At 28.6% G+C, this 122,213-nt stretch overlaps 1 protein-coding gene and 1 long non-coding RNA gene across 2 annotated transcripts in view; both read right to left on the reverse strand.

Moving 5' to 3' along the window:
- Positions 1 to 413, reverse strand: part of LOC142327888 (uncharacterized) — a 5,707-nt gene extending 5,294 nt beyond the window's left edge. The window contains exon 1 of the long non-coding RNA XR_012757116.1: positions 1 to 413. This exon is cut by the window's left edge and continues 756 nt beyond it. This is a non-coding gene — a long non-coding RNA (uncharacterized LOC142327888).
- A 20,799-nt stretch (positions 414 to 21,212) lies between these two features.
- Positions 21,213 to 117,947, reverse strand: LOC142328481 (exportin-4-like). The gene is made up of 23 exons (XM_075372298.1): positions 117,797 to 117,947; positions 115,258 to 115,363; positions 103,430 to 103,605; positions 100,767 to 100,874; positions 100,347 to 100,463; positions 97,064 to 97,220; positions 94,512 to 94,636; positions 90,947 to 91,104; positions 89,318 to 89,492; positions 87,085 to 87,261; positions 84,931 to 85,029; positions 82,902 to 83,064; positions 70,001 to 70,181; positions 68,028 to 68,217; positions 63,997 to 64,145; positions 59,550 to 59,733; positions 54,468 to 54,588; positions 50,964 to 51,139; positions 48,468 to 48,645; positions 38,880 to 39,013; positions 34,649 to 34,867; positions 31,708 to 31,800; positions 21,213 to 29,553 (listed from the first exon to the last, which is right to left on the reverse strand). Exons 1-23 carry the CDS (start codon positions 117,845 to 117,847, stop codon positions 29,359 to 29,361), a joined length of 3,432 nt encoding a protein of 1,143 aa, XP_075228413.1. The 5' UTR covers positions 117,848 to 117,947; the 3' UTR covers positions 21,213 to 29,358.
- Positions 117,948 to 122,213: the final 4,266 nt, after the last annotated feature.

Consider the following 122,213-nt stretch of genomic DNA (forward strand, 5'->3'; position numbering starts at 1 on the left):
TACAAACTTACACATGTTCAAACACAACCTCACGTTTTAGTAGCCCATCTTCTATACTGCGCTGATTAATTGAATATCGATCATTATATCGTTCACTAGAATCAGTTTTGTAAACTAGTAGTCTTAACAAGTAATTTTCAGATTTCGGTTAAGTAATTATAACGGTCAGATAGCTCCTTTTTACACCACTTACATTTTTATTACATAATTATATAAAAAAAGTATGTTGATTAGCTTTTTTAAGCCTTAAGTATTTTTTGCATTGCCCATTGCTCGTTTCAGAAAATAAAGTTAATTGATCTCTCAACAGCTATTCATTGTCGAAGAATAGTATATTCAATATTGCCGAGCATCTGAAGCTCGCTGTAACTCTAAACTCATTAGTATATATGTTACTAAAATATATGTAATCGGAGAATACAATCTATACTATTATATAAAGAAGAAAAGGATATTTACTGGTTCAGAATAAACAAAAAAATTTGATGTGGACACTACATAACTTCCTTGTACGCATGATAAATTACACATACACATTTTTTTTTAAATGAAAAGTACATAAAATTTTATTTCATTAATAACTTCTGATATTTTTTCATATTAATAAATCAATATAATTTTTAAAAAAGGTTGCAAAAAGAAAATGAAGTCTGATTTGAATCGATGTGCCTTTCTCTTGTAAGATCCAATACTTCATTAATTAAAATTTCATTTTTCTATATCCCTGGAACCAATGAAAATAAGTACCACATATGACATATCACTGAGAATCTCTCAATGATATGGGCTTATTGCTGCAGTTAAGAAAAATTCCAAAATCTAAATGATTTTGGATTTGGACACTTTTTGTCTAGTCGATTGCAATCAAAATGGGAGGTGCACAACTAGATGTTACAACAGTCCTAAATACAAAATTTCAACATCCTACGGCAAATCGTTTTTGAGTTATGTGAGATACAGACGTCACGCCGAAACTAGTCAAAATGGATATTTCCGTTGAAATTTGAAAACCGAAATTTTTTGCAATCACATAATACTTCCGTTACTTCGAACAAGATAATAAAAACTACTCGTTCAATCGCAAACAAATTTTTACCCATGTTTCTTGGCATAACTAAGAAGGTTTTAGGATGTATTTCATCTCGAAGAACCAACCGATCGACTGCTTTCAAAGTTTTAGGATACACTGGTATTACACTGAGTACCATGATATAACCATTGTACTCATGATATAATAAGTACTATGGTACCATGAGTAAACATGGTATAATAAGACTGAGGGCCTAATGTCATTAAAATATACATTATTTCTTCACCACCAAGGAGGGTAAAGATGTAAATTAAAGATATTATTTAAGGAAAAAAAAATTAATCCTTTTACTTCATTGCTATATTTCTGCCTCCATGGCACAGAAATAAGTTATGAAATTTTCGTCGTCAAAGTTATGTGTACTTTAATTACAATAACTACTTTTATTCTGTCTTTTGTAATTTAGTCTCTTTTTCAGGTTTTTATAAAGCCTAAATACTTTAATTGTTATGTATCAGCAGTATTCTCACAATCATGAGGATAACGAACAGTGCAGGGTCCATTGGACAGAGTCCTCTGAGTAGACGGGAATGATGACCGAAGCGAGTTCTGCAGGTGTCCAAGGCGCCGTCCTACTTCAACATGTGAATGGTGAGCGAAGCTAGCTCTGCGGCCTTGGGATAATCCCGGGAGGCACAGAGTTGACGTGAGTGGGCTCCGGAGTTCGCCTAGGCCGACCTAGGTTCTGGCTAGGTGTAATTTTCTAATTAATATAACATTGTGGCTTTTCATCCATCCAGAAATGACAAAAAATAAAAAAATAATTTTCTACCCCCACTCTTTATGGGGATTTGAATAAGACAAGAAACACCATTAAAAAGTTCCTTAGCTATCTGAGAAGCATTTAATTATTTGAAAAAACAGCTGTCCAAAAAGTGCCACAACCTTATTGGAAAATGAGTAAGTTACAATAGTTGTTGGACGTGGCTTCCATTGAGCGATTCACATAATTGAACATGAAGTTGCATGCTCTTAAACACATGTTGCAACATTTGTTGAGGAATTGCAGCGACATATCGTTCGATTTCACTCTGCAATTCGGGAATGGTGTAAGCAGCATCCTTAAGGCATCCCTAAAAGAAAAAGTCAGGAGGGAATAAATCAGGAGACCAAGGGGGTCACAACCCCTTTGAAATCACTTGTCCCTGAAAACACAGATCCAAGAAAGTCATAATGTTGTTGGCTGTATGAGCCGTAGCATTGTCCATTTGAAACCACATTTACTCTAGCTGATCAGCAGGTATGGTGTTTACAAATTGTTGCACTATCTGTATGTAGCGCTACACTGTTCAGTGTGCCATGAATGAATGAATGTCATGAATTTTCACTTATGTGACATTGCTCACCAAACACCCACTTTTTGTCTGTGCACAGGAGACTTGTGCAGCTGATGTGTATGTTTTCAAATGCGTGACAATCCTCACAAATATCCTCACAATCATGAGGATAACGAACAGTGCAGGGTCCATTGGACAGAGTCCTCTGAGTAGACGGGAATGATGACCGAAGCGAGTTCTGCAGGTGTCCAAGGCGCCGTCCTACTTCAACATGTGAATGGTGAGGGAAGCTAGCTCTGCGGCCTTGGGATAATCCCGGGAGGCACAGAGTTGACGTGAGTGGGCTCCGGAGTTCGCCTAGGCCGACCTAGGTTCTGGCTAGGTGTAATTTTCTAATTAATATAACATTGTGGCTTTTCATCCATCCAGAAATGACAAAAAATAAAAAAATAATTTTCTACCCCCACTCTTTATGGGGATTTGAATAAGACAAGAAACACCATTAAAAAGTTCCTTAGCTATCTGAGAAGCATTTAATTATTTGAAAAAACAGCTGTCCAAAAAGTGCCACAACCTTATTGGAAAATGAGTAAGTTACAATAGTTGTTGGACGTGGCTTCCATTGAGCGATTCACATAATTGAACATGAAGTTGCATGCTCTTAAACACATGTTGCAACATTTGTTGAGGAATTGCAGCGACATATCGTTCGATTTCACTCTGCAATTCGGGAATGGTGTAAGCAGCATCCTTAAGGCATCCCTAAAAGAAAAAGTCAGGAGGGAATAAATCAGGAGACCAAGGGGGTCACAACCCCTTTGAAATCACTTGTCCCTGAAAACACAGATCCAAGAAAGTCATAATGTTGTTGGCTGTATGAGCCGTAGCATTGTCCATTTGAAACCACATTTACTCTAGCTGATCAGCAGGTATGGTGTTTACAAATTGTTGCACTATCTGTATGTAGCGCTACACTGTTCAGTGTGCCATGAATGAATGAATGTCATGAATTTTCACTTATGTGACATTGCTCACCAAACACCCACTTTTTGTCTGTGCACAGGAGACTTGTGCAGCTGATGTGTATGTTTTCAAATGCGTGATTTCCGTGCATTCATGTATCCATCGAGGTGCCTCATCAGATTGAAAATATTCATCGAGTTCTTTCCCATCTATCGTTACAGATGACATGAACCGCTAACAGAAAATTACATGTTTTCCAGTGTCTGCAGGTAACAAGTCATGAATGAAATAAATTCTGTATTGATGCATCTTTAAATATTTGCCCAGTGCCATGTGGGCACTACCGATGGAGAGACCAGACTGGATAGATGGGCGTTGCATAGACTTCTTATGCAAGATCTCAAAATCACCATACTTACCACTTCGCCAGGAAATTAAAAATGGCTCTTTTATGTGCTAAGAATTTAGATGAAAATATTAAGCAGCCAATCAACAAATTTTAATAGTTTCATTATAAAATTTATCTTTTAAATTTTATAAATTAAACTGAGACTTCAGTTGTGTAACAACTGAAGTCTCAGTTTAATTTTCAGATAATTTAAAAATTCATTTTTCTAATGAAATTTAAGTTGAAACAACTTCTTTTTTAGTAGTTGTGTGTGGGTTTTTAGTAAATTGGCGGAAAAGGCTTTAAATCAATCAGTAATCTGTTTAATTAAAATGGCAATGCAAGCATAAATATGCACTTTTTCTCAGTAAAATACTGTTAAAAGTCTGTTTTGATTAGGATCGATTTTTTTTTATACGAATATATGCAATTTTTTTTTTTTAACAGATAGGTTTTTGTCGTATGAATAAATCAGACTTTTTAATTTGATTTCATTGGAGATGAAATCACTTAAGAAAATTATCATTAATTAGAAATTATTTAAAAATAAACAATTTTAAATTTATATTACTATAAAAATAGAATTTTTAGATTGCTGAAAGAGCATGGAATATCACAATAATCGATTGTATTTCCTGTCGATGTACTATCGTCCCACACTTGGCGTCATCGTATGGATTGTGTGCTGATAGAAGCATCGGATGATCAGAAAAAAAGTCGTATTTACAGACGGCAAAAAGTGACGATGCAACCTTACGGGAAAATGAGTAAGTTACAATAGTAGTAGAAAACGGTCTCCATTATTCGATTCACATAATTGAATATGATGTTTCGTGCTCTTAAACACATGCTGTAATGTTTGTTGAGGAATTGCAGTGACACATTGTTCAGTTTAGCTCTCCAATTCGGGAATGGCATTAGGATGAGTTTTGTAAACAGCATATGTAAGGTATCCCACAAGAAACAGTCAAGAGGGGATAAATCCGGAGACCAAGGGAGTCTCAACCCCTTCGAAATCATTTGTCCATGAAAACACTGATTCAAGAAAGTCATGGTGTTTTTGGCTGTATGAACCGTAGCTTTGTCCTGTTGAAACCAGTGTACTCTAGTCGGTCTACGGTGTTTACAAATTGTTGCACCATCTGTAAGTAGCACTCACTGTTCACTGTGCCGTTAAAGAATATCATGAAGATTCGCCCATGTTAAATTACACACCAAACACCCGCCCTTTTTGTCCGTGCAGCTGATGTGGATTTCCTGTACATCAAATGCGTGAATTCTGTACATTCACGTATTCATCAAGGTGGAACCATGTCTCGTCGGACCAAAACCGATTATCAAGTTCTTCCCCGTCTGGCGTTACAGATGATATGAACCTTTGACAGAAAGCTACACATTTTCCAGTGTCTGCAATTAACAACACAAATTCTGTACAGATATGTCTGTAAACCGTTGTGCGAGGCTGTGACCGGCAGTCGCACAGACTTCTTGGGACTAACAATATACAGCTTTCACATCGATCAACTTTTCTGCTGTTAGCACTTTCAATCAACCATTTTTGGCTGCATCAGCCACACTCACTGTCTCTTGGAACTTATTGTACAGCTGCTTGATGGAGGATTTGTTTGGTGCATCCACACCATATTTTTCTGTAAAGAAATTCTAGGTCCAGGAATAACTGGAACATCTAATATACTGGGAGACAATGAATATTTTCTGCTGAATTGTATAATAACCCATTTTCTCTCAATTAAACCTTCAGCAAAAGAAGGAAATATTCTTCCATCAGATTTTTTCACTTTTTGAACACATTATATTTACATACATACCCTTTGAATAAAATTTTAAGATATGGGACCCCATAAGATCTTTTTCCCCCCTCCCCTTCATGAATTGTGATCAAAGTTCAATGTTATCAGTGCCCTGCATATACTAAAAACATTGTACCAAACTTAATTTGAACTGGTCCACCTATCCAGAAATATCAATAAAAAATAAAAGGGCAATATGTTTACATCTTCTGGAATTTTTCAACGCCAAAATTGTATTTTTTTGTTAGAAGAGTTTGTGAAACGTTAAGATTTACAAAATTTTATCCAATTAGGATTGTATTATATGGTATAATGTATACCTATACAATATAATTGAGAAAGTAAAAATAAATAATTCAGAAGAGGTTAATGAAAACTATTTGTACATATATACAATTTAAATAGATATTTTGAAGATTCCTTTTTTTTGTGTAACTTTACAATATCTGCCATTTATAACTTCATATGTTTTTATTATTCTAACTATACTCTCCAGCATAACTAATAGACTACCATTAATAATTCATTTCTCATTTGTGACTCAAATCTTGGGTTAAAAGCTACAAATGACTTGTCATTATGTAACTGGTTAGAAGAAGATAGAAAGGCAAATCACCGCAATCTCAAAAAATGGAGATTTTTTATTACAGTAAGGAAATTCCTCATGTATAAACCCTGATCCTTCAAGTCTTAAAAAGAGGATTGATGTAGACCAGTATTTCCTACATTGTTATGAAATGTTAATAAAAACTTTTGTCAGGAAACTTTGAATAATTTTTTTTTTTTAATTTATTGACAAAGTATTATCGTTTTTTTAAAAGAAAAATTTTTAATTGTATTCTAAGTGGTTTGATAATTTATTAAGTCCTTTTCCTGTAAGCCAGAGTATTATGTTGGTTAGTTACATTAAAACACTTCTGTTGTCTGGTTTGACTGAGGGGAATACTGTTATTTTTTTAAAAAAATAATAAAAATTTTCTTTTAAGAAAGATTAATACTTGGTTGATGAATTTTTAAATAATATTAAATAAAATTCCTAAACTTTCTGAATCTCCAACATATACAAGGCGTTTGTGGAGGGGGGCAGATGTATGGCTGTAAGTACAGAGGAAAGCGCCTTTCTAGAACAGCTCCACTGTACATAAATAATTTAAATTAATGTCTTCTGAATTTTTAATTATTTTGCGGTTAATTATTTAATACTTTCACATAGAGTTTATATTTTAAGAAATAAATTGTTTAATTTTTTGTGTTTGCTACTCTTATGGAGGTTTTACCATGGTTTCCCTTGATCCATCCAAGTAAATTCTTCAGTAGTTCCTTTTTTTATCCATGAAGTAGCCTACCTACTCATTCCTTGTATGTTCTATATTATATAATATTAAGTAACAATCAGAATAAAAGATTTATTTTTGAACAGTAATAAATATAATTCCTGAATTAATTATATCTGAGCAGTTACTTTAATTAAATTCTTCCAATTAATATAATTACTTTTTTTTTAGATCCAGAAAACAAAGAATATATTTTATTGAGCGGTGGAGTTGCTGCTGCTGTCTAGATTTCTTAGTTCAAATGATGAAGAAACATTTTTATCAGCCATTACAACAGTAATGTTTCTTATTACACCACAGTCAAAAACCGGTATGAAAATTCTTCATTTTATATTATCTTTTTATATGCAATCCATTATATTTATTTTCTTGGCTATATTGTGTTATATCATATAGCCGTGCAGTATAATATTATAAGGAAAAGTATATCACTTAGGTCAAATTTTATATGTTCGGGTTTTCACAGATCTTGATATCTCATGACCCTGGATGAAATTTGGTATGATGATTTCTGTATATGGGGCTTTGATGTCTTCTAATTTTGAATAAAATCAGTCAAGGGGGAAAAGAGAGATACAGACCTTATTGGTCCCATATCTCAAAATTTTAATCAAAGGGTCTTTTAAGTTTTTTCACACAAAATTTAGTTTAGGTAGTTGAAGATAGCTATTGACGAGGTTTTGCCTAATTCAAACTCCTGTTAACAAGTGTGGTAAAAAACATTTTATTTCTTTTAATGTCTTACGTCACATACTTTATCTTGGATTTACATTTAGTTAAATTGTTTTAGGGATCCCTTACATTAATATATCATTTCAGTTGTTTATTTATGTTATTTCTTTCATGGGTGTTGGGAGATAAGCCTAATTTTATTGGCTTTTTTCATCAGTTATTGTGTTTTACTTGATATCTCCAGACTAAATTAACTAATTAACCTAAGTATCCATTGTACAATGAGTTACAAAAAGTAGAAAGAAAGCTTTGTAACTCAATTTACCAAAATATTTGCCCTTCGCAGATTACCAACCCATCGGTGAGAAATTAAAAATGTGTAAGAAAACTGTTATAGAAATAAACAATTATTCATCTAATAAGTTACATTATAGTTGCCCCAGCAAATCTACGAGCTTGTGATGTTACGTGCTGACATCTCATTATATTATTTTCCAAAGCATTATTTTTGCACATAATTATTATTTTTATTTCATTTTTTAACTTACAAACAATATGGGCACCCAAACAATACATTTATGTTGTTGTGTGTTCAATTCTTTCTGCTTGAGTTGATTACATGTATAAAAATGCGTAAAGACTCAATCTTGTAAACAATAACAATTTCTTAACCAATTACTATTGCTCTGATTGGTATTATGTATAGGCCCGTAAAAGTTTATACTTGCAGTTAGAAATAATGTCTTTCATCACGATTATATTTGGATCCATCACTCATAGTACACAATGTGTGTATAAAGAAATAGACTTTAGTTCAGTTTATGTCGTGTTCAGTGAAGGTATTTGAATAGCGTTTTTGTGCAATCATAATATTTTATAATTACTCATTGTTTTTCGCAAATTTTTTGTAATATATTATTTTATTTTTGTTCATGTGTTAGTGTGGTTTGCTGTGGCAGAATTTAAATCTGTATTTAAGGAAAAAAAGTTAGTAGTTAAGCACATGAAATTATCAATAATGTTTGATTTTATGAGAAAAAAAGCTCTAAATGTAGGTAAATTATCTGACGACAAACATATAAGTGACATTCAAAAATGCGAAGAAAGAAGTGCTACTGCTTTTCAGATATCAAGAACACAGGTTCAAAAACTCAGAAGAGAAAAAGAAATGATTTTTCAATTAACATGTGTTCTTTCAGCATGCTGAGAAAGTAATAAACTACATTCGAAACCTGTCAATGGACTTGAAAGTTTTAATTTAGGTGTTCAATGAATTTCTTTCAAAGAAGACCAAATTACCTACTTTAAAAAAAATAAGTTAAGAACTTCAATCATCTATTGATTTTGAAGGCAGTGAATCAACTTTAGTTGTTATTCTGAAAACATTAGGTTTCAAATGGTGTAAAATTGAAAATAAAAGAAAACTTTTAATTGAGAAATCCGATATCAGGTGGAAGAGAATTGAATATTTGCAGGCAATGGCTATGTACAGACAAAACGCTACAATTGTTTATTTTAATAAAAAACGTACATTTTAATTTCACATTATTCAACAACGTTGTGGTCAGATGGTATTGTTGAGGGTCTTCATGTGCCGATTAATAAAGTGACCATTTAATAGTAATTCATTCTGAAGGAAAAATCAGTTTTATTCCAAATGCATTAATTGGAAAGCCAGTTCAAAAAGTGGCGACTACCATGACATGAATATAGGCAATTTTATGAATTGGGCGTGGGAAAAATTAATTCCAAATCTTCCACCAATGTTAGTAGTAGTTGTTGTTAACACCCCTTAAGTAATTACAGGTATTGTAACTCCAAATTCTAACTCCAGAAGAAACCATATGATAATTGGCTGGAGAAAATTCATATTCCATATAGTTCAAAAATGCTGAAACCACAGTTACATGAATTAATAAAGTTACATAAAGTAAAGAAATATTACTTGGATGAACTTTTGAAAAAACTTATTAGAGTCAAAATGGTATCACTTTTAACAGGTTTTTCATGATTTTCGAGAGATTATAACTTTTTTATTAGTAAAATACACAAGAAACGTTTTTATTTGCCATTAAATCTACAAAAACACTGCAAGGTTTGCAAATTTGAGATTTTTATTACCAGCCCCGTCAGAGTTATTTGAAACCAAAATTTGAATTTTTAAAAAAAATTAGTTTTCAAAAGTAATAGTTGTAAAGATGTTTGGGTAAGTATATCACCGTTAATATTATATACGGTAAACTGCTAACATATACCTACATTTAAAAAAATAATCCAAACTGTGTATGTCATCCCTACTTTTTGAAAAAAATTACCAAAGTGAAATTTCACCGTTTTTCTTGTTCAATTTTATTGGTAATTTTCTCATAGAAAGAAGAGAGATAGGTAAATAAACCACTGGACCTATCTTTACCTCGAGAAAATATAATTAAATTGCTTTTTGTGTCATCCTTCCAGGACCAATAATTTTTTCAGCAAACCCTTAAAATCACAAAAATAGGTGTCTGCAGCGTAAAAAAAATGGCCGCCACAGGTAAACTGCTTAAATAAGTGGGTAAGTTTCAATTTTTTTTGAATTGGTCAAGCAAACCACTCCTTGGGTCACTTCAAATGGATTGATCCCTGTACTATGTTGATGACCTGACCAAGGCTTAGAGCAAAGTGTGGCTATACAAAGATGAGGAAACCTCATGCTATTTTAAAATCCAGATCAGTGAAGAAGAGAATGGTGGTGGTCATATTTTTAGAGGGAGTCGTGTTGGAAAATCAGAAGACAGTTACCAGTAAATTGTATACTGAGGAACACCTGCCCAGTGTTGTCTGAACTCTCAAGAAGCTGCGCCTAAAATCAAGGATGGATACTTGGTCTCTTCAGTATGATAATGCTCCAAAGTTTGTTGAGTATTTGGCCAGCACCGGAACAAATTGTTAGAGTATCCTCTCTACATTACTAATCTCACTCCATGTCACTTCACACCGTTTCCTAAGGTAAAAAACAAACTGAAAGGAGGCATTTTTCAGGCAGTGATGAACTGCCTAACTGCCGATTTGGGACGATGAGTATCCTCAGATCTCTAACGAAACATGGCAGGGGATTTCTTTGAAAACTGGTTTTGAAGATTATAGAAAAGTGTGTGTATGTGTGGTGGAAATTATTTTGAAAAATTATGAAAATAATGTTGTATTGCAAAAACTTATATATATATATATAATTAATTAATATAATTTTATAATTAATTTATATAATTTTTTTTTTTCAGAAATAACCAGTTCAGAAATAGTTCAGTGTATGCTTACATTTTCATTGAGCCAGAATCAAAGATTAACTAATTTAGCAAAATTATTTCTTGAAGATTATTGTACAGTAAATCAGACTGAAGATGTTAAAAATTCTGTTAATTATATTCCATTACCAAATACTTAATAAAAAAATATAATATGTGCAATTATTTGTGTTTTTACTTTTGTGTATGTGTTGTTTTTAATCAGACATATATTAATTAATAAATTAGGCTAAAAGAATAAAAAATGACAGTTCAAAAAGGAAAGTGTTTGGGTGTCAGGGTTTTGTAAAAGCATCATCACTTGTGTATAATATTTATACACATATTTATAATATTTATATACGTGTTATTAGATTAGAAGAATACAGAACAATTAGTTTAACTAGTCATGCATCAAAAATCTTAACTAGAATTCTATACAGAAGGATTGAGAGGAGAGTGGAAGAAGTGTTAGGAGAAGACCGATTTGGTTTCAGGAAAAGTATAGGGACAAGGGAAGCAATTTTAGGCCTCAGATTAATAGTAGAAGGAAGATTAAAGAAAAACAAACCGACATACTTGGCATTTATAGACCTAGAAAAGGCATTCGATAACAGACTGGAATATAACGTTCAGCATTTTTTAAAAATTAGGGTTCAAATTCAGAGATAGAAGAATGACTGCTAACAATTACAGGAACCAAACAGCAACAGTAATAATTGAAGAACATAAGAAAGAAGCCGTAATAAGAAGGGGAGTCCGACAAGGATGTTCCCTATCTCCGTTACTTTTTAATCTTTACATGGAACTAGCAGTTAATGATGTTAAAGAACAATTTAGATTCGGAGTAACAGTACAAGGTGAAAAGATAAAGATGCTACGATTTGCTGATGATGTAGTAATTCTAGCCGAGAGTAAAAAGGATTTAGAAGAAACAACGAACAGCATGGATGAAGTCCTACGCAAGAACTACCGCATGAAAATAAACAAGAACAAAACAAAAGTAATGAAATGTAGTAGAAATAACAAAGATGGACTACTGAATTTGAGAATAGGAGGAGAAAAGATTACGGATGAAGAAGAATTTTGTTATTTGGGAAGTAGAATTACTAAAGATGGACGAAGCAGGAGCGATATAAAATGCCGAATAGCAAAGGCGAAACGAGCCTTCAGTCAGAAATATAATTTGTTTACATCAAAAGTTAATTTAAACGTCAGGAAAAGATTTTTGAAAGTATATGTTTGGAGCGTCGCTTTATATGGAAGTGAAACTTGGACGATCGGACTACCTGAAAAGAAAAGATTAGAAGCTTTTGAAATGCGGTGCTATAGGAGAATGTTAAAAATCAGATGGGTGGATAAAGCGACAAAAGAAGAGGTGTTGCGGAAAATAGATGAAGAAAGAAGCATTTGGAAAAATATAGCAAAAGAAGTAGACTTATATAGGCCACATATTAAGGCATCCTGGAATAGTCGCTTTAATATTGGAGGGACAGTTGGAAGGAAAAAAAAAGGCAGGCAAGGTTTGGAATATGTAAAACAAATTGTTAGGGATGTAGGATGTAGGGGTATAAATGAAACGAAATGAAACGACTAGCACTAGAAAGGGAATCTTGGAGAGCTGCATCAAACCAGTCAAATGACTGAAGACAAAAAAACATGTTATTAAATGTTTTTATTTTATTCTATTTAATGACTTCAATATACTCTTTATATGTAACTGCAATTTTAATCCTTTAATTTTATGTTTAATATGTCATTTTATAAATACTATACATGACTGATGATGTGGGATTCCGAGAAAGTACTTTTGTGAAAAATTATACAATACAAATAAGGTAAGAGTTATCTTATATCTGTACTTGGTGGATTAAGTTGAGTTATTTATATATTTAAATTTATATTATAGGTCTTGAAAGGATTGAATTTAGAAAAAAATAAATATATATATATATATATATATATATATGTATTAAAAAATATATATTGTATAAAAAAGGATCTCTAACAATCCAATTCTAAAGAATGGTTGTTATAAAATTGGGTCTTAAGATATCTTCAAATTATATTTATAATTAAATCTTTCATAGAAAAAATTTTCCACTTAAATTTTAACGAAAAAAGTTTACAGGACCTTCAGAAAAACAATAAAAAATCCTTGAAAAAAACAAAAATATAAGAAATCCTATGAATAAAAACAAATTATTAAACTTTAATAAAAAAAAAACTCAGGGCTAACTGAGCACCTACTTCTGCTTTTTTTATCATTTTATCCATGAAATCAAAAAAAGTAACAAATTCTCTCCTACTTCAAATATTTTTCATTTTGAACCTACAATTTCCCCAATCCTTCCATTAAAAACAACTCAAAAATTAAAAAAATTAAATGGTAGGGTTGATATAATTTTAAAGGGTATTAAAAAACAACTTGAGTAGTTTGATAATAATAATACCGAAAATGATGACATTTAATATTTTTCAAATTGATCTACAATCCACCGCAAGTAGTGTTCATACAGAAAAACAGATAATGTTTATGTAGAAGTACTTGCTAAATTTCACTTTTTTTTAGTGTTCAACAGTTATTTAAGAGTTATTGCAGACCACAATAGAATGAAAATAATTTAAACACAATTTTTAATAACAAATATTTTTTAAAACTTAAAAAATCTTCTTCTGACACAATGTGTCATCTGCCTTTGGCATTAATAAGTTCATTCACATGCTTTAGGATGGATTTAATCAGTTTTTCACATGCTGACATCATTTCTTCACCTTTAAACCAAATGTTGATTAGATTACTATCATTTGTTCTTTTGCATAGTCTAGCTTTCTTTGAAGATTGTTCACACAATTGGGTTAAGATCTTGGCCATTAGAGAAGTTAAATCATTACTTTTTATAAATTCGATAATTAATTTTTATTTATGGCAGGTTGCAAGATCCTGTTAATAAGCACTGCATCCGGTCAGCTAGTTTTATCAGATTTTTACGAAGTCAGACAAACTTATTCTACCATATTTGTATATTATCAGAATTCACCTAACAATTAATTGACATTATTCATCCTACCCCTGTATCAAAAAGCAGTCACATATTTTCTTTATGTGATGAATTATGCACTGATCTAAATAGTTTCGGTAAAAGGATTTCTCTCATAACCAGATTATTTCCTTGAAGAAAAATAAAATGTTTTAACTGAAAAAAAAATACAAAAAATTACAATATATTTGATTGCATATAAAAAATTATTTTTTAAAAAAGTTTTTATTTAACTAATATTAACATTAATAAAAAAAGGAAACAAATTAGAAAAATCCTCTAAAAAGTAAAAAATAAGAATTAAATCAAATTGAGAATTTTAAACAAAAAAATATAATATATTAACAAATATAAAAATGCACTGAAAAGTAAAAAATAAATTATATAAATAACCAATAAATAAATGTAATAATTATTAAATTTTAAAATTAAAAGTAACGAAAATATTTAGTTAAATAAAAGCGAGGCGCAGTTTTTATAATTTATTTAAAACACAACATTTATTTTTACAATTAATCTTCATTTTCAATAACGATGTGAGGAGGTGGAAAGGTCTGCTGGAGAACCTCTCCAGTTGAGACCGACTAGCTATGAGTAACAATCTGGGAAAATGCACCTACTCGCTTTCTTTGTACGTGTTCTCACACAGTTGAAATTCATCTTCGAATTCTGCTTCTAATCTAAGCCAAATTGAACGCACTCTTTCCGCGAAGAGTTTCATTTTAATTAAGTATGAATTTTTATTTAACAAATTCATAATTATGATTACAATTACAATAACGATAATAATTAATCATTTTTTCTGATTACCGTCAAAATGTAATAACTTTGTGCAAGATTTCTAAATTTAATTTTTATTTAACCCTTAAAGGTCATCTCGGTGCAAATTTGAACCGTCAAAGAATTAAAACTTGAGTTATTTTATTACAGATAAATAAAGTAAATACATATACTAAACAACCTCATTAAACAAAAAATATATTTTAAAATACAGCAAATGTCTATAAATTCTTATTTGAAAAGATTGTTATAAAAACTGCGCCACGCTTTTATTTAACTAAATATTTTCATTACTTTTAATTTTAAAATTTAATAATTATTAGATTTATTTTTTACTTTTCAGTGCATTTTTATATTTGTTAATATATTATATTTTTTGTTTAAAATTCTCAATTTGATTTAGTTCTTATTTTTTACTTTTTAGAGGATTTTTCTAATTTGTTTTCTTTTTTTTATTAATGTTAATATTAATATTGGTTAAATAAAGCTTTTTTTAAAAAATAATTTATTATATGTAATCAAATATATTTTTGTAATTTTTTTGTATTTTTTACTTTTTATTCTTATTGAACTATAAACTTTTTACATCCAAAAAAAATATATCTTAATAATATTTTGTTCAAGTCTGTTTGTTTATTAAGACTAAAAAGTAAAAATATTTATTTTTACACATCGAAGTTACATACGTGTACCAAATTTCATTGATTTTCACACGATAGTTCATGAGAAATAAACATTTTCAGCAACATGCATGAGTTTAGCGTAGGGGTAGTGCATGGGAGGGTCAAATCCAAATTCTAACATTGTAGTATTGTATTGTCATCGAAGTTAGATACGTGTACCAAATTTCATTGATTTTCATACGATAGATCAAAAGATATCGCAGTTGCAAGATTTGATTATAAATAAAGCAAGTTAAATAAAAGCTTATAAAAAACATTTTTATTCAATCATCTTCAGTCCAGTTTTTATATATTTTTAGTCTGATTGGGACTTTTTTTTCATGATTTCTGTTTGTAACTGGATTTTTTGATGAGGTGTTGCTTTATGGCTGGCTTCCAACAGTATTCACCAAACAGTTGAACGATAAATACTGAACCATTGTATATAGCTCGGTCCAATTCATTTTCCAGATAAAAAACATCTGAACCTAGAACTTTCTTTAATTTTTTTTTTATTAAATTGAATCGCTCTGGCAGCGGTTTATCTTTTTCTTCCACAATTCCTCCTCAGTTGATGAGAAAAATTACCAGTTTCTTTAAAACGCTTAATATTTTTTAAACAATGCGTCTAAACTAATTATTTATTTTGGTGATATTGTTTTCTGTTCAGAAAAAATTTATATTTTGTCTTTTCCTTAACAATTAAAAAAAAAAATTTATAAAAACACCTAAACTAGTTGCTGCAGCTGATTTCAAATATGTAATTAATGATTAATAAAGGTGACAGACTGATAATACATTACTATAATCTCTGTCTATCTAAACAGTTATAGTAACACTTTAAAGCTGAAAATATTAGTGGAGAAATATCAGATGATTATGGCTACCAACTGAAGGAAATTAAATTATTGTAAAAATAATGCTTGTTTACGTAAGATTTGAATGATACTGTAGCTTCAAAAAAACATTAAATGACAGCCATCAGCCATACAGTTGTCATAGTCTGCTGTTTTTGACAAAAATATTTGTTTTTTAATGTTTTTTTTTTAAAATGGTGTATCATAATCCTACCTTTTTCAATTAAAAATTTTGTGTTGGCCCCTGGGTGGTTGGAATGTAATGGTTGTGTACGAAATAAACAGATTTTTGTGTACAAATGGATAAATTGTATGATGATATTCTTTAATAAAAGTTAACCAACTATTTATAGAAATTTGTAATGAACAAGCATCTTGTACTGTTTTTTTTTTGTCTTCAGTCATTTGACTGGTTTGATGCAGCTCTCAAAGATTCCCTATCTAGTGCTAGTCATTTCATTTCAGTATACCCTCTACATCCTACATCCCTAATGATTTGTTTTACATATTCCAAACGTGGCCTGCCACACAATTTTTCCCTTCTACCTGTCCTTCCAATATTAAAGCGACTATTCCAGGATGCCTTAGTATGTGGCCTATAAGTCTGTCTCTTCTTTTAACTATATTTTTCCAAATGCTTCTTTCTTCATCTATTTGCCGCAATACCTCTTCATTTGTCACTTTATCCACCCGTCTGATTTTTAACATTCTCCTATAGTACCGCATTTCAAAAGCTTCTAATCTTTTCTTCTCAGATACTCCGATCGTCCAAGTTTCACTTCCAAATAAAGCGACACTCCAAACATACGATTTCAAAAATCTTTTCCTGACATTTAAATTAATTTTTGATGTAAACAAATTATATTTCTCACTGAAGCTCGTTTAGCTTGTGCTATTCGGCATTTGTACTGTAGCCCCAAAAATTATATTAAAGTCTCACGTTTGAACTCGTGTAAAAAATAAACTTCCCATCAAATTTCAAAACAAGTTAAATCAAAATTTGCATAATTCTATTCTGCATTTGGCGATATTAAACTTTTATTTACTGATTTTTTAAGGAATGGTTTTGGAGTATGATCTTGAGAAATTGTGGATTTCTTAATTTTTCTGTTGCATTACTTGATGTTAATCACTTCTTACCTTTAACAAACTACTACATCAATTCTACTCAAATTTTTAAACAAAGGAGCCCATTTACTGCATTTACTGGAGATATTTGGGCAGCTGCAAAGAAACACAATGTTTCAAATACTACTTTGCAAAGGCATTTGAATAAACATAAAATTTCAATGTCTGTTGATACACCGCTTGTTTATACATCTAATATATATTGATACTAAAAAATTGTTTTCAAAAGAACAAGAAATAGAGTTGAAGTATTTGAAGCATGCTGCGAAGCTTCACTATGGACTTACTAAAGAGCCTCTACTTAAGTTAGCTTATGATTATGCAGTCCAATAACCTAAAAGCGCCAGAAAATTGGTAGTTAAAATAATCTGCCTGGAATTTCAGGTATTGGCTATTTCATAAACGTTTTCCTGATTTGACATTATGGAAGCCTAAAGGTACAACCCTTCCTGGGCCACAAGATTCAACATGGAAAATTTTGTAGCTTTTTTACTAATTTAAAAATGTAATGGAGAAATAAAAAAATTTTTCCACCTAATATGATTATTTATAAATTATATGAAACTGTAAATTCTACAGTTCACAAGCCTCCAAAGGTTATATGTGACAAGAAAACAAAGCAATTTGGTTCAGCTACATTAGCTGAACAGGGTATCAATATCACAATGATAGCTGCCATAAATGCTGTTGGAAACCATGTTTCTCCAATGTTGATATTCCTGAGGGTAAATTTCAGGCAAAACATGATTCCAGAAGCACTGATGGGCATCATTGGTTGGGCAAACCCTTCAGAGTCGTCCAATGAAATTTTGTTTGTACAGTACCTCAAACACTTCATTTGGTATCTCAGACCACCTCTGATAACCCAGCTCTCCTTATATCCATGAGACACATATCTCGATTAAAGCAATTACTGTGACCAAGGAAAATGGAGTCGCCATGTCAACGTTGTCCCCATCCCACACATCACATAAACTCAACAAAAAAAAACGTCAAAAAAGCAAAAAAAGAAGATTAAAAGGTAGCTATAAAGAAATCCTCAAAGAAAAAACTGATCATAGACGATGAAGATTCTGATGATCTTAATGGAATTGACAGCCTATCAGAGCACATGAGTGATGAGGACAATTTAGATAATTTAATTGAAATAAATGAAAGAGACCAATTAGAAGGTTTAATATTTGAAAGAAGCCTTGATTTGGAAATTGAAAATGAGGACTTTGTTTTGGTAAAAATCATAGGGAATAAAGGAAGAATATTGTTTAATGTGCAAGAATTGTGAAAAAATTACCTAATGAGATATATGAAGTTATTACAAAAGAGTGAATTTCAGCAATAAATTTTTTTCTAGACAAGGAAGATATTTATGACATTACAAAGGAAGACAGTGAATTAACAAATAAATCTGATTTCTATACTGAAATGTCATGTTTTATTTCTTGGAAAGAAAAATACTTTTTAACTAATTTTTATCAATATGGACCCAAGGTACATCACAATTTTGAACCTTGGACCACATTACGAAAAAAAAATATTTTTGCATTAAAATATTAATTCAAACAGAATTTAAAAAAAAACAAAAAAACAGATCAACAAAATTATTTACTGTACTGTAAAATTATTAACAATTAAAGATTACCACACTGTTTGAAGTAAAAAAAATTAAAATTAAAAATTGACCCAAGATACAACACTTTCCCCTATGTAAACTATTTCTCTTATTGTCTGCAATTTTAGGTAACATTATACATATTATGCCTTTGGATGAATATCTTAAGTATGAAGTAATAGATACATCATTCATGTGTCCTCGATAAGTAAAATCAACATTTGATAATTATAAACATGCAGTAACAGGATTCATATTAAATAGAAAGACAGATGAAATCTTATTTCTGTTGAATAATACAAATAATGTATTATTTATATGCATTTTTACACCAGCACCTCATTATAAACTGCATTTTTGGTTCTTCAGATATCGCAGTAAACAAACAGCTCGCTGCTCTTCCTTACTTGAGAACATGCCACATATAATTGTCCATGAGAAAAGCAAGCAGCTTGCTTTAAATCTACACCAGCTGCACATAAAGTTTGACTTTGTGACTTATCAATGGTCATTACAAAACACATTAACTGTAAACTGAAGTCTTTTAAATTGAAACGAAAAGTAAATAAATACTTAATTCCAAAATATTAATTATAACGTCGGTATGATTAAAATTTTTAGAACTATGTACAGTTTTTCCTTTTCTGCAACCTGTTAAAATAGTATCTTCAATAATATATTTTTTTTTAGCTACTTAACTTTCAATCGAGTTCCATTACATAACTGTGATGGAATCGTATTTCTCATAAGTACAACTGGAACACCTACTTTTTATTTTAGTGTGCAAACTGGTAATACTGATAGTGATAAATAATTCAAAAACTCAGTTGAATAATGAACTGCATCCTATCTGCTCAAAACTTTATTAATGGGATAGTATGGTTTTTCATCTACTAAAAATTCTTGCAGCATGCAGCTATTTAATGGTATTTACTTGTTCACTTCTTGATACCAGTACCACACACTTACATACATGATCATCAAATTTATACGACTCTATAAACCTTGCAATCAATTTCATTGCTGAAGAAACTGTACACGTAATGATGGTGGTAAACATATCGCTCCACTTGTCTCTGGTATTTTACCATCTCAAATCTCAAAGTATGAAGATCATCATCATACTATGTATGATCAGATCGTTGGACATACTCATTACATCTGAGGATCCTGCAGGGGATTTTATTGTGTTTTTTTTTCTTAAATGTGTCATGAGCAATGACCTAGGAAGTCAATGTCCACATGCAAAAAAAAACATAAGTTTGTTATTAAGTGCGTACTGAAATCTTGGCTTAAATCATTGGTGATGTGATTAATTCTTTTATGAAAATCACACTAAAATATTTCTGATTCATATAACCAAGAAATTATACAGATATACAGACCAGTTAAGATGCAGTATAAAATAAACAGAGAGTGGATGGTGTATTTTACAACATGGTATTCTCTTATTAATGATAAATAAATCAATCTCATTTAGAGATATATAAATATACTTTTAACACTGAATTTTTAAATGACTGAATTAAAAAAAAAAATGTTAATTTAAATCCTTTAATTGTGTTCAACAAAACAATTGTTAGAGTGATTTTACAGGTTTGTGGCCATCTTAAATTATCTGGCGTTAGACCTACTAGAATTTTATTTCTGGTGCTATGGAAAATATAATATTTATTGAGGAAATCAACACAGCTTCCAGACTGTGAAGCAGACTTATACAAGTATTTCTGGATGTTCATGAGGACCATTTCCAACAACTACTGTAAGGTAAGGTGATGTTACATATTGATGGTAACTTTTTGAATAACTGTATAAAGACTAGCTTATACATATTATGCCTTAAAGAGGTTCATTCTTTAAGAAGGAGATTGTTAAGATGGATTTAGAGTAGTTAGAACAAACATTATCATGTAGAATGATTAAGTATAAGAAAAACTTATATAGCTGACAACAATGCAAGATTGATGGACAAAAACAAGACAGGTAAATGCATAGTGGTGTACCTGAATTGGATCTACATTACAATTGGAACTGTTATAGAAATCTAAATTTATTATACATATATAGGTCACATAGAATTTAAGGTTAGTTATAATTATAAGTTAATAATTAAAATTACATTAATACTAATGTTGGCAATAAAATTTTGTTGTGGGGGGAATTCAAAGCAAAGACATTCTCATACTGATTTCTCATAACTGAACAACACAATCTCTCAGAAATTTTCAATTGTTACAATTTAAAAATTGTAATTAATCTAATATTTAAATATGAATTACATGATAATTCATAGAAACCACATAACAGGGAACTGAACAATAAACAACTACATAGATCTAAAAGAGATTTAAAAGAATGCAATTTATTTAACATTAAATAATTATATATATATATAACAATACATTTATGCATACATAAAAGATTATTTTACAACACGCATTCCACTTAAGCTTGTTTTGTTTCCTTAGAACATTTTTTTACATTTTCTGTGTAGAGTTACATTCTCTTTACACAAAAAAAAATCTTTCAAAATAACTTAGTATCTTTTATTCTTTTTGAATCACCTCAAGTATCTTATTTATGAATAAGTAATTTAATATTTATAATTGTTTCTAAACTAAAGTTTTTAATTTTTAAGAACAGGTGGCAGACAGATTTTCAAAAAATGATAAAATTCAAATTTGTTAAGGTAACCATAATAAAAATTAATCGGTTTGGCTTTATATCCCATCCAACAATTTCTAAGGATTAAATACATATTGATCTTGCTACAAGCAAACTAAAATGTTTTTTCTGCTAGAATGTATCAATTAAAAAATCACATTTGAAATTTTATATCATACATGGATAATGACTACAGTAATACGTTTAGTAAAATTTTTCTGTAGGACTAACTGTTATAAAACAAGTGATTTATTTACACAACAAACATTTTAAACATCCCTTTTCTGTAATCCCATCTACCAGCTTTCATAAGAATCACGGACTTATATATCAGTATATGTATCTAGTATAGTTGTAAAATCACTTTTACAAAAACATTATTAACTTGATTTATTAAGTATTATTTTATACATTAATACCATATGAATTCTATCACATGACACCAACAAATTAAATAAATAAAAAAAATCTTCACCCAAAAAAACCCACTACTACTGAAACATGAAAAATTTGACAAATGCAAATTGTAAATATATAAAATTAAAAATAACTAGCAACTGCAGCTATAGAAGTGCTACTGACAGAAATCTTAGGGCCAATTATCTTATGTGTTAAGTAAAGAAACACGAGATCACAGCACTGATCTCAAATATATGAGAATATTTCTAATAGAAGTATATAGACTGTACAAAGAGTTTAAGTTGTTTTTTTTGGGATGTTCATTTTTCTTTTGCATATGGTGTATGGTAGAAAAAATAACAAATTGAATATATATATAACTAAAAAATGAACCCATAGATATGAAACTTTTCAATATCAGTTGTTATACAATGTCAATGTTCATTTTAAATGAACATTTAAAAAATATATTATCATAATGGTCCAGCTATGTATCTTTCTACAGAAGTATGTTGCGTGTATGGGTTATAACATATATAACATACATTATATTTTTCTCGTAATAGCTGATAATTGTATGCTCATTGGTAGACAATTTTTATACAGAATTTTTTATTGAATGTAAAATAATGTTTGCATATGTTATAAAATACTTTATTAAAATTTCTGTTATTTCATATAGCATAGTTTTTCAACGGGTATGTTTAATGCTATTGGGGTATGTTCTTTTATCAAAAGAGACTATTTTGGTATTGTTAAGTTTTAAATAATACAGTTTAACACTCAGCTCATACCAGTTATTTTTAATATAAATACACAGTAAATTTAATTGCAATTTAATTTTTTGATTTATTCTTCAGATATTTTTAAACAGCTTTCAAACGTTACTAATCAAACATGTACATATAATAAAATATATAAGGAAATATCTACATAAACAAACTTGAACATTTAGAAAAATACTCCACTTAAAAATACAAACACAAATACATACTTATACATTTACAGGTATTAAACTAACATATCAGGTATTTAAATTGACACGTGCAAATTGCTAGTTTAACTGTAACCAAATTTAAATCATGTTACCATGATTACTATCAGATTATACACATTATATTATAAGATATTATACATAATAATAGAATGCATTATGCTATGTGATAAAACTTTTAAACAATGATTCATCTATGGATTCAAAAAGTTTATTTTATAAGATATAATAAGCACCATCATATATATATATATATATATATATATATATGTATATATTGATATATTTATTGGTTTTTATTAATTTTTCACAAAAAAAAAATAAATAAAGAGCGTCTCACAGTTAATGCAAGATTTAAATTGCAAGCCATTTTTTTCTGTTGGGTAGGCAACATTCTCTGAAGCACATGTTGGAGTTATCAAACTCTGGTTAGTTAGTCAGGATGGTTCATTTTATAAATTTAAATCCTGCGTTATTTTTGGGATACATAGATAAAACGTACACATTTTCATACAGAGTGATCATAGTTCTTCATTAAGCAGAAATGTAAAAAATTAACTAACGTAAGTCTACTTAATTTAATACTAACTAAACTGTTATCCTACAATTTAAAACAAGTGAAAAACTATTTAGAACATTATCTAAAAAACATATTTAAAAACTAGTATGAAGACACACATGCAGTATAACGTCTTAAGACTCAAGGCGACATGGTATTACTAACTTTCACTAATATTAAGTTCTTTGTTAAGGTAAACAAAGAACTTTCTTTGTTATTGCTTTGTAAATTATGGCAAATATATACATACATAATTTTCTTAATTTTAATAAAATTCTAATTATTTTTTTTACAAATTGTTTTAAATATTGCCATAATTTTCAGCTTTATAAAAATCTTTTCTTTTTGCACTTCAATTTTCAGTTAACTTGAACTGGAATTATCAACAATAAGTAGTCAACAAAATCAATGACTAAAGAAAAAGAAAATTTTTCCTTTTATCAAAAATTTTACAAAAAGTTCATACTACTCACTGTTACCATTCTCCAATCTTTAAATTATTAAAATGGTCTTAATTTTTTGACCAGTAAATTTACAACTTTACATAAAAAAAATCTACACTACATTCATATATTTATGATTTTAACTTACTATAGTACTCAGTTACTGTATTAATTAACGCTGTGGCTAAAAGGTCCCATTAAGAATTATATATACATACCACCTAGAAATAATAACTTGAGATAAAGAAGGCTATCATTTGCACCAGTACAGGATTTGTTTATATACCTGTGGTATCTAGATTTGTCATATTTAGTTTTTCCTTATTAATTTATTACAGCATTATTTCATATTCAATTAATGATGAAATGCAGAAATATGTTACATGTAATAAGTCTGATTTTGATGAAACTGAAGATAAATTGTATGAACGTTGACAATGAAAGCATGAGTGATTAAAATGATAAAGAAATAAAATCATACTGGCTGTAAGGAGAAATTTGAGTGGAGGGTAGAAAATAATTTGTTTTGGAATAAATAAAAAAAATAATTATATCTAGTTGGTTCTGTTTACTATTCAAAGTATAGTTTCATTTCTTTGAAAAGGTTTTAAATGGTTCAAAAGGTGATAATATTATTAAACAGCAATAATACAAAACAAATTCCATTTTCAAAATCAAAGCTAAACATAATTAATTCTTTTAAATAAAAAATACATATAGATTAAGGTTACAAAAAACAACTGTTGTATAATGATTAAAGATCAAGTTCTAAATAATATTCAACTTCAACTGCAAAATTACTAAGTATAACTTTTATGGTAGATTTAAACTATAGGATATCATGCATTTAGTTTGATCAACTCAATTTAAAATTAGACTATATAAGTTGTTGCAAATTTTATCTCCATCATTTATTGTAAACAAAATTAATAAAAACAAATTCTCTAATGAAAAATCTACATAAAATTAAACTACTGTAACAACAAATACCAGTAAAACTAAAACCATGATAAATAAAACTATGAACAGCAAGGTATAAACAAGTTATTCTACACAAAAGTTATGTATTGAATTTTTTTCAAAATTGAAATAGTTTTATTTCAGCGCTTTATATTAAGTAATATGTTAATAAAACACAATCTTGAATTAGTAAAGAGCTGATATCTAATCCTACTTTCAACATGTAATTCTTATGTTTTGTTATTATCGTTACAATGACAATTTTTGGAAAGCAATTTGCAACATTAAGCAAAAGATAATACTGCATCTTAAATTTGACCAAGAAACAATAAATAAAATTATATAGTTATAATTATTAGTTTACAAACAAACAATAAAATTTACCTAATAATTAACACACAAAAAAAATTTAAAAACATCAAAAAACCTCAAAGAACTGGACACATCTATTCACATTACAGCCTTAAAACTAATAATGATAATTAAAACTGCCAATGATCTAACGACAACAAAATAAATATGTATTTTTATTTGTTAAGTTGAATCAAAAGTGTAACAAAATATTTTTATTACACACAAATGTATACACTTTAGGGAGAATGTTATTAACAACCAAATTACTTCCATAACCATTTTAACTTATTTGTCAGTACAGCTGGTAAGGCTTTTTATAGATAATATCAATAATCCCATATCTACACGCAATTCGCTACACACTAATCCACATTGATCAAAATATTTTCTTATTTAATTACTTAACGCCTTATAATAATTAAAATATTAAATAAACAAATTTTCATAAACACCAGAATTTAAATTTATGCTATCATTTTTTTTCTTTTTATGTCTAATGACATGTTTTTCAAGAAACAAGTTCAAATCATCAGTGTGTTATATTAACACATTATTTTTGAGTACGGTGATGAATATAAGAATATAAAAAAGAAATATATTAGAGAAAATATAATTAACCCGTTGAGTTTCAAGATAATGATATATTGTTATTTCAATTCTGTTAAGCTGTAAATGATACCGAATATTGGTATTTTATGTTTTTAACAACAGATAGATTGGGCTTATGTAATATCAAAATACAAAATATGAAAATGCAGAATGAATATGATATTTTACTACTGCATCTATTTCAGACCGATTATAATAGATTGGCTGTGTTGTACAGAATTTTTTTATTGTTACTGGTTCATTTGTATTAACTTGTACGTTTGTTATGTTCTTCATTTGATTTTAAATTATATTTTTATTATTTAAAAAAAAATTATATTATATTAATAAAACTTTTGTTTAACAACCTAACTATTAGTCCAGGCAGTAACTGTTTTAAATGGGCAAATTTGGACTTTTTCTATATTATTACTAATTTTTGCTTTAATGCCTCAGGAATATAATCAAAAATGATTATTTTGTTATGCACCAGTTGAAAAAGATGTGTTAACTTATTAAACAAATGTAAAAAAAAAAAATCACAAAAATATCCATTTTTCTCCTATTTCCCTAGATAACTGTTCATTTTAGAGAAAAGAGTGAGAGAAAAAAGTTTTGTTATTAAATTTTACACACACTATCATGGGTTGCAAATTGAAAAATATGTTATTATTGATGCAAAAATAACAATAACTGTCAAAAAAAAAAACAAGTTTGTCTGGGAATTTTTTAAAGTAATTATACATAGGAACTTCAGATTTTGTTTCAAAGTACTTTCTGACATGATAAAGCAACATACCAAATTTCAACAAAAATTGATCTGACAGTTTTTGCACAATAATTTTGCAAAAAAAAATGCAATTTTTTCAAATTGTATAGAGCCTGAAAAAGTTTCTAGATACTTGAAATTTAATCACATATAAAATAGCACTCAAACTTTCAAATATCAACTCAAAATTGAACAATTTTTTAATTGATTAATTAGGAGAGCCTAAGGAATTTTTCAGGCATACTTGCAATTTTTTTTCTTTTAAACAAATTGAATATCTTCATGAATTTTTATCTAAATTAATTTTAAAAACACAGCTTAAAAGTACTCTGGAAGACACTTCTTTCAAAAAAAAAAGCTTTAATTCATTAATTATCTCTGGAGATATAACCGATCAAAGTTGACTGCCTTTGTGCAACTTTGTGAATAAATTATTATTGATAAATCAATAGACTGATATTTAGCAATAATTCATGTTTACCAGTAAGATATTTGAACTTTAGCTTACAAGAAAGACATCAATTAAAAAAAAAATAATAATTTTGTTAAAATTGCAAGTATGTTTGAAAAATTCCCTAGGCTCTCCTAATTAACAGATTTAAATTTTTTTAAAAACATATGAAAATGTGAGTGCTCTTTTATATGCGATTAAATTTTCAAATATATATAGACTTTATTTTAGGCTTTACACAATTTTGAAAAATTGAATTTTTTTTTTAAATCTGGATTGCAAAATTATTGTGCAAAAACTGTCACACCAATATAGTTGAAATTTTGCATGTTGCTTTATCATATCAAAAGGTTTTTTGTGGCGGCATATGAAGGTCCTATGTATAAGTACTAGAAAAAAATTCCCAAACATTCTTTTTTTTTTTTACATTTATTTGACAGTTATTGCTGTTTTTGTAACAATAATAATGCATTTTTCAAATTGTAGCCCATGATAGTGTGTGTAAAATTTAATAACAAAACTTTTTTTCTCTCTCAATCTTTTCTCTAAAATAAACAGTTATCAAGTTATCTAGGGAAATAGGAGAAAAATGGATATTTTGTGATTTTTTACATTTTGTTTAATAAAAACTTAAGCACACCTTTTTCAACTGGTGCATAACAAAATAATCATTTCTGATGATATTCCAGAGGCATTAAAGCAAAAATTAGCGATCATATAGAAAACATCCAACCCAAAACAGATCATCCCTGGATTATATAGGTTACTGTGATTTTAAACAAAAATAAGTTATTTTCTAATGATTTTTTTGTCCATAAAAAATTAATATCACTCAATACTTCTACAGAATTCTTGAAAAAATAAAGTTCAACTTTTTTATTCATCTAACATAAACTATAGTACAAACTTTAATAGGTTTTACTTTTTAAAAAAAATGTTTCTAGCACTGCAGTTTAAAAAATGTAAATGTTTTTTTGTAAAAATCTGCCTGAGGCTTTCAGCATAAATCAGATTCATAGGCATGAGACTCAAAATGTTAAAACATATGACAATGACAAGGCTTATTTGTATACTGTTTGGAGATTTCACGTAAATTGAAATTCAAATATTTATAATGGTTTTCTTTGCCTATATTATAATTAATATTTAGATTTAAATGCTAGTACTATATTTAGATTTGAATCCTAGTTGGTTATTAACTAACTGTTTCAAAATTTTGGATGCTTTATATATTTAAAATTCCTTGACTGCAATTCATGTATTTTTACTGTAAAGGTAAATAGGTACAACATTTTTTTTAGAAAAACGAGGATAATTGTTTTATTTGTCAAATGCAGTACATATACATACTATGTATGGATACTAACCTACACACATACAAAAAAAAAAACATATTTGATCATCAGAATGTATGCAATCATTGAACAATGTATCCACTGCAAGTCTTGTCAGGGTCAACATTTACATAACGCACATTAATATTTTATACCATATGTATACTTTTTAATAATTTATGTTCATTACCAAATCCTAAAATAACAGATTAGTATAATAACACCTGATAACAGAACTTGTATAGGTCATTATATACAGAAACTGAAGTTACAATTTAAATTAGAATATTTATAAACACTTTATGAATGAGTTTTATGAATGATTTTATTAAAATTCTGAGAGATATAGGAAATTTACAATTTCCTTTTTAATCAAATTTACATTCACAATTACGAAAACTGGTTCAAAAGAAGGGGGTTTTAAACAGAAAAGTAAATCTGTGACATCAGATTTACTTTTCATCAGATTAAACTTCAATTTAACTTCATCAAAAATAATGTTCCAAAATAGTCTTGAAAGTAATTGGCTTTACAATTGGTCAGTATTATGATCAGATATTTTAAAATTTATTTACATCATGTCATTAAAAGAAGTACAATGTTTAAAATTAAATGTACATATCAACATCAATATAAATATCTTTTGTAAATAAAATTTGATATCTTTCATTTAGAAAATGACTAAAAGTAAAAAATTAAGAAATATGATTAAAAAAAAGACTCATAAGCATTTATATCACTCATTCTCAGCTAAGGAACTTTGAAAAATAAAAACGACCAACAGAAACCTAAAAATAGAATCTATGAACACACAAATATGAATTTATTATAACACAGCATTCAATAATTAACTAATTATTAATAAAATTAAAATAAAATTGATACAAAAACAACAAAAAAACTGACACAATTAGAGGAAAAATATCAATAACAATTACTATGTCAACTGAAATAAAACAGAAAAAAAATCATTTAACTAAAAGAAAACCTTGAACATCAAGTAAAAACTTTTCAAAATTGTCACTAAATTTTTTCCACTGAGAACGTTCTTTATTGAGTGCAATGTTAGAAGTTAGCTCAGTGAATGCTCTTGCAAGACGTTCTCCTATTACTGGATCCTGTTGTGAATCTATCATACCTTGAACCAAAGCTCTATACTCTTCCTAAAAAAAAGAAGAAATTCAATATCATAATTGGAAATTCACTTATTGTAACTGATTAACACATAAAACCTAATTTAGACAGCCAGTTTTGGTTCTTTGTAAAAAGTGGCTGTTCAGCACAGTAGATATTCACAATGGTCACACAGAGAATGTAGAGAATTAAATGTAGAGAAAGTAACGATTAAACAGGTTGTCATTAATTGCAACAAATAATATTAAAAATATTTATTTTAAACTTGCAAAAAACTTCTTTTTTGCCTGGTTGCTGCAACAAATTTAAACACTTATAGAACCAACTGCTAATTTTATTAGCCACTCAATGAGAAGCAGTTTCTGATTTCATTACAAATTCCAAAATGGCTTGTACCTAAAAGTTGTTTAATTTAAGAAACAAATCACAATAAATAAATTTTTTTAAGGAGCACTTGAGTTATCTAAAGTGCAGTTAAACACAATCATGAAACAAAACAATGTAATTGGCAACAATTACGTACTTCCTAGCTAACTTCTAATATACTACTGTTTCACCTAGATTGAAATTAGTTAATAATATTTTTTTCTGGCTCCACAAAGCACATTTTGAGATATTTTCAGGCAACCAACTTTTATATCTTCAAAAATCTTCTTAATTGTACATCTGTAAGGAATCTGGCAAGTTTGTCCTCTCTTAACTACTTGATAACAATTTAAGGTAGAGTTATAAGAATGGTTTTACAAAAAACCATTAACAAGTTGTTTTTGTAATAATTAAAGCAAAATACAGTAGACCCCCTGATTTACAACTAAATCAGGGATCTGATTAAATTACTAAATATAATGGGGATCATATTATTGCTTAATAATATGATGCCCATTAATTTAATAAAAAGTGATTGACAGTTAGAAAAAACAGAAATGAGATTTTTATTAGCTGCCTTGACTCAAAAATGCCCTTTTCTACAGACTAAATCTCTTGTGTTATAATATTCTTGTGTTATGTTCTTCAATTAATACTGTTGCTGTTTGGTTCCTGTAAATGTAACAATTATTGTTCTATCTCTGTATTTGAACCCTATTTTTTTAAAATGCTGAAAATTTTATTCCAGTTTACGTTATTTTATTTTTTGAAGTCTGATGGAACTTTTGTAAATATTACACACCAGTTTGTATAATCTATCAATCGCTTCCTCACCTGCACTGCACAGTATTTCTGAAGGTATTCTGTCAATTCCAGGAGCCTTTCTGCCATTCAAATCTTTTAATGCTCTCTTAAATTCAGATTTCAGTATTGTGTCTCCCCTTTCATCCTGTTCAACTTCCTCTTCTTCCTCTATAACACCATTTTCTAATTCATTCCCTCCGTATAACTTTTCAATGTATTCTACCCACCTATTGACTTTGCCTTTCATATTATAAATTGGTGTAGCATCTTTGTTCAACACATTATTAGATTTTAATTTATGTACCACAAAATTTTCCTTAACTTTCCTATATGCTCCATCTATTTTACCAATGCTCATTTCTCTTTCCACTTCTGAACACTTTTCTTTAATCCACTCTTCTTTTGCTAATTTGCAACATTCTTGCTAATTTTTAACATTCTCACATTCTTCTTCTATATTTTCTACCTTATCTTTTTTACTCAGACCTCTTGCGATGTCCTCCTCAAAAATCTTCTTTACTTCCTCTTCCTCAAGCTTCTCTAAATTTCACAGATTCATCTGTCACCTTTTCATGATTTTAAACCCCAATCTACATTTCATTATCACTAAATTATGGTCACTATCAATGTCTTCTCCAGGGTAAGCTTCGCACGACGAGTTGATTTCTAAATCTTTCCTTATTTATATATAACTTATTTCAATTATTGACAACCAACTGTTATGAAAATAACAATTTTAATTTTATTTTAATTTTAATTATAATAATACATATAACACTACATGCACGGATACAAATTCGTAGTTTTAAATAATCCCTGATGATGGAGAAATGACTCTGAAAGCCACTAGGATAATACATTAAAAAATTGTTGGTAAGTGGAAATACAGAGTTTATATAAATTAAATTAAAACCAACAGAACCATATGTTAAGAAAATTAAATCTAAACATTATACATAGATTAGTAACCATATTTCAAAGAAGAAACCAATATTAACATCACATCAACTTACCGGATAACAACATATTAACACATACAGTGTAATACCTGTATTTGGCATCAGATCTGAATTTATCTGATGAGAAAGTATTAAATCCATCAATAACTGAAACATAAAGTAAGCTTATTTTAATTTTCCATAAATATTGGGATACAGAAACAAATCACCTAATGCCAACTTAGAGAAATTATTATAAAAAAACTTTTTCTAACTTAAAAAAAACATTATTGCATTAAAATATATAAATTAAATCTCAAAAATGAAACATAATATCCACTATCAATAATGAATCATTAAAAAGCCAAACTCATCAACTGAGAAGCATTATCAATTGTATTCAGCCTTGATTTATAACTTAAAAGATAATTAAAATTGAAGACTGAAATCACTTAATAAAAACTACACAAAAGCCAACATTATGTAACAATAGCCAATATTATGAACATAACATACTTCCACTTTTAATTATTACTGTAGTAACAATAGAAATACACTTGATCATATCTGTATTTCACACAGCATGCATATGCAGACACAAATGAACATATGCACATGCATGTCTGTATGCTTAAATAATTGTTAAAATACAAACACAATACTTCACTACTGTTCAGCTGTTCACACATTTCACTACTTCACATACTGTTCATACTTCACTACTGTTCACACATTTCCAACGTGTGAAATAAAAGATTCTAACTATAATTTTTAAGTTCAAGCTTGTATGTAAAAATATAAATTCTTTGTTATATAATTTTACTTTATAAAATCCTATTAAACTAAATCTTTATTCAATTTTTCATTTTTGAGAATTGTTTCCACAATACTAAAACGATTTTCAGTTCATTTTAAAACTATAATTTGTTATGACACTAGTCTGTTTTGATTTACGTAAGTTTAATAAAGTATATGTTTATTTCTTTCCAGTTGACTTTACTAACATAATTTTTCAGAAACTTTTTGAAACGTTTTGTTTTAAGGTTTTATTTCTTATTTGCAATTCAAGAAAGAAAATTTACATTAAACCTAAAAAATTATTTATGTAAATTTTTTTGGTTAACAATTACCTCAGGAATTACTAATGATCAATTTTTTTTTTGCAAATCAAAAACATAAAATCTTTAACTTTGCTTCATAATTTGCGTCTCAAGAATTTCAGTAATCTCATTTTACTATTAGAACAGAAATCATACTGAAATTTCTTGGTAAATATGTTACTTAAGCAAACCTTATGTGAAACAGAAATACATTAAAACCATATTCCATGCATCATAACCTATTTAAATTCCTAATGGCTATTATTGAAGTAATATAAGAGTTAGGAAAAAAGTTATACAGTTTGGGCTAGAGCAAAAAAACCTTTCAGGACTTTAATTTTCTTTAAAAAATCAATAAAGTATTTGTTGGCTAAGAAAAAAGGAAACAAACAAACTTATAAACGAACGTTTTATTTCACATATGAGATCTGTAATTATTTTTCAGGAGAAAAGAGGGCACTGACAGATAATGAGAGGTGCACATTCATCTCCAAAGATTATATGAATGTTTGATATGAAATAAAACATAGAATATTTAACCTTGAAAGTGACTTTACTTTCATTAATTTTTTATGTATCTATTAACACAACTCATTTTATCATTCTAAAATTAAAACTTGTTCTAAATGAAATCTAGATTTTTATGTTATTCTGGTTGACGCTTTAGCTAATGCAAATTTATCATCTTATTTATTATAAAACTGGGATTAACTTGATAGTATTAACAAGGTAAAATTGATAATGATTTTCAAAACATTCAACATATTGATCAGCCATCATGTTCGAAGGCATAGAAAGGTTCAGGAAAAGGGTTGTGCCCACTTCTCTAATTCCACATATTAGAGATCTAACTTCACTGACTTGTCTGTTGTACTCACATGAGAGTTCAGTATTTGACCTAACCTGTAATCTAAGTTTAAAAAGAAAACTCGCAATCCTAACAAAATGAAAAATAGTGAGTTATTGAAAAATTATCTTTTTCTTATTAATTCTAAATAAAATCAACACTTCATTTACACAAAGAAAACAATCTTTCAAGGTGTTAAACTGTGCATGGATCAAGTCACATATTCAGTAATTAAGTCTAAAAATAATATCTCAATTTCTCAAAATTAAAATTAACTGCAAAAATATGTGATAAATATTTATAGAATAAGGAAAATTATTTAATAATAAGCATTACAGTATTTATCACGACAAAAATTTAGCCTTTAAAATCTGGAAGAGTATATCTTACAAATCATATAATAGAAAAAATTGAGTTCTATATATTATAATTTTATCTTTTCTGCATTATTATTGCAAGTTTTAAATTATTTAAAAAGATTAAAAGCAATTATGGAAAATTAAACAAAAAGCGCCTGTGTTTTTTACCTACTTTTCCTGGTAGTTAATTTAAACATACCATAACCTCATTAAGAAAGTATATTAAACAACAATTATCATTTAACCGCATAGAACAGAGTTTCAAACTAAAAACAAAAACTTTCTAATGGTCAGTTTCAATTTGGTGGCTATTTTGAAAAATTTCTATTTCAGCACTACGTAGATAGGATTTTTTTTGAACCAAATGATGTACTTCAATTACACCATTTTGGTATACATACCTAGTTTCACAACTTCATTTTGATGGAAAAAGGGTTATGAAGAAAGAATTTTTATTAAAACTGCAGGTAACCTCAGTTACCTCTAAGAAGAACACAACTGCTTAAATTAAACACAGAATAATATGAAAATACCTTGTTCTTAGTCAATTACTTCACTGAATATCAATAAAAATACAATTCTAATTATTTTTTCATAAGGCTTGAATTCACAGCAGTATCAAAATAAAAAATTCAGCTATAAATGATAAAATAAATTTATTATTTACTTCCAGGTAAAAATAAGTAGGAATACAAATACAAAAAATATACCTTCAAAAATGGAGAGAATATCTGACGAGCTGGCATGGCAGATTGTCTAGCATTGAACAGATAAGAACCAAATGCTCTTAAAAAATCTGAGCAAAGTATGCAAACATCAACAGTAAATGCTTTTAATCCTAACTCAACAGTCATTAATATACTCTCAATCAAATCTGGAGACTGTTCACAAATCTTTTCTGGATAGATTTCGCAGAGAAATGTGATCATCTGAAAATAATAGAAACAAAATTAACTAAATATAAAACAAAAATTATTTTAATGCAGAAGGCTACCTGAAAAGTGATATCTTTTAATTGTAACCATTAGAAAAATTCACAATTCAAAATTTTTTTTATAAAAATTACATATCTAAGATCAGTCTCAGGAAACAGTGCAGTAAATATAAATATGAATTCAGCATGTATGAGTAATATCCAAGTAGTTTAGACTAATAATTCTGTCACTCTGATGTGCAAGTGCAATTATTGCTTTATGCATATAATTATGTATTGTAAGCGATCACTTGTCTGGCACCATGATGTGCTGATGATAAGGAATTAAAAATTTTGTTGAGTCTTTGTTTCATGTTTAATAAAGATAACAACATTCGTAATGCTTCACAAAATTATTCAGTTCAATGAAAGTATTTCAATTTATGTAATCGTGTTACTCTGTACGGTGCAATATAGTTTTATACTACATTTTTATAACAGTTTTATTTCCTAATTTATCCTGTGTTTTTATGTTAATCAGGTTTTAACAATGTGTAATTTTGTCATGAAACATAAACTCGGAAAACCCTTAAATAGCTCCAAAAAAAAAAATCAACAACATACATAAATATATATATATATATATATATATATATATATATATATATATATAACCTTAAAACAAGATAAGCCGCCTGAAACTGTAATCAGAGACTTTACTTGAAAGCAAGTAGTGCAACAGTCATAAGTCAAAATAAAAAAAGAAACAAAAAATTGATAGTAAACATGTTAGCCATAAAAAGACTTGAAAGCATGTGAAAACAATTGAAAAGTTGCATTATTTTATTAAAACCGCTATCAGAAAAATTTTTTTCGTTTTAGCTTCCTAACTTGAACAAAATATTAAATGCTGTGAATACAAATTCTGAACTGCTGAATTTTCCTAGAAGTACTTTACATTATGTTTTGAAATCCATTTTTGTTTCATGTCCACAAAAAATAAATCTTTGTTGATTGAACGTGAAAATATTATTTCATGACATAGGAAATATTTTTAAAAAATAAGGGATTTTATGAAGAGGGTAAGACAATTTATGATCTAAATGAAACTTGGGTTAATGCGAGATACATACAGTAAAGATAAAGATGGATAAATTAAAAAAAGAGCAACAGATGTTTTTATGAAAGGTTTGTCAATTGGGGTGAAAACCTTGGCTGGAAAAGGTAAATGATTAATAGAAAATGGATTTTTGAATGGTGGTTTATGGGTATTCTAGATCTTCCCAAAAGTGTCACAATGAAATGAATGGTGACTATTTTATGCAGTGGTTTAAATAAATTTTTTGCTGAAGGATTATTCATAGTAATGAATAATATGCCATAACATTGCCTGAAACTGAAAAAATTCCAAACACTTCGACCTGAAAATCAGAAATACGTGAATGATTAAAATTGCATTCACCAAAGACATGGAAAAAGGTAGAACTTTTAAAAATAGTAAAATCAATTAAACAAAAATATATTCATTATCAAGTAGATGAAATCACAAAGTTAAAAAATAATGTTGTGTTGTGTCTTCCTTCATTTCTTGCAATTTTATCCTGATATATAATTGATATAGGCACAAGTCAAAGGCTACACTGGGATTAATGTCACAATATTAAGTTAGGTGATGTAAAAAACCTATTGATAGAATGTGTTTGTAGAGTAGATGCAAATGCTTGGAAAAACTGCATTCAATATGTAATTAAAGAAGAAAAGAAAAATGAGAAGCGAGCAGAAAGTTTGTGTGAAAATATTATTGAAGATATAGTGAAACTTTAGGAAACAATGACAATAGTTTGACAGGCAGTAGCTAATCAGGTACTGAAGAAATGCATTGAGGTAACAAATATTTTTTCTGTTTTACTTGATGAAATTTTAAAATAGCAGTAACATACTTGTTTAGAATTTCTATTTTTAAGGTAAATATATCATTTTACCAAAATCTTCTAATCTTTAGGTAGATGTCATAAGAAAACTACCTATTGTAATGGGTACCATGATTTGACTTCTGGAAAATTTTGATACATCTTTGACCACCATTACTTCAAAAGTTTATATATACATTATTTAAATGTAATATAATATTAATAAATGTATTTCACTTTCTTGTGGACATGATAACTGCCATAATTTTGCACCAATCACTTTCAAATTGATACATAAAATATAATGACCCAAAATTTCAGTCGAGTTCATTAATGGGCAAAATCTAACCATGGGGATGGAAATAGGAGGGGACTTTACAAAAAAAAATTGCTATAACTTTCTTATTAAGTAAAATATCTTCTTTTTTTTCCTGTTTAGCCTCTGGTAATTACAGTTCAAATAATACTTCAGAGGATAAATGAGGATGATATGTATGAGTGTAAATGAAGTGTAGTCTTGTACAATCTAGTTTGACCATTCCTGAGATGTATGGTTAACTGAAACCCAACCACCAAAGAACACCGATATCCACCATTTAGTATTCAAATCCATGTAAAAATAGCTGACTTTACTAGGACTTGAACGTTGGAACTCTTGACTTCCAATTAAGTAAAATATCAAATTCCGACATAAATATTAAAGTTAATATTAAAGTTCCGACTATACTTTGGATAAGGGCCTAAAACTTATCTAAGTAAATTCTTTTTATAACACCAACCATCCGCCCAGGGGGTTGAAAAATGGGATTTCAAAGACAAAAAATAATCATACCTCCCTTATTAGGCATAGTATCGAGTCGGTCTAAAGTGGTCGTTAGTTCTCTAAATATTACCTAAAACTTTTGTCTGAAATAATTTTTAATATGACCAACCCTTATGGCAAGGGATAACCAAAATGTTGCTGGAAGTGTAAGAAGATGGGGCTTGTCTTATGTTAAACATGTGAAGCTTTTTTCACATGCAGTCATTGTGATATTGAGTAAATTTAAAGTTTTTCTTAACTTTAAGGTGGAAATATTTTTTATCCTCTACTTAGCACCGGTGAATTCTACCTCTGCCTTCCGGCATGCTAAAAGAGATATTTTTATTACAAGTTATTTTTACTTCATTTTTATGTTAAAAGTAATGAGAAGTGCTTTTTTTCTCAGATGGATTGTGTGTGCTAAATTAAATTAAATTAAAATCATCAAATTATTATGTTTTGGTTTGCTGAATGCTTTTGTAAAAAAATATAGTCTCGTACTTCTATAGATAATTGCAGCCAATACTGAGTGCAACTGTCATTATGAACCACAAGATAGGTAAAATTTCATCAGATAGCTAACTGCCAATCTGTTTTAACTGCTTAATAGCTTTTTTTTTATATTAATTACAACTCACAAACTGCTTGCTAACAAAAAAATTCCTAACTTTAAATAGTAACTCATACATAAGTCCAAAGGATAGTGTGGGTGATTGAAAACATCCCACTCAAACTTTTTTTTTCAGTAAGCAGATACAAAATAATGATACAAGTAATTCTATAAGAGTGTAACACCCTTAATCAGCCATTCTGGTTCCTGAAATTGTATTGCACAGCTCAACTTTTAAAGTATTTCACAGCAGTATTGGAGTGGTCATTTATTCACAATTACCAACAACTGCATTTCAATTTTAGCTAGTACCTTCAATATGAAAGTCCAAAAAAACATTTCTTGCCAAATTTCACATTTGGTGAAAACACAGATTGTCTTAATAATTTTAAATCTTTATAACTCACATGTCAAGTTATAAAATAATGACCATGGGGAGATATACTATTTAGTAGACTAATAAAAACCTGATCAACCTTAAACTCTTACATCAAGAGACATTAATGAAGAGTTTTTACTATTAAGAATAACACTTGTTTCAAAATTAAAAAGAAAAAAAATAAGCAAATGATAACAGTATGAGTTACTTAAAAAAAACTTTTTATCATAATGATTAAACATAATTAACACTAATTCTAAAACAATAATAAATATTAATGGTTAATACTGATCTGTGAGTTAATGAAATGATTAATGATAATATCACCTTAAAATACTGCAGGCACAATGAAGGGAATTTTAGAAGATCAACAGTCATTAACGGCATAATTACATTTAAACCATATATGCAGACATCTGATGCCATTATTGTAAAATCATTACTTAACTGATCTTCTTCAGCTGTTAAAACAAAAAAATAAAAGTAGAAAAATCTTTATTATAATAAATAAAACCAGAAATATTTTTCAACTTACAATTATAACAAAGGTAATAATATGTTATAGATAAATCTGAACTTTAGTTTTATTTATACTTGAGTCACAGACTTCAAGATTAACAAATTTAACTCTCTTATAAAAGTTAGCTAACTCATATGAGGTCTGTAAATAAAATGAGACTAGTTTTTTTGGGAGTCAAAGTGGCAACACTGTAAAGTTAGTAGTAAATATATGGTTATATGAACAGCTGTTTTATATTAGGTATTAATAAGGAAATGGCAAAGGTGCTAGTAGATTTTTGCCATTTACTTTAGAGATATGAGGGATAGTCAATTTTGTTTTTTTGTAACTGGACAAAAACACCAACTTCAAGAAAAATGATCAAACCATCACAAATAAAATAAAAAATAAAAAAAGTTACAGCTGAAGAAATAAGCCAATTAAAAGAGAAGTGAAAACAAAAGATGTGGAAAGAATAATAAAAACAATACCAGAAAGAATGAGGTTTTACTTATAAAGTTACTAATACTAAAAGGAACAAATAAATAAGAAAATAAGGGGAGGTATAAATTATTTATGAGTAACACAAAAATGAATTTAACAAACATTAAACAGTAATAACTGGTAATTTTATTTTATAAATTTAATTAATTATAACATACACAATTCATACCTTCATCATTTCTCTATATAGTCTCCTGTACAACCTACACACTTTTGTCAATGATTTGGAATCTTGAATATTCCTCGTTCATAAAAAGTTTGAGGATGAGTTGTCAACCAATTGCTCATGTGCTTTTCGACATCTTCAGTGTTTTTGAATTTTTCACCTCCTTCTTTCAAGGGTACAAACAAAACATAGTCACAGGGGGACAAATCTGGTCTGTGGGGAGGATTGTAGAGGGTTTCCTATTACATTTTTTCCAATTTATCCTTGTCGAAATCACAGTATGCAGCCTGGCATTGTCATGGAGAAGGGTGATATCTCTGATAGGCATACCCTGTCTTTTGTTTTAGTAGGCAGCTGGCAATAGTAAGCTACATTCACCATTCATTGATTGTGAAGAAAATCAATGAGTAAAACTCCCCTTGCGTCAAAAAAAATCTTTGCTAGAACTTTTCCGGCTGACAGATGAGTTTTGGCCTTCACTGGGCAGCCCTCATCCTTCCTTTGTCACTCCTTACTCACCATTTTTACTCCAGTGTGTAATGATGGACCCATGTCTCATGGTACGTGACATTTGCCTCAAAAAATCATCCCCTTCTTGCTGAAACTGATTCAGAAGTCTCTCAGATCTCCAAGCTGACTTGTTTCTGATTTTCAGTCAACAACCTCAGAACCCATCAAGCACTAATTTTTCTAAAGCCAAGATGATCAGTGATAATGGATTGAGCACTCCCATAGCTGATATCCAGTTCTGAGATGATTTCTTTAACAGAGAACCAGCGATCACCTTCGATAAGCTCTCGAACAGCACGGATGTTATGCGCTGTGAGACTTGACCTTGGGCATCGATCATGACTTTCGTTTTCTACACTTTCTTGCCTGCCCTTAAATTGTCTGGCCCATGTATTTACTTGGTTCTGGGACAGTGTAGCATCCCCAAACTGTACCTTTAAATGAGTTAAAATTTCCACAGGTTTAATGCCTTCATTAGTTAAAAACTTCATGATTATACGTTGTGCAGCAGATGATGGAATCTCTTGCTCACTCATGCTTTTACAGATGACAGAACAGAGCGAAGGAGCTAACCAAGCTGGTTCTCCCTCTCTAACATACCAAAAATTAACCCCACACTCCGTCATCCAGCTCAGAACTGCTTGCTGCATAGAATAGCAAAATTATAGTTTAAATGTTTAATAGTTAAATATTACATTTCTGGAAAACACAATGGATATAATCAACAGTTTTTAACTACGAAAAAACTTACACAATTAGAAAAATGGTGACCAGTGTGTTGGTGTTGATGGAGAAGCTAACAGAAGGAATGTGTTTTTTCAGAAGTGTGATTGTGGGAATAATGTAAATAATGTTATAAATAGTGCTTTATGTTTAGACTATATAATGAATAACAGTTTTTTTTTAGTATAAATGAAAAATGGGGTGTATTTAGCTGTATTCTAAGTGACTGTAGAAAGCAAATAAGCAAGTTGAGCTTGAACTGCAGGTTAAAAAGAATATTATCAAAAACTACAAATAACTATAAATGATCTTTCTCAAGATAATGAAGTTTAAAAACAATCAAGCAAATACATAGGCAAACATAACCTCATTGGGAATGGTTTCAGATGCCATAACTAGCAAGGACCCTAATAATTTGATTTCTTTTAGTGAATATGAAGAGATTCATCTGAAGAAGTAAAAGATAAGAAGACATCATATAATATGTTTAAAAGTTTTGCTAGTCAAAATTTGTAAAATTTAATTACTAGAGAAATCAGATTTAACAATCTTGATGGACCTAGATACCAACATCAGGAAATCTAACAAAACAACAACTCTTATTTCGGTTCCATTCAGAAAGTAAGAAATGAGCAAGAAAATGGGAAAATTTAAGAAATTAGAAATATCAATGGATAAAACGGTGAATACAATGAAATTACATGAGAAAATAATTAGGGACAGCCAAGCCAGAGTTATATCAGGGATATTGCATAGCAATGGACACATGCAGAGGCTCTTGTTTATCCTCTTCCTCCTAGCGACTACCTTAAAAATATCAAAATTAAATGTTCGGATGCAGGGAAAAATGATGTTATGGTAATGTGTTGGGACAAATGACACTGCATGTAAAGATGGGGAAAACTGGAAAAACTTAAGAAAACTTTATGTTTACTAATATACTCAAATAAACTTGTAAAAAAGAGCTTCTGTGTTAATGCAAAAGTTAAAGGGTTAATACAATAGCTTCTTTGTGTAAGCATTTTAAAAATGTGTCTATGATAAACTGTGAAATATCAAAACAAAATTGCTTCACATAACATGGTTTTCATTTATACAAAATATGAAAAGAGAAATCTGTTAACACAGTAAATGTTAAAGTTAAGCAAAAATTCATCATTTGACTCACAGAACAGTGAGGATTGGATAGGCTTTTTTACTGAAATTATGTTTCCTACAGAGAGTGTAAAGGTAGATAATAAGAGGCATTTTCCACCAAAACATACAATACTTAAAATTTGACGTACATACTTATCATTAGATCCATACATAATTATTTTGACTAAAAATGGTTTGAAAAAATAAAATATTGATATTTTTTAAATTATGAATTAGCATCCTATTTTTGCTGTGTGATGCATAAAGGTGGGGCTGTAGGTCCACCTATACATATGAAGCAAGGTTTGAAGTGAACCACACTAAAAAAAAAAAAAATTTTTCACTAGTTAAATTCAATGAACTAACTAATGAAATGGCGTTTCAATTAGCTATTGCTAATTTATATATTGATAAAATCAAGTACTTAATAGTAAGAATTTACAGATCTCCTATACCTCACCCAACACCCTTCTGGTGCACTTTGATAGATTATTGTCGATTAATATTGTACAAAATATTATAACCACAGGAAATCTAAATGTTAACTCTCTGTCCAATGATGGAAACTATAAATATTTTCAGGATCTAATGAATGAGTATAAGCTAACTTGTCTGCCTCTGCGGCACAAGCAATAGCATCTCAGCCTTTCACCCACAGGTCCTGAGTTCAAATCCCGGTCAGGCATGGCATTTTTCATACACTACATTTCCATATCCCACGCACAAGCTTCAATCTTATGTGGCGATATTATAAAGAAAAAAAAATGTAATCAAACTACCAATTAGAATTATTGCCAATAGTGATAGTGGACTACATAATAACATCCTTTCGCTATTACCCTGATGTGACACTCAAAATCAACAATCATCTATCGAATCACCTGTCCCAGATTTCATACATCAATTCAGTAAGATAAAAGTCTAATATTAATGAAACAAAATATATTAGTTTTAGAGATGTTACTGTACAGAAATTAGAGATGTTGAAGGTTGTCTTCCATTAATTGGGACACATCTTATTTATGCTCAATTCAACTAATCAAATGTGCAAATTGTTTAATAAAATATTTAATATGGTTTTCAAATCAAGTTGCTTACAAACTACTAAAACTGTATGTTCCAACCGTAAAGCTCTTGTAATTCCAGCACACATATAAAGATCAAAAAAAGAAATGGAAGGTTGGTAAAGTTTTTATAGAAAATATGGTGAAGAGATTCTTAATACTAATATAAATCATGCAAAGCACAATATAGAAAAGGGGTTCAAGAATTAAATAAATATTGAAGATAATAATTAATAAAAATTTTTTAAATTAAAAACAAATTAAATAAAATGATTAAAAGTAATTAACATAAATCAGAGTATACCAATTATGAGAACACAGGTTAAAATCCACAAAGAGAATTTACCAAGAAGAACTATAATAAATTACACAAATGTGCCAGCATATAGATTAGCAAAATATTTTGCAAATATATTAAAAGACATGGGAATATTAAAAAACCAGTATAAAGTAAAAAATCAATCAAAGCAGAAAAAAAGAATAAAAATAATATATCAGATATTATGAAAAAATTCAGTACATGAATGACACTCTATTAGTAATTGAAAACAAAATGAAAAGATTCTGGAAGAAATGAACAAATTCCATCATAAAATTAAATATATGGTGGAAAAAGAGAAAAAGATTAAACTATTAATTTTTTAGACCTAACAATAAAAAGAAATAATAATAATCTAGATTTTGAAATTTTGAAAAAATAAACCTATACAAATAACATTATAGCTTACAATTCAACTCACCCAGTAGAGTATAAATTAGTGGTTTTTAGATATATGACAGATAGACTACATACATAAATTACCAGTAAATAAACCAACATATAAAAAAGAGCTAAACACTATTTTTCAAATAGCAGAAAATAAAGGTATAAAAAATAAATAATAAGAAAAATGAATAAAAATAGAAATAAATTAAATGAAATTAAAACAACAAACAATAAAGAAACCTTTAAATGGAGTAAATTAACATTTACTGGGAAAGAAATTTACCCAATTAAACAATTCTCTAGAAAACATAATATAAAAATGGCTATAAATACAAATAATACACTAAAAAGATTTTTAATAGTAACATAGAAGAAAAAGATATACATACAACAGTAATGGCATATACAAAGTAAAATGTAAATGCAAATCATATATTGGGCAACCAGGAAGTAAATTAAAATTAAGATATAACAAAAATATAAGATCTTTTAAAAATAAAAAACGATCCTAATTACGCAATGCATTTAATAAAATAACAATATATCAGAATCAAAATGGAAGAATCAATGAAATTAATTCAAAAATGTTAAAAGAAAAATGAACATTTTAGAAAATCTTAAAATCTTTAAATTAAAAAGTAACAATAAAATGATCATAAATGAACAGATCAACAATCAAGTAAAAAAAAAATAATAATAATAAAATTAGCAAGAATAGAAAAAGTAGATCTTTCCAGGAAAATATGGTTTATTATGGTGATGAAGCTATAGAAGATCTAATTAGAATATCAAATATATTTAAAAAGCAATACCTAAACTCAACAGAATGTAGATCGTTAATACCTATTCAATGGATGAAAATAAAATATCAAAATTCTATACTTCTATAACCAGCAACTGTTAATGAAAAAAATAAAATTATTATAGGGCTTAATAATCAAAAATGAACTGGGTGGAACGTTGTATCTGTAAGTCATTAAATTCTGTAAACATCAACTAATAAAACTCCTTGATTACTTAGTAAATAAATCATTGTCAATGGGTGAATATCCATCCTGATGGTCTAAAAAAATTGTCATTAGGTCAATCTATAAAAAGTCTTCTTTATAATAATAAAGAAGTAGACAATTACCAACTCATAACACTGTTTTCAATACTTAGTGAATTATTAGAAATGGTATTGCAAACTGAATTTCTTACTTTGCGAAAGTTAATAATATTCTCAGTGGGTCTCTTAGCATGGTTTCAGGAAAGGTCTTTTGACTAAAACTGCCATTGCTAATTACAGACATGAAGTAACGACCCAATTAGATAAGAATAATAGTTTAGGGGGTTACGATAGATTTATCAAAAGCCTTTGACTGCACAAGTCATTATATACTGCTTGAGAGATTATATAATCTTATTAGAGGAATTGCCTTTGATTTAATATCATAATTGTTTGTATTTACAAAACCAATAACAACATACAGAAGGAATAACTCGCAAAGTAAATATCAGTTGGAATAAGGTAATGTGGGCCAAGGTGTTCCACAGGGATCTATTTTGGGTTCCTTGCTGTACATTCTGTATACAAATGAGTTGCCAGCGGCTGGCTATAAACATTAAAATTGTAACATATGCACATGACACATCCTTAATATAATAAAACAAATTTACTGACTTACAGTTTCTTGTAACTTATATACTGATCCAATTGTAAAATTTTTTAAAATTTAAATTTAAACTCTAACCTGACCAAGATGTGTTATATTAATTTTAAATTCATAAACAACCAAGAGTAGCCTGAAATTGAAATTAAAATAAATAATTGTAGTGTCAGCATAAACGTCTTGTATTGTGTTAATAAAAAGTTAGCTTGGGATAAACATATTTTTTTTATTTAAACAAAGGTAGAGCTATTTATTTTCTCTAATCATTAAATAATTTTTGCAAACTGAGATTATTTTGAAACAGTACATTCACATTTAGCATATGAAACTGATATTTAGGAGGGTTCTGCTGATATACATATTAAAATATTATTGTCACAAAAATATACTAGCCGTTCGGCCCGGCTTCGCCGGACCTCCCAGCCAGGCCTCGCTTCACTCGGTGCTTTGGTTTTCCAGGTTTCCAAAGTTCTTTTTTCAACTGGAAAATTTTTGACATTATCAACCTTACTCCAAGTTAAGAGCTCAATGTTTTTAAAAAAAATTTCATGCAATTTAGATACGTTATCTGATAACAGAAAATCCATTTTTTTTTAATTTACCGACATGGGGGGTGCGCCTCCAAACCTAATCACATTTCCCGTTGCTCAGTTGTTTCAGTCGAGCGGGATTGATCTGTGCGTATTCGGCCGCTTTCTAAACGTATTTCCCGTTGCTCAGTTGTTTCAGTCGAACAGGATCGGGCTGTGTGTATTCAGTTGCTTTCCAATCTTGACTGTCTTTCGTCTTCAGTCTCTGCCGCACGAACAGTTTTCATCATACATGCTTTTTTTGTATTTCTCCCAATTGAAGAATGTAATTTAGGCATGGTATGATGTTTTGAAAAAGATCACAGAATTTAAAAGATTGGAGTTAAATACTTTACACACTTTAAATTAGTAACACACACATGATAAACAAGAGCAGCTATTTTTTTATGTTGTTAAACAGCTGTAAAAAATTGTAAATGAATGAATCGTAAAGATTACATATGCATGTGCACTAAATCAATTGAAACTTAGGAATAACTGTACATTAAAACTTCAGCCCTTTTCAAAATTAATCAATTCAATGTTGAAAAAAAATGTTAGCTAAAAATTAAATTTTTCTTGAAAATCAAAGTCATTTTGAAAATTAAATACGCTTTAAAGAAGAAATAAAGTGTTTTAAATTTTGTTGTAAAATTTCATTATGTCGGAGGTCCAAAAATATTAGCCTATGTTCATCGCAGGGCTTCAAAGTGTAGGTGTGCAAAATTTTAGACAAATCTGTCCGGTAGATCTCGAGTTAAGTTGGAACAACAGACACACAAACATTGATTTTTATATATATAGATAAGAATAATTTTTAATTTAATTTATAATCATATACAGAAATCTAACGTGAACAAAAACTATTCACCTTGTATTGTTTATAAATTTACAAAGTAATTCTTCATATAAAAGATAAAGGGAAGTTACAACAATAATATACAAAATTATAAACAAGATGAAGGAATGACATTCACACAGACCAGCTTGCTCAGAAATTTATGATGAAAGATCTATATGTTAGTGGGCGTGTTTTCTTTAATTTATTACCTGAAGAAATTAAAGAGCTACAGGACAGTAAATTAAAAAAAATCCCTAAATAATATTTGATACAAAAGCATTATATGAAATTAATGAATATTTTGGAGAAGGGTGGTATGCACTGTTTTTTCTGATCCTGATTATATAAGTAAAAGTCATGTAATAGCTTAATTTTGACAATGATGTAATCTACATGTTATAGTAAAAAAAAAAATGATTACTGTTATTATTTAGACTGTGTGCTACAGTATTTACTTTATTGTGTATTTATGTTGTGGTATTTCTATATTGTATAAATTGTGAACATTGGTAAGGTATGCTGTTAACATAATACGGTAATTTTTTTATTTGTTTTAAGCCGAACAATGTCTGACAAACTGTAAAATTTGAATATGGGTAATAAATGAAACAAAAATATTATCATTAATTAACCTGTAGAATTCTTCTTGCAGATTTGCATTTAATTAATATAATGTACTTCCTTTACCTAGCATTTAATATATTGCCTTTTATTTCTCAAAAAAAAATCATCAAAATTAAGCGATTCACTCAAAAATCTCAGTTCATAGGCTACAAAATTTTCATTTTTACTGGTTATTTAAAAAAGTAAAGATTCAACACAAGAAAACTAACACAGATAATAAGAAACAGATACTGAGACTGGAAGATATTCAATTGGCCTGGGTCTTTGATCTATGTTGTAGCAATGAGCAAACGAACACTCTACTCATTGATGATTTTGAAGGTTAACCTTTCTATACAATTTCCAAATCATTTAAAATTAACAATCCCTAAATGCTTAAAAGGCAATTACAAAATATTAATTGAATATAGACTTATTCTTACAGAAATTTTTGAACTGCTGATGATACATTTTTTTAAATTAACTGACTGATTATAATTATGTGTGCATTTATTTGTGCGTTTCTTATAATTATATGTGATTGTCTATTCCTGATGCTAATAGATTTGAAAAACTAATTTAAAATATCAATTACTTTCTAAATCAATTAGATTATCTAATAACCCCTATTATTCAAAACAGCATTATTTTAATTCTGCTTTATCCAAATCAGAACTAAAAAAAAAATAATTAATATCTGTGCTACAGAAAAAAATTAGACAGAAGTAAATTATACACAGTAAATTATACATAAACAAAAACATCTTTTCCAAAAACTAGCACTAACTGCTGTTTTATTGTTTTTTATTCTATTTCATCTGAATACGGCATATGATATTAGTATAATAGATCCTGTCTTTAATTAACTAAAAGAGCATCAGTAAAAGGACTATATCACTGCTCAAAACCATTAACAAAATTATCTATATATGAACACTTACAAGGTCTCAAATCGATGAAATCCTTAGGAAGAAGAGTTGTCATAAGTTTCATCAATAACAAAATATCCTGATAAGTATCTTCTTCAGCTGCAGCTTCTAGACTATGACGATTAGTATTAAAGCAAGCATAAGTTTGTACAATTCTCAGGCAGCATTGAAATAATTTACACTTTTCACTCTAGAATTAAAGTAAAGATCCAACTTATTATATAAATAATGCATAATAAAAATAAATAATATTTACTTAAAAAAGAAAAAAAACGTCATTAATTAAGAGTGAAATTGATGGGACAGAAATAATCATATTGTCAGGAAAAAACGATAATAGCCTTCGGACTTGCCCTTACCCTTACTTTCACAGACACTGTTATTGACTTGGCTGTAGTTACTAATTTATAAGTTTTTTAATACTTTATCTATGCCCAGTTTATGTACATTTTAATCACTATTTTCTCCATGTAAATAATTCAATATCCTCAATTCAATTAAAGAGCTTACATAAAAATTGCACACAAATTATAATTCCTGTTATTATAACTATGATAAAAATAATCTATAATCAGACAAAACTTTATTTTACGAATTTAACATTGTTATGATTTGTTATAAAACATAGTTTATATCAGACAGTATTACTATTTTAAAATTTAAATTAAATGCTAGAGTTATCACCAAAACCTTTAGTGCATAATTTTTTTAATTAAAACCTTTTAAACACATGAGTCATTCTACATATTAAAAGCTGCCCACTTTGGTTAAGACCCTAATATCATAAATAATTATGAATTATTGATATAACAGTAACAAAGATTAGTTTTTATAAAATAGATATTTTGTTATCACAAAATAATATTTATTTAATTAAATATATTTTGTGTATTTACCTTGTTTTGTATTATGTTTACAAAACAAGGTAAATACAAAAATTTCTACATAATAATTTAACAATACAGTAATAACAAAAATAATAATGCATGACGTGATAATTTTGTTTATTTCTTTGGTAAAGCATTTGTACACACATGAAATGTTCAGCAGAAAGATAGGAAACTGGATAAATGCAGTTGAGCAAGGCCAGCCACAATAAATCTAATTTTTTAAAAGCTTTGAATCAGTCTTTTTCAAGTGGTTGATAACTTATACCAAAGGGACTTCAAATATGAACAGATTTTTCATTCTTATAATTTATTTATTTATTTAGTACAATTAGGCGAGACATACAATTTCTTTACAGCCTTCTATCATTGAAATTAACATGGTCCAGTGCTCAGGAAGTTTTTCAATACCAGATTTGAAAGTCATCTGATTACATTTATCCTCTGCACTGAATCAGTGAGCTCCTCATTTGAATAAAATGTCTTCCCTCCTAAAACTCCTTAAATTGTCTAAACAGATGATAATTTGACCATACTAGATCTAAGCTATATGGAAGTTGGAGCACCACTTGAGCTCTCATTTCCATAATTAACGCAGCATTAAGAAGGCACCTATTGTCTTAAAGGAAAAAAACAAGAGACTGAGTGACTTTCTTGGAGACAAATTGCAGGCTTCACTTTTTATTTTATAATCATATCGTAATATTAACCAGAAATACTTTTTTAGTTATGAGAAACTGCACATTAAAGTATTTACTGTAAATCACAAAACAAGGTTTTCATTATTTTACCCAAAGAAAAATAGTTCATTATTTTTCAACAGTGAATCAGATGAAAAAGATTTTTTGCTTTCTCTGGTGAAGATGAGCTATATCACCATCATGTTGCATTTAATCTCAAGTTACTAGAGTCTAAAACTTTTCAATCCATTATATTCAAGAAAATATACATAATAAAGACAACAAAAATATAATTATTGAATAAATACTATTTGAATATGATGAAAGGCTTATGTAAATAAAACATTTAATTTATTATTCAAACTTATGTTTAAAAATAAGTATTATAATTACACATTTAATTAAATTTGATAAAACAATGTTCTGATGAAGAATGCTCAGTAAAATTGTACATGTGGATATACACAAACGTAGTTTGAAGTTAACAGAATAATTTTAATAAATAATTACATTTTGCTGTTAGGATGCAATTTCATCTATAACTATTTGTATAACATTTTGGTGAACCATTGAGGAATACATTATAAGGATGGTAAGAATAAAATTACCGCATAGTTGTCAATAAATTAAAATACCAAACATACTGGAAGAAAATTTTACAGTAGAGCTGTATGACAAACATAAGTTATGTCGATAGAAAGATTTCAGTTTGCATTAATAGTAACATAGTAGATTAGATGGTATAATGGATAATTCAATTAATGATATAGTAAAACTCCATAGAATATTTGGACGTGCATACCAATTCTACACTGTACATAACTACACAAAAAAGTCATTGCAAAGTGATATAAATAAAGAGATTTCAATTTATAAGAGAATATCTGTTTCAGATATTAGATTTAACTTAAATTATCAATTAAAATAAAATATTACTATACCTCAGTGAGATAACAGAGAGTAGTGTGCGCAATTTCATAAAATAATTCCAATATTAATTCAATAATTTGCTGATAATTATGGTAAACATTGACAAGTGAACAGCATTCATTTAATATTGGCAATATAAAGTTAAAATATGAATTTGCAGTCTGAATATTAGTTCCTTGTGTTGAACCTAAAAAACAACAACAAAAAAACAGCAATCATATATTTAGATTTTATAAATTAAATTTCCACTTACCAACAATTTAAAAAGTGTAAATCCTAATAATTTTGAAGCTGTTACTTGTTTTTAAATTGAACTATTATGTTCATGGTTTAATTTTAAAACTATTATTGATTTGAATTTAAATTAACATCTTTTAGAAAATCCCTGAAGATGGAGTAACAGCTCCAAAAGAACTAGGATTTACACTTTTTAAATTGTTGGTAAGTGGAAATTTAATTTATACAATTGTATTAATACCAATGGTGCCAAATACTTAGAAAATTAAATATATTTAGATACTATGAAAATTGAAGTAATTACCATATAAAAGCATCATAAGAATAAATATTCTATGATTAAAGTAAAATAATTATAAATTTATGCTTGGATTATTATTATTATTATTATTATTATGCAAATACATTATTTCTCAAAAAAATTATTTTTTGAGATCTAAGAAAATAAATCAGGCAAACATAATTAGAACACCAATGACAGGATGATCTTCGCAGCATTTAAATAAATTTATATTTCTGAAATGACAAAATTTATCAATTCAGTTCTAATTTTTTGGATTACCAACATTTTCTCTATAAACTATTAAACTTGTCTAAAAAATATTTTTTTCAAACTGGATCTGAAACGTACATTGTTGTTTGCCAATAACAATTAATTAGTGAGAACATGCAATGAAACTAAAGTTTCATTGCATGTTCTCACTTGCATGTTCTTTCAGGTTGCATGTTTCATTGCATGTTCTTTGGAGATAAACAGAAACCAGATTATTAAAATATATGACTGTTATTATCCTTATTTCAAATCTTTCAATTTCTAGGATGTTACTCCCCAAGATTTTTTTCAGTTATACTACAAAGAGATCCAGTTTTTTTTATTAACTGCAGGTTAAAGATTTGTAAAACAAAACCCATAGCTAAGAAATTTATCAAATTAATGAAATTAATCAACAAACTAAATTTGAGAAAATGTCCCGTGATCCATCCTACTAATTGTTAAAATTAATTGAATTTGTTCAATTAAATTTAACATTGAATTTATCAATTAAACCCAAAACAATATTGGCTTCGCAAAGTGTATTTGTTAAAATTCGATCGTAGAAAAATCTATATCCAGCAAGAGCGCCTAGAATCTAAAAATTTGGGTACCACTGCTGTATATACAAAAACGTTTTTCTTTACATAACAACTTTTTTTTTTAATATTTATCACAATACTATAAGAAGTGATTTACAAGAATATAATATGTTGCAGAGAGAATATAAAAAAAACCACCAATTCATATCATTATTATGTTACAGGTTTTTAATGGAAAATTTTGACTGCACACTCATTCTGCATGTAATTCAAGTTCTTGATAGTTGCAGTATGAAAGAGAAAGTGGGGTAAATAGTGAAGTTATTATAAAACTTTGTTCTTTATTTCTATACTCCTAGTTTCAATTCATTTAAAAACAATCTGTAAGAATTTTGGAAAATTATACATTAAAAATACTCTATTCTTCACAGTAAAACAATGCAATTTCAGTGTTTCATAGTTTTTATAAATAATTATTTTTTGCATTTTTCCAATGACTGTTTACAATATGGTAACCATTTAAAAAGTTTTGTACTACAGTTCTCAGTAAAGACAGAAATGTGTTAGTACAGAGCTAAGCATTATAAGATGCAGGACAACTTTACAGAGGTGGGGGTTGCGCCATGTACTCTGTTGCACGTGACTGTGGCGATACGCAGACTATAGCCCGCCCATTTGCTTCAAAGTCATCTTTGTTCAGCCAAATGTACACGGTGCATTCTTAACTTCTTGAGGCAACAAAGAACGTACTTGCATCCTTAATTTTTAGTGCAATATTATTTAAGCAATCTGTGAACTGTGATGTGTATATACACATTATGAGTATAATAACAACAAAAACAAGTATAATACAGATATATTGAATTATACTTGTTCTTATATTGTTACAGTTTTAATCCATAGAGTAAATTTATTTTTTAAATTTAATTTAGTTTGATATAAATCTTCCAATGGAATTTTCAGATATAATTTTTTGATTTAATTTAGATTTAGTTTAGAATAATGCTTCTGATGAGAAAATAAAATAAATAAATGAATTTTCTCACAATTAATAAGTTGACATAGTACACAACTTGAGAGATGGAAAAATGGTTATATCAAATAACTAAAAATCATTAAAATATTACAGATAATAAATGAATTCATTAATTGTTAAGTTGTATGTTTCACTCACTCAACAAAAGCTATTACCATTCAGAAGAAATATACCACAGAGTAATTTCTTTTACAACCTTATATTTCATTTGTTATGAAGAACCAACTAAATGTTTTGAATTTAACATCAATAAATTCCTAATAATTGATTTTGTTTATCACAATGATAATTAATCCATTTAACCTCACCTTTCCATTTTTAAAATAATTTTCTTTTTATGATAGTTACCACTGTACCAATTTAAGAGAGAAATTTCTGTATGCAATACATTATGTTAGTTGAAGCACTGAATATATATGGATAATACTGTTCTCTGCAATAATCCAATCTGTATTAATATCTTCAGAAACTAGGCAGTTTTATGAAGCTATTTCATTTGACAAAAAAATAATATTAAAGTGACAGATTATATGAAAATATCATTCACATAACAAATATATAAATACACCCACAACATAAATTAAACAATGAGGTACAAAAACATGCTGTTCCATTACATTCAAAAATGTCTATCACATTCCATTTAATGAAAAGTTACACAAAAAGAATAACTAGATAAATAGTAATAAGATTAATAAAAGGAAATAGGAATAAAACACAGAAATAAATTTCTAATAAAGTTTATAGGCCAAATTAAATGAGTTTTGAATTTAAAGAATTATTCTAGATGTAAGAGGGCGTACTAAGAATTATTTTTAAGTACCACTATAAGCTGTAATTAGACAAATAAAATATATAATATCCAGTTCTAAATATTCTGTTTTCATAATTTCCACCCTAAAAAATATTTAATAATCTTTTGAGCGTACTGTTCCAATTTTAGTTACAAGTACAGGTTAATATCACAAATTATAATATAATACTATAAACATTATTATAATACTTCAAACATATTTTGTTTGGATAGTCACAGAACAAATTATTCTGTGATTATCTTAAAATAATATTACAATAACAGATTCATACTTGGGCTTAAATAGGTTAAAAAATCCTTTATTACTTACAATTTATTTTTACTAAAATGAAAAAGTATTTTACAGATACTCACCAATTAAACATTCAAGAACATCTGATACTTCATACCTTGTAGTTTCTTCTTGGAAAGTTCGAGAAAATTTTTCAGGAGGACAAACTATATTTTGTAACCTATCTTGTAGTGGTTTAAGTACCTAAAAAATTGTTATCTTAATTATAAAGCAATTTTTGACATAATTATATATCAACATTAATGATTATAATATAATTTTTTTTTTATTTTATATATAAATATTAATTTGAAAACCAAACTGATTAAATTAAAAAAAAAAACAAAAGATTAAACAAAAGTTAGTCACTGGTTTAAAAATAAAAAATCCCTATCAGCACGACGGATGGTGGAGGTAGATTTTACTGTTGCTAAGTAGGGGATAAAGAAGATTTCCACCTTAAAGTTAAGAATACTTTCAAATTTACTCAATATGACAATGGTTGCATGTGAAAAAAAGTTTCACATTAGCATACAAGCCTCTTCTTACAATTCCAGCAACATTTTGGTCATCCCTTGACATAAGGGTTGGTCATATCAAAAATTGTTTCAGACAAAAGTTTTAGGTAATGTTTAGAAGACTAATGACCACTTTGAACCGATTCAATACTGTGCCTATTAAGGGAGGTATATTTTTTTTGTCTTTGAAACCCCATTTTTTCCACCACTGAACCAATGGTTGGTGATATCAAACAACTTTACTTGGACATAAGTTTTAGGCCCTTATACAAAGAATAATAGAAGCTTTAAATGAATTTGATATTTTACTTAATAAGAAATTTATAGCGATATTTTGTTTTTTCGAAAAAGCCCCCCATTTCCACCCCAATGGTCCAATTTTGTCCATTAACAAACTTGACCAAGTTCATTAATGGGCATGATCGAGTTCGTTTATTATTTTATGTAACATTTTGCAAGGGATTGGTGCAAAATTACGGCAGTTATCATGTCCACAAGAAAGTGAAGTATATATATATATATATAAATGTGTATATAAACTTCTGAACTGATGATAGTTTTGGGGTCTGGGGAATCTGAAATGCCAAGATATGTAAAAATTTTCCAGAAGTCGAATCATGGTACCTATTACAATAGGTAGCTCTCATGAAATTTGCCTAAAAGCACAGTATTGTGATTAAGTATAAAACAAAATAAAGATCATAAAATAAATGGCACAGAAAAACTGTAACTTTGTCAAAATAACCAATCAACTTTATTGAATCAAATAAGCAGGATAAATGAAACTAAAAAAAGCACATCAAGAAATATACCTCATTAATTTACTAATTGCCACACCAATAGGAAATATGAACTGAAGTTGCTGCATAGAATAAAAGAAATGATGTTCCAACAAAAGTATTTTGTAAAGGATCTAAAAAATTAATAAGGTAACAATTTCAAACCAAGATAAAAAGTTTTCTTAAAAAGAAACGTTTTTCTCAAGCTTATAGTTTCAGGTAGATAAATTACAGATAGTCCTAATTAACTAAGTCAAACTTAAAAGTATTTTCCACTCATAATATAGCTACTAAAACAATACTATAAACTGGGTCTTTAATCATAAAAACAATCTCATAACAGATGACTGGTGTTAACAATAACTACTAATACAACAAAACCCAGTTTAGTTTGCTTCACAAAAAAGAAAGTTTGTCTTTAAGGAACTGCATCTTAAAAACAACTGATTGTAAAAATTGAGTTTTACAGAATTTTAAAAGTTCTTCTTCTTAGTTGTATTAGTGATATCAATTTCAATTTATTTAAAGAAAATCAATAGGAATTGTAGGAAATTATACATAAAAGTACTTTGTTCTTCATTTTAATAACCTGTAGCACAGATCATTTCAATTGAACATCATTTTTATAAGAGGTAACATTAAAAACTACCTTTAAAACATACTTAAAAACATGAGTTACCTCTCATTTAAGTACACAAAAAAATGTTTCCATAGTAGTTTCAATATGACAGCGTTTTTTACCACCTTGGGAATGTTTTTCTGTACTGAACTGTTTATGCTTTAACAATGCAATACCCAATACTTTTCACTGATAATATTAATGCTGAATTTTTGATAGTCCAGTTAATTTAGAGACAATCAATTCAAAAGAATAGATAATCTAGAATGGAATTTTAAATTATTATTATAATTAAAAATTGATCTTTTTTTTTTTATTTCATAGAACTTTTAGAAATTTGTTAGTCAGGACATTAATTTCTCAAATATATTATCAACAACATATTGTTTTGTAAGTCACTATATTTTTCATCTGTCATGAAAGCAGGTGTATTTGTTTTATCTTTTTTTTATTACTGATTTTATTATTGAAAGCTTGTTTGTATTTCATTTTTCTTTTAATTGATAAACTATTTATTTGTTGAGAAATGGTTTATTAGTAAATTTGGTATTTTTAACTTTTCGGATATTTTAGCTGATAATATTAAGTAATTGTTCATTTTCTGTAAGATTCATTCTGTTGGAATTATTTCAGAATCTATAACAATGTTCTTAATAATATCTGTTGGTTCTGGAACCTGATCTCTGGTAATGATGGCTTGGCTGCAGTCGGGGAGTTGCGGCTCATCCTGGAATCAAACTGAGCTTCCCATCAGTGGGAGCTGGGTCCCCACTACAGCATGGCAATGGTGGCCACCAGAGCCCCACAGTGTCAGATCGATGTCTGTCATCTTTTGCCAGCACAGCCAAGGTGGTTCTTCAATCCATGCTGGGCCGGCTCTTGCTGCTGGGTCCACCGGCCAGGGCAATTGAAGCCCGGTGATCTGGGGTGGGAAGGTGGCTATTCCCAGTGATCCCGGTGATCTGCACCCAGTGGCTATTTAGAGCAGAAGGCTGGCCAGGCCTTCTGCTCCAGCAAAATTATTGGCATCCATCGGGAGGTCCCACATTGATCCAGTCCGGGAACTTCTGCTTTTTCTCCAGGTTGTAGTCAACAATGAATTGAAAATTCACTGTGGTATTTGCTCTTTTATTGGAGCCTACGAGTGGTGGTGCTGCAGCACCACTGTGGTAGGAGAGCTGCACGGTCAGCTACTACTAGATGGAACTGACACTTCTGCAGGCGCGTACTTATATAGTACTCCCACTACATCTGAGCTGCTAGCATTGCGTTCACCGATATGAAGCTCAGATGAATGTGGCAACAATATATATAGAATATTGAGATATGACATATCTTATCTTTATTTTTCAAGAAAGTACTCTCACATATCCTGCATCCAAAGTCATGATTGAAATAATCGTTATTACATAATAAAAATACTAAAATAAAGAAAATTGCATATTAATTTTAATGAGTGCTGTTATCTATTCCAGTTTTTATAAGACCATCTCCCTCAAACTGTCTGATGGTTTATCAAATTGAAATTCTATTTGTATTTAAATATACAATATTTTTCTAATGTATTTCATTTTATATCATCTTTATTAGTTTCTAATATTTCTAAATTTGTGTTAAAATCAAAATAGAATGTTTATTAGGCGATGTGTAATATTAGATAAACCTAATCTATTAATTTTATAATTTCTATAATGTTCGGGAAATCTAGTTTTAAAGGATCTATTTGCTTTTCTTATATAAATATCATCACAATCATTACATTTAATTTTATAAATTCCAGACAGATTATTTATTTTATTATTTTTGTTTTTTTAAATATTCTATTATGTGGTTATTAGTTTTATATGCTGGTTTAAATATTTATTTATTGTAAGTTTTGGTAATATTTTCAATAATATTATTATATTTATTCATAATTCCTGATAGTAGAAATCCCATAGGCAAGGTATGTTTTTGTATATAATAATTGTTATCAAACTCAAAATACTGAATTTTAAACAGAATACTTAATTAAATACTGAATTTTTGGTAGTCCAGTTAATTTAGGGGCAATCGATTCAAAAATATATAATCTAGAATGTTATTTTAAATTATTATTATAATTAAGTTAGAAAGATATTTAAAAAAAAAAAATAAATGTGTTATTAACATATATTTTATATACGTTATGGGTAGAACATTTTTGTTATTATTTGAAAGAGCAGATTATGTTTTATTGTTAGATTTAAATATTAATAGTTTTTATATTACATCCATTATTGATAGCTATACATTTTTTAATATTGAATTATCAATATATATTTCAATGCTCTGTTAATCATGGTGTTATTATAACAATTTTTTGATGGAGTAAATATATAGAAATATTGTCAATAATGATTTCTGATTATGGGGTTTTCTAAAAAACTGCCAATCTCTTGAAAAAATCCACATAATAAAATAATAGTGCTATTATAACTGAACAATTACATTTTGAAGATAATGAATGGTTTAAACAAATTATAAAATTTATTTAATATATGATTATCTGATAGCAGAATAAAATTGTTATCGATCATTTTTTATTAATCATTTAATTGCCATTTAATTAACTGACCTAAAAGATGAAACAAACTTCGTTTCTAATTTAATGTTTTAAAAAAAAGTTTTTTATAATATCTGATGAAGTAGTGATCAGTACAAAAGTGCTTCTATATTACAAGAAACAAAGAAGCAGAAAGTATGATTTTTATTTTTGATCACTGCTTTTATTAACTAATTTTATTTATTAACACTGTATAAATATATACAAGTACATAACACTTGTCATAAAATATTATGCACATTCTGTTTGGTCTGATCTTAAAAACTGAAACGGTTAGGATTTAATAGGAGATATTATGTCATTTAGTTTAATTAACATAAATTTTTTCTCACACTTTAACTATGCAAATGACATCATCATAAACACATTATATTATTATTATGACATTATAAACAGATGGTAATTTTTTTTAAATCATAAATTAAAAAAAATTCTTATGAAACCTTTCTTTAAGAAGTAACCTTTAGAAGAAACAAACAGAAAGGTTATTTCCTTAAGAAATAACCTTTCTTTTAGAAATATGTTTTTTGAAGGATAAGGATATTCCGAAATATACATTAATATTAGATAATTCTGTATTAAATACAATCCCAAGATTTAAAAAGGAAAAAAAATATTTCAAATATATCAAATAAATCTAAACAAATGCTCAATCTAATACAAACCTTAACCCAGTGTTGTAATAATGCATCACAACTTCTAGTTCTGTAATCAATTAATCCAGCACCAACTCTAACAAATGCCCTATAAAGTCCTTTTTTCACTTCACTAGGTACAGACCTTGCTTCCATCCTTCGATATATTTCTAATATCTGCCAAAATCCTTTATTTTCTAGAATGCGTTTACTTCTATAAAAAAAAGTATATATATAATTAAATAATAATTTTTAATTAACAAATTTTAACAAGTTATGTTTAATTTTCCAGAAAAGTTTTAAAAATTACACAATTTCAAAACCTTATTTTTACAATCAAATCATTCTTCTATGAACAGTAGTCAAAATTCATTAAAAAACTGTAAAAACTGTAATGACTTTTTTATATTTATGATTTACTCATGATGAAACTGAAATATTTGAAAAATAAAGTGTGTTAAATAATGATATTTGATTTTCTATAGAAGGATATTTAGATATTTATTTGAAATAAACTCAAAACTAAGAAATTACTTAGAAATCATTTTAAAAAAAAAATTAATATTAAAACTACATGACCACTTCAATTGTTAAGCAACTGTCAACGTCAGATTAGATGATGAAAAATCCCTCAGTCTCTTAATTTTTAAGCATCAGAATATCAAGTAGGTACTACTTTATATATACATATTAATTATTCAGCATCTAGTGATAATGTTTTAAATCAGTTTTCAATTTTATGCAATCTTTTTTGTAATTTTTGAACACTTTCTTGATTTTCATTTTCCAATTTACTCCTACAGCTATCCAACATAACTCTTCCTTTATATTTAATTCTAATAATAAAAGGAGGATATTTAAAATACCTCTCTCGAAAGTAAGTTTCTTTTTCTTATACTTTTAAAGGTATTTAAATTATATTAACTAATAAAATCTCAAGGTTTGTTGGGAAAAAGCACTCAGTAAAAAGAATGTTAGATTTTTTTGAAGGACTCTAAAAAGAAACATTTATAAAGTGGTTACATTTTTAAAACATTTTCTATGAATTTAGATGAATATGAAAGCAATTAAATAAATACTTTCAAAGTTAACATGAAGTTTTCAGTCAAAATGAACATGGTTCAATTTCATAATGACCTTAATAGAAAATAAAAATTTCCCCGAAAAGATTCTATTCAATTCAAAATACACTAAATAAAAAAACTGATCCATAGAAATAAAAATTCCAAACATAATATAAAAAATACACTACTAACTTGATTTTAGGGTTTTAAATTTCAAATTTGATTTATTTGTATCAAAAAGCAAGATATCACACACCTTATTTTTTGGATATAAAGGTACAAAAAAAAAATAATTGTCTTTTATAAAATCTATACAATTTAAAAATAAATAAAAAATGGAGTAACTATTTTTTAATTAAATTCACATCATTACATAACAGACTATGAAAAGATAGTAAATTGAATCCCATACAAGCTTGTGGGATAAATATATGTGGAACACTTCAGGAAGCAACATAGAAGATGATTATATATATATATATATATATATATATATATATCATCTTCTATCTTTTGTGTGTGAGTATATATATACCCCCATACAGATTAATATTAATATAAATTGTATTAAATATTATGAATATGTATATAGTTTATATAAATGGTAAAATGCCTAAATATGTAATAGTACATCACTGGTCTAAGACTGCGATTACTAAACCTGCTTTAGTTATATGAATACGGGCTTCTATCAATAACATCAGAAAGCAAGAATAAGATATTAATAAAGAGAAAATAATAATATTTTAAAAACTTTTTATGGAAGCTAAAAACCTCTATAATATTCAGGTTTTAATTTACCATAAAAAGGCAATACCAGGACCCCCTTCAGCTACCTTTCAGAAGCATTTAATGTATAATTATCCTCACTAACAATATGGAATGACTATATTCAGACTTTATGATGACTAATTTAGTGCATACAACTGAATCAGCAATCACTGCGCTTTTAACAAAGTCCTTAATCTTCTCAACAGCACTGGTTCACTTTGAACCAAGTAACACACAAGAAATGGGTCCTTCCTTGGTGTTACCAAACCTTCATTTAATGCGCTGTAACCAACTATGCATTTTTTATTTATTTTAAGCTGATTGGCCGGCTCAGTCCCTTTTAATCTATTGCTGGATTTTCCATTCTGCCAATCACAGCTTGAATAACTGTTTTTGATACAGTCTCAACATCCAAAACCTTGACTGCAGGGGAGACAATATTTTTCCCAACATTTCAGCAAGGCTACCTACAGTGGTAAAGTTCAACCCATACTTGATCTTAATATTGTGTTTTTAGCATTTTTATTAACTAACTGAAACACTGTATATGGCATATCTTCAATAATTACCTTTTCAGTCACTAACTCATTCTCAATTTCAGATATCTTATTAGACGTTAGCTTTTCTGTAAGTGCAATGAATTTATTTCCCAAATCACATTATTTTTCACTAATATCTCAATTTTGTTTGATGAAAGAACTTATATTTTTGTTTGATGAAAGAACTGATATTTCAGCCATCAACTCTAAATTTTGCTTCAACTAAATGATCAGGCCAAATAATTTTAGAACTAGGTCACTACACCATCTAGTTAAAACATTTTTTTCATTATTCCTGGAGTCCACAGGAGATGAAATGGACAAAACCTTACTTATCAAAAACATGGGAACCAAACAAGGACTGACAGCAGGAGTTCCAACATCCCTAGGTAGTTAGGAACAATTAAAATAGATAAAGCTACTCTGCTTGCTCTCCATAAAAATATTGAATTCTTCATCCTTTACGCCAGCATAACCTGTATGAAACAATATCTTACAAGGCAACCTCTCCTGCCAGCCATAAAAAGTATCACACATTTCATACACATGACTGGAAGAAACCATCCTCACAGATGTAAAACTAACTAACCTAAATTAAAAACTTAATGCGGCATACAGTTTCACTAGTAACGGTTCAAAAATAGAAAAGAAATGAAAAGCAGTTCAACCTGTGGCAACAGGTGGAGAAAAAGAGGGATCATTTTCCTGACCTGTCCCAGATATAAAAAGCTTGACCTCGTGAAAGAAAGGAGAATACCTACCTAGAGTGAAAGGAGCAAATGGTATTGACAGCCAACAAGGGACAAATTCAAAAATCCTGTGAGGTTGGTTAACTAGGTCAAAACACTGAACCATTGGTTCTTTCAACCGTCCTGTGGAAAATTCCAGTAAGCCAGTCCCATTGGTAAACCACAGTCTGCTGCCAAGCCCCAGAATAGCCAGATAGCAGTAGAAACTACCAGCCAGCACAACATCGAGGTAGGTCACACCCTCCGCTAGATGAAGAATGAACTAGAATTATTGAATTTAAGTGGAATGAAGAAATTGAAAAAGAACCTACCTCAATGATATACTAAAAACTAAGATATTAATATTATTAACAGTTACTAATATTCTTATTAACTCCTTGAAATCAATTAAATAAAAACAAGAACGGAAGGTGCCTGAGGCTTGAGGTTAAGAAGGAATAAAGAATAAACATATGAAAATAAATAAAAATAATTTTCACAAAATTTTTATTTTCCTGTCATGGAAATTTATGGGTCACTTTATATATTTTTTTTCTTTAAACATTACCAAAACATTATCAACTCTATCAAAAAAGAAATAACTGATATGGAATGTATTACAAATTATAATTATAATTAGATTAGTAGTAATTACATCATTAATTTAGATACCAGATGGCAAAATTAATTCAGTGAATGAAACAGATATTTCCTAATTAAATTAATGGATACAGCATACACCAGTTACTATCAACATCTATTCCTAAACAATTGAACTTATTGAATATACCGTAAGAAAAAGGCTATTAAGATTTTGTAGCATTAGAAAATTAATGAAAGGTGGTTTAAAAATAATATGCCAATCCCCAATCCAAAGTTCTGTAGATATAGACAAAACAGATCAACTTAGAAAGAAGAGCTGAGAATCTGTCCAGTCACTTATAGTTATGCTGAGATATTTGATAAAAAACATGTCATTCTGTCATTCATTCTTGTTTCGAATGTACGTAAGAAAAGATTTAATAGCAAGATTTCCATTAACTATTATTTACCTTAATCTATCAAAATAAAATTACTATTCTCAGTTCCCTCGGTCTTCAAGTAAATATGAACGTTGAAAATAGGTATTAATTCTATGAATTGTCCAAACATTTAACACCTGACACTGCATCGAATGTCTAGCATCAGATATAAATCTTTACGAGGGTATAAATTAAAAAAAATTAAGAATTTGCTCACTGGATAAGATGCTAAATAATACTGGAAGATTCCTTCTAAGCTATCTGTGGCATGCTTATTATATTTGGGATTAATAACCAATCAGTTAATATCAATTACAAATTTCCAATGATGTATTTTAAAAATATTAACTTACTGGCTTCCGTATTCTGTTAGAGAAACAAGAAAATCTACAGTCTCTTTTACAATACCAGGTTCCCAACTGTAGCTAGACAAATTTGATTCTACTTTGCTCAGTATAAAATTCATCATACCAGTTTCATTCCAATATGCCATGAAACCACACTATTAAGTAAACAAAAAACATAAAATCAGTAAATTAGTCGCATTAAACAATTACAAAAAGAAAGATAAAAAATCAATCAAAAAATATTTTATTTAAAATAAAAAAAGTTAATCTACCATATGTGTACAAGTTATTGCTTAAACTACATAAAACTTTTGAATTCTGTAGTTAATAAATGTATAATTCCTAATCTCTAACAAAAAAAAATGGTTTTCTTAAAACTACTTTACTTCAGGGAGGCCCTAAACAAGAGTAAGGTCTATTCTAAGTAATTTGTATGAAAAACAATCTAACTGATCCACAGACCTGATCATCATGATATAATATTCTGCCAAGTGGAAGCAGGCCTCTTACACACTCCTGTCTCCAAATGTTTCTGTTTAACACTGTACTTTGGTCTTCTTTACCATCCATTCTTGACTTCACCTATAAGTTTATTTTTTTCCTTTTTTCTCTTCTCTTCTTCAACCACTTCTCAAGAGTTGTTTTAATAATCATTTGTCTTCATTTCACTTGCAATCACAGAACGTTTTCTTTATTTTATTTAATAAAGACCACAGCCATTAACAAAAACTCATTTTCCAGATTATACATCCAGTATTCATCAATGATTACAAATTTCATTTGTTTCCAAACTAACTTGTGATACAATATTAAAAGAATTCAAATTCGGTTTAGAACTACCTAGTAAAGTCTGTAGTCGGTCTAAATCCAAACCAAGATCAAGTGGATTAAAGGATTTGCATTGTGGGTAATATTTCTGCAGCAGGCAATTATATACAATGAAATAAGGGAACTTAAAGAATCCAAATAATTAGAAAATTATGAAGAATACTATCAGGTCCAGGGAAAGACAAAAAAAACTACATTTTTTAACCTAATGGTTTTTACAAAACCTGTTACATCTCAGGAAACCTGTTGCACTAATTAAAAGGTACAATGACAGGACATGATTTCTAAGGCCAAAGCAGTATTTAAGAAATTACTCACCGTAGATTAAAATGATAAATAATGTTTGGAAAGGTTTCACTGGATGCGGTCTGCTTTTACAGCATAAAAAATTAAATGGTAAATATTCCAGTATTTAATTTTTCTAAGATCCCTGTCTTACATTAGTTGTAAAAAAAAAACACAGAATGGATTGAATTAATTATGTGCCATATACAAATCTTTCTGACAAATGTAACTTACAAATAATATAATGCATAGATTTATCATGCTGGTCATTAATCTACCACAGATAATAAAATAAGAATCAAATAAAACTACATATCAGTTATATCATGTCACATAAGACAACCTGTTCTAGCAAATATCATAAAAAAAGTTACTTTAAATTATGATTCCTTCTTGTATAAAAATGCAAAACTATTTAAAATAAATATGTCTTAATTCTACTTTATTTGTACCAAATGACTACATTCCTGATAGTTCATATTTCCCTTTAACCACTGTCAATATACCTGATCACTGAGAATAAAATAATGAAAAAACTAAATTACTGTATATATTTACAAATAAAGTCATCTAATCAAAAAACCTGTGCAATGATATTTTAATCAAACAACCAAGTCTGATCACACAAAATTTAGACTTTTATTCCCACTTTTTATAGTAGAATGCTTTTCATAAATTTATTACTGTTAACTGTAGAAATATTCTTTGTAATACACACTACATTCTTTGTAGCTGTAACTGTTTCTTTATAACAAAGAAATTTGTTATAAAGTGATCCGTTGTAGATTTTATTATCAGTTTTGACATTTGAAATTCCTTAAACAAAGATATCAAATAAATTTGGTAGCAACACAAGGTTGCTACCATTTAACAATGTTTCTTTCAGTAGAGTCAAACTTTTATTCAGACCAGCATTATCTTAATACCATATTTTGTTAGTAAGTCATATAAGTTCCTGTAAAAGATTTATAGTTAACAAATTTTTTCTTTTCATTTTTTTGTTTATTGCTTTTGGGTGAAACTTCAAATAATTTGTTAAATGAACCGAGTTTAATTGTTAAACAGATTAAAAAGCAATACCTTCTTCCTCATTCAATTTTAAACAGTTCTAAAATTGACGCCATATTATTGAAAGTAATAATTTTAATAAATTCAAATTTACAATGACAATAAAGGAAAAATCTAATGGTGTAATATTTCTAAGGCAAAAAAATTCTATTCCCTTGATAAGTTTTTCAAACATATTTTTTATTTATTGCACTATTATTTATTATGAAAAATAATTTATTTATATAAAAGGAAAACCTATAAAATTCAATATTACTGTAAAAACAAAAAATAGACAATACAATTTTATCTGGTAACAATATGCTACTATCTCTGAAGAACATGATGTAAGCCTATGTCAACAAATTATAATCACCAGTTCAGACAATAAAAGATGAACCAATGAAATTTCTCAACAAAATGTATTGCAGTAGAATTTCTTTTCAGTAGCAGTAAAATTTTTTTATGTTAAGATGTTCAAAGCATCATGGTCATAAATGGTAGCTCATTTTCACATTTTCTGGTGAATCACAGCTGAATTACTTTAACTACAGGATTACAGTTTGACCCAATTAAACTTAACAATGAAACTGTATGTTAAAACCAATACATTATCAATTCTAAAAAAAGTATAATTTAAGAAATCAAATAATTATTTCTTTTTTACTTTGTAAAGAGTCCTGTGAACCTATAATTTCTAATTATTTTTATCTGATTATTAACAAACGTATTGTTCTTTATTTATTTAGTTTTGAATGAATCATTACACAAGTAACTTTTATTGTCTTTATTTATTATCTCAAAGTTAACCTATCTAAAATTTTAAAAAAGGAATTATATGTTAGTAATAAGAATTTATCTGGTGTGCGGACTCTAAAATACTAAAATAACATGTTTTTCAATTTAAATAAATTACAGTCTAACCAATAAACATTTTGTTCACTTCATTATTTACGTAACTGGCAATTTTGTATGATTCATTAGCTAAGCAGTTAAAATGTATAGCAATAATTGTACAAGATTATTAATCAATAATAAGCAGACTTTAAGAACAGAAATAAAATAAATAAAACAATCAAACCTCAGTAACAAAGTTAAGTTTAAAAAAAATTAATTTTTTTTAATTACTAAAATTTCAATTGCATGAGTTCTGTAGTACTGTATAATGTGTAACAGTCCAAGAAAACTATTCTGCAGACCTATTTATAGCAAGACAAGATTATACAGTACTACAATGTATACATAATTTAGTACAATATATATTTACAGTATTGTTATTTAACACATAGATGTTGTGCAGTTAGCAATAACTGAAGTCTTAAAAAACAAGAAAAAAGTGTTCACAAAATGCAATACAAAAAAAAAAAATATAAGCACAGTAAAGTAATAAATATCAAATAACAAACGAAATATACCAGAAATAGAATTGAGTTGAAATTTAATTTTCTTTATGTATGTTGAAAAATATGATGAGAAAAGAAGCATGTAGTTAAACACGTGTATTTTTTTGCAGCTTCTTTAAAGAAGCAGCCCTTAACATTCTGAGTACAATGTACAATAATTATTTAAACAACAAACACAGGCAGAATAAACTGATTATTTCTGTTATGAACATTTCCTGGAATTATTTTTTTTTATAGTTGTTAAGTTCAAAAAAATCAAGTCAGCTACTTTTCTATTTTTAAACAGGTTTTATCTCGTGAAGAGGGAGAGAAATAAAGAAATTTGAATAATCAATTATTTCGAGTGAATGAGATTTCAGTTACCAACATTTTAGAAAGTCAATAACAAATAATAACAATTTATTTATAGTAATAGATTTTACATCAGCTCAAATGACAACTCAAATTATAGTATAACAGATTTATCATTATTACCTCAGATGCATTCCTGGGTTGTATTTGTATCTTTGAATCCAAAAGTTCATCCATCTGAATATAAGATACTGTCCACTGATGTAAAAACCAAATTATACTGCACCCAATTTCAGGACTTAATAAATATGTCAATTTTGCTTCAACAACTTTGCGTTCAACTTCACTCAAACGATAAACAGCAGCAACCAATCTACACAAAATAATTCCATTAATGATAAAGAAGCATCGATCAACTGAATATAAATATAAAATAGTTTGACTACATTCAAAACCTAAATTATGTATCTTTCAGTATATACAACATAAAATACCTATTTTTCTATTTACCTTATAGTTACATAAAATGTATACTTCTCATCACTTCTTAAAATATTTTATTTGCACTACTGTCGAGTAATGTTGATAAACCCAGAAATTAATTTTAAAAAACCGTTATTTTAAATAAACAGGAAAAGAAAATTCTGAAATTTGGTCAAAACATTTGACAATGAATTTACATTAATTGATCACAGAATAGATAATCCCTGTGATAAACATAAAGAAACTGCCACTATCATATATAAATATCACCTGCATTTCAGTGTGATTGACAGCAGTAGCTCACTGAAGAGGGCTACAAAGAAAACTTTCATTTCTTATTTCTTCACTAAACCTACCTAGATATAATTATTTTAGTATATTTTAAATAGCCTTAACAATTATGTTAACAACCTTATTTTAAATAGCCTTAACAGCTATGCTAAAAATGACACAAAAATTAACATCCAGTTCTCTTTAATATAACATCAATGAGAATCTGTTTATTAAACATAGCCTTTGCAACTGACATCTAATTCTTAATTCATACCCTTCAATTTTTTTTTTAACTTGTTTCAATACTGAAAAAACATAAATGCTGAAGAAATATGTTTAGTATTACCCAGAACCAGGGTAGTTATCCTTGAAAATGAGTAGATCACTTTTGGGAATTAAATGTGTTTTATGTCACCTGAAACTGCTTAATTATAGTGCCAAATATGTGTATTTGTATATATATATATATATATTACATTTGGTTAAATCAGTAAATTATTTGTGCCCTCCACTCGTTTTACACACTTTGTTATCTTAATATGCACTCAACTTTAATTGGTAGATTCAAAAAACAATGAATTCAAGTAGTATTTTTATGTTAACACATTTTATCAAAATCTGAGACTTGTAGCAAAAACTGTTGCCTGTAAAATCACTCAAATTCATACTTTATAGCTGGAATATTTCCAATTTTTGCCTTTCCTCTTCTTTATTGTATAAAAACAATTCTTTTTTAAGGACTTTCAGTTGAGAGAGTAAATACTTATCATTCAAGAAACATCACTCCACTTCATAACAATAAGTTATAACTTCTGCTTAAGAGCAACAGTTTTCTGCAACTAAAATGGGTACACTGCACCTTATGTAAAACTGCAATTGATGCTGGGTAGCACTGATAGATAATGTACAGTTATGATGTGTAGATAAAAATCTAATAATAAAGAATATTTTCTTTATATTTTATTGTGTTTATTAATAATAACAATATCCATCCTTAAAACTACTGCTGCAAGCTGTCTTGTTGAAAATATTTGGGTAGGAACATCTCACACTTAGTAAAATATTAAGAATAGTAGTGGAAGTCCCACAAGAAACAAACCCAAGTTGAAGAAAAAAAGAAAAACATTTAAAATAAAATTCTGACTAGAAATCTGACAATAAGTTGAAGCATATTACCAATCTACCACTTGAGTGAACTTCCAATAGCTGACTACAAGTTTCTTGGGAGATATGACAAATATCCAAATGAAGATGATTAAGTAGAAGAAAAAAATCAAGCGCAATGCATGAAAATAAGGCATTTTTTTTAATTTTTACAGACAGATGAGTTTCTTTTACAAAAGAATGTAGAAGAATCAAATATATGAATTATTATAAAAAATAAATTAAAAAATAAATACCTGACAACATGATCTGTACGTTGCTCAGCTCCAGGTATCTCAGATAATGAAAGTTCCGATGAATTAAGAACTTTTAAAGTTATTTCCTGATCAACCTGACTACTCTGTTCGACGCTATAATTCAAAATTTCTTTGGGAATTATCATTGGTTCACCATCACCTTCCATTGATATAACATGACCTGATAGAAACATTGAATTTTAAGTAATATACTACACAGTAAATTAATCATAAATTTTACTTAATTTTACAATAATTTAAGATATTTTTATAACAAACTTAACTATAATATAAAGATTTTTAATTCTGGAATATTCTTCAATGTACTAATGTATTAATACATCACTAATGTATTAATGTACTAATGTATTGGAATATTCTTCAATGTATTAATACATCAATCTCTCAATAATGATTTTAATTTATAATTATTTTACTATACTTATGAGGTAGTATACAAAATATGCAGATTAGACTTAAGATAGCTGCAAAACTTCAATAATGCAATGTGCTGCTAGATGGCAGTATTAATGTGTAATCCAGATCAGTGTCATGTAGTACAGAGCTAAATTGACACTGATAAATCTGGAGCTAAATTGACGCTGATAAATCTGATGTTTTTTATGATGTTATAAAAATATCATCTGCTGTTTCAAAATAAATTTAAAAAAAAATTTAATTTATCAGATTTTTTTGTATAATTCCAAACTATTTCAACAAAACAGTGCAACTCAAAACTGACTTCAATTCAAAAATTACAGAAGTTCTTGACCAAAGCAAATTCAAAATTTTACAAAAGTTCAATATTCAGTCAATGTGATTCACCTACAGGCTAACTCTTTAAAATAAGATTCACTTATGAGCCTTCGTCAAATATTTCTTAAGCAACTCACGTTGGCTAATCAAATGCAACAACAAATCATCAGCAATAATTTTTATTTGCTAATCTTGGAATTGATATCTTGTCCAGAGTCATACCTAATGATAGGAACCACAAATAGGTTTACAATTACGATCCTGAAATGAAGAAAAAATGTACTAGAAGAAGATAATAGCTTCATCAAGATCAAAAAAGATCAGACAGACAGAGTGAAACTGGCTGCTTCACATAGCAAAGACCTAGTAATAAAGTTATTCAAAAATTAGATGATTTCTTTATAAAAATCAACATGTCATCATTTTCTAATATCTTAAAGTTGCTGTGTTTGACTCTTACATTTCTGTCTCCAAAAAAATTCAAGTAAAGCTGAATGGGTGTCATTTTGTTGTTACTAAGAATATTCTCAAAGCATCGCAAATGACTGCTATTTTTATCAAAATAGACTTTCCCGTAGAAATACTTTAGAACCATATTTCATTTCATACGAATGGACATAATATACTGTGATAACTACTAATGCAATGTGATGTGAATTTTCAATTTTTTATAGTATCAATTTATAAATTTTGGATACCACCTCACACAAAAAATTTATTTACAAAAACTAATCAATTTAAAAAAATATATGCATACAAAATAATCTTGTGTTGTTTTTGTATTATTTTCTGTAACAAATTTTATTCATGATTTCTTGTTTTTCATGAAACAAATTACTTTTATATCACAACATAAAACTAACATTTTCCTGTGATTTTTTTACACAATGATTCATTCATCATTTTTTAAAGCTAAAATAAATGTTTACTAACTATATACCTCTAACATGATGTTTTCAGTAAATATTTACTACTAAAAACAATTAAATTTGTTTTAACAATAAATACAATTGGAAAAACACACTAAAATAAATTTTACTGATAAAAAAATTGCTTAATCCTTTCACTGTAAAATTTTAATTTTCAACTCAGAAACACAATATTACTACAAATATCATCAAAATAATTTGTACTTAACGTTCTTTAATGCAAAGAAAATTCACAACAAAAAATTATAACTAATATTATCTAAGGAGTGTTTACAAGTTGATAATAACAATAAAAATTAAGTGCAAAGCGCAAGGTTTATAATGCAGATATGTACATTTCTCAAAAATTCAGATTTAGTTTTAATAAGCAATCTACAGATAAACTAAGTTTCATGAGAAATAAGAAACTAAGAACAATGCATAACAGCAAATTAGGAACACTAAGTTAATTAATGATCAGTACTGCAACAAAAAATAACACCCTGCTTAGGAGATGCCTTATTCATTAAGCCACAGGGGTATATAAACTATTTTTTTTGTTCACTACCTTCATAATGCAGATGGGACTTGTTTTGTAAAAGTCAAATATGTATAACCAGAAAAATAAAAAATACATATCAAAATAATATTAATCTTTAAACGGTTTCTAAAATATTTTCAAGCTTGCCAATCCAAAAATTCCTTTAGATTACAAATTTGAAAAAGCATTTCTCTTAAATTGTTTTTAACATATTAAATGTAGAAATTTGCAAAATTTCACCAGAAAGCATTCCATTATTATTAAGATAAGAATGCTTTCTCTCAAAAAGATTTAATTGCTATGCAATTAAATTGTTACATACTGAATATAAAATTACTTCATATAAAAATATCGAAGGGACAGCTAAAATATTATTTTTAATAGACAAAACTAAATGATTTGAATTTTTTTATAACCAATTATAGTCTTTTGGTAAATAAATACATGTTTCACATTTTCAGCAGATAAATGCTATAAAACAATATGCAATAAAAAGCACGAGAATAAAAAAAATTCATTATAGCAAATGTTGGACAATTTTCTTACTACCAAACTCAAACATTTTCAAGATCAAAGAAAGGCTACTTGACAATGCTGAGGACAGGGCATAAATATGACCTAACCAATTCATATGGCTGTCCATCTATTAATCTAATTAATGAATCAACAAAATATAAGAATAAAAGGAAAAGGTTGTTTTTAAGTAGAATAAGACTTAGAAGGCTAAAGAGATATATATACACAACATGATAGTGTGACAAATTTTAAGTTGGATCTGTACTATTACAAAATACTAATTAACCACTACATCTATTTATAGATAAGGCAAGGAATGAGAAGGCCTGATATGAACAGGGTGGCTGGGAAGTCATCAAACCCCCTAAAGTTAGAACTAAAAATTTGTAATGAATTATAAATGAAAAATGCGATATAATGAATTATTTTATTTACTCACTTGATATATAGTATTAATCTTAATGGTCCAGTGGGTTTGTCTGTTCACCTTCATGTTGTATGCACAGTTCTATACGTCGCCATGTCCTCTGTGACATGCTATGGAGCATTTCTGGTGTTACATTATGGAAGGCGTTCCTCAAAGCGTCATGCAATTCTTCATTTGTGGTGTAGCGACATGCAGATACGAGTGCTTTGATAATTCCCCATAATGAATTGTCTAATGTGGTGAGGTCAGGACTTCATGGTGGCTGTGATAACAGAGCTAGTGACACTGGAGTACTATAGCCAATCCAATGTCCTGGAAATTTTTCATTCAGAAATGCACGGACTGATAAGAGCAAAATGTGCAGGTGCTCCATCCTGCTGCAACTATACTCATTCTGAGATCCTTCTCTTGAAACTGTGGAATTAACATGCCTCAAACATCTCTAAATAAGTTTGTGCATTCATTAGCCCATCAAAAAAATAAGGACCAAACAAAAAACAAGCTGTCATTCCAGCCCATGTCATGATGTGTGGTGGATTTCTTACCAACTGTCGCATAACAAGGATTCTCTTTCACCCAAAATAACACATTTCAGGCACGCAAATTACGATAAATTGTACATTCGTCAATAAAAGATTCTTTTCCATGATGCACTGCAGCGGGGAATTTTTCTAATAAAGCCCGGCAGGATGTAGTGTGATATTCCATGTCATTGATGAACATCAATGACAGCTCACTGATGAACATCGAACAAAACAGCCTAACTTTCAAGTCCTTTTCCTTAGAGTCTTGCATTGTCACAAAAAGTTCAGCTGACCATTTAGGAATTGATCACTAGGGACTATTCAATGGATTGCAACAGCAGTACATGTTTCTAATCGCATAAACTTTCATCCACTGCACAACCTATCTTTAACAATGCCTAATTCAAACGCATGTTTTTTCCAAGCCAACATTGTTGCTTTTTGTCATTAAAATCATTTAATGACTTAAATCACTGACAAAACATATCACTAAATTATCTTCATTGTTTGATTCATATGTTGTTTTTCTTTAACACATACACTTGTCACTAACCGCTCCTCGACGCTGTAACTACTCACATCAGCCATTTTAGCACAGCTGTCTTTTACTCAATGTGTGACATTGTAAAAAACTGCTGTCAACCTAGCTCTAATGAAAATACTGTACGTCTAAACACATATCTTAACTCATATTTTTCGTTAACTTTAGGGGTACAGTGAATTCCCAGTCACACTGTATAAATAGCTATTTAACTGTTTTACTAAAAGACATCATTCTAATTCATACTTAAAGAGTTAGTACATCTTTGTGTAGGAAGTACTACTTTACTTCATAACTGATGTTACAAATTCAATTACTAAGAACTAATAGCAACTGTATACTACATCTTTAGAAAATATCAGTCTTCCCATACAATAAACAAAAATGTACTCTTGCCACAAAATGCCATCCTTACTTAAACAAAGCAACTGATATGCACCCAATTTCAGAGATTTTTTAACCAATGCTTCCAGAACTTTCTCTTTATACATTTATAATATGCTTAAAAATAAACTAAAACTTTCTTTTCACCTAACGATCTATTTAATGCACACATTCAAAGTCAAATAAAAATTCATTTAACTTTTTAATGTCCAGTTTACATATGCATTAAGTGATTAATGGGAGCACTGACATAATGCCCCCAGTTATGATAACTCGAATCACATTTTCCAAAAATCACTCTTAATCTCACTGATCAGACGATCCCAAAAATTCTTCATAAACAGCATAAATGGTTTTAACAGTACTGATCTCATCCTTCACTCTCAAATACACTTCCTCACACCTATCTAATTCTGATCTAATTTTTTACCTGTTTATGCATTGTAAGCTAAAAGCATCACCCTTAGATAGATGATCATTTTCTAAAAATATTATTTTTTCCACTATAAACATAGTCAGTAAGTATAACAAATCTGTTTTCTTAACCCAACTGTAAGAATCTGAACAGACTTAGTTACAAAGGAATCGTAATGGACATTGCAAATGGCATTTAAAATTTAAAAAAAATTAAAATTTAAAATTAAGTGTAATATTCTTAACTTTATTATAGCATATGCAACCAATTTTTAAGAATGTCAGTTTGGGAAAAATGTATTCAGGTAATTTGAATAAATGTGGTAATCCAAGACTTTTAAACAAATAAGATCTGTTTAAAATTTACCATTATAAGTGCAATCAAACAGATGGCACTTACAAAGCTTTTTTATTTCTATCAATAGTCAGCTGTTTTAGGTTGCTGTCATTTTGTTGTTAGTTGTTTATATTCATCTATTTATAATGAGATTAATTAAGTATTATTTAAGAAATCATTATTATTTAAATCAGTATTATTTAAGTAATCTGATTTTTATGGCAAAAGGCAATTCTGTGACTGATATTCAAAGGCAAATTGAATTTTTTATGGACAACATTATGGGTGACACTATAATAAGGCAGCAGTGCCATTAACTTTAAGAAGGGTAAATGAATATTCAAGTAGAAGATGATGTGGCTGGCTGTCAAGAGATAACTGAAGATTTAATTGAAATAATTAACCAGTGCGTCGCTTCAGTAAGTCATAACTGTCTTTGATGTTTCACAATTTTTTATTTAAGTTTTGAATAAAAATTATTATGTGCCAGATGGCTCCTGAAAATGTTAACTGACTTGTACACAAAAAAAAAATATCTGGCATCAGTGCATGAATTTTTGGGAATTATAAAAATGTAAGTGATGAATTGTTTGATTACATTGTTACCAGAAATGAAACTTGAATTTCTTATTTGAACATAGAGACAAAGCAACAGTCATAGCGGCATTCATAATCTTCTAGACTGAAGAAGTTCAGACAAGAATACTTGGTAAAGAAGCTTATGGCTACTACTTTTGAGGACAAAAAGGGTAACATGCTTGTCAAATACAGTGATTAAGGAACTACTGTGAATGTTAATACATATTGCAGAACATTAAAACATCTTAGAAGAGCTATAAAAAAAATAATGACATGGAATACTATGTTGCTGGATTTTATTTTTGTATGACAATGCCTGACTACACACAGCAAATCAAACAGTAAGGTAATTGGAAAAGTTTCGTTGGAAAATCTTCTTTAATCATCCACTTTATAGCCCTTACTTAGCTCTCAGCAATTATTTTCTTTTTCTTCACCTTAAACAGTTGCTTGCATCAAAAATGTTTGAAAATTAACTGAAAATCTGCATAAATGAGTGGTTTAAACAGTGGTGGCAGAATTTCTTGAAAAGGGAATGAAGAAGCTAGTAAAATGCTGCAAAAAATGTGATAAGTTGAAGACTATATAGAAAAGTAGTTTTATACAAAAATAATAAAACTTGTTCATATTTTTCAGTTTTGTTTTTACGAACCTTACTTTAAAAACAAGCCTTGCCCTGTATACTACATAATTTTACTCAATATAATACTGAAATTCTTAAACATCTACTAATCCTAACAAGTTTAACAATTTTTGTTTTGGATTGCTGGGATTATACTGTATTTCAATATTAATTAATGAATATTCTTTCTGTACATAAAATAAATTAAAAAATTGATGTGTAAAACATTCAATCCTAAATGATATGTAAATGGATGTATTAAAATGGATTGAGAAGCACTGGAAGAAAAGAGCATAAAAAGATGGCATAAAAATTGAATTCTAACACCTTTAATATGTCTACAAATTTATTATTATAAGCATCTAATTTTAGATTATTCAAAGGTAAAAATAATAATTACAAGAAGAGTAAGAAAAACATTTTCTTCATCAGTACATAACACAAACTTATACTTTCACTACACCTAAATTAAAGCAGTGAAAGGTTTAAGTTAAAAAATATATAATCAACAAAATATTAACTACAATTTCTATTACCCATTTTAAAAAAATATATAAATATATATATAATTTAAAAAAAATTGAAAAATCTAAAAGAAATCATCATGTCCCTTGAAAAGAACTTACATTACTAACAAGAGAAAAAAGGCTGGAAGGAGCTCATATATCCTTAGTAGATGAAATGAACTCAATATGAAAGGCTGAAGAAAAAGAAGAAAATTTAATTAAGCAATTATACATTAAACACAAATTTTGATGCATACAAATACAACACAAGTTATAAAATACATATTTATTAAAATGTAATATCATCTTTATTTAATTACTAACTTATACAAATTTCATTTAAATTCAACATCAAAGATAAAAAAATAATCGGGGCTCTTCTAATAAATTAACTGAAAATTATAGAAAAAACAATTATAATTTTTTTATGTAACAACCAATCCTAACTAGAATATTAATAATGGTCAATTATTAAAAGCTGGGATCAATCAAATTACTGGGATATTTATCATTAATTAATCATCAATCAAGGATTTGAATTAACAAATAATTTCTACCACTTGTATTAATGTCAAACCTTTTATTAGTTTGACCCTTCGCATCCAGGTCATGAAAAAGTTACTTCAACCATATAAAACTACAATATAAAGTTAATCAGCAATTCTGGCAGTTAACTGTTCTTACCCTACCTTATACTACAACTTACCACAAAATCTATTAAACACTCCACTATGATTACAGTACTAAATTTCAAAATATCTTAATTCTTGTGATAAGTATATGTTTTTAAAAAATGAAACAAGTATTTTTAAAATACTTTTCACAAACCTTTGTTTGTGAAAAGTATTTTCAAATGTTAATATGTTGTATAAATGTTGTACTGGCCTATCTTTATACCATAAAACTAGTTCCTTGAAATTAATAAATATTTTTGTTAAAAAATTTTTATAATGTGAAATTTCAAGAAAATCCTCACCTTTTTTAAAAATTAAAACACACTCAAAATGGTATCTCAATACATGACAATTGTGTACTATAACTGCAGATAAAGTGTGTTTCATTTTCTATGTAGGAATAATTAATCAGAGATTGAGCAACAATAATCATTCATCAAAAAAAGGGGTACTCCACCCCCTTTTTCTCATAATGAATAATTAATACATACTAGGTCATTATTTTTCAAGAATATGTAGCTTAATGTAATAAATAACTTATAAACATAAGAAACAAGCCTTTCATAACACATCCTAATGTAATGTTATAGTAATTAATAATAAAATCAAAGCGTTTCTGATTCAATTGTAAAAAAATTAGCATAAAAATGTGATCACTGCAACTTGTCAATATTTTTCTTTGTACTTTCCTGGCATCATAGCTCTAGAAATACATTGAAAGAAGGAAGGATAAACAGTCAAAAAAATGGGATTTGGTTTTATACTTCTCAACGTTTCATGATCTAGAAACCCAAAAAGACAGAAAAAAGATGGATTGCGTTATAGTAATCAATAATAACCACATAATTAATAATAAAATCAAAGCGTTTCTGATTCAATTGTAAAAAAATTAGCATAAAAATTTGATCACTGCAACTTGTCAATATTTTTCTTTGTACTTTCCTGGCATCATAGCTCTAGAACTACATTGAAAGAAGGAAGGATGATAAACAGTCAAAAAAATGGGATTTGGTTTTATACTTCTCAATGTTTCATGACCTAGAAACCGACAGAAAAAAGATGAATTGCGAATGTTCTTATGTATGTATGAACATATGTACGTGTGTTAACGTGTTTGAAACTTAACTTTTGACTGGATAAACCGATTTTGATGAAATTTTGTACATAGGCTTGCATATATAGGACAATTTTTTGGTAAAACTTTGAGGTCAACATCTCTAAAGGATGACATAGATAATTTTTTGGGATCAATTTTCTTAAAATTTTGCAAATATAACCTCACTTTATATTAAGCTCAGTACATGCATGCATGTTTATCTTACAATTTTTTTTTTCGTCTGTTCCAAAATCCCCCCTCCTTGCCTAAAATTATTAAAAAAATATATCTTTTTATTTATTGCATATTTTTAACTGGATTTTTTGCCTTCCTAAGCATAATAGTAGCGCAAGCAACCCCAAAAAAAAAATACTTTGGGGGCAATACTGTTGGTAGGGGAGCCAATCACAGCTTAAAAATATAAATTTTTTGAATTTTTAAAAACCTTTTGGTTTATTTAAACATATAATGATAATTTTACAATACAACTTCATCATAAATTACTCATCTCAAAAAATAAATTTTAGGTAACTTTTTTCATGTATCATTATTTTTTCACTATATAAGAGTAAATAACCAATGCCAAGAAAGAATTGCAACTTTGTTGTCTTTTTTTTTTTAATATTAATCTTCATATATTTTGAAAGAGAAATTCTATTGCAATCCATAATTCTCCTACAATCCATAAAAGTAATAATTCTACAGTAATCCATAAAAATTCTGCAATGATACATTAGTATAAAAAGTAAACAAAGTTATTAACTCATAAATGGGGCTTTGTGGCAATTATTCTACTACCTGTAAAATATAGAGGATAAAGAAAAAGACAAAGAGGTTATGTAATTAGTAGAAATGAGGTTAAAATAAGAAAAAATATCAAAGAATTGAAGAAAATTTATTATAATTAAGAGATAAGGTAAAATAATTCCAAAATGGAAACCAGTAGGATATCAAACAAAATTCTTCTTAGAAAGGCAGTGTCAAATTGATTTTAAACAACGTTGTCTCATCTTTAAGCATAATAGCCAGGCATTTGATAGTTTAATCTAATGTTTTCCACTGTTCTCACTACTTGAAAAACTTAAACTTGAATAACTGATGCTAATATCATTCTTTTTGCACATACACCTAAGAACTTAGAACTACATAATTCTGGAAATTGCAGGAATCATGTCTTGTACCATTTTTTCGTAAAACTAAATAAATAATAACTTTTTAATATTGTTTCAATTTTTAATCACAATATAACCGTTTGCAATATCTCAATAAAAAATAAACTTTGTTATACCAAAACAGATATTCTTTTTGTATACTTTTTTTTTGGAATGCTCAAAGTGTCAAGTTGTCATGTTTTTAGAATGTTAAGTACAACTAAAAGGAAATATTTTAACATAGAATTATGGTGATTTGAACAAAGAAATTTGCATTATATTAGCAGGAATTTTTTTCTTTCTCAGCCTTGTTGGAAGCACCTTGATAAAAGTATGCTGATCTTTAGTTACTGAATTCTGAAATGGATCATTGTATAATGGAATGCTTACTTTAAAAAAGTGTGATAGAATTCTTTAGAAGCAGATAAAATAAATCATAATTATATTGCCCTTGATAGTTAAATAACGTTCATACTGCGTTATGCAATTAGTATACTACGTATGTTTCTTTTAGTGTGTTCTGCTCTTTTCAGTAAGCCTCCTTTGTAACTAGAATGAACTTTGTGTGCAAAATTTTACTATTAACTTATTTTATATTTTTGTGATTAATGTAGATTGATGATTTTTTTAAACGATTTACTTAATCTGTTTACTTAAATTAAATTTATTTTATTTATATTTATTTAACTTTATGTTAGTTTTGTTTTAATCTCAATCTAGTACCTAAAAATTGAGAACAGATCACTAATTTTTATGTGAAAAAGAAGTATTAAAGATTACAGTAAATAAACATTTTCTTTTGATAGTTTTGAGACCTTATACATTATTATGTGATCGGAATTTAGAATTTTTTCTGCTTTCACAATTTTCTACCTTCATTGAGAAGCCACTTAAGAAAGGATTTTCTTCATAAAATACTACCAAAAACTATAACCAAAAAGTGGGCACTGGAATGTACTGATCACTAGCGGAAAATCCTGTCTTGTTAGTATCAATTTCTTGAATTAAATTTCTAATATTATTTTCATTATATCAATTTTCATCATTCAAAAAAATATTTTTAAACAAGAGGTAATCAATTTTGGACATCTAATAATCCAATTCAGAGACACTGCCCGTCAGGGCAACCTGCCCACAGAGCCTAGTTGTGGAGGCATGCTGTAGGTGCACCTTGCAGTTACAATATATATATATTTATCAAAAAATATGATATAAATCTTCAGAAGCTGTTACTCGAAAACAAACAAAAATTCTCATTTTATTTATATTAGAAATTTTTATTTTTCACAAAAAAGTTAGCTTCAACGGTTGGTGGATAAAAATAATTGTTAGTGCAATAAAACTAATTATCTTTTTTTTGTTACTGTGAGTACAAAATAATTAATTTTTTTGTAGTTATTAGTACAATAAAAATATCACCTTTTTTTACTGTGAATACAATTTTTCTATTTTAAAAATTCATTTTGAAATGAAACTGTGAATTCATTTTTTCTGCCTTTATCAATTTTTAAATCTAACATCAAAATAAAACTACCTACACTTATTAAAGATTTCTAAAAAAAAATAAAAATAAATTATTCAAACCAGTAAAAATAATTTTTTTTAAATCTGTTACTCCACATTACAGTCAATCAATTATTTTTACTAAAATACATCAACACATCTGTAAAAAAAAAAGACACATTTATTTACTACAAAAGAAAAGTAAGAATATTATCAAATTAACCCAAATGACAGAATTCTCTGATAAAAAACGACTAGAAAGGATTCACAAATATTGAATTCAATTTTTAATTTATTTGTTGCATAAAAATTACATACAATTCCATATTACGATCACCTGATACAATGTGCTTAGTGTAGACATGTTCCTTCCACGGTGTAGTAGTTGTTAGTTCATATGAATGCTGGCCCAAATTTTTTTGATGAAGTATGATGAGTAAATTTTACATTACATAAATTACAGATCCAACAATATTTTCTATGATATTAGTCTTTTTTTTTTAAGTGAATAAGTCTTGTTTTAATAATTTCAGAATTATTAAATTTTGTTTTTATATTTTCATAATTTTTTATAATTTATAATTAATAATAGAAAAAAACTGAGCATGTATTGAAAATTAATCCAAGTAACTACACTAAGTACACATATGAATTACATTTTATAAAATGGTCACACTGAAGAGGTTAAAAATTTGAAATACAGTATTACCGATATTACTATCTAACTATTAAAATATGTCACATATTGCAAATTTTTTAAAATAAAAGTAAGCAATCACAGGCACAAATCACATTACTTAATTAAAGTACATACAACAATCCACATAACTGATGTACAAAGGGACAACTTTTTTCTTCTTCTGATCAATAATATTTTAGAGGGAAGATAGTGAAATTTCACTTGATTTCAGTTAGACTTCACAGTAACCATGACAATTTTCAAAACCTGCATTTAAAGTTGTTAAAGAATTGTATTAAAACAATACATATTACAGAAAAACCTGCAACAATCATTTTTATGGCGGGTTATATTTTACAACTAGCCATTATATTTTCAGTTAACTTTATTTTCAGTTAACTGTTTATGAAAATTTTACTTTGCTTGAACACAAGGCAAACAGAAAAGAATAAAGATAATAAATTAAAAATAATTAAGTATTAACACTACCCTTTTATTGTAAAAGAATGTTAAAGAAATTTATTTATAAAATTTTTATAAAACTTATGTAAAGACAAACCAAACCAAATTTTATAATAATAAACATTGTATTATAAAATTTGGTTTCATTTTAGAAAAATTTATGTTTCAAATTATTAACATGACCAAAAACATAAAATTTCACACAGATAACAGAAATAAAATGCATTTATGAAAAGCAACTATTAATAACTTTTTAAAATGAAAAAGGTAATTAATTATACCTGATATCAACAATAACCAATGGATATCTTCAAATAAACAATCCAGGATACTAGTATCCGATATATTTATTGCTTGCATGTGCATTTGCTGAAGCTGCATGTGCAATCGCATAGTACGTTCTTCTAAAAGTCGAGCAAGTAAAGGAAGTGAATGTTCTGGTATCTGAAACATCCAGTTATTTTGAATTAAAAAATAATAAATAAAAGTTTTAAGTGCAAAATAAATATATATATATTAAAAATACTAATTGATGATTAAAAAAATTACAAGCAACAAAAAATTTTGGTTAAATTATTTTAACCATAAAGAGAATGTTTTAAATCGGTTTTTCTACCATTATGAATATACAGCAAGTGCACGATGTGCAGCCTACTTTTATTCTCTGAAAATAAATAAGTACTTTTTATGCAAGTGTTTTAGGTACTTAAAATTATAAACCCGCAAAAAATGTAGCATGTTAAACTATCCACAAAATATGTTCTCAGTTGTATATTAAGAACTCATCAAGTAATATCAATTAAATTCTCCCACTCCCAACACCCTTAGGTATATACCAACGATAAAATTTTTTTGTTGATTTTGTAAATATGGAGCATGATCAAAAAATAGATCATCCCCATAATAATTACATTTATTTTTCAGACAATGGAAACTGCCTCGATCAGTTTTACTACTTTTTATACACGTTTGAGTGGCACATCATTTATAAGTTTAGAAGCTGATTTCAAATCTGATACAAACATTTAATAAATTTCCTTAAGATTATACTTCACCTCCAAACAAAAGGGTCTTGCTGAACAGATTATAACTCAAGTGAACACTTCCAGCTGTTATATAATTCTAGGAATGGGTTTTATTGTTCCTTTAAAAACCATGAATTTTTCCTGGTGGTTTAATATCTGAATGAAATAAAGTTTTTGTTAGAGCATATATAGGGGCTCATCAAAACCACTGACAGGTAATGTGTAGATTACATACTAATCACTAAGGGCAGATTACCTTGTACAAATCTTCTAGCAGTGTAGATCATTCTTTTCCTTATTCTTTAAACCTTTTTCAGGTCTATGAGTGTAGATCTGAACTTGCTAGGGATGCCTGAACCTGGAGAACTAGTAGATTCTTGATTGGTGTAGTGTAGAGCCTGATTGTGAAATGATTGAGAGATGATGTTTCCTAATAATGACTACACAATAAACCTAATAGACAGTGCCTATAAGTAAAGCTAGGCTTCCTAATTTGTATTTAAAACAAAATAAATACAAATACATCACTGTAGAGGTTGGTCAGAGACAACTGCAAGGGACTTAAATCAATCAATTGACTGATTATCATATTGACGTTGTTATCAAGTATAATTTATTATCAAAATGGAAAATTCTGATTCAATATGCAATGTACTATGTACTACGTACTTAAATATTATGATTTAATTTACTCATCTGAGTATTAATATCCTTATGTGAATAACATCTTTTTAAAATTAAAATAAAAAACCAGTAACACCATTGTTATGTATAAAATACTCATCCATTCAAAACTAGCTAAACTCAAAATAAAGTGTATTGCAGTTAAATAAATAAATTTTGACTTTGCAATAAGTAAGTTTACAGAACCGAAGGACAGAACTGAGGATTGTAATATAGTTTTTGTACAGTTATATTGTTTTTGAATAATATTCAGCTTTTATTATATTATTTCTACAAAATAACAATATTTTAAATATACATTATCATGAAGTGGTACAATAGGTTGACTGATTGCTTTATCTTATTGTCAAGATGCACTACATGGTAAATTCATTACAATAGTATGTGAAATTCAGCCACTAGCTGGATGAAAAAACTAAAATAAAACCAAACACTAAACAACCCTTAGCAATCCATTTAATTATCATTTTCTTAAAATTGGTCTGGATTATCTGAAATCCTTAATTAACAAGATTCAACTGCATTTTAGTAATCTTCTAATACAAAAAAAATAATTAATATTAACCAATAAAAAAGCACATAAAGAATAATTTGTCTATACCTGCCTACCAAAGAGACCAATACACTGCAACTGTTCTCTAAACTTCATTCTATCACTTTCTTCAGTCTCATCTATTTCTTCGGAATCTAATTCTCGACCCTGAAAGAAAAAAATTAAAACTTTTTTTTAGAAATGCTATTGATATAACACTAAAAATTAATCAACTTACTATTCTCAAAGCCCTGAAATTAGAAATAAATCCATTTGAAGAATACTAAAAATAAATATGTTACTTTTAATTTAGTCATGTAAAAGCTTTATCAATCGTAACTGTTTATTAAATTATATAAGTAGTAAAACTTTACTAGGCTAAAACTCAAGGTTCTTAAAAATGCTTGCCAAAACAGAATTCCACTACGATTAAATCCAGTTCTCTACAAAAAAACATATATAATGTAAAAATGAATTCCTTAAAAAAAATTTAATTACAAATAGTAACATTTACGAATCGAATGATGAAATTAAATTTGTAAATGTTTCATTTATATGTTTAATAACATATGTGAATACTTAGGAAAGAAAACTTAATATACTGAATATAAAGAATCAATTAATTACTCAATTTTAAAAGGAATAAGTCTACACAAAAATATAATAAATAAATCCATAAACAAACGCTGAAAACATCAAGAAAAACTAAAATATCACTAATAACAATAATATTTCCAGGAGGAATCAAATATTTTTTCAAAGAGAATTTTTCAGTATTAAAACAAAATCTATTATAACCAGTCAAGCACCTCAGATAAACTGTTATCGCACAGCAGATGCCTTCTAAAATAAATATTGAATCAATGACTCATTTAACATGAAAAAGATTATTCAAGTCTTTAAAATTACAGAACTATAATATCAAATACATTAGCCTTCCTAATGTGTTATTTTTATCTATATATAATTATACACTTAAAAAATTGGGCTGAAAACCTATTTCCAGTCTGTCTGGACGTTCTACTGGACAGGCCAGACTGATCTTTTTTTTATTCTGCTCAGAAAGACTCACAGACATATCATCAAGCATCACTGGACTCCAAACCTGAGTCTCCTCAGGGAATTTGTTAAAAAAAACCCTTATTTATTACTTAAGTGAGAAACTTTCCAAGATTATTACTCACAAGAAAATTACTATGAAGGTCCATAGATGCTTGATGACATATCTGTGAGCTATTCCAAGCAGAATAAAAAAAAATCATCCCAATCTGTCCAGTAGAACAACCGGGCAAATTGGAAATAGATTTTGAGCATGCACTTTACCAGTGGCAGGAAAGGAAAGAGATTGACAAGGGGGTTGGGGGTGAGACATGATGCAAATGGAATAGGTTTTTAGCCGATCTTTTAAATGTATAACATTACTTTGTAATTTTATTGCATGGGTCCATACTGCTCAAAATTTTGAAATGGATTTAAAAAATTTTCTGTTAATCTTCAAGATTTTTCACATGATTTTATTTATTTATTTTAAATAACTAAGATATTGAACATAAAACCTTTTGTTACTGTGTGGTATAACACTGCAACTCCTATTCTACAAAAATTTCCAAATATACTACAGAGATATGGACCCTCATCACAGGTATGAAGCAATCATTGTACTCTTTTTCTCATAATTAATTAATTTAAGATTTAACTTCTAAACAAATAATAAATGAATTAGAATAGTAAATATTAATAAAGCAGAGCTAACATAATTTAAATTACTTACACTATTTGTATTACTTGCTATATGCATTATATGTATTTGTATTACATTATTTATATTCTATATGCCTTTATGTTAATGTTACCAATACTATAAATTAAAATGCCTAATTTTATTAATTCAGTTAATTTCTTAGTTCAGGGTAACAACATGTTCAATTTTGCCTGCCATGGCTGTGTTCCATGGAAATGAATTTATTAATATTATTCAATAAAATGAATAAACAAGAAACAGTTGCTTAAGTGCAAGAGAAACATTTTTTGAATAAAAGTTGTAAAATTATTATCACTAGTAGCCTAAAAAATAAAAAACAAATTTGTACTATTTGAATACAGATATAAATTTACTGTCATATTGACTACTATTAGACAAATTATAAACACTGGTTCTAAAAACTTTTTAAATCTGTTTATTAAGAGAGCACAGCAATTAAAACAAAAAGTATTATAACTAACCATTCCTCTATTTCCATCAGGGGGTGAAAGATGGCACTTAACATATGTATTAAACATTTGTATAGCTGCTTGTTTACAATATTCACCAGGATAATGTTGAGATTCATTATAAATCGTAATCCATGTTCTTAGCATGTTATTGAAAGCATCCATAAATAAACAATCATCAGCACAAACCTGAAAAAATATAAATAATTACAAAGAATGAAAGAAAAAATTATATATCAAAGCTCTTGTTAAAAAGACTAAATTACAAAATATTTAATCCTTTCAAGAACCCAGATTTTTTTCACTCTGAAAGGAGACAAGGGGTGCTGTTTCATTACTTAGACACTTTATTAAAATGTATATTTCTAATAAATTCACACAGATAAATTTTTTTTAAATTTTTACAGTAAAAAATGAAGTTTTATTTGGAACTTTTTATATCTACAATGAAATAATGCTCGTAAAAGTTAGACTTAGAAAAAAGAAGACAAAAGCCCAAAAAAAGTTTACTTCTACCATGACCTAACAACCAAAAAAAAAATTTCCGTAGGTAGTGGACATATATATTAAAAACAGCAGATAATTTACAACGAAACTTTCTCAGTAAAATATGAAAAAAAAAACCTTTTTACATGTAATTTTATAATTCTTATAAAGAATTCTTTTATAATTCTCTGAGTGTCCATGTGCATGCACACTCAGATGTGTGGATATGCATGTGTGTATATATGTGTGCATACACATATACACACACACATAATATATATATATATATATATTAAATGAACACAATTATTAGTATGGGAATATTTAACATAAATATTGTCATCACCACGTTTATTATTTAGATATCAACGTTGTTGCATTACTAGATTTCAGTTTTTTTTTAATAAATATTAGCAATTAATGAGATGGTGTATCCATTTTTTACTGCAATACATTTTACTATATCTATTTCTGCATCTAATTTTTTTTTATTGTTCTGTGTGTAATGTATTCAACATGTTTGTCAATATATTAATTTTGTTTACCCAAGGATGATTCGATCTTCTGTTAATAGTTATTTTACTTGCTGTTGGTTTCCTATGTACGGATGTTATAAATTTATTACTTTTTAATAATTAATTTGTTAATTAATTAATTTCTATTTAAACATCTAAAAATCTTAATTTTCCTATATTTATCTGTTTCAAATGTAAATTTAAAATTATTATTAAAATTATAATATAATTTTAAAATTAAGTTTATTAAAATTATAAAATGTTCATTATTTATAACAGCCTCATAGACTACCAAAATAGCATCCACATAACGAACCCATCATTTAGGGCAAGATTTACAGAATACTTTAGATCTTATAAAAACAATAAGTCAGGTTTCTCTAATCTTGCTGCCAGATTAATAGTTAATAAACATTCAATCACAGACTTAAATACAATTTAAAAATAATTAAAATTGCAAAAAAGAATGTGAATAGGAATAAAAAATTAGACATTTTAGTAGTATTATATATATATATATATACAAATATAGACAAAAGTTCAACTTGATTAATATGTGGGAAGAATTTGGTAATGATTTTCTTATCAAAACTGCCATAGGTAGCAACACGCTTGTATAAATTATTAAGTAAAATTTATATATTAGTATAGCACTATATGTGTGGCTGATCACAGGCAAAATTTATTTTAATTTTATTTTAATTTTTTATTTTTTTTTAATTTTTGACTACATATTTTGCAATATGCGACAATTTTTAACGTTTTTAATGTGTAATTTTTAAAAAAATTTTGATTAACTGATGATGAGGAAAACCCTCGTAAGTTCTTTTAATGTAAAAATCAGAAAAACAATAAGATAAGGTAAGAAATATTGTTAGATTCTGTACCGTTGGTGGAAAGCTAAGTTTTACTTTTACCTTTGATATAATTAATACAGAGGAATATATGAACAAATACAATAAAAAAAGAATTAATTTTACCAAGTTAAATTATTATAAATATATCTAACCAAACTTAACCTACGATTGCTTCACTTTCTAACCTTGTGTTAATTAGTCAAGGTTAGAGAGCATAGGTTAAGTTTGGTTAAATTATATTTATAAAATAAATATAAATGGTTATAAAAATGGTAATATAACAGTTATATCAAATGACATTAACTATAATCCAAAGGTTTCTAATTTATTGGTTGGCAGGCTAATAAGTAAGTACCAATAATTTAATATTATTCTAAGAATACTTACAGATTCTTCTTGTGCAGCCCCTTCACAGAAGAAGCAAGTAAGCCTTGTAATCTGTTCAAATGCTAACTGTATTAAATCCTGAGGTAATGTTAAAATAACTGATACTGGATAAAATATTAATATATTCTTCACAATACTAGAAACTCCAAGTGCTTCTCGATCTAATATTTCAACACTGTAATAATAAATTCATAAAAAAACAAGAAATCATTCATAAAAAAAATAATTTAAAAAAAATTACTGAAATTACTTATGGTTCAATTACCATACAGATAGCTGTTTTGTTTTTAAATAGTTTAAAATAATTGTATGCTACATAATGGTAACTTAAAGCTTCCTCTTATATAGTCTACCCTAACTTCTCATTTTATGCACTAAGGAATTGTGAAATGCTCATTTAATGGGTCACGCTGCTAACAATCTTTTTAAAAACGATTTTTTTTATCTCCTCTACCGATATATCATGTTTTTTCACTGGGAAAGTACAGATTTGCAACTGCGCAAGTCACAACGTTTTTATATTAACTAAAAAATTTTCGTATCATATTCCTTTGCTTTAAACTCATGTGATGAAATAGATGACTTAAGTGGTAATACTGATGAAAAAACTTGCAATAATGTACTTTTTACAAGAAGCACTTTGCAGAAGGCTATGAAAACAAGTACTTTTAAAATAAACATAGAAATTTCTGTTATACAAACACACATACTAACTGCATATTATACTACAATAGCAATATTTATACACCAATACACTCCAATACATTCTTTTTAACAGTCAAATAATTCCTATAACTAGCAAAAAATCTTGAATGTGCAGAATATCAGAGCTGTTATTGCATATATGTTAGAGTTATGTGAGAAGTTACTTCAAAGAATGTAATGACTCCATTAAAGTTTGCCAAATGAAAAGTCCTTTAACGCATTTGATTAATTTAATTCTAAAAACTGGTGTAAATCTGTTTACTTCTTTGTTCCATGACAACTGAAGCAAATATGAACCGATTTTAATGAAATTAAAAGTATCACTATTTTGTCTGGGCCACTCTTTGTTTCACTCTATTCAGAGATACAAAACCTCCTGTGGTATGTCACAAATACAAGACAACACATCTCATAATAAGAAAAAAAAATAAAGGAATAATTACTGTTATTTAGCATAATAAATTATTCCTACAAAAATCCTGTTACTTTAAGAAGTAATGAATAACATTATATCTCTATACAATATTTATTATATTACTTAAACAGTAATAAAAATAAAAGTAAGTATACCACAATATATATACTAGTTAAAATGTCCAGGAACATACACTATCTTCTAATTCCTCCCTTCAAGACAACAAATAATAATGATATTTGGTAGGTACGCTGGGTATGGTATATTTACAACAAAGGACAGAAACTAAGACCATTTTCTCAAGGAAACATAGTCCTTATTACATTTCAGTTAGCATGGGTATATATCAGCGCCATAAACTGACTTTACACAAATAAAAGCTTTGGTTTATTGTAGACTTACACCAACATACATACATACAAGAAATTTAGAACATTTAAAGACTAATGTTTAATTTAAAAAGTAGCACCAGCGCATTTTTAGAACCATAAACATGGACTATCATTTACCTTGTAGAAAACTTAAAGAATGCTTGTAAATACATTGTAAGGTACTGAGACTGTGCTTCTTTCGAACCTAGTACTGGACCATTAAGAGAAGCAAGTTGAACCAAACAGTTAAGTACATGATGTGCTAACTGAGGATTATCACGGATTTTCCAATAAACCTGTAATAAATAATACAAATTAAGATATCATTGTAATGAGTAAACAAAAAATACAAAATTTGATATGCACTTAACAGTATATCATAAAATACATAGGGGTTGGGGAAAATTCTGCAATATCTCAAAATAGCTTTTCATTAAAGACTTACTCAGGGCAAGTTGAAAATGCATTACAAATAAAAGGTGTTTTGAATTTTAATAAAATATAATTTCCTTACTTTTAAAATTAAGTATACTACTTACTATTGGGAGGTTAGAGACATTGGCAAAGTTGGATGTGCCCTGACCTTATTGCTGTTTTAGTGTGGTTTTTTGTTTACAAGCAAGTACATTTTTATTAACTGGATCAGAACATATTTTGTGTTTTGTTCAATATTAGTGTAAAGCTTATACTTTTTATAAACTTAATTATTTTACTTAGTATTTGGGTAACCTCAAAATATCTAAGTTAGTTTAGGTAGGAAATCTTTTTCCGCATTGACTCTATTTCCGTATCTTGAAGTCATGGACTCTTTCAAGTCAAGCCCGAGGGCTCAATATTCACCAATGTCGACCTCGATAGGTAGTCTTATTCACTTATATGGAGGGATGATTAGGACGTTTATCAGAGAGACTGTAAGCGATTCACAACTGATGATTCTGTTGTAGCAGTCAAACTTTGTTGAGAAATGGCAGGTGCTTAAGCAACAAGCAAACAGCTAAAAGGGGATCTAAATTCAACAAGCTTATCAAAAAGATTGTGGATATTGCCAAAAAGATCTATAATCATGTGGACAAGACCTCTAGAAGTAAGAGGAAATTGAAGCAGGCTTGTTTTGGAGTTACGCAGGCTTAAGAGGTAAGCCGGGGAAAATTGATGCAGTTCCTGATGCAGAAGTCCCCTAGTGGTTGTGAGAAGATGGCCCTTGGAGCTCTATAAGAATAAAATAGAGCTGCAAGAGTCATTCGCTATAAACGATTAATACCTTTCTGATATACGATTTGGGCTGTGGTGATATGGATTACTCTAGGAGGATTAAGGAGAGATCCCCTTACCTGATGAAGCTTCTCAATCAAAGAAAGAATAAGAGGAAACACCTCATTAAGGAGGCTAATAATGCAACAATCCTGATGAGGGATGACCTTGATTTGGAGTTCTCATTCGATTCATAGTAGTGGTCAATTTGACAAAGAGCGAGGAGCGGGGTACTGTGGCTGTCAGGCAGGCAATAGATAGGTTATGGAGAGTTCTCAGAACCTTGTCTTCGGGCTGCCAGATGGTAAGGTGGGAGTGACTGTTAGGTCTCTTCTAGAGTATATGGGTAGGAGGAAGGAGTATTCATGTGAAGTTTCTTTTTATAGGAAGGCTAAGAAAAAGACAGGAATGAAGGATACCGACCCTAAGATGTCTGATCGTTCCGTACAGTTAAGGACAGTCGTTGTAAAAGCAAGTGGCCAGAGTGCCCAGTCCTACTGAAGATGATGAAGAATAAAGTTTCACAGCAGGAAGTTCACAAAATCCTCTCCCTTAGGAAAGGAAATAACAAGAAAATCTGAATCCGAGCAAGAAGTGAGAGACCAAGGTGGCAGAGTCCCTTAAAACCATTTTGAAGGAGTGCATTACCAGGAAAATAATGAAAGAGAAAAAACCAATCATATTATTTAAAAAAAGGTTTTTACTTAGAAAAAAGCTATTTAAAAAGAAAATAATTTTTCATGGATACTTTATCACCCTCTTTGCAGAAGATGATAAAGTTAAACAACTGGAGGACAGCTAAGGTTAAACTGGAGGACAGTTCCTCCAGTTTACGAGGAGTGTTAATTCCAATTAGAAGATTAGGTAAATAGCTTTTTAAATTTCACTGAGTAAGTTTCTTTGATGAAACAAGAATTATACTGTGAATTCAAAAAATTAAATTTCCTATAAGCTAATTTGTAATTAAAATAAAAAAATAGCTACTATAATCAAGACTATTGTAATGAAAACTATTTCAAGTTACAAAAGTGGTAATATAAAGTGGTAGTATACTTTTTTTAAGTTAGAGAAGGGGAAAATGATGAAAATAATAAAAAGATAAAGAGAGAGATCTCTTCAAATAAGACTTTAAACTAACAAGACTAAATTTTGAATAAACAATTTTTTCTTTTTGTTTTAACAAAAAATGTAAAATGTTTGCCAATTAGGAACTATATAATTGTCGGGAAGACAACTCAATTAAAACACAAAACGCAATAGCAATATAAAATTAACATTCTGAAGCTTTTCACATAACTAAATCATTTGAATCTAAATAAAGCTGTCATATTTTACAGATTGCTTTTGCTTCTCCCCTCCTGTATCATAATGGGTATCGTATCAACATACTTAAAGATAATAATGTATAATTCTAATTCTGTCATAGATATAAATATGCTTTACCAATTTATAATGATTCAATATTTATAATAACAAGTAATTTTTGAAAATCAATTTGTGCAAAATTGTTATATAAAACACTGCAAAAGCATCAAAATATAGCCTATCAACTAATTAGACATTCTATATTATATATGGCAGCAACAGATTAGTATAAAGAAGAAATGATCTGATGAGATCCCCCTGAAGATAATCATAACCTGTATCTGGCATCTAATCTAAATGCAGCTGCAAACTGCCTCTTACATGTCCAGATGTCATGATGTATTTTTTATAGGAATACCTTTCACACTCACTTCATAAAAGTCACACAACTAAGAGACTTCAGATTCCATCTTACACTAAAGAAAACGTCCCATTTATTACATCTTTTCTCCCATTCCTCTATAATGCAAAACAATATGAATTATACTTTATTAACCAGTTTTACAATAAATAACCATGTGCAATATATGTAAACTCCCCAGAAAGCAAAGGATTCTACCTTCTAGTTCTCATAAAAAAAATTCATAGCATTCTCGCTGGAAATCTGCATTTATTTTATTGAACAACACATTTAATCAAATCACTCCTCATAAATTATCCCCTGAACCAAGTTTTTTACTCTAAAGATGGAGTACAGAAAAGCAAAACAAGTAAAAGGTTCTTAACAAGTCATGAAAAGCAAATGAGGTATCTATACCATTTAACCTCGTGTAGATGTCTGATCTCTTTAAACTTGCTTTACTACCAAAAATATATATCCACTATAGCTGATAAGTCAATCACTAAGTGGAGACTAATTTTATCTCCAATTATCCACATTCAAATTTGGATAAATTTAAATATAGAGAAATAGGCTGGTAGTAAAATAATACTGATTCATGATGTACAACTTACAGGAATATCTAACAAAAAATACATATAAATTACAGTGTTCGAATTCACAACTTCATGCACAAACATGTCACTGTATTGTATCTAAGAATCTATCTTAAAACAATTTATCTTTTAATTAAAATTATCAACTTACATCAAAATAAAGGTTCACAATATTAGTTTCCCAGATTGCATCTTTCCAGTTGGTACCAAGTCTTAATGGTGGGCTAACATCAGCTTCCTGATACTGTTCAAAAACACTAATCAAACGTTTTGGCAGTATCAATTTATTAAGGAATACATACATTTAAATTACGTGAAAAAACATAAGGCATATAAAACACAAAAAAAATTTTAATGTACAATGGACATTTACAAAAAGATCACTTAAAAATCTAAATTCATAAAATTTTAAACTACAAGATTTTAATGTTGTTTTTCAATTTATAACAAAAAATTTAGAAGGATTTTCACAATTTTTATGTCACACAAGGGAATTTGTCACCCCTTCATCATCACAACTTATTTTTCATTGGTCTCCTTTTCTTACTATTCACCAGTAATGTATTATTTTTCATCCAAAGCAACAAATATAATATCTACTCAAAATTATACTAGTTTATAGGTTTACTATTATCTGCTACATTTCGTTCAACTGTATTAACATTTTCATCGCGCTAATTAAAAACAACTTTCTTAAAACTACCAAAAGTTTGTAAATCTCTAACACTGTTTTATCCTTTTAAAACTATGTACTGTGTGGATGGCACCACCACATTACATAATTTTCTTAAAATCAACAAATATTAAACTTTCTTAACTGCTATCAAATCATTATTATTGAAATTACATTTTTAGATTTTATAATTTCAGCTACAATTTGAATAGAAATTTTAAATTTGCAATCTACCATCACATTCATTTTTTTATTAGGAGTCCTACGACTTAATAAAATTGTATTTTATATTGTTATTGATTAATATTGTTTTTTGAGTAAATATTGGTCATTATCAGATTTTGTATATATAATATAGATAAATCTATTATTTTTATTCATAGATTTGATATTTAACATTATCTGATACAACAAAATTATATTATGAATTAAAAGAGATTAAATTTCCAATGTTTCAAAGTACTTTAAAATTTAATAAACCAAACAAAAATGATAAACCTATAATTAAAACCTAGGAAAAAACCATCTACTGTAAAAAAAATAGTTTAAAAATTAATACAATAAATAAATTATAGAAAAACAAGGATGTTTTGATAAGGAACCAAGAGCTGAATTACAGAAGAACATGACACAAACACAATAATGAATGAAAAGATATTTGCGATAAGAAAATTTTCAAAACCGTAAAAAAATGTAAAATATACTTAGAAATAAAAAAAGGAGGAAAAAAGGAGAGATGATGGAAACAAAATTTATAAACTACATGAGAAACTGCTATTATTTTTTATTTTTTTGAAGTAGATTTTTTCCTCAATGCAAAATAAAATGTCGTTATCAGTGCATGGACACAAAATATATATATATATATATATATATTATATGTATAAATAGTATGTTAATAATGAGTGCTATAATGAAAGAATTGTCATAGATGAATAGGGAAACATACTGAAAAATACAGGAGGTTATCTCTAAAGTAAAGGCAGTTTCATTGTAAAAAAATTTACTCTGAAAACTATAAATATTTTTTTATTTCTCTTAAATTACATACCTTATACTACTTCTCTATATAATCGTCACATGAATTAAGACATTTATCGCAGCGATACACAAGCTTCAATACACCCTCGTCATATTCTCCTGCCACCAGTCCATTTAGCCACTGATTAACAACATTTTTAAGTTAACCATCACACACAAATCGCTTACCACTCAAAATTTATTTCAATTTTCTAAACAAATGGTAATCAGAAGGAGCTAAGTCTGGACTTAGCTCCCTTGGTGGGTGATTGTAAATTTCCCATCCAAATGTTCTCAGTAAATCATGTGTCACACCCGCAACATGTAGACGTGCAGTAGGATGACGCCGTGGTCAGCCACCCACATCACCGATTTTGAATGGTGTGCCGTAACTTACATAGTTTCACAGTAGGCTTCTGCATTTATAGTTGACATACTGCTGATTGATTTCATGCCAATCATGAAATCAATCAGCAGTATGTCAAACCGATCCCAAAAAACTGTGGCCATCAGTCTGTGATCAACTGGCTTGGCTAGACCTTTGTTGGTCATGTTGGTAATTGAGGGTGATGCCATTCGCTTGACTGCTATTTTCTCTCTGACGTGTAATATGAAATCCCTGTTTCATCGCCGGTAACAATCGAATTAAGGAACTCATCACCTTTGAGTAGCACATCAAAATTTCCAAAGCAGATCCCATTCACACTTTTTGTGACATTCTGTTAAGACGTGCGGCACCCAACATGCACAAACCTTTCTGAAGCCTAAATGGTCATGAACAATGCAATCAATAAAAGCTCTTGACACACCAGGAAAAAGAAGGGTCAAGTCAATGCAGTGTGTATATTACTAGCGTCGCCATGAATAATAAGGATTTGCCAACCTTAAAGAGAGAAATTTCCCAACAGTCTTTATTTTAGAGATATCCCTTGTATATAAACATACTACCAGACTAAATACAATAAAGCAAATAATTTTAACACCTGTTATGTAATAATATAAAAGGATATAATTTGCAGATATGTATCCCCAAGTAAAAATCATTTCAGAGATGGTTAAAAAATGTTTAAGGAGTGTTAATGTTGGTGTATCAAATGGAGGTGATAACTTGCATAAATCACCAAGAGCTCTTATACAAAATAACAAAATCCTTTTTAAATCTGTAAACTGAAACAAATAAATAAAAATTTAATAAGTCATGAATATATTGAACATTTTACAATTAAATATCTTTAGTAATTACACACTTTGAATAATGAAAATTACAACACATTTTAAATGGTTTTTGTAAGGACTATATTTTTAAAGGGGACAGAATATTTTTGGGATCAATAATGTTAAACAATATTGCAGCATTACCTTCTAGAATTGCAGTACAGTTCATTTCACACATATGAATGTTTTTCTCTTTCAAGGATCTAACATAATATTAAAATAAGATTTATATAAAATATACTGTTAATGTTACTTCTATCATATCAACTAATAGGGAACAAATTCAATTAAAATTATTAACATAAAAACTACTTTTGTTTTAATAAAAACCTACTTTTGTAATGTCTTTTGTACCACTTCACAACAGCCTTTCACAATTTAGTGTGCTTCAAGATCTCCAAGTAATACTAGAAGCGTATCAAAAGAAAATATGTTTTTCACCTGATATAATACACTGTTAATTACACATATATTATGGTTATATTTAATACTTATATTTAATTACACTGTTATAATACAGTGTTAAGCACTTCTGTCAGTTCTTTTTACTATTTAATTTTTTTTTACCCTTAATGTTATAGATTGCTGAATCAAACTTCCAGATTACTTTTATCACACTGTTTAAGAATATGCACCTCATGCCTAAAAATTTCAAAATCTTTTAATTTTATCACTCTCAACTTTTGCAGAAGACTGACATGTATAACATATGTGTATGACACATGACATATGCATGTGTATGACATATAGGACATACATAACATTTGCATGAACTTTTTTCATCATTTCAAGCTCTAATATAAGTTCCAAAATTATTTCACTTTCCTTCATAATCATTCTGAATATACCAGATCATTTGAAAGGATACCGCATTTATTATTCAACACCTATCAGCCCCATAAAATTTCTGTTTGCAGGCATGTATACCACTCTCAGAGGGAACCTTTTCAAAATTATTTTCAAACGGGTGGAACCACCCTTTCTGCTACACCTACCCCAACTCAAAAATCTTAAATGGCAATGGTAACATTTAATTACATTAACTGACAACCCAAAAAATAATGAATTTTGGTGAAAAGAAAATTAAAATCCACGTACCTGTTTGCTCAGTAGGTATGGAAAGCCATTTGCCATAGTGCTTTTTTAAATTTCAGTCCAACAAAAATAAGTACAAAATTACATGATATTATTTCTTAAACCATTTGAAATAATCATAATCTGTGGATTAAAACCATGAAAATTATTTTTTAAATTACCAACACAAAATTTTGCTCTTAAATGTTTTCTAAATTTTCAAGGGTTGAAAACTTATTTTTTTTAAATTACTGATGCAAAATTTTGCCCTGAAATGTTTTTCTAAATTTTCAAGAGTTGAAAACTTATTTTTTTAAATGAGACAATGTAGCTTGTGAGATCTCATTGGGAGGCCCTTTGAATGACGAGTAATTTGATACAAATGAAATAAAAACTGGTTCACTGGTACTGAAGTTATGATTAAAAATGTTTTTTTTTTTTTTTTTTTGTTACTGACCCAAAGCATGGTCTAAAATCGTAAGTTCTTCTTAAAAATATGGATTTTAGGTTTCTCCAGCATTGAAAAAACGAAAGAGTAAACACAGCTAAGAGTAAACACATTGGTTAAACATAAGAAAAACCAATAACAAGGTACCTACTTCTTTGCTGGCAACATGGTGAAAAATTTATTATCTTGTTATAACAGGTTATAATTTTCTGCCAGTTACTGAGATCTTAGTTTCTATTAAATCTTTGAAAATTGTTTTCTTTCATATTGAATGTTATTAATGGCAAAACGTATTTGTTGTATTTATATCATCATGATGTTTTATTTAAATTGTTTTGTTAATAAAAACTAATGTTTCAGCAATTGTGTAACTGTAAACTTTATTAAAGAATTGGAGGATCATATCTCACTTTCAAATGAAATAAGTTTAAATGAAGTGTAGCAAAAAATGTGTATATGTAATTTAATAGGAAGTCATGTAATTTTACAAGGAGGTCATGTAGTGTCCATATCATATTTTTATTTTATTTGTACCAAATTACTTGTCATTCAAAGGGCCTTCCAATCAGGTATCACAAGCTATATTCGTCTCATTAAAAAAAACAATAAGTTTTCAACCCTTGAAAATTTAGAAAACATTTAAAAGCAAAATTTTGCATTGGTAATTTAAAAAATAATGTTCAGTCTTAATCCACATATTATGAATATTTCAAATGGTATAAGAAGTAACATCACATAATTTTATGGTTATTTTTGTTGGACTGGAATTTAAAATAAGTACTACCCCAAATGGTTTTTCACACCTACCAAGCAAAGGGGTGGGCGGATTTTAATTTTCTTTTCACCAAAATTCATTAATTTTTCCCAGTTCTCCAATTAATGTAATTAAATTTTATCATTATATATATATTTATATATATATATATATATAGAGTTTTCTTACAAATTCCTAATAGATAGTTTATAATGCAGCCTGCACAAACAGTGCATAGTAATATCTTTGACAAAGCATCAAATAACTATATTCATGTTACCTTTCAATTGAATTATTATTATAATTAATCATTCTATCTCCATCATACTGACTACCTGAGGTAGTTCTCGTCTTAAGTTTTTTTTTGTATATTGAATGTCACAACATTACAGTTGCTGTTGTTAAAACACTACAGTTATAATGATTTGTGGTCACAAATCATTATCAAAAATGGCAGAGCAATTCTCAAATATAACAAACATCTCATGCCACATTTATGAAGAAAAAAGTGAGCTATTTCCCATTATCTTCTTCACCAAGCTGAAAAATGCCATGCATAACAATATGCCAAACACTTTAAAATTCAGGCATTATGCATATAAATGACATCATCAATAATCATCAAAGAGAATGTAAGCATAATGAACATATTTACTCACAAAATTAAATTTTAATAAAGAAAAAATCTGTTTACCTTACCAAACTATAACAATAAAATTTACTTCTTTAAATACAAATGAATGCGTACACACATGCAAACGCGCACGCACACTTATTTATAAGCATCAGTATAAACTCTAACCTCAAATTGTTTTTTCGCTTTAAAATGAGTCTCCCATGTCAGACCAACATCAGAGGACTTAAAAGTAGTAGCATATTCTTGCATTATTGAAGAAATTATACTACAACCAAGCACTTGCTGCAAAATAAAAAAATAAAAATTATATTAAAAACATGTATTTGCGAAATCATATAGGAACAGTTTCTTATTATACTTCATTATTGTAAGGTGCTGGAAGCACTTCTCAAAATTATCCATTAAAAACAAAATATTACATCATTAGTTACTAGAATAAAAAATTAATAAGCTAAAATTAAAGAAAAGAAATAACAAAATTTAAAGTATTACTCAATTAAAACGATGAAAAAAACACACCAAGGTGATGTACTTTAATATTTATAAGTTTAAAAATAAATGAATATATAAATAATTACAACATACCCGGTGAAGATCCCCACTAAATATTAGCTGTTCGACATCACATAGAAATTTCCTTCTTTCAACACCAAAATCATTTACACTCCCTCTTTTAACCATTATAGCAATAACCTGTAAAAATGAAAAAATGACAGCAAGATGAAACTATTTTTAACTGCAAAACAAGAACTGCTTCATAACTGAACCATTTTCTTTTCTACAATATGTATTTTCTTATTTTAAAGGAATAAAAAAAACAATCAAAATAGTAATATAGTTTAAACTCATATCAGAAGCAAACATAAAAAATGTATAAATAGGTAATGTATAGATAATGTATAAACACACATACTATTATACTCGTACAAATCCCTGACTTGAATAAACGTAATGCTACTTGGGTTAACTACAATGAGAATTTGTATTCTCTTCCCAAGTAATATGAAATCATTTTAATGTTAAATTTATTCTTTTCTTTAAATATTATTCTTATTACAAGATGAATCAAAAGAGTTATCAATAATAAAAGTAATTCGAACTTGTATCAAAGGAAAGTAGGTAGGTATGGAATACTCAAGTATTCCATACAAACTAGCATCGAATACTTGAAAATAGTAGTGATAGTTTCTAAAAGCATCATTAGATACCAGGACAAACCCGCTTAATAAAATTCTTAGCAGTTTTAGACGCACACATTTGCAGCTTCAATTTAAAAATAGTGACTGTGTTTGAGGACTGTACATTAGAAGAGCAGTGGGCTATTAGGTTTTAATGGGCAAAATAACTTATTGTAGAAGATATTCATAAGGTAACTTATTTACTAATATTAAATAAGGAAACTTATTCAGAGATTCATAATAAGAAATTAGTAATACAAAGCAATGCACAACTGGATCAATTAATTCTCCCAAAGATGCTCAAAAGTTGTTGATGAAGACTGGTTATTTATTTTCAAGCTGGAACAAAACAATAGTGCAACAGTTAAAGGTGTTGATCTGAGCAGAAGGTGAGTAACCGGTAGACAGTATAACAACTTTAATGGGGTATTCTCAGGATTTAGTCCACAGCATAATCATGACAAATTGAATTCTCACAAAAAATGTTCACGGTGGGTTCCATCAACCAACTGAGAAACACAGAATGAATCTATGTTTCTTCAATATCTCTTTCAGTACACAAATGAAGAACACGTATTCATCAATACAACCCACATCACATTTTTTTTTTTTGGGGGGCAAAAAGCACTTTGCATCATCACCCAAGTCAGAATAACAGAGGCACCTTCTTGGGTAATAGAAAATAGGGTTAAAACCATGATGAAAACTGAACTAATAGGAATGAAATTGAATTAGTAAAAGAAACGCAACAATTAGGATAATATATGCAAAGCGAAACACACATAATATCAGAATTTATAACAAATTAAATCTTATTAAGTATATTAATTCTTCTTAGAAGTAACAATACCCGGTATAGTGCATTCTTGTCATTTCCTAGGATGAGCCGTATGTCCCTCAGCAATTTAAATTTGTAACATAAGACCACATAGCATATGCAGTGCACAATCAAGCAACAGTTGTACTATTAACACAGTGGTGCGCTCTCCGCTGACATCAGGTATCTGTGAGTAGCTCTGGTGTGTCCTAATCACTAGGACACAGGACCACTTCCACTCCTTCGACACAGGACCACTTCCTCTCGGCATATTTTTCTACATGAAGAGACCCATGGTAACACTGTATCTTTTATGTGTTGGAGTTTATTATTCGATGTAGCAGTCCAGTCATCTTTTCACTTTCTTTGAAGTGTATTTTTAATGGAATTAATAAAATCAATGGTTGTAACTTGAGTGGTGACAGACAGTTGACTACATGCATCTTTAGCAGTGGAATCCGCACATTCATTAACCAGGATTCCCACATGGCTAGGGATCCAGTAGAAATTCACCTGGAATTGTTATGATTTAATTCACCAATTATATTATGTATTTTAGGACAATCGGATATCTGGAATATAAATCCTCTGAATGTTAGAAAGTACTATACAAATCGCTACAGAAAAGAATGTGATGATATTTTGATTTAATGATATATTGAAGGCTATTTTGATGATGTACAATTCACAATTATAGATAAAAATGCAATTCAATGCTATGGAAAAAGGATTTTTAACTTCCACGCAAGAAATTCAGTTATAACCTCAGTTATTAAGGTTAAGCTTACAGTGTTTTGAATTTTCAATGAGTAATATTAGTTCACTTCTAAAATGTTAAGTGATAATGTGAATGTTGCATCATAGCAAAATGTTCTTTTGAGAATTTGGGCTTCAATTCAGAGAAAAAGTCTAGATGTTTTGTTTGGAAGATTACTGTTCCATCATAATAATGCTGTATATAAAAAATCAACTACTTATAAGATCTATCTAGAAATATTAGCCAATCCTTACTTTAACTATAATGAAAATTTTTATTTTACTTAACTTCTGAAATTTAGGATTCTGAGTTATAAAGTAGTCAAAAATTAAATTCAGAAACTATCTGATGCTAAACAGATTAGAACAACAAATAAGATCAAAGATCATAAGAAATTTCAAGGAATGCAATAAATAATGAAAGAGAAATTTTAAAATAAAAATAAGCAACTAAAATAATTACAAAAACAACATAAAATTTAAATTATTAAACTAACCTGTAAAATGCGTTCTCTAACAAAAGGAGGCAATCCTACTTTATTAATAATGTAATTCATAAGGTACTGACGTAATGAAAGTACATCATCTATATAAAGCATTAACCATTCTCGTATAAGAGCTTCTTTTAAGGCACCAGCAGTTTCAAATAGAACATAATCAACTGTGCTAGTTTCTGAAAAAAAAAAGAAGAAATGTATATATAAAATGCACTGTTAAAACTTTTAATCAATACTTATTGTTTTTTATTTTCATTTGGCATTTAGGAGAAATTTTAGCTTATTCAGAATAAATTTACAAAAAAAAAAAAAATAGTTAAAAATTCAATAAAAACTACTGAAATGGATTTAACTATTGCATCTCAACTATTTAAGTAAAATGAACTGCACTCTTGCTACAAAACACACCAGCTGCTAGTTTTTTCCTTGTGATTGGTTTACCTACTGGGAAATAATACAACTAATTTTTTGGTCCCATATTTTCATGATTTTAAACTAAACATACTATTTCTCTAAACCAACTATAATTGTTCATTAATTACATTTTCACTGTCACTATCCATTTCTGTTGTTTTTAAAACTATTTAATTTAGTAGAAATCTTTAATGTTGGCACGTTTTCTAAATCTTAAGATTTATTTATTTTTTTTAATGTAATCAGCAATATTAGATTTTTGTCTATATTTAATTGTTTTGTTTTTTCATTTTCGTTTCTGATAGTAATTCCTGTAAGAATTTGCTTTTTTTTTATGAGGAATTTTTCTCTAGATATTTTGTACACACTTGCTTTATTAAAGGTATAAGAATTGAATTCATAATTAATTAATAAATTTAAATATCTTTACATCAGTTTTAAAAGTCATTTTATTATTAGATTTTTTACAAAATTGTTTTGTTTTAAAGTAACACAAACTTTTTTTTTATGGAAAATATAGTATAGTATATAAGAATGCTAATTGGTCAACTTCTGCATGTTGAGGTTTTCACAATTTTATGTTTTATGATTTAGACTAACCAAAAATAACAATTTTAGCATTGAAAACTCTGGAAAGATGTATATATAATTATGTTGGCTTATTCTTTGTTTTATATCTCCAGAATGAATGGACCAATTTGGATGAAATTTGGCTCAATGATTTCTGTATATGGCACATTGATGCCATTTAATTTTGGCCATAATTGGTCAAGGATGCAGAGAAATATGGACCCCTCATAGTTTTCATAACTCAAAATTTTATGCAAAGGATAGATAAATCTTACACATAATCTAAATAAATAAAAATAAATAAATCTTACACATAATTTAATTCCCCTCAGGTAGGTAAGGTACTTTCTGATGATGTTTGGTCTAATTAAAACCGCCATAAAGGGGTGTCTGCAAAAACACCTTTTTTTTATCCAATGTAACATCCTTGCACCAATTAGATGATTCCATTATATTAATGACACTTTGGGATTTTCATTAAGGGTGAGGGAGATTATACAATAAGTCTAATTTTATGTTGAATATTAGATTTAATTTTTTAGGTTTTTTTATCAGTTATTATTTTGCTTAATATCTTCAGATTGAATCAAGAGATTTCTATGAAATTTTGTCCACTGACTTATGAATGTAGGCCACTGATGCCATTTAATTTTGTTTACAATTTATCAAGGAGGTTGGAGATACAACATTATGAGTCCCATTTCGCAAAATTTATTCAAAGAGTAGAATCAATTTTTACATAATTTTTTACTTGCTTATTTATGTACTGTAATGTTTAACTTAATTTTCTTCCTAAGTAACTGTCTATTGAAAATAAATTCCTATTAACTGGAGCATAACTATCCCACCTTTGCCAAGAAAAGTTATGATTACATTTTATTTAATTTGGATATATTTATTTTTTTATACAACAACCATTTTTAGTTGTGTATTTTATTAAATTGGATTCTAAATCTCACTCAACACTGTTGTGAATCTAAGTAGGTTAGGGCAGTATACTATATAGTAAACTCTGCTGTTTTTTGGTAGTATGGATTTGGTTGCGTCTGGAAACATTTGTTTTATGTAGATACCCAATTTTAATTTATTTCTAATTCTTTTTAATCTAAACTGTTAAACATATTGTTTTCTACTTAAGTAGATGCAATATTTTTATTTTATTTTTTTTTTAATTACTACATTATCTAATAAATTTTAAACTTTTATTATACATAACCAGAATTTCAACAACGTATTTTTTATGGATATTTGTAAAAACGTAAACCATCTGTTTTTCATATATAACTTTTATTTGAAATTATTAAATAATGGGAAAAGGTTTCTTCATATTTAAATGCAAAAGTAAGAAGTAATCATATTCTCATCACTGTAGAACTTCTGTAGTTTCTGAACGAAAAATTGTAGTAAATGATTTTCATAAGCCACTTTTGAACCCAACATTACAGCATTAAGAGAGTTCTGTAGAGATGGAAACAAATGGTAGCTTGATGATGCAAGGTCAGGACTGTAGTGGATACATCATAACTTTTTGGCCAAGCTCCCTCAATCTTTTACAAATCTGCAAAGATGTGTGGGACCTTGTTCAATTTTATCTATATTTTTATCAACTTTTTCAATCACTAGATGACCAGAGCACAGTGTATCACTGATATCAAAATTTCCAGATTAAAAGTGCTTGATCAGCTTTATATCACATGATACTGATACTGCATCATATCCATAAACATCACACATTTTTTTAGAGCCAGTATCATATTTTTCCTTTTTTTTAAAATGAGATTTCAAAATGTATCAAATTTCTTCTTTATTTTTATTCATTTTCAAGTCACACTAACTTTAAATATATAAACACATATAATCATAAACTTTCTAAAAGTACTCAGAGATATGTACCTTTCCAAAGCATGCAAGTAATCTGATTAATATTACAAGAGCTATGTGATCCTAAAACCACCTAGATTCTTTAGAAAATAATCTAAAGAAACTTTTGCACAATTCCATTATTATTACTAATGCAAGTATTCATATAAGTTGATCACATAGTACTTTCACCACCAATTTTTACTTTGGCCACCAATCATCAACAGAGCTTAAAAAATGATGAAGTAAAATAACTTAAAATTTGTTTGCATGCATAAAATATCCATAAATAAGTGAATTCATTTTTTCATAAATGATAAAGTAAAAAATGTCTGTAAATACACACACACACAAATATATATATATAAATATTAACTTATAAATAATATATCAACCATAAATACATAACAACTGAAATAGGCTGACTTGCCTTATTTCTTTACATTACATAACAGAAGCGCTTTTGCAAATTTGATTCACATCATCAGCTGCATACATTATATAAACATTGTTACCATATATATACCTAATTTAATATCAGCGGAAGACATGATAGCAACTGAGATGTGAACTGGTGCACAATATATGTTCGTGCTGATACAAGCATCACTCCCACCATGCAGATGACCGCACAGTTCTCCACCATAGCAGCTCTGCAGCCCCACCACTCTCAGGCTTCAATAAAAGAGCACGCACCAGAGTTAATTTTCCATTCATCGTCAACCACCACCTGGAGAAGATGGAAGTTCCCTGGCCTCCTTAACATGGGACCTCCTAGCAGATGCCAACATCCCCGCTGCAGCAGCAGGCCTGGCCAGCCTGCCGAGAGAGCCACTGGACATGGGCGCTACCTTCCTGCTCCAGCTCACCAGGTTTCAATTGCCCTGACCGGCTGACTCAGCAGCAGGAGCTGTCCCAGTGTAGTACTGTTCAGGGAGAACCGCTTCAGCCGCACCGGCAAAGAACAACCGACACCGACCCAACAGTGCATGGCTCTGGAGGCCACCACTGCCACGCTGTAGTGGGTCCTAACTGCCACTGAGGGGAAGTCCGGTCTGACTTTAACAGATGAGCCGCAACTCTCCAACTTCGCCAGAGACCAGCTTCCAGACCCAACAGCTCTTCTCAGGGCTAACGCAAAAAACGGTCCTTTTCAGAGCCACCACAAGGTTATGAATTAAGAGCCATCATCAAAGCCATTCGACAACAGCCCTTCTCAGGGCTACCATAATTATTAATTACATTGAGCTGTCGAAGTCAATCGACGACAAAAACAGCCCTTTTCAAGGCTATCATAAGGTTATTACGTGCCACATGCTGTCAAAGCCATTCAGCGTCAAAAACCATTAAAAACTTGCAAACCATGACACCATACCTACCCTTCAATTATAATTTTATGTTAAAAATATTTTTTTTAAACTAATTAAATTTTTTTTTAATTTTTAAATTAAATTTAACTTGCAATCTTTAAAACCATACAAAACTTTAAAACCTTTTATTTAAATTAAAAATTTAAAACCTGTTTAAAATTACAAAGATCAATTAATTAAAATTAACCAAGTCAACATTAAAATGTACAAATTAAAATTAAAACTTTTAAAATAAAAACAAAAACTTTTAATTTCTAATATCAGATATTAGAAATTAAAAAATGTGATATAGAATAAGAAGGGTTTTGACACTTTAGAAAGGTATTATATATATAAACATAAAAATAAATTTAATATGATCAACCTTCAGACAGAATACGATGATGACTGTATTATAAAGGTTGCAGTAGACAGTATCTACTGCAATAGTGTTGAGTCATTGATCTTTTAATATGGTTAGTTAAGTAAAATCAGTGAAATGGCTAGCCCATGATTTTGCTTTGGTTAAATTTTTGTTTTATTTTAATAGTTTTAATGTTAATTTTTTTTCAATTGCACTTTTACATTTTAATTTTCACTTGGTTAATTTTAATTAATTAATCTTTGTAATTTTAAACAATTTTTATATTTTTAAAATTTTCATATTCTGTTTTCACCTCTTGTTGAGATTATAATTTTAAAATTTTAATTTAAATAAAAGGTTTTAAATTTTTTATGGTTTTAAAGATAAGTTAAATTTAATTTAAAAATTAAAAAAAAAATTAATTAGGGTTTTAAAAATATTTTTAACATAAAATTATAAGTTTTTAATGATTTTGTAGTATGTATATATATATATATATATATAATAAAAATAATATTATATACATATATATATATAATGTATCCAGCTGATGATGTGACTCAAATTCATGAAAGCGCTTCTGTTATGTAATGAAATAAGGTAAGTCATCCTATTTCAATTGTTCTGTACTTGGGTTCTATTATGTATAAATTAATTGGTATTGGTACAGGGAAGTATGGTTATTAAAAGAATTGCTTTTAAAAAATATATATATAATAAACTTTTATTAAATGTTGGCTTAAAACCATAATTAAATTAAAATGAATATATGTTTCTTTTGTAAATATAAATTTGAATACATTTTTAATTTTTTTAAAATCATACTTAGATAAATTCCATGATGATGCCTAGCTAATAAATGATAAATCAAATTTAATGAAACATCTGCATAGGTATCTAAGTAATTTAATTTTACTTTGAATGTATGGACAATATTTTATTCATAAAAAGAATTATTAAAAAAAAAAGACAAGAGATTTTTACTTTTTAATTAAATTATCTTAATTTATAATAAAACATATATTAAAACAAAAACAGTCTAAGAAAAAGAATAATAGCTTATATGTGAACAATTAATTGTAAATAAAAACTAACATTTTAATTCAACTGAAATGAATTCAATTCAAATAATGTAAATAGTTAAATAACAAAAGAACACTGAAAATCTTATTATGAGAGAATAAAATAAGTGTATGTCACACTCCTTTTTTGGTCAATATTATATATTTTCTAAGATATTGTAACAAGACTGGTATAAAGAACCTGAGTTAACAGATCTGGTACTTATTGATTATAAGGGACCCCTACTGAAATCCAATTGATTTTTGTGTTTTACTTGTTCTAGTAAATTTGCATTATTTATCTATTAGTTTATTATTTATGATATGAATTTAGTTGTATAAGATAATTATATGTAACCTTTGTTCGCAAGTTGACATGATAAAACTTATATAGTATAACTTATTGTATATAATTTTTATTTTTAACATTAATCAGACAAGGTTAGAGAATGAAGCGAGCATTCATTTGATTAGATTATATAGATTCCATGTAATGATGAATCGCACAGGTATATTAACATAACCTAACCAGTAAGGGTTCCGTATAACCGAAAGTTGTAATACTGACCGCTAACACACCTAAATAGATGTTGTTCTGTGAAAATTTACCGGACCACGGTTGGAATTTCATGAGAAAATCTAAGAGTGAACAATCATTCTCACACTTTATGTTGGATCCAGTCCAGCAGGTAAAGAGGACAGAAGTATAAATACTCTAGGGAAGACTAGTTGACAGCCAGTCTTTGAAATGAAGTCTGTGAGGAGAGTATGCAACAGAGTGCTATGATAGAATTCTGTGACAGAGTTCTAAGCAAGGATTTATTATGCGAGTTTGAAGCAAGAGTATTTTGCGTGGAGATCAATGAACAAGCAAATTTAAGTATTTGAGAGCTCAGTTATACAAGGTAGCTGGACTGAAAGTGTAACCATATCGGAGAGGTATCTATTGATAGCCAGACTAAGGAATGATTCCTGAAAGAGGGCAGCAGCTCTTTCAGTAGTTGTTAAAAGTGGCGTAGGTCAGGAGGACAGCCATATCAACATCACTCAATCTTCTGAGTACTGCACAGCTGAAAGCAATGGAAAACTATAGCTGTTTTTTTTTTCAAGAAATGTAGCTCTCTGCATTTTCATGTAACAGAGATGTCTTTTCTTGTTAAAATATTCCGGAGATAAATTATTCCCTCATTCGGATCTCCTGGTGGGGACTACTAAGGAAGGGGTCAACAGAAAATTAAAAAATAACATTCTACAAGTCGGAGTGTGGAAGTTTAGAAGTCTAAAAAGGTTGGTAAGTTAAAGAATTTAAAGAGGGAAATGGGTAGGTTACTTGAAGATATAGTAGGAATTATCGAGATTTGGTGGAAAGAAGAAAATGACTTTGGTCACGTGATTTTAGAATAATTAACTAAGAAACAAATAAACGGCAGGCAGGAGCAGGTTTTGTAATGAAGAAGATAGAGAAGAGAGTAAAATATTTCAAAAAGCTTAGCGATAGAATCATTGTAGTAAAGATAAAATCAAAACATAAGCCGACTACGATTGTTAACGTCTATATGCCTACAAGTGCCCATGATGATGATGTGGTAGAGTGTGTATACGAAGAAATTGATGAAGCAATTAAACACATAAAAGGGAATGAAAATTTAATAATAATTGGAGACTGGAATGCAAGCATCAGAAAAGGCAAGGAAGGAAATACTATGGGTGAATACAGGCTGGGCAAAAAGAATGAAAGAGGGGACCAACTTAATGAGTTTTGCACGAATCATAATTTATTAATGCCAACACCCAGCTTAAAAATCATAACAGAAGAATATACACATGGAAAAAGCCAGGCAATAGAGTAAAGTATCTGGTAGATTATATCATGGTTAAACAAAGATTTAGAAATCTACTCGTCAATTGCAAAGCTTATCCTGGAGCAGACATTGATAATGACCATAATTTAGTGTTAATGAAATGTAGATTGGGGTTTAAAAACCTGAAGAAAAGCTGTCAGATGAATTGGTGGAATGTGGAGAAGCTTGAGGAAGAGTTAAAGAAGATTTTTGAAGAAGACATCGCAAGAGGTCTGAGTAAAAGAGGTAGGGTAGAAAATATAGAAGAATGGGAGAATGTTAAAAAGGAAAATTCTTAAATCACCAGAACTTAGATGGAACAAAGAAAACCAGTAAAAAAACTTGGATATCAAAGGATATAATACAGCTGATGGATGAACGTAGGAAGTATAAGAATGCTAGTGATGAAGAAGGAACTACCAAAAATTAAGAAATACTATAAACAGAAAGTGCAAATTAGTGAAAGAAGAGTGGATTAAAGAAAAGTGTTCAGAAGTGGAAAGAGAAATAATCATTGATAAAATACACGGAGCATACAGGAGAGTTAAGGAAAATTTTGTGGTACATAAATTAAAATCTAATAACGTGTTAAACAAAGATAGTAAACCGATTTATAATACGAAAAAGAAGGTCAATAGGTGGGTAGAATATATTGGAAGCGTTATCCATGTAATAACGGAGGAAATGAATTAGAAACTGGTGCTACAGAGGAAGAAGAGGAGGTCGAAGAGGATGAAAAGGGAGATACAATACTGAGATCTGAATTTAAGAGAGCATTAAAAGATTTGAATGACAGGAAGGCTCCTGGATAGAGAGGATACCTACAGAATTACTCTACAGTGCAGGTGAGGAAGCAATAGATAGATTATACAAACTGGTGTGCAATATTTACATAAAAGGGGAAGTTCTGTTAGACTTCAAAAACGGTGTTAATGTCATGAAACCAAAGAAAGCAAGAACAGATAAATGTGAAGAATACAGAATAATTAGCTTAAGTACTCGTTCATCAAAAATCTGTTCAGAAGAACTGAGAGGAGAGTGGAAGAAGTGTTAGGAGAAGACCAATTTGGTTTCAGGAAAAGTATAGAGATAAGGGAAGAAATTATACGCCTTAGATTAGTAGTAGAAAGAAGATTAAAGAAAAACAAACCAACAAACATGGCATTTATAGACTTAGAAAAAGCATTGATAATGGAGACTGGAATAAAATGTCCAGCATTTTAAAAATTTAGGTTCAAGTACAGAGATAGAAGAACAATTGTTAACATTTACAGGAACCAAACTGCAATAGTAATAATCGAAGAACATAAGAAAGAAGTCATAATAAAAAAGGAAGTCCAACAAGCATGTTCCTATCCCTGTTACTTTTTAATCTTTACATAGAACTAACACTTAATGATGTTAAAGAGCAATTTAGATCCAGAGTAACAGTGCAAGGTGAAAAGAAAAAGATGCTCTGATTTGCTGATATAGTAATTGTATCTGAGAGTAAAAAAAATTTAGAAGAAACAATGACATGGATGAAGTCCTACACAAGAACTACCGCATGAAAATAAACAAGAATAAAACAAAATTATAATGAAATGTAGTAGAGGTAATGTAGAAGGACTGCTGAATATAAAAATAGGAAGAGAAAAGATTATGGAGGTGGAGGAATTTTGTTATCTGGGAAGTAGAATTACTAAAGATGGACGAAGCAGGAACGATATAAAATGCCGAATAGCACAGGCAAAACATGCTTTCACTCAGAAATACAATTTCCTTACACCAAAAATTAATTTAAAAGTCAGGAAAACATTTTTGAAAGTATATGTTTGGAGTGTAGCTTTATATGGAAGTGAAACTTGGATCAGAGTACCTGGGAAGAAAAGATTAGAAGCTTTTGAAATGTGGTGCTATAGGAGAATGTTAAAAATCAGGTGGGTGAATAAAGTAACAAATTAATGAAGAAAGAAGCATTTGGAAATGTATAGTTAAAAGAAGAGACAGTCTTATAGGCCATATATTAAGGCATCCTGGAATAGTCACTTTAATACTGGAGGGGCAGGTAGATGGGAAAAATTGTGCAGGCAGGCAACATTTGGAATATATAACTAATTGTTACATATGTAGGATGTAGGGGGTTTACTGAAATGAAACAACTGGCACTAGATAGGGAATCTTGGAGATCTGCATGAAATCAGTCAAATGATTGAAGATTTAAAAAAAAAATCAGTAGACATAATGTGTGTACTTTGGGACCAGAAAGCCTGCATATGATAAGGAAGTATATTCATAATAGTGAGAAAATCAACTTAGCCGTGCCTTATAACAAGAAAAGATAATTGGTCTGTAAGGAAAATAATTAATGTACAAAAGATTGTATACATGGTTATAATTATTCTTTTCCCTAGTTAAACGCAACAGCTCAATGTTATAATTCAGCCAGAAGGAGATCTCACTTCTGATGTTAACTTTATTTATGGAACTTTTGATATAAAATTTCCAAACCACTGGATTGACAAGGATGGGCTGATTATTCCTTGGCTTCCAAAGTAACCAGACAAAAAATAACTCAACTATATTTCTTAGACATATGCCCAGAGATATTAGATAACAAACTTGACAGAAACTGGGAAATTGTGAGAGGTTTAGAGAATCATAAAAAATTTAACTTTACAACTGTGGGGAAAATATATAGAGGGTGTAAATACTGTCTAGATAGTTTCTGTACAAATAGACACACATGTTTAAGATTATATGGTATGGCTAGATTCTTTATAATTCAATGTACATCTTAATAGAATTAGATTTATATGTGTTTGCTAATGAAAATGTAACAAATTGCAATGAGGGTAATCTTTTATGGACACAATGTATTTCATATACTTAAAACCACAACTGAAACAAAATACACGAACTGGAAAATGGGATACTGAAAATTCTTTCAGTTTCATCAATAAAAACGTCTACAAATGCTATTGATCCTTTAACAGGTTACTTATTATATTATTTTATAATTTTTTGACATTTAATTACATTCCATATTCATATTTCATTTTATAACGTTCATGCTGTTTTTGCATTAGTGTTATAGGGAATAAGTTCTTGCCTTCTCATAAAAAAAGTATACAGCTGAGACCAAAGCAGGACAATTATTTTAACACTGGAGGCTCCTTGATACTCACTCCCAATTGTTGCCGAATTCAAATTACAAATACATTCTGGCCAGGCAATCCAGAAATGATACAAGCTGTAGGTAAACTAATCAGATGAACATAGATATAGTTGCCTACAGAATAAATATCACAAGACTCTACAGACTTATAAACATCATATAAATTAACCAACCTTGTTTTCATTCTGTAAAATAATTAATCTTTAATAACAAAACTAGCATCAAAATATAATATCTATATTACTTTTAACAAATAAATTATTTATTTTGACTTTTTTAACATAATCGGACACGTGCTTAAGAACATAAAAGTATATTTCAAAACATAATTTTACTTTGTTCAATTTGAACAATTTTATGCTTAAAAGAAAGGAAAAAAACAAATTTCTCTTAAGATTTTTATATATATAGTTCCAAAAGTGACTTGTAAAATTGTGTGGATATAATACACACGCAAACTACAGATCGCTATTTCTGAGTCTTCCAAATTATACTGTGCAATAATATAGCTCAAAAAATCTTCACAGAGACAAAAATGATAGAAATCACATCAAAGGAATAAATGAAACACAATTTTCATATAAGATTTTCTTATAAAATCTGCATTAAACCAATATTATTGTGGTTATTATAAATTCAAAGTTAAAATTTTGAAAGAAATTTACTTCTCACTTGAAGCAGAAATATTTCTAAAATAAACCTTTCATGCTAAATTTCCCCATTTCATTTTAGTAGAATCAACTGAATGAAATAAACACAAATAAAATTATTTTTACTAATGTTTATATTAAACTATATTTATTTTAAACATTTTGAAAGCAATAAATATGAAAAATGTTATAATCTGATAATAGTAAATGGTAGTTTTTATTGCAAAAGGGCAAGCAAGAATCAAACAGGTTTAAATAAAATGAAGTAAGCTAAAATTTATCTACAGTGACTGGCCAGCAATGATATGAATCAGACCACTGTTAAACTCCCACCATCTCCATTACTGCAATGTAAAGAATCACCTTCCAAGCATAAACATCATTTAAAATAATACAAGGTCACTGACAACACTTTTCATTGAAATCACTGGAACATAAAATTAGTTTGGGATATATCATTATGACAGTTGTTATTCTTTAAATGTCATTAATTTAAAACTGATTTCATCACTGTTAACACACACATTAAAAAAAAAATACATCAAATAAAATATTTACTCACCAAAAATGTGCTTGCAAAGTGCATAAGGTGATTTAGTTTTCTGGAAATTTAGAATAACAGAATCTGCTGCATGTCTCTGTTCATTTGTAACAACTGATGGTGGTGCCTGAACAAACAAGATAATTTATGACACATAGAATGGATGACGTATCATGTCAATTGATAGTGTATATTTTTTCATGATAGGTAATAACATTACTTACCTAGTTTGACCACAACAGACCTTCAACAGTTCATCACCTCTACAATGAGAATGTTCAATCTCCAATATCATCAATCTTCTCTATTCAATCATCTCCAAGGATTCTTCTGATCTCATCTGTCCATCTGATTTCAGTTATAATTCTTTTTTCTTCATATGTCAATATCAATACAGATTTTCATTTTCTCTCTTCAACTGCTCAAGCAACATGACCTGTACATCTATCTCATTTTAACTTTTGTTGCAATATATGTTACTTCATGGAGGTTGTTCTTCTTCTTTTTTATTCTCGATTTATCAAAGTTGTAATTTCTTATTGGTGCAAAAGACTTGTGTGAGAATTTGTTGAGATGTTAACCTTTTTAGATGTAAATTTTTCCAGAAAATTATGACTTTTTTTAATCACACGCCAACAAATACTTATTTTGTTGATTAAAATATTATCATGCAGTAAACTTACTTTGGAAGGTAGGTTTCTATTTTAAAATATGTTTTTTTCGAATAAGTAAATCATTGATTTACAAACATTAAATTTTTTTTTCTTTCAAGTATATAAATTAATAGAATGCATAACATAAACAAGTTTTCAATTCATTTCTCCAATAAAAACAAATTTAAAAAATAGACTATTTAGTTTAACTTTCTTTAGTTATATCGTCAAAGACACATAACATTGATCACAACTGTTAAATCTTTAATCACGTGGATACATAACTGACAAGAGCAATATATAACTAGTAATAGAATGCATATCATGCTGTGACCTAGTGGCAACACTGCAAGTAGCCTAGCAAAAAACCCAAATGCAATGTTTTTCTTAATAATCATACTATACCTGCTTGTGTCACAACTTTTAAATGAGCCTAGTGATTTTGATTACTTTTAATACTTGTGATTTTCTTTTAGTAATAAACCCAGAGGAAATATTTTATTAATTGGAAAATTCATTACGGAGACACTTTAAATGTTAGGGCAGTATTTGGGAATAAGGCTTTAACCTGATCTCAGATGTATGAGTGGAGGGAATACAAAGATGGCTAAACTTCAACTGATTCAAGTCTACTCTGATAAGAAATAGTTGGCTATCTCCCAGTTGAACTGCTCAAGCAAAGTATTTGCACGATTGAAGATCATGTAAATAGATATAATTTTACCGCATATCAACTCATTCACCTAACTATGGTAATAGCATTTTACTATAAACACAACACAATCTTCAATGGATCTCAGCAAATTAGCCTTATACCCTTCTTCAATCAAACAAGATCATGCCTTCTATGCACCTTACACCGGAGAGAGCAATGGTAGGATAGCATCTGCTATGCTTCAACAACCATACACAAAAATGAATGGATAATAAATGACATGTAATAAGATTTTAAATTACTGGTAGCTACTGTCATTGTACAAGTTCAGTATTGTAGCCAATTTATTTTCAAGTAGCCAGTAAAAAACAAAATGTGTAATAACCGAGGTAATAAGTAATGGATAATCAAAAGTACTACTGAAATACAAAACGATTATTTGCTTGAACACAAAATAATCAGCAAACATTAAAAGATATGGAAAAATAATATGAGGGCAGGTTCTAATAAGCATCAAGAAATAAAATTTGCTACTAGACTTGTTTTCTTTTTTTTTTGGAAAAAGCCTAAACAAACATCTGAAAATGCTTATGTCAAATAAGCATCCACAGTTCAACATCTTATAAGGTTTTTCAAACAACATAAAACATGATAAGTAATATTAAAAAAAGAACTATAATAAAATGAATGACAGGTAAATCACTGGTAATCAATAACAATATTTAAAATTGATCGAACCTTAAAATTAAATATTACCACTTTAATTTTTTTTTTAACTACAAAGGTTAAATTATAAAACATTATTTGAATAATTTATGAAATACATCATAGATCTATCCAATTCTACCAGATTTACGAACATCAGCAGTTACAAGAGATCACCTATTATATAATACATGTTACAGTTACATTAAAGAAGAAATTGCACATAATACTTTCAAACTCATAACTTTAAGCTTCAAATGACAATAACTAAGGCAGAGAACTCAATTTTGATACGGTACGGTAGTACAAGAATAATCACCATGGACGTAGCTTCATGAAGTGTATAAAAAAAACACGGCAAAGTATTTTACATGTACATCAAATTCATGATACACTAATTAATGTTTTATTTTATTTCAGGCTTCAAATTGGAGAGGATTAACTACGGTATATAAATTTAGGTTACGTTTTCATAACCTCAATGTAAATACGAAATACTATAATACGAATTACGCAGTTACATCAAATAATTTAGAAAACATATTACCAATATTATTTTAGCAGCAGCTTCTAATTCCTGTAGCACTTGCTCAGCCATTTCTGTTTAAATAAAAATTAAAATCAAAACGACCCCTAAACACTACATTTCTCTAACACATAACTCTAATTATTTCACTTATATAAACATATGTAGTATTCATCGCAAAATGGTGGGGCTTACGCACTACCAACATTAGAAGTGGGTATTTTTATAATTAGAAAAAATATATTTTTGCTACAAAAGCGACTTAATTATTGTTGTAAATACTAAATTATTCTACTTAATAGTTTAGAGAAGCCTACATCAGCTAATAACTAATAAATATATGAAACCTGTTTTCAAAAGTGAAACATTTTAATCGCTGAAATACGTACGAGCACAAACACATTTTACTTCAACAGTTACCACAGTGAGTTATGGTAATAGAATCCATCATCATATTTCAAAATTATATCCCGCCTTGATAATATTATTTCCAAAATTTCCTTTAAAACAGCAGATACTTTCCTTCCCTTTTGACAATGTAAAAGAACCCTTGAGTAGCATACAATAGACAGCTATAAAAATTTGAAATACAAATTTTTATTTTTGCCAGTGATTAGAAAAAGGTTTTAATTGAAATTATATCTGACGAACATTCTAATATAGTAGAAAAATTATTTTAAAAATAAATAATATTCGCATGATCATATACGACCGTGTATTCAGCTCAGTAACAGGAAACCACTTAAGAGAGTAAACTTGGCATAGGGACTTGTTATTCTTGATGATGGTTATCATTTTGCGAAGTGATTCATTACAAGTCAACAACCGTTATGGTTACAACATTCAATATTCAATCATTATGATAAAACTTTTGCAACCCAGAACATGAGTAACCTCACTTGTAATTTTAAATATTTTGTTTTCACTAAACCAATATTTGTTTGAAGATATTTCATTCCTACTGGTTTTTTTTAAATATTTTTTTATTGTTCTATACGTTTACTTTGCAAAAGATCATGAGCTACAAATGAGAATTTAGAGAAATATACATTTAGAAATCCTTAACATAGTTTAGGACAATGCACTTTTTTAAGAACATCTGCTTTAAAATGTGCATACATTTTATCAAAGCTGCTAAGACAAATCCAGACATTTAAGTAAAATTGTAGATTGAGAAGTAATTTTATTTTATTTTATTTGCATCATGCTCATTTGCAAAATAAATTTATATTTATAAATATGAAACTGAACCAAATTTTGAAAAAATACCTCCAAATAACTACAAGAATTTTTTTCAGTACTGTTTGTAATATGTCGCTGATGATATCAGCAAGATGCATGAAAATGTTTTAAAGTAAATTATTAAAAGTATTTTATCATAAGATTTGATTCAATCTGTCACTGCAAAATTTCAGCTTGACAACAAAGAACTGTACTGTAAGCAGCTACTTCCACTGGTTTTATAGACATTTCAGTTTTTTTACTGATATTAGTAACTTAGTATAAAAAGTGACTGCATTACTTTACAGCTTCTTAAATGTCGAGCTGAAATTCTTAAACCGTTTTTTTTTAAACCCTATTGTGAATTTGTATTATCTTTCACAGGAACAATATTTAATGTATAACACATCTTCCTTGCTATCTAATGAACAAAAAATTCCTATTATTCTCATTACTCTCAATTACTTTCTCTTTTTTCTGTTTAGCCTCTGCAACCACCATAAGGTATTACTTCAGAGAATTATATATATGAATGTAAATGAAGTGTAGTCTTGTACAGTCTCAGATCGACCATTCCTTAACCCACCAGGTTGGTCTAGTGGTGAACACGTCTTCCCAAATCAGCTGATTTGGAAGTCGAGAGTTCCAGCTTTCAAGTCCTAGTAAAGTCAGCTATTTTTACACGGATTTGAATACTAGATCGTGGATACCGGTGTTCTTTGGTGGTTGGGTTTCAATTAACCACACATCTCAGGAATGGTCTAACTGAGAATGTACAAGACTACACTCATACATATCATCCTCTGAAGAATTATCTAAACGGTAGTTACCGGAGGCTAAACAGGAAAATGAAAGATCGACCATTCCTGAGATGTGTGGTTAATTGAAACCCAACCACCAAAGAACACAGAATCCACGATCTAGTATTCAAATCCATGTACCTTAACATGGTACATGGATTTGAATACTAGTAACTGTGTTCATTAGGATTTTAATCTTAGAACTCTTTGACATTGACTTTGAAATCAGCTGATTTGGGATGACAAATTAACCACTAGACCAGCCTGGTGACCACTCTCAATTGCTAGAGCATGTTTTATTAATGTTTTCAAAATTATTAAATTTTTTATATATTGAACTATAATCCCCATTGTAGCTTCACCTGTGCTATAGGATTACTTGCATTTCCTGTCATGATCTGGACTTGCTTAACCCAATCTTCCTGTCTAGGCAGGGGGCTCTGTCCCCTATGTACATTAAAGTCATGCTTGTAAGAATAACAATGAAAAATAAAAATTAAATCCCGTTCAATTTATAAAAATTAGTGTATTGTAATTCCTTCAAAGCAACAGTTTGGACAGTACATTTTTTTCTTTAGTTATATATATATATAAAACTAAAATAAATTTAACAAACTCCGAGAAGAGTGAAAAAGTCTACTTCTCGTATAACAGAATAAATAAAAATTTAAAATGAAATTAATAATGTGAAAAATAAAACTACACTAATTAAAATTATCTAAAATATCTACACTTTGAAGAAATAAAAACACCTGGCCCAAAACTTCTTTGTCATTGTCCAGGATTCAACAAATGTTCCTGGGCAATATAAATTTGCGATGCAAGGTAAAATAACGCATGCAAACTACAAGGATGTGGCGCACAGTAAAGCGGCAGTTGCATTGTATGCATATTGGTGTGTTCACTGCTGACATCAGATACCCGTGAGTGGCTCTCGTTTGACCTATCCGCAATTGGCAGAGGACCACTTCCTCACAAGGAATTTTCCTGTATGAGGAGTTGCATGACAACACGAAACCTTTAATGTGCCGAAGTTTGTTACCAACTGTAGCCGTCCAGTCATCTTGCCACTTTGTGTGAAGAGTTAGTTTTACTTAGTTAATAAAGTCGGATTTAGTAACATGGTTAGTGAAAGATGGTTGACTACATGCGCCTTTAGCAGCAGAATCTGCACATTCTTTACCCAAAATCGCCACATGGCTTGGGATCCAGCAGAAACTCACTTGTGTGTTGTGATGGTACAACTCCGCAATTGCATTGTAGATTTCAGTGACGGTGGTAGGATGTCTGGAATAAAGATTTACTAAGGCTTGGAAAGCACTACATGAGTCACTACAAATAAGGATATAAGGATGGTACTTAGGGTTAATGATATTCAAAGCCTTATTTATAGCATATAGTTCAGCAGTAAGGACAGAAGTAATACCAGGTATACCAAACATATAGTTTCAGTCACTAACAATAAATGCGCATCCAACAGTATCGTTCTGCTTCAATCCATCAGTATATACTACTGCATCCAGGTTTGTCCTGGAGAGAATAAGATGAAATATTTGCTGAAAGAAAATCGGTAGTGTTGATTCTTTATTTATCTCATGAGGTCAAACATAAAATGTATAAGGTTGATTCCCCATGAAGGATATGAAGTTGATTCTCCATGGAGGATATGAACACGGATAAATTTGAAAAATAGAAGATGTGTCAACATTCATAAGGTGCAGTAAACGTAGGGTGCAAATACCTACAGGTGCAGTACAACCTGGATGATCCTCATATCTTCAGAAATACGGATTTCCAAGGACTGCATCAAAAACCGGGTGATTTGGCTGTCCCTTAAGACGGGTAAAATAAGATGCTAAAACCTGGTTCCATCTATCTCAAAGTTATGGCTCACCACTGTCAACAAGGATGCTTACGATAGGCTTGATCTATAGGAACCTGTAGCGAGCTGAAGGAAAACATTATGTGTAGAATTTAGCATTTTAAGTACGGTATTACCACTGAAGAGTAGGCGACACAACCATAATCCAAACATGAACAAACTAAGGAAAAGTAAAAACGCAACATACATGACCGATTGGCACCTCAAGTGGTGTTGCTAAGGACTTTCACAACTTATAAAAGTTTTGAACATGTCACTTTTAATTCTTTGATGTGTTTGACCCACGTATGGTGACTATAAAAAATAGATCTAAAAATTTGATATCAGGAGAGATAGCAATTAGCTCTCCACTAAGAAAGACTTGGGGGGGTAAAGGGGTCCTGCAGATGAGAAAAGACTACACATTTTGTTTTCTCAGGTAAAAATGTGAAGTCAGTGACCTTGGATCTAGCTTCAAGGCAAGATGCAGTGTTATATAGTAGTCTCTCCACTGTGGCTGTTGAACTGGATCAAATATATATAGCAAAATCATCAA

This window comes from Lycorma delicatula, chromosome 7, assembly GCF_047948215.1.
Source record: "Lycorma delicatula isolate Av1 chromosome 7, ASM4794821v1, whole genome shotgun sequence".
NCBI lineage: Eukaryota > Metazoa > Arthropoda > Insecta > Hemiptera > Fulgoridae > Lycorma > Lycorma delicatula.

Excerpts from the sequence above, each read along its gene's own strand:
- LOC142328481 (XM_075372298.1), bottom strand. The coding sequence starts at position 117,847 with ATGGCTGAGCAAGTGCTACAGGAATTAGAAGCTGCTGCTAAAATAATA. Across the intron at positions 115,364-117,796 it reads CTGCTGCTAAAATAATATTG|GCACCACCATCAGTTGTTAC; the intron begins GTAATATGTTTT and ends TTGTTTGTTCAG. Across the intron at positions 91,105-94,511 it reads TTGTGAACCTTTATTTTGAT|GTTTATTGGAAAATCCGTGA; the intron begins GTAAGTTGATAA and ends TATTTATTACAG.